This window comes from Octopus bimaculoides, chromosome 6, assembly GCF_046866305.1.
Source record: "Octopus bimaculoides isolate indiv1 chromosome 6, ASM4686630v1, whole genome shotgun sequence".
NCBI classification, from domain to species: Eukaryota; Metazoa; Mollusca; class Cephalopoda; order Octopoda; family Octopodidae; genus Octopus; species Octopus bimaculoides.
In genome coordinates this window covers 53,166,796-53,310,974 of record NC_142933.1, presented here as the reverse complement: position 1 = coordinate 53,310,974, position 144,179 = coordinate 53,166,796, and the positions used below count along the sequence as shown (strand labels likewise).

At 38.6% G+C, this 144,179-nt stretch overlaps 49 non-coding genes across 49 annotated transcripts; all 49 read left to right on the top strand.

The window, feature by feature from the left end:
- The first annotated feature begins 37,816 nt into the window (after positions 1-37,816).
- Trnad-guc (transfer RNA aspartic acid (anticodon GUC)) lies at positions 37,817-37,888 on the top strand. The gene has a single exon. It is a non-coding gene; the product is annotated as a tRNA-Asp (tRNA).
- Positions 37,889-39,419: 1,531 nt separating this feature from the next.
- Positions 39,420-39,491, top strand: Trnad-guc (transfer RNA aspartic acid (anticodon GUC)). Its single transcript has one exon. It is a non-coding gene; the product is annotated as a tRNA-Asp (tRNA).
- Positions 39,492-43,285: 3,794 nt separating this feature from the next.
- Trnad-guc (transfer RNA aspartic acid (anticodon GUC)) lies at positions 43,286-43,357 on the top strand. The gene has a single exon. It is a non-coding gene; the product is annotated as a tRNA-Asp (tRNA).
- Positions 43,358-54,363: 11,006 nt separating this feature from the next.
- Trnad-guc (transfer RNA aspartic acid (anticodon GUC)) lies at positions 54,364-54,435 on the top strand. Its single transcript has one exon. It is a non-coding gene; the product is annotated as a tRNA-Asp (tRNA).
- A 729-nt stretch (positions 54,436-55,164) lies between these two features.
- On the top strand, positions 55,165-55,236 carry Trnad-guc (transfer RNA aspartic acid (anticodon GUC)). Its single transcript has one exon. It is a non-coding gene; the product is annotated as a tRNA-Asp (tRNA).
- Positions 55,237-55,965: 729 nt separating this feature from the next.
- Trnad-guc (transfer RNA aspartic acid (anticodon GUC)) lies at positions 55,966-56,037 on the top strand. The gene has a single exon. It is a non-coding gene; the product is annotated as a tRNA-Asp (tRNA).
- Positions 56,038-56,766: 729 nt separating this feature from the next.
- On the top strand, positions 56,767-56,838 carry Trnad-guc (transfer RNA aspartic acid (anticodon GUC)). Its single transcript has one exon. It is a non-coding gene; the product is annotated as a tRNA-Asp (tRNA).
- Positions 56,839-57,567: 729 nt separating this feature from the next.
- Trnad-guc (transfer RNA aspartic acid (anticodon GUC)) lies at positions 57,568-57,639 on the top strand. The gene has a single exon. It is a non-coding gene; the product is annotated as a tRNA-Asp (tRNA).
- Positions 57,640-58,368: 729 nt separating this feature from the next.
- On the top strand, positions 58,369-58,440 carry Trnad-guc (transfer RNA aspartic acid (anticodon GUC)). The gene has a single exon. It is a non-coding gene; the product is annotated as a tRNA-Asp (tRNA).
- Positions 58,441-59,169: 729 nt separating this feature from the next.
- Trnad-guc (transfer RNA aspartic acid (anticodon GUC)) lies at positions 59,170-59,241 on the top strand. Its single transcript has one exon. It is a non-coding gene; the product is annotated as a tRNA-Asp (tRNA).
- Positions 59,242-59,970: 729 nt separating this feature from the next.
- Trnad-guc (transfer RNA aspartic acid (anticodon GUC)) lies at positions 59,971-60,042 on the top strand. The gene has a single exon. It is a non-coding gene; the product is annotated as a tRNA-Asp (tRNA).
- Positions 60,043-61,572: 1,530 nt separating this feature from the next.
- Trnad-guc (transfer RNA aspartic acid (anticodon GUC)) lies at positions 61,573-61,644 on the top strand. The gene has a single exon. It is a non-coding gene; the product is annotated as a tRNA-Asp (tRNA).
- A 2,331-nt stretch (positions 61,645-63,975) lies between these two features.
- Positions 63,976-64,047, top strand: Trnad-guc (transfer RNA aspartic acid (anticodon GUC)). Its single transcript has one exon. It is a non-coding gene; the product is annotated as a tRNA-Asp (tRNA).
- A 1,530-nt stretch (positions 64,048-65,577) lies between these two features.
- On the top strand, positions 65,578-65,649 carry Trnad-guc (transfer RNA aspartic acid (anticodon GUC)). Its single transcript has one exon. It is a non-coding gene; the product is annotated as a tRNA-Asp (tRNA).
- Positions 65,650-66,378: 729 nt separating this feature from the next.
- Trnad-guc (transfer RNA aspartic acid (anticodon GUC)) lies at positions 66,379-66,450 on the top strand. The gene has a single exon. It is a non-coding gene; the product is annotated as a tRNA-Asp (tRNA).
- Positions 66,451-67,980: 1,530 nt separating this feature from the next.
- Positions 67,981-68,052, top strand: Trnad-guc (transfer RNA aspartic acid (anticodon GUC)). The gene has a single exon. It is a non-coding gene; the product is annotated as a tRNA-Asp (tRNA).
- Positions 68,053-71,184: 3,132 nt separating this feature from the next.
- On the top strand, positions 71,185-71,256 carry Trnad-guc (transfer RNA aspartic acid (anticodon GUC)). Its single transcript has one exon. It is a non-coding gene; the product is annotated as a tRNA-Asp (tRNA).
- A 729-nt stretch (positions 71,257-71,985) lies between these two features.
- Positions 71,986-72,057, top strand: Trnad-guc (transfer RNA aspartic acid (anticodon GUC)). Its single transcript has one exon. It is a non-coding gene; the product is annotated as a tRNA-Asp (tRNA).
- Positions 72,058-75,159: 3,102 nt separating this feature from the next.
- Trnad-guc (transfer RNA aspartic acid (anticodon GUC)) lies at positions 75,160-75,231 on the top strand. Its single transcript has one exon. It is a non-coding gene; the product is annotated as a tRNA-Asp (tRNA).
- Positions 75,232-76,761: 1,530 nt separating this feature from the next.
- Positions 76,762-76,833, top strand: Trnad-guc (transfer RNA aspartic acid (anticodon GUC)). The gene has a single exon. It is a non-coding gene; the product is annotated as a tRNA-Asp (tRNA).
- Positions 76,834-78,363: 1,530 nt separating this feature from the next.
- On the top strand, positions 78,364-78,435 carry Trnad-guc (transfer RNA aspartic acid (anticodon GUC)). Its single transcript has one exon. It is a non-coding gene; the product is annotated as a tRNA-Asp (tRNA).
- A 729-nt stretch (positions 78,436-79,164) lies between these two features.
- Trnad-guc (transfer RNA aspartic acid (anticodon GUC)) lies at positions 79,165-79,236 on the top strand. The gene has a single exon. It is a non-coding gene; the product is annotated as a tRNA-Asp (tRNA).
- A 1,530-nt stretch (positions 79,237-80,766) lies between these two features.
- On the top strand, positions 80,767-80,838 carry Trnad-guc (transfer RNA aspartic acid (anticodon GUC)). The gene has a single exon. It is a non-coding gene; the product is annotated as a tRNA-Asp (tRNA).
- Positions 80,839-81,567: 729 nt separating this feature from the next.
- Positions 81,568-81,639, top strand: Trnad-guc (transfer RNA aspartic acid (anticodon GUC)). Its single transcript has one exon. It is a non-coding gene; the product is annotated as a tRNA-Asp (tRNA).
- A 1,530-nt stretch (positions 81,640-83,169) lies between these two features.
- Trnad-guc (transfer RNA aspartic acid (anticodon GUC)) lies at positions 83,170-83,241 on the top strand. Its single transcript has one exon. It is a non-coding gene; the product is annotated as a tRNA-Asp (tRNA).
- Positions 83,242-83,970: 729 nt separating this feature from the next.
- On the top strand, positions 83,971-84,042 carry Trnad-guc (transfer RNA aspartic acid (anticodon GUC)). Its single transcript has one exon. It is a non-coding gene; the product is annotated as a tRNA-Asp (tRNA).
- A 1,530-nt stretch (positions 84,043-85,572) lies between these two features.
- Trnad-guc (transfer RNA aspartic acid (anticodon GUC)) lies at positions 85,573-85,644 on the top strand. The gene has a single exon. It is a non-coding gene; the product is annotated as a tRNA-Asp (tRNA).
- Positions 85,645-87,174: 1,530 nt separating this feature from the next.
- Positions 87,175-87,246, top strand: Trnad-guc (transfer RNA aspartic acid (anticodon GUC)). Its single transcript has one exon. It is a non-coding gene; the product is annotated as a tRNA-Asp (tRNA).
- Positions 87,247-88,776: 1,530 nt separating this feature from the next.
- Trnad-guc (transfer RNA aspartic acid (anticodon GUC)) lies at positions 88,777-88,848 on the top strand. The gene has a single exon. It is a non-coding gene; the product is annotated as a tRNA-Asp (tRNA).
- Positions 88,849-92,783: 3,935 nt separating this feature from the next.
- Positions 92,784-92,855, top strand: Trnad-guc (transfer RNA aspartic acid (anticodon GUC)). Its single transcript has one exon. It is a non-coding gene; the product is annotated as a tRNA-Asp (tRNA).
- Positions 92,856-95,186: 2,331 nt separating this feature from the next.
- Trnad-guc (transfer RNA aspartic acid (anticodon GUC)) lies at positions 95,187-95,258 on the top strand. The gene has a single exon. It is a non-coding gene; the product is annotated as a tRNA-Asp (tRNA).
- Positions 95,259-99,193: 3,935 nt separating this feature from the next.
- Positions 99,194-99,265, top strand: Trnad-guc (transfer RNA aspartic acid (anticodon GUC)). The gene has a single exon. It is a non-coding gene; the product is annotated as a tRNA-Asp (tRNA).
- Positions 99,266-101,596: 2,331 nt separating this feature from the next.
- On the top strand, positions 101,597-101,668 carry Trnad-guc (transfer RNA aspartic acid (anticodon GUC)). Its single transcript has one exon. It is a non-coding gene; the product is annotated as a tRNA-Asp (tRNA).
- A 3,933-nt stretch (positions 101,669-105,601) lies between these two features.
- Trnad-guc (transfer RNA aspartic acid (anticodon GUC)) lies at positions 105,602-105,673 on the top strand. Its single transcript has one exon. It is a non-coding gene; the product is annotated as a tRNA-Asp (tRNA).
- Positions 105,674-106,402: 729 nt separating this feature from the next.
- On the top strand, positions 106,403-106,474 carry Trnad-guc (transfer RNA aspartic acid (anticodon GUC)). The gene has a single exon. It is a non-coding gene; the product is annotated as a tRNA-Asp (tRNA).
- Positions 106,475-107,203: 729 nt separating this feature from the next.
- Trnad-guc (transfer RNA aspartic acid (anticodon GUC)) lies at positions 107,204-107,275 on the top strand. The gene has a single exon. It is a non-coding gene; the product is annotated as a tRNA-Asp (tRNA).
- A 729-nt stretch (positions 107,276-108,004) lies between these two features.
- On the top strand, positions 108,005-108,076 carry Trnad-guc (transfer RNA aspartic acid (anticodon GUC)). Its single transcript has one exon. It is a non-coding gene; the product is annotated as a tRNA-Asp (tRNA).
- A 729-nt stretch (positions 108,077-108,805) lies between these two features.
- Trnad-guc (transfer RNA aspartic acid (anticodon GUC)) lies at positions 108,806-108,877 on the top strand. Its single transcript has one exon. It is a non-coding gene; the product is annotated as a tRNA-Asp (tRNA).
- A 1,530-nt stretch (positions 108,878-110,407) lies between these two features.
- Trnad-guc (transfer RNA aspartic acid (anticodon GUC)) lies at positions 110,408-110,479 on the top strand. The gene has a single exon. It is a non-coding gene; the product is annotated as a tRNA-Asp (tRNA).
- A 1,530-nt stretch (positions 110,480-112,009) lies between these two features.
- Positions 112,010-112,081, top strand: Trnad-guc (transfer RNA aspartic acid (anticodon GUC)). The gene has a single exon. It is a non-coding gene; the product is annotated as a tRNA-Asp (tRNA).
- Positions 112,082-113,611: 1,530 nt separating this feature from the next.
- Trnad-guc (transfer RNA aspartic acid (anticodon GUC)) lies at positions 113,612-113,683 on the top strand. The gene has a single exon. It is a non-coding gene; the product is annotated as a tRNA-Asp (tRNA).
- Positions 113,684-115,213: 1,530 nt separating this feature from the next.
- On the top strand, positions 115,214-115,285 carry Trnad-guc (transfer RNA aspartic acid (anticodon GUC)). The gene has a single exon. It is a non-coding gene; the product is annotated as a tRNA-Asp (tRNA).
- Positions 115,286-116,014: 729 nt separating this feature from the next.
- Positions 116,015-116,086, top strand: Trnad-guc (transfer RNA aspartic acid (anticodon GUC)). Its single transcript has one exon. It is a non-coding gene; the product is annotated as a tRNA-Asp (tRNA).
- Positions 116,087-116,815: 729 nt separating this feature from the next.
- Positions 116,816-116,887, top strand: Trnad-guc (transfer RNA aspartic acid (anticodon GUC)). The gene has a single exon. It is a non-coding gene; the product is annotated as a tRNA-Asp (tRNA).
- Positions 116,888-117,616: 729 nt separating this feature from the next.
- On the top strand, positions 117,617-117,688 carry Trnad-guc (transfer RNA aspartic acid (anticodon GUC)). The gene has a single exon. It is a non-coding gene; the product is annotated as a tRNA-Asp (tRNA).
- Positions 117,689-121,618: 3,930 nt separating this feature from the next.
- Trnad-guc (transfer RNA aspartic acid (anticodon GUC)) lies at positions 121,619-121,690 on the top strand. The gene has a single exon. It is a non-coding gene; the product is annotated as a tRNA-Asp (tRNA).
- Positions 121,691-122,419: 729 nt separating this feature from the next.
- Trnad-guc (transfer RNA aspartic acid (anticodon GUC)) lies at positions 122,420-122,491 on the top strand. Its single transcript has one exon. It is a non-coding gene; the product is annotated as a tRNA-Asp (tRNA).
- A 1,410-nt stretch (positions 122,492-123,901) lies between these two features.
- On the top strand, positions 123,902-123,973 carry Trnad-guc (transfer RNA aspartic acid (anticodon GUC)). Its single transcript has one exon. It is a non-coding gene; the product is annotated as a tRNA-Asp (tRNA).
- A 10,329-nt stretch (positions 123,974-134,302) lies between these two features.
- Trnad-guc (transfer RNA aspartic acid (anticodon GUC)) lies at positions 134,303-134,374 on the top strand. The gene has a single exon. It is a non-coding gene; the product is annotated as a tRNA-Asp (tRNA).
- The last annotated feature ends 9,805 nt before the right edge of the window (positions 134,375-144,179 follow it).

The window sequence follows — 144,179 nt, the reverse complement described above, 5'->3', positions numbered from 1 at the left end:
TCCACTTGAGGTTTCAGTCGATGAATTCTTCTTTCATACTGAAGTGCTTTATCCTCACATCTACACACGTTTTTTTTTTTTGTCTCAGTTCAGCCTTTAAAACGTCCTGCATTAGAAATCTGAACCTAACTTGTTATGTGTATCATATATCTTCCTGGAAACGACCTGTATTAAACTGTTATCCCATTAAATTACTAGTAAACCTATAACTATGGTATTTTCTACATTACAATTTATAGAGGTGTGGCTGTGTGGTAAGAAGCTTGCTTCCCAACCACATGGTTCTGAGTTTAGTCCCACTGCGTGGCACCTTGGGAAAATGTCTTCTACTATAGTCTCGGGTCGGCCAAAGCTTTGAAAGTGAATTTGATATTCGGACAACTGAAAAAAAATACAGTCGTGTGTGTGTGTGTGTGTGTGTGTGTGTGTGTGCGCGCGCGTCTTTGTATCTGTTTTTTCCCCCACCACCGCATGACAACCAATGTTGCTGTGCTTACGTCCCCGTAACTTAGCAGTACGGCAAAAGAACCCGATAGAATAAGTTTAGACATAAAAAAACTAAGTACTGGGATCAATTTATTCGACGAAAAGTTCTTCAAGACGGTGCCCCAGCATGGCCGCTGTCTAATGACTAAAACATGTAAAACATAAAAAATATAAAAGATACAATCTTACAGCAATCATACTATTTTGAAGGCTCCGAAATTTATTCTTGAGTCCAAAATTACACAGAACTAACAGAAATACATGCAAATAAATTACAAAATGATGACAAATTAGTGTAAAGTTTTAAATCCTAAAACTCAAGGGAAATCATATTCTAAATATGGTAGTTGCTATTATTGGATAGTTACAAAATTAATTGCGATCTTTGTTATTTTAAACGTTGATGCTCATTTTGAAATAAACTTAAAATTAAAGCTATATATTCATTTTGCTATGTATTCATTTTGGAACGAGCTTAAACTAAAGTTATGTATATGCCATTTTGAAGCACAGAATTTTGTCTATTGATTTATGCTAATGGTTTTGCTTTCACTACGCATTTCTTGTTACACCAGGCTGTCAAATCAACGTCGAAGAAAAGTAAATTTAAGCGATATTATTGCGACTTCGAAATGAAATGCAAAGTAGTAGAAACTGTTCGAAATATCAAGTAACCATTTAGCCAGGAGACAGTCAACAATAGTTCATAATAACATTAGCTCTAAACATTTCGTAGCGGCGACGAGAGCGTTTAACATGAAGAAGAACGCAGGCGCTTTTCTGCGATTTACAACAGCAAACTGAGAGCCCTTATTGAAGTGGAGAGTAGTAAAATAATTTGAGATATTCTAAAACTATATGTCGGTCATTCATCACTTGTTCGATATTTGTACCACCCTGAAAAATCAAAAACGCTCGACAAATGAATGGCACGTGAACCGAACGATGACAAAAAAAAATATTAGCGCTTCTTTTGTGCAGTCAAAACGATCCATTTCTTAACTGAACGAAAATGGATTCTACACAATGGCTGGCGGGGATTCATATAGTTGACAGACTAAGGTGAAGCACCAAAACACTTTCCTGAATCGAAGCTGCATCAAAGTAATGTTATTGTCACTGCTTGTGTAGTCGACAAATAGATTTATCCACTACTATTTCATGGATTCGGTTAAAACCATCATAACAAAGTAGTACTGCCAAAAGATTGCCGAAATGCACCAAGAACAACGATGTTTACTTCTAGCAGTTGTTAATTAAAAAGAACCAGTTCTTCTCCATGACAACGACCAACTACACAATCGAAATTGATCGTACTAGGATCTGAAACTCCATTTACACCATCTTACTCGCCGGGCCTCTCTCCAATTGACATTTTCAAGCCTCTTGATAACTTCAACCAAGCAAACAGTTAAAAAGACCTTCAAATAGTTCAATGATTTGAATAAATAAATTTGTTTCTTATTGCTAAATAAATGTAGATTCTAATTGATCATTATACCGATTAATTAAATCTTTTCTGAGCTGAGATATATTACTTTAAGATCGGTGTGAATATAAAAGTAAAAAATAAGGTGTAAAACATAATTGCGGTTAAAAAACCAAAGAGTTTTTTTTTTCTTTTTTATGTTTGCTCTTTTATTTCTAATTTCTCAGACTCATTATACTAATTTGATGAAATCAAGATAGGGTTCATCATTCTGATCGAATATAATTGAGAAATAGTGGAATATTGAAATTAAACACCTGAAGAAGTTTGGAGAATGAAATATAAGAATTCAAAAGAAGAGATTAATATCCTAGGAAATTTAAATTAAATTGTCTTATTTCTGAAACATTCCTGTAAATAAATAGCTCCTGCTCGAAGTGTCGGTCCAAATGTCATATCGAGTTCCCTACTTTTTAACATTAATGTTTGCTTCTGTTCAGTTATCGGTCTCTTGGTTTGGTCATATAAGGTTGCTGCCATAAAAAATAGTTTTGAGTACATTAGAAAGGTTACATTTAAGAAATGGTAGAGTAAATAAGACATTGTACATTATGTTTTGTCTACAACATAACCAGAGAAGGAAGGACAACACTATATGGCATTTCTCAGGGACTCTGAGACTTAACAGATGAAGAAGGATAACCATCTGCAGACCAGAGATCTCACATGAATGCTTGCAGTAGAGTGGATCCTACATTCGGTTACTAAAGTAGATGATGGATTAAATCTAGAATAGAAGAACAGGAACAGTCTCTCATAAAGCTGTCATAGTCTCACCTACCGAATTTCACTCACAAAACTTGCGTCGAAAAAATTCTTTGGTAAAAAAAAAAAGGTCAATGGTACCATATAGTGGAATTGAACCAGAAATCACGTAGTTGTAATGGGAACTACTTAACCACCACAGACACACTGCCAGTCATAATGACCCACGGATGCGGAGTCAAAATCTGCAACAGCTCCTTCGATGGGAGTTATAAGGCTTAGTTATCTGGTTGTGGGCCATAGAAATCCATAAAGTGTTAGAGCGAAATGAGTAGCCACAAAGATTTTACATGGTGTAAACTTTTTAGTGATTATCTGTAGTTTATTGAAAGAGTTGCAGTATTCCATATGTTAGTGGTTCGTGTCTCGTCAAGACTCAAAATCTATATCCTTCAAAAGCCCAAACTACTTTTCAATTAATAGACACCATTGGGCAGGCAAGTGAAGCAGTTACTTTGATTGATAGTGTTTATCTATCTTATATGTTTAATTGAAAGAGGGGTGTTCCTACTGGGTTGGCTTCAATTAATCGCATCATACGCATTCGGAAGTTCTCGACAATTCTCCAAAAACACTATGAATCACGAGACTTGTTTATCCCATATCCACATGCACATATAAAATCAGTTATTTTGCTGTGTCGGAGCCATAAATAACCTTCTCAGTCACTATCACATAACCATAACTAACACTAATTCATATAAATTCAATTCCCAAACCACAAAAGGCAGAGGAAAATTTGTTCAATAAACAGTTAATGAAGCACCTAATGAGATTATGATATTCTGAATAATTATTAATTTTCCTCTTCTGAAATTAGTAACATTGTAGAGAATAACGAATAGCGAAACCAATCCAATAAATGCTGATTCTTGGATCCTTAAAATGTGTTTAAAACTAAAGAGTCTTAACTGTTCATTTGGATCGCAAAACGGCTATTATTCTATTGCAAATAAATATATTATTATCACCGAAGCAATAGTTAAGAATTGGTTTTTCTATTTGCTTGCGCTACTTTTATGGCAATAATATTTATTAACTCCCATCAGGTCTTCTTTTAACTGCAGTTAAACTCCCTTGGGGTTAAAATGGAGCCTTTACATTCATTGATTATTTCATTGTTACGGTTTAGTTCAACCGATATATAGAGAAGACACTGAATGTAATTTTCAAATGTCTAAACCAACCAGTTACACGAAAAGCATATAAATGGATACTGTTTCGAGTATTTCGTTTGTTTATGTGCGTAACTGTGGATGAGCGTATTCGTGTGTGCCTCTGTGTTCTAGCATCAGGTCATGTAATATTAGGGAAGAGGAGGAAAGAGAGATCAAATTTACTCTTCACATCATGTAAGACTGCAAAGCGCATCCTTGTACACTCGATAAAATAAGTCTCTGCAAGATACTGATATCACTTCTACAAGCCATACAAAATTCAACATGGGACAACGAGTATGTCTGTATGTGACCGTTTAAGTTGCTAGAAATTGCAATCAATCTCACTCAAGTAACACCCAACTGTGAGATTAACAAAAAGAACACTTTAAAAATGTGGTATTGAGTTCCCTGCACAGAGAAGAGGATGGCCACGGTCTTTTTAATAAGGGTTGAACTAGGATTAATCAATAACAATTACAATATTCTAATGTTGTAAACACGGAACAGAAATCAATATTGCCATCCACTCCTCTTCTAGACGAGGTGATAGCGAAGACATACACCTGATTTTTATGAAATTTCATAACTGAATCAATCGAATGTAACTCTCCATATTAAAAGGTTAGGGGTGTGTATTTATGTCTGTATATGTGCGTGCGTGTGTGTGTGTGTGTGTGTGTGTGTGTGTGTGTGTGTGTGTGTGTGTGTGTGTGTGTGTGTGTGTGTGTCTGTCTATATCGTAAATAGATAGATAGATAGATAGATAGATAGATAGATAGATAGATAGGTAGATAGATAGATAGCTCTGTGCGTATGCGTGTTTGTAAAATGAAGATTGCTCATATTGATAGAACAAAACTTTGTCTATTGAAACGAAATTTCTTGTTCTTCATTGCTACCAAATAATGAGTTCCAAGCAAAAGCAACATACTGTCATTGAGTTCTATGAGAAAGATTGATACAGTCTATCCAACATCAAACTTAGTCTACAGGTTGTTTACGGAATGACACCACTGAGAAGAGCAATGTACTATAGTTGGTTGGAGAAGTTAAAAGAAGATACCACTATCAAAGACAAACCACGCAATCGAAGACCATCCGATGGGCCACTGAAACGAATCGCCAGCGAGATGGTGAATTGACTCGCGCAGGCAAATGCATCACAATATTAAAACTTGCATTATATCTATGTTGATCTCAGTGCATTGGAAAAGACTGGATTAAGATTTTGGGTTTCAGGAAATGTCTACAAAGGGATACCTGGACTATTCACATGCGATTTGAAGGAATGAACCTTGGAAGAATGCCCTGCTTTGTTGAAAGCATTTGAAGCCATCATAGATACGTTCTTTTTCTGTGATTTGGTAATAGATGAAACATGTGTACATATTTATTATCAGAGAAAAACACACATTTTCTTTAAAACGGGAGAGGTTCAAAAGCAATGACCGGCACAGAATGTCATGCTGGGTGTTTTCGGGGGAATGAAATGACAAGGGCGTCATTGTTCTTGATTCTATGAAAAGTGATTGTACGAATTACACTTGATTCTATGGAAAGTGGAAACACGAGTGCTGCATACAACTTTCGTCAGAAGAATATATTGTTGCATAAAAATACACATTACATCGTAGTAGAAGATACAGCAGGCACCTATATGAGAGGATCTTTCACGGCTAATAATGGAGTATCCAGTGTTCTAACGAGGCATTCATGTTAAGCTGGACATAAAAATTACCTTTGATATTAATACTACTTCTGTCGATAATAATTAATTTTTAATAAGCCTGTTGGTTATTTGCAACATTTGGTTATTTGCCGGAAAAGATGCTAATCTATATATATATATATATAAATGTCAATTTCTGTCTCTCAGTCTGTCTGTCCGCCTGTCTGTTACCAACTTAGTGCATAAACCACCGAACTAATATTCACGAAACTTTGCATATATGTGACACTAACATCAACAAAATTCAATGTATTATACTCATTATGAATGCAAACCAACTTATTTAGACTAATTTTTCATGCTGATTTCAAAATTTCACTCTATTTGTATGCAACACGTATCAGTTTTTCAGTAGACACATGCAAATATTTACATATCCGTATATATGAAATCATTAACGTAATAAATAAGGACATATTTTTAGAAAGTAAATGAGTTTATTGAATTAAAAATCATCACTATCATTCTACAAAGAGTGAATACATAAAAAATGGGTCAGCAAAACGGACAAAGTTAGAACAGAGTTAGAAACATTGTAATTTGGATTTTCTACGATACTCCTGATCTGGTTTATCACGGTAAAGTGTGCAGCAGTAGTCAGCCAGCATACTGTCATTACAGAAGTATGTCCAAGTGAAATCTTTCACCATGTTCATCAAACACTGCTCCAAGGTTGCCTGTGAAGAAATCCAGATGAGAGTCCTAGAAGTGAACTTTCAGTGATATGCGACAACCCATTGCTGAGTAACATTTCAGAAGATTCTTGATGCCATCCTTGTAGTCCATTGCCTTCTTGTTGCCCAAGAAATTCTCACAGATCCAATTGAAAGTATTCCAGGCAGGCAGTTCCAGTTCATCCAGTGTTGTCTTGAAGTTGACATCTTTGAGTACTTTTCTAATTTAGGGTCCGACAAAGATACCCTCTTTCAACTTCGCCTGTGTGATTTTGGGAAACTTTTCTACAATATACCCAAACCCTCTGTTATTTCTCTTCCCCGGTGTCTTTACAAACTGTTTTATCAGTCCAAGCTTTATGTGCAAAGGAGGCAATAGGACATTACATGGACCTACAAGAGGTGTATTCATGATGCTAGACAGTTCTGGCTGGCACGATGTTCTTGTCCGCCAGTTTGATTCCGAATAATATCTGTTAGTTACCCGACTATCCCATAGACACAAGAAACAACAGTATTTTGTGAAACTTGACTGCATTCCCATTAATATTCTAATTGACTTTTAAATCTCCACATATTTTCCATGAGTATCTTTTGTAGGCAATGACATAAAGTAAAAGTTCCATATTCTTATATGATTCATGAAGATGAACGGAGTGTGCAATAGAAACGGAGGGCTTCAAATTACCATTATGGAGAAGTACAGCTTTTAAACTTCGTTTTGAAGAGTCAATAAACAAATGCTACTCTACAGGATCATGATTTTGTGATAAACATTCGGAAAGTCCATCGACGTTACTGCAAAAGCAAAGCGAGCCTTCAACAGAAAAACACGTTTGTAGAACCACATTTCTCTGCGGAAAATAAGTTATACTAACACCATGCTCTAGCAGATACTTCTCCTTCAGTCTTCGTGCCAACAGTTCTGCTTTTTCTTTTGAGAGGGATAAGTCTCTGGCAATGTCAGTCAGTTCAGCTTGGGAAAAATTTCTGAGTTTCAAAGCTATCGTGAACAGCCACGTAATCTTCCTCAACAGCACTATCGTGACAGTCAATATCATCATCTCAAGTTTCAATACCATCATTTGGTGGAAATGGAATTGGCAGACTTTTATTGTGAGGCACAGATCTCATTTCAGAATCGAAATTGGGATACACAATTTTGTGTTTATTCTTCATAGAAAATCCTGTGATATTTACTTTGCAAAAATGACAGTCATTAAAATGGTCTTTCGGCTCCATCCATACCATCGGAATGGCAAAAGGCATGGACTTCTTCTTATTGAATCAGTCACGTAAGCCATTTGAGCAAGCTAAGCAGATAAAATGTGGTGCCCATAACTTGTCCTGATCCCCAAGAGGTCAGTCAAAGTATATCTTATAAATCTTCTTGATCTCTGGTGTTATTGTTCGTTTTTGAACTTTCCCAATAAATTGTCCATAGACATAGCGAAACACATCAGGACGATTTCTACACTGTCTTGATATTGTTAACGCTGTAAAACAAGTGAGGAAATAGATGCAAATGGTTATACTTAAATTGAATATAAGATGGTGAAATATTTCATCAGACTAATTATGACTGGAATAATTTGAAATGTTGAAATACCTATTTCATCAGACAAAACTTGATTGGTTAATTTAAGATGATGAAATATTGCATCTGAACCATGCAGCAATGAATAATGTGGCTTATTTTAAAAGTATGTTTCCATGATGTAATTGAAATACATGCATAATTGTATGCATTGTATGTATTGTATATATGTACATACATAATTGTATGAGTAATTGGAATTTCTATATAATGCATGAGCTAAAACCAAAAAACTTTGTCATCTTGAAAACTACGTGATTTCAAAAAACTAATTGTATATTTGAAACCAGCATTAAAAACTACACTAAGTGCACCTTGACATATGCTTGATAAAAGATACTTGTCGACCAGTGTAATAGGCTAATTGAATTTCAATTAAAATCTATAATGTGCACTCCCGCCCAGGGCCGTTGGGCGAATTATATGATAAAATGAGGAGGTTGCAAAAAGTATAAGTCTGAGGTAGTAACAGAGAGAGGGTGACTTATATCAGTGAAGGCGAGAACAGCGGTGAAAATTGGGGCCGTAACGTTAATATAGCTGTCATGTACACGCGACGCTGCATACATACTATTGTAAATACATAGATACAAATCACACACACACACACACACACACACACACACATACACACACACATCACACACACACACATCACACACACACACACACATCACACACACACACACACACACAGGTGGGTATGAGAAAAACGAAGCTTTAAGGAGAGAGGAGGTAGGTGGATTTTCTGCTGTCAAGCGCAAAAAACACACACATACATACATATATATACATACATACGTATGTCTGTTTCTCTACTTTTGTAGAGTCTTCTTTGTTGCTATCATATATTGTGAGATTTTAAAATTACGTCAAAATTTTCAAATTTGGTATATAGAATTAATTTTCCACGTTAAATCCAATTTTGTTATTTATTTGTTCCTAATATCCAGTTGAATTATAGGCCAATCGGATTTCAATAAAAGTCTATAATGGGACCCTTGGGAGAAGGGATGTAGCACATGTTTACAAATCAGCTACGATAAGCTACGACATGTGACAACGCCAGCTACAATACGCGCACTATTTGTCAATGTATTTGTAAATCTATCTAGTTATCTAATTTACTTTACTCAGATGCATATTCGTATGCTAAAGTAATATAAGGACATTCTTTATTCACCTACTAATCGTATTAATAGTTTGTAACACCTATTTTAGCAATAAACTATTATCATAAAGGTTAATAAAATATTTAATGGCTTAATTACACCTAACTGATTCTAAAATTTATATATTGACATAGGATTTGGGATAGGAATTGGAGCGGAACTAAAGCGGAAACAGAGCAGAGAACGGGATAGGACATGAAACAGTGTAATGGGAATAGGAACTGGAAATGACCCCTGCTTTTCCGGGTATTACCGGGTAATTCAGCTAATACCTTATATATTGGAGTAGCGATATTTGATGTGTCAGTGCTTCCCGCGTGATATTGGAATTCCAGTGCCCATAATGGATGAATTTCGTCTGTTACAATCTATGTGTAAGCATTTATTCACCAAGCCCCTATATGAGAGGATCATTCAAGGCTAATAACGCAGCATTCAATGTTCTAACAAGGCATTCATGTTCAGTTGGATGTAAAGATTAGTTTTTGATATATCTTTGTAGTGCAGTATATGGATTCATAGAATCATGTGTCTATCACAGTAAGTTCCTATAGTAGACTCGGCTAACAAACCACATACTAGTACAATAGAGAGGAGTATAATGTAGAGTTCCGTGAAGTTGAAATCCAAGAGATTCGACAGATGAGATTCTTTCTTAATCAGCATGTAAATCATAAATTGTCAGGAGGTATGAGAAGTGAATATACTTATTTAACCACTTGTCATCCTTAGTATTACGGCCATTTCGCAACCTTTCTCACGTCTGCATTATATAACTTTAAAATAATAAATCAATGCACACCAATGCTCCAATATATATATATATATATATATATATATATATATATATATATATATATATATATATATATCGAGAGAGAGAGAGATGTGTGTATACATATACATATATACTTATATACACACAAACACATATACATGTATGTATATATTTATATATATACATATAAATATATATATATATATATATATATATATATATATATATATATATATATATATATATATATATATATATATATATATATATATATACGTACACGTGTATAAGGGATGACCACTAGGTGGACATCTAATATGCTAGAAAGAGGTCATCAACGTCCCAACAACAAAGAAAAATAATGTTCTCCAGAAAAAATTTCGCAAAACGCCAGAACAGGACAAAATTAGAAATATACAGAATAAAGAATTATCTATGGACTGCAATTTCGAACATTAACGTTTTACTTACGTAACAACATCCGTGTTCTTATCAGCATAGACGTTCTAGAACCAAAATAATTTGTAGAACTATACACGAATTGACTTCATGAAACAAGACTTGCATATAGTTCTACCGATTACATTGGGGCTATTTTTCAAAATGCCTCAGCTCCGGCGCACAAAATCCCGGAAACAATTCTGCAGAGAATAATTCACTGCAGTATATGTTGCCGGTTGGAGAACATAACTATTTAAATTATTATTTATATAGATAGGGTCATAGATTGAATATTAATTCAATCTAAAAGCAAGTGGCCTAGCATATAAAAAAATCTGAAAATTCAGAAAAAATTGTATTAGACGTGTATAAGGGATGACCACTAGGTGGACATCCAATATGCTAGAAAGAGGTCATCAACGACCCAACCACAAAGAAAACTAATGTTCTCCAGAAAAAAAATTTCGCAAAACGCCAGAACAGGACAAAATGAGAAATATACAGAATAAAGAATTATCTATGGACTGCAGTTTCGAACATTAACGTTTTACTTTCCTAGTTCCTCAACTGTTTCATTGGTGCAATTTTCTTGGTGCAGCATCGCTGAACTGCCTCCAGATTCATCATTAAATTGAAACAGTGGGATGATCATACTTGAGAACAGTAGTCCTGATGCATGAACACAGATGTCCGCTATAAAACCATAATAGTTTTCTGGTCCCTTGTTTTGAAAGCTCACAGAATCTATTCGGCAATTCGATCGCACATTGCCGCCATTTTGGTGATATGTACATGAAGTGAAGTATTGTTGCTTATATCAATCCTTAGGTTCCGCAATGTGTTGAATCTGGGATCGCTTCTATTTTTTGGTCCAAAATATGTTTTTTGTAGCCTATTAACATACTTATATAGAGTGAGTGAGTGAGTGAATGAGTAGATGATTGAGTGCATTTATGTGTTAGTGCTATTGATTGGCTCACCGTAGAATATGAAGTAATTCATCGTAAAACGATGGACTCATTAAAATCCAATGAGACCTATTAATAAACATATGTAAATCGTTTCTTCCTATTGAACACTAAACATTGACAGAGAACAACAAAATGTTTCCAAAAAAAAAAAAAGAAACAAATAGTAACAGTGACCAATAACTTGTTCCTCAATAACAAATAACAACATAAAACAACAAAACGCATCCCCAGAACAAGTACTGAGACAGAACTGCATATGTCCAAATCGCCATTAAGAGAAGTTCATTTAAAAACAAAAAGAAAAAGACGAAAAACAGTAACAATGATAAATCGAAAAGTCAGACTAGAGAGATTATTTCCACCGGAAAAATAAATATTACAAAAACGATACGTTGTACCGACCATCACCTCTATAAATATTGATTTCTAATGAAGAAGATTAGAATGTGGATTATTAATTAAAACAAAACAAGATATATAGATATCTAATGAAAAAAATATGAAAATGTTTTGTGCGTCATTCTAAGCCAATAATTTAATCATTTCCGGTTGTCCATAAAATGTGAAACGAAATTATGATATTGGAACAGGTTTGTATTTCATATAGGAAAACATGAAAGTTTTTCTTTGCTTTTATTTTTGCTTCTGTTGTTTGTTTTGCTATGCGTCGGCACTATTAAGTTATAAACACATACAATGCATTATGCAAACAAACAGGCACACATATACACACGTGCACACTTGTAAAATATTACATTGATATACGCAGAGATAATTAGAATAGATAACCAAAGATATAGATATACAAGCAGATAGCTCCTCGTTTCTTGTGTTAGCTTTAACAATGTAATTAGAGAACGTATACAACCAGTCACATATATTTATACTTTCTATTCTGTTACCGGTTACAGTCATTGGTCTGTAACATCCAAGGTCACAGCCTTGTTATGTCTATATCAAAATATATATAAATAACAGATGGCTAGCTTGCTATTTTTTGGAAAGATAGATAGATTTTTTTTAAATATGTGTGTGTATGTGTGTGTGTGTATGTGTGTGTGTGTGTGTGTGTGTGTGTGTGTGTGTGTGTGTGTGTGTGTGTGTGTGTGTGTGTGTGTGTGTGTGGTGGGTGTGTGTTACCAGAAGAATATTTTGTGGAAAGTACGTATATCTCGTGAGCCGATGGATCTTTCTGATCAATCTCATGCCCACTGAAAAGACTATATACAGTATATATATATAAAGAGGAAAACCATTAGTTTTAAAATCTTTGAGCGACAAATAAGTAGTAACAGTACTACTGAGTAAAATCTATTTGCTAACGTAAGTTGGCAGCCCTGATTAGGACGATGTTATTGCCTTTTTTTTTAGCCCCAGTAAAACATCTTTTCCAGTTGGCTACCGACGCACAACTGCATCCTTATACCTCGAACAAGGGAACTAATGTCCCCACTCAGCCTTAAACGGTACCAGTGGACCATGGTTTCTGGGTTATTTCTCTTCATCAGCTCAGGATAACTGTTGGCTTAGAGATGGCAGCACTAGGCTCTGTTCGAGGTATATACTTTTAAAGTGACGCACAGTCACTGATCTCGTAAAAAGGAAAACCATTAGTTTTAAATCTCTGAACGAGAAGTAAGCAGTAACAGTAATACAGGGTAAAATCTATTTTCCAACGCAAGTTGGCAGTCCTTATTAAGATGATACATACATACATGAATACATACATACATACATACATACATACATACATACATGTCTGTATATATATGATGATAAATACTCTCGTCATGAACAACAAATGACAGTTCAGTAAAATAAAGCGTTAATCATCTTCTACAGACACGCATGTATCTCTTGAGGCCTGTAGGTTCCTTGAAAACCTTTTTGAAAATGAAACAAGCTAGGAACTCAGTTTCCTCGAGTACTTCTGAATTATTTACTAGGTGTTTTCTTTAGTGGTCGTCAAGATCTGCTTTACTCCGTGCTACAAAACCACAATGACAAGTAAGGTTTTCATTTAGCAGAGCGGACTGGCATGTATGTATGTATATAGATAGATAGATAGATAGATAGATAGATAGATAGATAGATAGATAGATAGATAGATAGATAGATAGATAGGTAGATAGATAGGTAGATAGATAGATAGATAGATTGATAGATACGTAGGTATGCATGTATATATGTATGCATGCATGCATGCATGTATATATGTATGTATGTATGCATGTATGTATGTATGTTTGTATGTATGTATGTATGTGTGCATGCATGTACGAGGATGGATGGATGGATGGATGGATGGATGGATGGTGAGTAATATAAAAATATATTGTTCAAGCTTTATCAAATCAAATAATAACATAAAAGAATTAAACATAATTTTTGTTGATCGGTTAATTGTTAAGATAGAATTTCAGGGTGAAGTTGCTCTAAGAAGGAAGACTGCTGCACCTGAAAAGTGGGATAACATAGAGATGACGAAAAAGGATATGAGTCATGTTAAGTGGCGTATACAGCTACATATTTCAATGTAGCATATGCGGTTGTAGTTACCGGGAAATGAAAGAATGCGTCAGATTGTCAGAACTTAACTCTTTCTATTAGAATTGGCTCGGGAGTGCGAGAGAAAGAATGAGACGGATAAAAGACAGACAGGCAGGAAGAGACTAAGAGAGAGGATTTAAGGCGTTAAAGTAGAATCATCTTTAATCGAACAGACCTATGGTCAAAACTGAACTACACAGCTTAATATATCCTTCTCTCTTGACGACAATAGGTATGATTTGAGAGAGATTCAAAGCTATTTATATCATTTGAGAGAATTTGGAAACGAGAGATAAGTAGTTTGCAAGATCAGAGAGATTTCTCTTTTTGGTAATGGGACACACTGAAGTATGTATATTTTGAAAGTACATTTCAGTGCAGAGATAAAGAATTGAAGACGTTGGCGAGGCTATTGGCTAATTGCACAGTTAACCTTATTTGCACGTTAAACTGTTAATTGCATTGTTAAATGTGATACCATCGGAACCAGTCAAGTTGATGAATTGAAGTGAACAGAGAAGAAGTAGGTAGATATTTACGGAAAAAGAAAAATTTAGCTAACTCTAGAAAAGTATGAGATGATTTTAATCTTTTTATTCATAGAGATAACTGTCTGGCAAATTGGTGTTTGCAACACTTGAATCTAGTAACATTTCTCTATATTGGTTACTCAATCATAATATTTAGGAAGATTCGTGCGTTTCACAGCATAGTTTGTACATTGTCATCACTGTCTGTGTTTCTAGTTTACAGACCAGAAATTACTAGCTGTACATCAACTTTTCATTCAATAAATGAACACAGGTGGGCCTCCAATCTATGTGTTAAGATCAGTAAGTATTTTTTTTTTTTGTATGTGAGATTATAGTGATAGCTATCGTTGCAATTTCATAATGAAGTTCAGTAATGATCACATCCAGTATGATATTATGCTCGAAAACCATAAATCACGTTACAGATGTGAGATCCACAAATGACTGATGGGATGCAAAAATAACAATTTACTTAAGCGTAACACAATTAAACTAATCATTTTGATACCTCCGCAACACGCCATTGTGTCCTCGGTGTTTTTGTAGAAGGTACAGATACTTTCAGAGTGCGAAATTTCTCCTGACATTAAACCCAAAGAAATAAGTAAACCATATGCTTGCGAATTTTGCTTGGAGTATTGAATGATTTTGGTTACACTAAATCTAACCTCCTTTGTTTCTCCCAGTCCGCACATATCCAGTATTAATCAATAAGATTATACAGTGTCAAATTATAAAAAAAGCAAACTCTAAATAAACTATTATCTCATATACATTACATAAAGCACATTAGGAACACCTAAACTGAGTTTTCATGTCTTTTCTGCAACGATGACGATTATTTGATTAAAAATGCAGGACATGGGACTGAATATTTACATTAAATTCTGCCGATATTCCAAGGATGCTGATACATATAACAAGATAACATAAGCAAATCCTTTAACGTGGAGTAGACGAAATCCTAACGAATTAGTGCATCTAAAACTTTTATTCCTTTCATTCAGTTTAAAGCGTATATAAATATTAACTATTAACATAGATACAAGACCCTCAGATTTTATGGGCTAATTTAAGCGAATATATCGATTTCAGTACTTGACTGGTACTTATTTTATCAACTTTGAAAAGATGGAAGGCAACATGAATCTAGGCGGGATTTGAACTCAGAATCTAGCTAAATAACGCATGATGTTTTAAGTGAGTTTGCGGCCACAAATTTTTGGAGGGTGTTGTCAATTAAATCGGTGCAGTACATCACTAGTATTTATGTCATCGACAGCTTGGAAGGTTGGAAGGCAATGTCACTTCAAGGAAGGATACGAAATCAGAAAGTAAAGAAATGCAACTAGTCACTGTATGGCATTTAATCCATCAATCTATCATTTCGGCCTATTACACAACCCTCTAGATTCAAATAAATATCGATTTCTGGCATAAGCACAGGGCCATATATTGGTGCTTGACTGATTCATTATTTTATTGACCTGGAGAGGATGAAAAGCAAAAGTTGAAAGATCTATGGCAATAAATCCTTTCTTGTAGAACTTCATCAGCAGCATTATCAATATCTTAATGTCCATGTGTCCAGACTGACATGAATTGAATAGATTTGTTGTATAGTATATTACCACAAGGTGTTGGCATTCCTTCCATATGACCATCATCCTAAATACACCTCTGTTTTTCCCTTTATCTTCCTCTTGGATGAGCAGCCTTCACTATTATCCTACAATAGCTTTTTACCCACGCTGTCCATTGACATCACTGCGTGATTAGCGGAGCGAATTAACTAACACAGAATGTCATAAACTGATGCATTCAACACATCTTAACAATCCCCTCTGTTTTTAACTCTTTGGAAGCTAATTTACTTGATGTGGTAAACTTCTGTACCGCTGTTAATTTCAATGGGATTAGTCTATATTATTCGATTCATACTCCTCATTCAAGTTTAGGAGCTCGATGGCATACGAAAATTTAAAATAAAAAGAAAATACCTTCCACCTTCTGGAGCTCTGAAGTCCTGTCTCTTGCTTCTGTGGCAACCGATCCAATTTCTTGCATAGTCATTGTTCACTAGAGGTTTTGAGGTTCAGAACTTACGCTCTAATTCATGCTGCTTTTCTACTGCTTACACCAATGAATCTCACTCCATATAATATATGTTAATTCAAAGAAGCAGATGTTATTACTAAAATTTATTTTCGCACCATTTCTGATAATAGCTAACGCTATAAAAGCAGGAGCAAGTGCACAGACCCTCGTTGTATTAATCTAAAGATCACAGGGTAATCGTATAAAAACAAGACAACCAAGTGAACGCGATACCCAAGTAATGCCTCGTTTGAATCCAACAATATTATTATACTACCTGAGATAACATAATATTACTTCTGTGTGAATTGTTTTTGTCATAATTGTGTAGCAATATTATTTTTCTTCGCGTTCTGTACTAAATTTGTTTTTTAGCTTATAAAGCAAAGATCATTGTTTTCTATTGTCTGCTTAGTTACAGTCTAGTAACTTAACGTCTTTAATGGTACTGGGGCGATACGTAAGTTGTATTAACACATTAACACATTAATATATCTCTTTGTTTTATTTGTTTCCGTTTCTAAAAATAGAATTACCATCCGTTTGTTACTCTTCCACATATATATATGCGCATATTTATGTGTATCTTTGAATGCATACGCATAAATACACACACACATACATACACCACTCACACACGCATAACGCACACACATATGTGTGTGTGAGTGTGTGTGTCTGTGAGAGAGAGAGAGAGTGTGTGTGTGTGTGTGTGTGTGTGTGTGTGTGTGTGTGTGTGTGTGTGTGTGTATGTGTGTGTATATATATATATATATATATATAAACATATTGATGTTCTCTAAAAATGATTAAAAACAACAAATAAAATTCAGTATGGATATAGAGGTAACTATTTTATGAGATAGAAATACAGAGTGAATTTGACTTCGAAGTCTCACCGTTAACGGCTCGTCAAACAATCTGATAAACCGTTATCTCAAATCTTTCTGCGTACACACACACACACACACACACACATACACACACACACACACACACACACACACACACACATACACACACACACACACACACACACCACATATACAATACAACAGTAACACAACAAAGGAACAAACGGAAAATTCACACGAGACGGGATCTTGCTAATTTTCTTCAGTTATCACCCAAAAGATTCTTACAATTTCACGCCTTTAACGATAATATTGTTCCTTTTTGGTGCAGACAGCAGCAGGAAGCTGCTGGGAATAGCGAGCGAACGTTGGGGACAGTGACGCAAGCAGTGACAGTCACAAAACCAGAAAGAACACTAATAAGAAGAAAAATGCGAGTACAAGCTGTTTATATTTTATTTTAATTTATTTTGATTATTTCATTTGGAAGAGAGGACTGCTACTCGATTGATTACTTTTATCAACCTTTTAGCATTTAAATTATTCTGTCAAATGTAATGCTAATTTATTCACATTCTTTTGAATAAATTATGCAGTATTTCAATGATTTGTTGAATGGCATTGTAAATTAGGTGTGAGGGGTTGGATCTGGTTTATTTGAACATAAAACAAGCAGAATACTTGGGCCTGATTTGGCCGATTTAAATGTTAGAGGGTTTGCAACTCGATAGCAACAGAGAAAACAAAAGCATGCCTAGGAAAGGAATTCCTCGGGGCTTATGTTGTGAATGGAGGTGAGGTAGAATTGTGTATATTTGTTAACGAAGGACATGGTGAAGAGACGCAGTAACACAGAGTGTGAAAATATATAAAATATATCAAAAGCTTAATCTCTAGAAAGTACAGAAGTACAGGCATAGCTATATATATGTATATACACGTACATACATACATACACACATACACGCACACACACATACGAGGAGAAGTCAAAAAAATTATCCGCACTTTCACCATAACATATCTTTATTATTGTTACACTGCCTTCTGTGCATGCGTGCTTATAGTTGGTACTATTGTGGTCACGTGATCGAAGTTTGAGCCTGATCGTGCCATTCTTCTTTCTGGCTTTATAATGTAAGCATACTCGCTCCACAAAGCAATGTGCACCAAAGAAGAACAAAGAGCAGTGATCCGAGACGTGGTAATGGTGAACCGGTTCACCATCACCATCTCTCGAGTTTGTTGAATCTTCTCGTCAGTGGTGGAGGTTGACGGGCATCCTGCTCCCTCTTCGGGTGTCCCGTTTGTCCAGCTACTTTTAAACTTCTCGATCCACTCATACACACTTCTACGTGGTAGTGCACTGTCCGCGTATTATACTAAAAGCCTCCGATGAATTTCAGTACCTGACACACCTGCCAACCAGAGAAATCGAATCACTGCTTTTTGTTCTTCTTTGGCACGCATTGCTAGTGGAGCGGCCATGCCTATACTGTAAAACCAGAAAGAAAAATGGCGCGATGAGGTTCACACTTCAATCACGTGACTACAATAGTACCAACTATAAGCACACATGCACACATGGCAGTGTGACAATAATAAAGATATGTTATGGCAAATGCTGTGTGTGTATATATATATGTATGTATGTATGTATCAATATATAGTTATGCCTGTACTTCTGTACCTTCTAGAGATTAAACTTTTGATATATTTTATATTTTTTCACACTCTGTAATACTCTGTGTGTGTGTGTGTGTGTGTGTGTGTGTGTGTGTGTGTGTGTGTGTGTGTGTGTGTGTGTGTGTGTGTGTGTGTGTGTGTGTGTGCGTGTGTGTAAGGTAGAAAAGTAATACACTAGTTGATATGTATAAAGGAAAATAAGACAAGGTGGAAAAGGCTAAAATAATTTTATCATGAAGTACATTTTAGTACCGGTTTCCCTCTTTTAGACTTTTCAACTAAAAATAAAATAAGAAAAATTGGAGAAAAAAATTAAGTGAAATGTTTTGTAAATATTTCCATAGTCTTCAAATAGGTAAATATCTCCATAGTCTACAGATAGTCTCTCTCTCTCTCTCTCTCTCTCTCTCTCTCTCTCTCTCTCTCTCTCTCTCTCTCCCTCTCTTCCTTTGGGAATGCTCGATAGGTAGGTAGTAGTAAATTTGAATGAATAGTTTAAGTACAGAGAATTGATGGCTTAAGCAGGAGTAGCCGAGGGAGGAGAGGAATAAGAAGGAGGAGGAGGAGGAGGAAGAAGAAGAAGAAGAAAAAGAAGAAGAAGAAGAAGAAGAAGAAGAAGAAGAAGAAGAAAAAGAAGAAGAAGAAGAAGAAGAAGAAGAAGAAGAAGAAGAAGAAGAAGAAGAAAAAGAAGAAGAAGAAGAGAGGTAGGAGTAGGGAATGAAGAGGAAGGAGAAAGAAAAGAAAAATACAGGAGTGCCTGTGACACAATAGATTGTTCGTGGAATCTTCTTTAATGGTGAAATGACCTAAAAGTGACCTGTTGCGGTCGTAGCAGTAGTGGTTGGAATTGCTCTAAATTCTTGTAGTAGTCATCTGCCGTGGAAGCATTCAAAATAGGTTTACATTTTGCCTAGGAATAGAGGCAATCCAATTCTGGATAGAGAATTACTCCAGTGATCTCCCACACCGCATCAAAAATGAATTCGTAATAGAAGGGCTAAAATTCATCTTGGAGAATAACTTCTTCGTATTTAATGACAACTTCTATCGACAAAATCGGGGACTGCGATGCGCACGCGAATGGCCTCCTCCTTTGCTAACCTAGTCATGGGGTACCTAGAAATCAATCTTTATCATAAAGTACTAGAAAATACGGAAACCCATTCTCCTTGTACATAGAAAATAAATGGAAACGGTACCTAGGTGAATTCTTCATTCTTTGGCATGAAAGTATAGAGAGACGTAAAGAATTTCATGCACTTTTGAATGGAATTGACATAAACATTCGATTTACGATGGAATATCGCCACCAACGACTTCCATTCCTCGACATTCTCATTAAGAAGTCCAACAGCAAAATAGAAACAGACATATACTATAAGCCCACAGACACCTAGCAATATCTACCGTTCAACTTATGCCACCCCAGGCACATTAGAATGAATATCCCTTACAAACTGGCAAAAAGGATTTGCACTATAGTATCTGATACAAGACCCAGGGACACACGATTAAATGATCTAAAGGATACACGCAACAGCAGGAACTACTCACAATCACTAATTGATATAGGCTTCTGTCGTGCCTTACAGCTCGACATCCACGAACTCAGACATCCCAAACTAAAGAAGGATTTACAACCAAAAGTCCTACCATACATATCCACACACAACCCCTTAAACAATTAAGCCTTCGACACAATCCTCCAGAACATTCTTTTACTAAAAAGGGACCATAAAATGAATCAAATCCTCCAAACGTCCACCATCATAAACAGCAAAAGACAGCCCAAGCCAATGAAAAGTATCCTAACACAAGCCCAAGTACACTCGTAACAACATCGAAACCGACAGAAAAAATGTGGAACACCTAACTGTCAATCTTATTGCGTCAACCTAATTGAGGAATCGGAGTTCTCCTTCAAACAGGGTTAGCGTTTTACAGTAAAAAAACATCTTCACATGTGCTTCGGAAAACTTGATATATGCATTAACTTGCTCAGGATGTCGAGAGCAATACATTGGTCAAACAAAAAGCAGTCTACGCCAGAGGATGACCGTACATAGAGCCCAGATTAAAATACGGGAATACAGAAAAGTAGCATTAAGTGAGCACATCGACATTTGCGCTATTAATGAAGAACTCAACTTTAGAATTTTTGCCCCTTTATAAATTTAGGGATAATGCAACCTATAATCAACGTATTTTCTTCTTCCCCGCCTTCTTCATCACCTTCTTCCTCGGCTGCTGCTGCTGCTGCTTAAACCATCACACTTCAGAACCAAATATTTTTCTGCACCCATAAACACAATTTTTTAGATCTGCTACTACCTACCTTACGAGCTTTCACAAAGGAAAAGTGAGAGGGAGAGAAAAAAGGAAAGGAAAATGTCCTACCTATTTGAAGACTAGAAATATTTACAAAACATTTCATTTAATTTTTTTTTTCAATTCAATTGCTTTTCTTCTTGATTAATATCCACCTTTGTTTTACTCTTAATTGACAAAGCCGAAAAGACAGAAACCGGTAGTAACTGTTACAAAATGTATTTCATGATAAAATTATTTTAGCATCTACCTTGTCTTATGTTCTTTATACATATCAACTCGTGTGTCACTTTTCAACATTCTACGCGCCCGTGCACACACACACACACACACACACACACACACACACACACACACACATACATATATATATATATACTTTTATATATTCTTTATTGATATTTAGCAGAAACAACGGGGTGACTCATGGGCGGGGAGTTTCGCGCGTTATTGCATACATATATGCATATATCGGTACATGCATGCATTAACACACATGCAAATACTTAAATATTTGCATACATAGATACATAACACAAGCATTCGTATGCGTATATATATATATATATATATATATACACACAGACAATATACGTGTTTTGTGTGTGTAAGTGTGTCTATACATACATAAGTATATGCATGCATTCATGCATATATTTACATACATACAAGCGTAACACATACATCTGTATATGCATATATCAATACACATACAATACATACATGCAAATATACATGCATACTTGCTTAGATACGAACACATCTTACTGCATATGTACTCAACAACAGTAAGAAGAAAATATTAGTTGTCTATGATACAGTCTGTGTATCAAAGGGAATGAAATGAGAGAACGGTAAATCAATGACAGATGGGACAATCACATGATATAGATACATACGTGCAACCTTGTATGCATGCATACAATATTGCGTGCGTGTGCATGCGTGTATCTATGCGTGTGTATGTTTGTATATGTTTGTGTATTACAATTTTATATATATATTCTACAATATTCGGTATTGTTGGTGAATCCGTTTGTTACACAGTTAAGCAAAAGCTCTTTCTGTCTCTGTATCTCTCTCTCTCTTTTCCTCTCACCCTTTCTTTGTATATCTCTATCTCTATCGGTGTATGCTCGCGCGCGTCTGTGTGTGTCTGTGCGTTCTCATGTTTCAAAGAAATCTCATTTGAATTGATAAAGCTTTCATTTATTTCTACACTTGACAAAAACAAAACAAAAAGCTGTTTGTTCATCACGTGGTTTCCCCACCACGACCAACTGCACCACCGTCATGAACTCCACTATTACCCCTTCACCGCTACTACCACTACCATAACTATCACCACCTCTATACCACCACAACTACTTTCACATTATCACTAACACCGTCAGCACCATCCCAATCATCACCATTTCTACCGTCATCATAACAATAACCATCAATCGCCACTCCACTATAACCACCACTACGACTAACATCACATTTACCAGGAGAGATCTTTGTTCATAGTGTGACTCAAAACGGATCGAAACCTTGCACTCAAGTTAAGTGCTACTCACGATTAAGTTGGGTGCGCTGCGATAATGTCTTATTGATATGAGTAACGTTTGTAAGGCGGCGAGCTGGCATAAGGCGGCGAGCTGGCAGAAACGTTAGCATGCCGGGCGAAATGCTTAGCGGTATTTCGTCTGTCTTTACGTTCTGAGTTCAAATTCCACCGAGGTCGAGTTTGCCTTTCATCCTTTCGGGGTCGATAAAGTAAGTACCAGTTGCGCACTGGTGTCGATGTAATCGACTTAATCCCTTTGTCTGTCCTTGTTTGTCCCTTCTATGTTGAGCCCCTTGTGGGCAATAAAGAAATAAGAAACGTAAATACGCCGGGTGAAATATTTAGCAGCATTTCGTCTGCCTTTATGTTCTGAGGTCAAATTCCGCCAAGGTCGACTTTGCCTTTCATCCATTCGAGATCGATAGAACAAGTACCAGTTGAGCACTGGGGTTGATGTAATCGATTTAACCCCATCCCTAAGATTGCTGGCCTTGTGTCAGAATTTGGAACCAATATGAATAGCGTTTGTATTTTCTTGCTTTCCATTGGTGTTGGGGTGCTTTCAAAGTCTCTATTCATAGAATCAGTGTGTGTTTGGCGTGTGGTGTCCAGGTTGAGATTGGATTACGCATAGTTGAGATTGGATTACGCATAGTTGAGAAGGCATGAAGGATCATATCATCTGCAGAAGATTGGGCATTGTTTGACGTGGCATCAAATAGATCATTGATGTATTAAAGAGAGCCTAGGATAAAACCGAATCCTGAGGCACACTGAGTTGGTTGATAGAAGGATAGAAAGAGCTCCGATAATATATACCACGATGGCGTGATCTTATGGGAAGCTACGGGGCCGAGAGATGAGACATGGATGGAACCAACATAGTGGGTTTGAGATTTTTTACTGGAGATTTGCTTACTGGATATGGTTGCTGCCTCCAGATATCAGTTTTGTGATATCTAGGGCAGCAACATTGTTTTTGTGGAAATTCTCTAAAGTGAAATCCCTCGTGGTAAGTGATATAAGAGTGTAGGTCTCCAGTGGAGCTGGTTTTGCAGAATCCGTATTAGTGGCTACTGGGGGAGAGAGAGATCCAAGGCGCTGAGGAACGTCATTGTTAAAGGTTGTCTCCTTAGATATGTTATGGATAATTGTGATGGGTCAGAGAATTTGTCTTTCTCTGGAATGGGACACAATGAAGAGTGCTTCCAAATGTCAGGTTATATCCCAGAGTAAAGTGAGGAACTTGAAGAGTTTAATGAATGATGCAAGTTCTGAGACACAATGTTTGGGTGTAATAAAAAGAACTTTGGATTAACGGCCTTATTGTTTTAAAGCAATAAGAGGTATTTCTGTACTTGGACTGTGTATATACGAGGCGAGGAGCCTGTCGCCTCTACCATCATTATCACGATGACAACAACAATTCTGTCAATAAGAAGAGCTTCTATAAATAGAAAGTAGATCTGCAAAAGATTGAAATCTCTTAGAAATCAAATCCTACCGTCTTAAATACAGGAGGATACGCAGAACAGTGTATTGTGATGTAATTGCTACACAAACAGACTGGAATTTAATTACGCTTCTAATCTATCAAGGCAAACCTTAGACTAAGCAACAACAATCACCACAGTACCAAAGCAATCGAACTATTATTTGATCTTTAGTTATGCTAGAAATAGCAGTCATATCTCTCTCAAATTACATCCTACCGTCTTCAAAATGTGACAGGCATTCTTATTTATATGCTCGATCAGAGTTGATGTATGACTAAATAATACCATACACGGGTAATAATTTTGTTTTCTTTGGCTTTATCTAAAGCATGTTGCTGTACTTTTCATAGTTATTGTTGTTGTTCTTATCGTTGTTCTTGTTGTACTTGTTAGTCTCAGGTAAGCCCTATACGATTAGACTTATTTTGATCATGGACTCATCGACCATATCTTCAGCCAAACCTAGTATATCTAGTATTTCCCAAGCTTATGTGATCAACTATTCTCTTTTCTGACAACAATATGGAAATATGGCAAGTTTCTGATATACCGAACGACATATAGATGTTCATTTGGTGGCAGATTGCTTATTAGTTCTCTAACTTTCACTTTATATCAACACAGTATCTGTCACGTTACTCAATTAATTTCGAAGCAATCGAAAAACAAATGGACAAGTCGAAATAATCATGAAATATCTATTGCGGCAGTCTCTGCAAAGTTGCTTGATCTGAAAGAAATATCATCTAAATCTCTCTTTATCACACTCCCAAAGAACGTCACAATAAAAAATTTTGTCTTTGAGACACCTAAAAAAACATTCAAATATAAATTCATCTTTATTTCACCTATTATTTAGATACGAATCAAGCTACAAGCCTACTTGTTTCGTATTGTCATTAGTAATGAGTAGCATCCCTTGTCCTGAAACCTACTTCAACTTATTCAGTAGTGTTTAGGTACCTTGGATAGGTAAAGCTCGCAACTATAAATAGTGAAATATAATCCTTGCTTTCAATACGGGCACAAAACCTAAAAAGTATGGGGAGGGGATGTGTCGATTACATTGACTCTAGAATGGGACTGATACTTTATTTTAACAACCCTACAGAGGACAATATTAGTAAATATTTATAAGGCAAGTCAATGCTAATTGCGCTTGTAGTCAAAGCAAGATTAAGCTCCGGCTGGGTTTGCAGCATACGTTTGAACGAGGCTCCTATACAATTATATAAACTATTGCTTCATATCTGCCAGAAAATATAAACGCTTCAGTTGTGTTTCATGAGCGTAAGCATAGCTATACAGTTCAGAAGTTAACTTGGTAATCCCTCTTCCGGTTTCGAGTAGATAGCAACTCTATGAATGAAACTGGGTGAAACTGTGAAGAAATTAGATGGTGTATGTACCTGTTGTTAACACCACCACCTCACCTTAGGTGCCTTTATCAGAGGCCACTCTGTCATAACTATTCGGAACAGGCTTCCAGTCTAAGGATAACTCGATAAGTTGATATTTTCATAAATATATTTAAAGTAATTAGCATTAAAACTTCACAACAGAAACGCTAACTCAAACTTGACGTTTAAATAAGATTATATCTTCGACATTTGACATGAGCGAACTTGTTTAAAATACTGGAAATATCTATTGCTCACAGAAGTTCATGTTCATTCGAGCAAAAATGTTTAATCTGCTTAAATTCCCAATGTAATGTTGTTGGTTTTTTTTTTTCTTTATCCTTTTGATCTTTAAGAGTAAACTAATCACTGCAGCAATTCGCAATCGCAAGAGACAAATATGTCGGTAAAGCAGTTTCAACATTTGGAAAACAAAATTCTAAAAGATTGTCTGTTATCAGAAGGTAAAACTAAAATTAAACTAGACAGAATTTTGTTTTTACTAATATCAACAGTTCAGCTGGGCACTGAATTGCCAAATCTTTTCTCCTAATTTTCCTTCCAAATCTACCTGTTTGCCATATTTTGTGAAATAACTTTAAAAGGTAATAGAATTCAAATGCATATTTCGTCTTCAATGTATAAAATAATCTTCAATGACCAGAAAGGTGTCAGTTTCAAATTCTTTAGAAAAGTCCTGGGTTTTTAACAAGTGCATTACTTGTGAAGGCGCATGGCTTAGTGGTTAGGGTATTCGGCTCGCGATCATAGGATCGCGAGTTCGATTCTCGGCAGCGCGTTGTGTCCTTAAGCAAGACACTTTATTTCACGGTGCTCCAGTCCACTCAGCTGGCAAAAATGAGTAGTACCTGTATTTCAAAGGGCCAGCCTTTTCACACGCTGTGCACGCTGAATCTTCCGGAGAACTATGTGAAAGGGTGCGCGTGTCTGTGGAGTGCTCAGCCACTAGCACGTTAGTCTCACGGATCAACTGCAACCCTCGTCTGCCAGTACTTGCACCAGAAACAAAATCATCGTATATCCCATTCTACTAGGGGAACCTGCTGTCTTTCTTTATCTTTATATAACCGTATAATGAAAAAGCTCGCTTTGCAATCACGTGGTTTCGGGTTCAGTCCCACAACGCAGCACCAAGTATCTTCTTCTATAGACCCAGGCCGATCAGCCAATGCCTTAGAGGGAAATTTCATAGACAGAAACTGTGTAGAAGCCTGTTGCGCGCGATTGTGCGTGTGTGTGTGTTCATTTGCTTACGTCCCCGTAACTTAGCGGTTTAACAAAGAGTTGAATAGAATAAGTACCAGACTTAAAAAAAAGAGTACTGGAATCGATTTGTTCGACTAAAACCCTGCGAGGCAGTGCCTCATCACAGATGCAATCCAATGATTGAAACAAGTAAAATATAAAAGATTTATATTTGCTGATAACTTCTCCATTGACCGAAGCCTTTGAATTTCTTTTCTATGTCTGAAAAAGCGGAATAGCCAACGAGCTTGTTTTAAGTCCATTAGATAGATTTGTTCAAATTGGGCCCCACACCAAGAGAGGGCCCCGCGCACACGCTCGAGTGGAGGACCCTATGATGAATTAGACATTTTCCAATTGCTTTGAGGATTTACTTAACAACATCCGTAATAGTCGCATCAGGTGAAAGAAGTTTTTCAAAATTAAAACTGATTAAAAATACCTTAGGTCAACAATTTCACGAAAGACACTAAATAATTTGGTGATGTTATCTATGGAAAATGACATTAAAAAAGCTATTGTCTTTTAAATGATTTTGAAAGACTTCTCAGATATAAAAGAAAAAAGCCAGAAAAGTCTATTCTTAGAAGGCCTGTTCACAAACAGTATGTCAGTAATTATCTTGACTTGTTGGCAGTCCGTCAGTTACAACGACGAGGGTTCCAGTTGATTCAATCAGCGGAACAGCCTGCTCGTGAAGTTAACGTGCAAGTGGTTGAGCACTCTACAGACACGTGTACCCTTAACGTAGTTCTCGGGGAGATTCAGCGTGACACAGAGCATGACAAGGCTAGCCCTTAGAAATACAGGTACAACAGAAACAGGAAGAAAGAGTGAGAGAAAGTTGTGGTGAAAGAGTACAGCATGGTTCGCCACCATTACCTGCCGGAGCCTTGTGGAACTTTGGGTGTTTTCGCTCAATAAACACTCACAACGCCCGGTCTGGGAATCGAAACCTCGATCCTACGATGGCGAGTCCGCTGCCCTAACTACTGGGCCATTGCGCCTCCACTATCTTGACTTGTAATAAAACATTAAAACTTTCATAAGAGCTTCCAATTTTTAGTATATCATTGTGGCTAACGGTGGAACCTCAAACCCTCGATGCTTTTTGGCTGGGATTGGTGTACTACAGGAAGCATAAAACATTAATCTTCAGCTTTTGTAGTCTAGAGTACACCAATGACGATTCTCTAATTGAGCCACTGACACTACCACCTCAAAGGTACTTTTACGCAGTTACAAACCCTGCTAAAAGTTTCTCTCAGTTCACACCGTACCGTCTTCAATAAAGAGATACTGCAATATAGTCCCTGAGATACTGAACTGAAAGGGTTATAGCTGGAATATCTTTGATCAAGTTCTACTCGATCAAAGAATAAATAACAGAGAATAAATAACAATATCCACACTTTAATGTAAACAGATAGATAATATTTTACAATATCATTTGTCGTGGGTCTTTAGCCCAAATTGAATTAGACACTTGCGTTTTTCAGTTAGGAAAATTTTGTCAGCAACCGGACGTGATGACGCTATGAAGCGTAGTTTAGTGGTTAGGGTATTTGACTCACGATTGTAAAGTCATACGTTCGATTCTCGGCGGGCGTTTTGTGTCTTTGAGCAAGACACTTTATTTCTTGTTGCTCTAGTCCACTCAACTGGCAAAAATGAGTAGTACCTGTATTTCAAAAAGCCAGCATTATCACATTCCGTTTCACGCTGAATCTCTCTGAGAACGATGTTAAAAATACATGTCTGTGAAGTGCTCAGCCACATGCACGTTAATTACATGAACAGACTGTTCTACTGATCGGATCAACTGGAATCATCATCGTCGTCGCAACTGACGATGTGCCAATTACTCGATCAAGGCTCACAGAGAATAAACAGCACTATCAACACTTTAATATAAAAGATCGATTATATTTTACAATATCATTTGTTGTGAGTCTTTATCCCAAATTGAACCAGGCACTTATGTTTTCCAATAATGAAAATTTTGTCAACAACCGGATGTGATGACATCACGAAGAAATTAACCAATGTTATTCCTTGGCCAGAAAACTGAACTGACTGCCTTCAGGAAAAATAAAAGGCTATTCAAGTGGCAAAAAAATAACTTGATGTCATCAAGAGACGACCCAATCATGGTTGTTGAGGGTGATTAATCAAAAGCTAGACGGAGTCTCTCAAATAATGAACTTAAAGACATTCGAGCATTGTCATAAACACATCAGCAACCTTTCAACAAATAAATGTTGTACTTGACAGCTAGACCTAGCAAGTACAACATTGCTTTTCTTCCCGTTACTTCGTCAGACCATTTTTAATGTATAAAGAATTGCAACCGCGACTTCGGTTTCTTATCTCCATATTCAAAGAGCTTTTCATTGGTGGGACTGCATGATAAAGAACCGAGCAGCTTTACTTCCAACACAGAACTTGGGACGCAATAAATCTGAGACATGGTGTATGCTATATTTTCCTCTCTTTAATATAAATAAATGATACATAACACACTAAGGAATAGGATTATATCATTCTCGCTATACAAATTGTATTTATTGTAGGCTGAGGTACAATAGGTCAAGTATACATTCTAAGGTAACGATTCATCGAGAGACCTCGAAAATGTAATATGAAAAATGCTAAGGTGGTTACAGCTGACATATTTTTGGTCATAGGTGTGTGCATTTGTAATCAAGCTGGGATTAGCCAAATATCTGTGAGATTAAGCCTTTAGCATTCAGGTTATTCTGTCAAATGTAATGCGCATATATTTACAGTTTTGGGATCTATTTCAAAACGGGGGCACCAGTATTTTCTTAACGAAACCCTAACGAAACACTTTGAAACTTGGGACACTGGTAGAATGTGTCATATAAAACATCTTTTACTCTTAGTCTTCTTAACAAAAAAACGTACATCGCAAGTTATTCCATGTTAAAGTTGTCGTATTTCTGTAATTTCAACCAATCACTGACGTCTATTCAGCTGAATAGAGTTACTGCTGGGCGGTCATAAAAATGTTATTTCCTATGACATATTTCATCCGGTTTAATCGTAATTTATACGCATATATTGTTTATATAATAAATTACGCTGTGCGTATCTATGTGTGTAACAATTTTAGAGTTCGGATTCTAGAGTTAGGGTTAGTTTTAGGGTTAGGGTTAGGGTTAGGGTTAACAGTCTAGTTAGGGTTAGGGGTAGGGGTAGGGTTAGGGGATTAATACGATATACACCGTTACAGCGCTAACTGTTTTCAACTGAATAGACGTCAGTGATTAGTAGAAATTATCGAAATAAGACAATTTTTTACATGAAATAAATTCGAATACAAAATTTTTTTTCTGTTCTATAACACAAAATAGATAAGTATACGAAGTTTGAAAGTCTTTCGGTACCAAAAACACTACATAAAACATAAACGAAAACTGGTGCCCCCGTTTTGAAATAGATCCCAGTTTTGAATTGATCATACATAATCTCGTAGATTTTGATACGATAGTTTATTTTTTAAATGGCATTGCAGCGTAGGTTTGAGAGGCCAGATTTGGTCACTTTGAACATAAAACAGGTAGAATATTTTGACCGGGTGTGACCAATTTAGTTGCTAAAGGGTTAATCATATTGTGTGACATTGAAGACTTCATAATGATATTAATAAGAGAAATTTTGGTAAAAATTCTTCAATTGAATATTGAGTCATGATCTCTCGAGTAAAATGAATTAACTTGTCTCCCCTATAAAGAATCGAACCCCACTCTCTCGCATAACAGGCGAGTACACTTCTCACTATACTACCGAGGACTGGCTAACAGAGAAATCTAATTTATTATAGATAACAATCTGTCACTCATTATTTATTATATGTATTTCTTTTCATGTAAAACTAAATTGTTTTTGTTTCATTCTTGCCAGAATTAGTCATTTAGAAAATTATTGTTTTCGTCATAACAGCATTGATTTTGTACTGGTAATGGTGGTGGTTATTGTGACTGTTGTTGTTGTTAGTCGTCGTCGTGGAGATGATAGTGAAAGTGTTAGAAGCCATTGTAATAGTTGTCGTGGTATGATGTAACTTGAGGAATGTTAGCTGCTTCTCCCTCCCCCAGAATGAGTAAAACCTTGTTAATGATTCGTTATCAGAAGTGTTTAAACAGAAATTATATCAGTGGAATCCACCCCATAACGTTACAGGTGCTTCTTTACTTGCCACTTTAATTGTGATTTCTATCGATTAGACATTAATTTTACTCATTAATAGAACTATTTAGTCAACTGTATAGACCTTAACATATTACAGGTATATATTGATCCAGAATAAAAGATGTGGTTTCTCTCTAGGTCCCGGTTTTTTCTTCAGGATTAATATGTCAAAGCGATATCATTTGTTGTCCCGGCGCCCCTATGCCTTCAACAGGAATTGTGGGCCCAAGACAAAAATGTAGCTAATTTTGCCAAGCTTTCAATAGAGCCTCGATGCTGCTTAATCTGTTTGAAATAATAGTCAAATCTGATTTAAATCACATCCTTCCATCGTATCGAAGAAGATACAGTAGGTCTGAATAATTAATTAAGAATTGAACTCATATAAAATTTCATATTTATGAGATGAATCAGATTATGACGTACATGTGTTTACACTAATATTAATGATGATTAAGACAGAGAAAAGGCTTCAACAGGGTCGAAATCAACTCTCAGACTTTCGTTGATTTAAAAGAATTCCAAATCAAAATTTAATGTGAAATAAAAAGCAAAAACATTGGTGCCTCCCCGGCGAGGAATCTAACCTCGGTCTCCCTCGTGACAGGCGAGGAATCTAACCTTGGTTTCCCTCGTGACAGGCTGGGATACTTACACTATTCTACCGAGGAACGACCGCCAGGAACATCAATTTTATCTGTTTTCATTATATTATCTACTTCAGTCAATTGTTAACTTTTTCTGTTTGTTGTCTATCCACATCTAATAGCTATAAGTATGTCAACATAGGCAGAGAGGAGTGTGCTTCATATTAAATGGATATAAGGCGTAGGCATGGCTGTGTGGTAAGAAGTTTACCTCCCAACAACATGGTCCTGGGTTCAGTCCTACTACGTGGCATGTTGGGCAAGTGTCTTCTACAATAGCCTCAGATCGACCAAAACCTTGTGAGTGGATTTAGTAGGTGGAAACTGAAAGACGTTCATCATATATATCTGTGTGAGTGTGTACGTGTGTGTGTATGCGTATGTGTGTGTGTGTGGTGATAACGAACACAGTCATTGTGTCGGTGTTTGTCCCCACCACCACTTGACAACCGGTGTTGGTGTGTTTACGTCCCCGTAACTTAATGGTTCGGCGAAAGAGATCGATAGGATAATTACAAGGCTTAAAAAAAAATAGAGGTCGATTCGTTCGACTAAAATCCTTGGAGGCGGTGCCCCGGCATGGCCACACTCTAATGACTGAAACAAATAAAAGATAAAAGATTCGGTAGGGTTTCCCTGTGGTGGTGAAAATCTTACTGTACTCAACATGAGCTATACAATTAATAGAAGGAAAAAAACTCTCTAGAATTGCTTAGAATTCATCTCATTACTCCAGTACAAAGTCACAATGTAATACAATTCAACACGGAATCGAAACAAGCTCTTTGGTTTAAGCTCAATGTTGTGGGTTTATAAAAGACTGAAACATAAACTAAGAGATTTACGTGTGAAAAAGCACGGCTTTCCCGATGTAGCAGGTGGTGATACTAACTGCAGTACTGCCAGGCAGGGGTTAAATGCTATTTAATTATTAGGTGTTTCATTAAAGATTACAATTTCTGTTCATTGTAGATGTAAATTCTAAAACCTAATCTGTGGGAAAGAAAACAGTTACCAATGAAATTTAAAACGTCCCCCAAAATTTGTTTTAAAAAAACTATAGTCAACAGATAAAACTCAGATTATAAAATTATCAAGTTTTCTCAATAATATAACTACATTTTACTTTCCTGTATTTGTAGACCACAATAATTATTCTTCTCTTGTTCCTCTTGAAAGTGTAAACAGTTTGTAATTATATTTCTCCTTACAGCACCTTCTTTCAAGTCCTTGGTTAATTTTTTTCCCTGGCTTCCACCTTGTGTATTCTATATGATTTTTATTAACAGATTACTTTGCAAGGAATCTACATTTTACAGCCTCTGCTTTTAAAGATTGACACAGTTGATTAGCGAGAATGTTCTTCCTCTGTACGCCTGCGTATGTGGCCAGATAGTTAAAATGGTCATAAAATTGGATAACAAATCATGTTTCCAATTATAAGGTTTATCTTTTGTGTTTTTTAACTTGTACAGTTACTCAAGAATATTTTTATTTTAGAGTTTGGTAAACTGTCTGCTAGAAAATGATAACACTTACATTGATACTCAACATCAGTTAGACTGCTTTTTGCCAGAAAAGATAGAAAAAGAACAGCTAGTGGAATGATACATGTAAAAGATATGCAAAAATCATAAGCTATCTTTGGTTCCATTACTTTTAGTTCAGCAAAAATTCCACCATCAGTAATAGGAAACATTTTTTTTATTACTTAAATATTAAATTCCACTTGAAATTTCTCACAATCAATTTTAAAATTTCCAACACTGATTTCATCATTAACCGAATCGTCAATTAAATGTGCTGTTGCCTTTCCCCTGTATAGACAACGTTGATGTTTTTGTAATGACATTCATTGCTTGGATAAATTTCTCATAATTTAACGTTCTTCAATAATTCATTTTTATAAGAGACTCAAGAGCTTTTTTATATTTTGATGATGTCATTAGATATAGAAGATATAATCTAAAATACCCAAATTGAAATTTAGCATTCAGAAAATTCACTTTCCATGGCACATACTAAAAAAGAGAAGGTTGCATGTACTGGTTTCGCAATTGCTTCATATCATAAACTCCCCTGTGGTCATCAAGTTTGCTAGCTTTCGATTTGAAAATAGAGCCTCACATTATTTCAGTGTCACCGTAATAACTATATCTCAAGAAAGCAACTTTGCTAACCAGTTGACACAACCGTTCCTTAAGTGTGAAGTTCTACTATCTGTTGCTTCTGCGAGAAAAATAAAATATCAAGTATTTTCAAGAAAGCATCCAAATATAAGGGAAATATACTTACAAATGACTAGCACAGAAAAGCGACAATAAAAACAAAGGGTAGCAATTTCTCGATTCCACTTTTAGTGCTCATCAAGTCGCTGAAGAACAGCTAGAGTTTTTAAAGGAAAATTTTTATCTAGCGAAATGATAATATCTAACAGTGCATCTACACCATACTTATTTAAACCAAAGTATTCCGCAATTATAGCTAAAATTTTTGGGCAACTGAAATCTCAGTATTCTCATCATTTATGATAGAAAACTTTTGTGTCTTATCACTATTTTCTACGAAAGGCTCTTCTGTTCTGAATGATATACGAAAGTTTTGCTCTTTTCATTCATGAGTTTTCAACAATCTTACTATCCGGAAATTCTCTCTTCCATACTGTCAGAGAGATGATTAATGCTTACAAAGGGAATGTTATTATCAGTAAAATAGCTAGCAATAAGCAGTTCACTTATAGCTGATTGTCCTTTTCTTCCTTAACTTCTTTTGCATCATAAATTGCATATGAACACTAGATTTAGACACATTAATTAAAACATTTCTTACATTTTATAGAGGTTTTGTTTTTCATTAGCAACATTACAACGTTTGTAGTAGCTAACTTCTTGTCAATTTTTATCCTATTGAAGTTACTCCTTAAATGTAGCATTAGGCAGGAATTGTTCCTTGAATGAGAGCACACACCACTTCCGTTTTGAGGAACTTTCATCTCATTCTTCATTATGCAGAAGGAAAATATATAAATGCAGCAAAGATATACTGACCGAAAAAATTGGATCACTCAATAGTCGATAGGTACAAAACAGCAAACAGCTACTGCACGACAACTGAATATGCATCATACAAAATTCTAATATGTTTAGGTAACGACTAATCTATCAAAAGTTTATTTGAAGATAATTACAAATTTTTGAAGTAATTATAAATATATGTAAACTATTTTCGAAAATTTGAATCATGAAAAAATTTTAACTACTTTCAAAATATAAATACCCTAGGCGTATAACCCGACGTCAAAATTGAACGAAATGCATTGAAATTGGTAAACGTGTGGCTGAAAAGAGGTTGCAGACAATTTGATTGAGAAATCTCATAAAGAATCGGTGTATCGATTTTTCCACTCATCGATTGTTTCTTTTTTTTTTTTTGAGAACTTAAAGCATTCGAATATCCCATAAGTCCTAAGCAACGCCGGCATCAAGTTTGAACAAAATACGTCAAAATTGGTAAAAAATTATGGTTAACAATAAGGTGTAGACAATTTTAGCGGGAAATCCTATAAGGAATCGGTTTATCGATTTTTCATCCTGATTGAAAAGAAAACCCCATAAGGAATCAGTTTATTGATTTTTCACCCCCCAACTAGGACTTAACCGAATACAACACTGCTGATTCAAAAAATCTATATTTATAATTTGAAGTTGGTTTTCATACCCAATCCAATCCTGTAGAATCAGTGTCACGAAGGGAACGCATGGGTTAGGAGAAGAAGTGATCAGGTTGCACATGCCGGCCCTTTCAAACCACCCACCCCAACATTTAACCCACAACCCATTGGCCCATGGGTTGGGGACCCTTCCGGCAAGGAAAATATAAGGCCCAGAAAAGCCCCCAATTCTCTGTGTAAGAAGAGATTATGTTCACATCAAAACTAAGCCTTAACCTAAAGCTAAGCTAATCTAACGAAAGGGGGCTCGGGAGCCTCTGAAAGACAGCGACTAGTCTCGATCTTGACTTAACTCATTCTTGGGGTACTCCGATTTGTGTGTGACTGTAAAACTGAGATCATCATCTCCTTCCAGCTGCACTTGCTTTCACTGGCCACTTGTATCAGCGTGGAACTGACGCACTGCTCCTACAAGTAAATCCATATATTCTCAGCATCATTTCAAGTGTTTCTTCAGAGACTTTACTAAGATACACTAAAATATTTATTGCAAAGCGTCTTTCCAATTATTTCTTCCCCTCCTTACTGCATTCTACAAACTACTTAGTTCTGGCAAGTATTCATTAAAGATTTCCTTAAAAGTGCTCTTACATACATGCGAATAGAGGTTGAATAATAGCAGCAACATTAGCCACAGCAAAAGCAACGTTATCATGCGAGTGCATAGAGATTCGCAAGGGAAATGCATTTTGTTTAATGTAGAACTAGATACATTTCGAATGAAGTGCGACGACTGCATTGCCTTTCATCATATTGTGCTTCAATCTCCACTCACCCGGGACTAAACAGAAAAAGCATAAACGTCCCGAGTAAAGAGCAGTGGATGCATCCGTCTAACGTTCCAGAGCGACACGCTTGCTGTATTTGTCATACTTGTCGTCTGAGTGCGTAAATATGAGGAAATATATTCGGGTTCCTTGAAACAATTAAGCTGTTGTACTTTGCATAATATTTAATATGATCCTTCAACATGTCAAATTCGGGTTATGTTTTAGAATACTTATGTATATATTAAGAAAGGAAAGTGGAAGATTTACGAAGACAAAACGTTTCTTCAAGGAAGTTATGCTTACATTTATTACGCGAAGCGAATAGCGAACGCGAAGTCTCAAATTTAATAGCGCGTTTGTCCAACACACACATTTTACTCACAGACGAAGCCAAGACATCAAGAATGATCACTGAAGTAGGAAGTGGAGAGAATCATAATATTTCGCGTCTATCGAATTAGAACGAATGCAAGCGAGATTGCTAGAAAAACTTGTCAGTAAGATTCAGCAGTCGTACTTATTTAAGACAATTGAACTTCATATCTGGAAACAAGTGCAAGCAGTTAATGACATAGAGGAATAGATATTCTGTAATGAAATGTGCGAAATTGAAGACGGCTTCTCGTCAGTCTTCGGTAGTATAGTGGTGAGTATCCCCGCCTGTCACGCGGCAGACCGGGGTTCGATTCCCCGCCGGGGAGACGTTAACGGTATTTTTATTTCTTCTTTTAACTTTACTGAAGCGAGAAATCTGGCATATATCCCTGACAGACCCGAGTGACTAGCCTCTTTTTGCTTCCAGCGGGCATTTCACATAGGCTACTAGTAAAATCATCGCAAACATACACGTAATCCCATCGAAAGACCCGTGTTCCATAAGATTTCATACTTTCACTACTTTCAAACACATTCAAAACACTGGTCTCTATAAAGCTGAAGTCCTCGCCTCTTGAAACAATTCAGCTGTTGTACTTTGCATAATATTTAATATGATCCTACAACATGTCAATTTCGGTCTATGTTTCAGAAGACTTATGTATATATTAAGAAAGGGAAGCGGAAGATTTACGAAGACAAAACGTTTCTTCAAGGAAGTTTTGCTTACATTTATTACGCGAAGCGAATAGCGAACGCGAAGTCACAAATTCACTAGCGCGTTTGTCCAACGCACACATTTTACTCACAGACGAAGCCAAGTCATCAAGATTGATGACTGAAGTAGGAAGTGGAGAGAATCATAATATTTCGCGTCTATCGAATTAGAACGAATGCAAGCGAGATTGCTAGAAAAACTTGTCAGTAAGATTCAGCAGTCGTACTTATTTAAGACAATTGAACATCATATCTGAAAACAAGTGCAAGCAGTTAATGACATAGCGGAATATATTATCTGTAATGAATGTGCTAAATTGATGACGGTTTCTCGTCAGTCCTCGGTAGTATAGTGGTGAGTATCCCCGCCTGTCACGCGGGAGACCGGGGTTCGATTCCCCGCCGGGGAGACGTTAACGGTATTTTTATTTCTTCTTTTAACTTTACTGAAGCGAGAAATCTGGCATATATCCATGACAGACCCGAGTGACTAGCCTCTTTTTGTTTCCAGCGGGCATTTCACATAGGCTACTAGTAAAATCATCGCAAACATACACGTAATCCCATCGAAAGACCCGTGTTCCATAAGATTTCATACTTTCACTACTTTCAAACACATTCAAAACACTGGTCTCTATAAAGCTGAAGTCCTCGCCTCTTGAAACAATTCAGCTGTTGTACTTTGCATAATATTTAATATGATCCTACAACATGTCAATTTCGGTCTATGTTTCAGAACACTTATGTATATATTAAGAAAGGGAAGCGGAAGATTTACGAAGACAAAACGTTTCTTCAAGGAAGTTTTGCTTACATTTATTACGCGAAGCGAATAGTGAACGCGAAGTCACAAATTCACTAGCGCGTTTGTCCAACGCACACATTTTACTCACAGACGAAGCCAAGTCATCAAGATTGATGACTGAAGTAGGAAGTGGAGAGAATCATAATATTTCGCGTCTATCGAATTAGAACGAATGCAAGCGAGATTGCTAGAAAAACTTGTCAGTAAGATTCAGCAGTCGTACTTATTTAAGACAATTGAACTTCATATCTGGAAACAAGTGCAAGCAGTTAATGACATAGAGGAATAGATATTCTGTAATGAAATGTGCGAAATTGAAGACGGCTTCTCGTCAGTCTTCGGTAGTATAGTGGTGAGTATCCCCGCCTGTCACGCGGCAGACCGGGGTTCGATTCCCCGCCGGGGAGACGTTAACGGTATTTTTATTTCTTCTTTTAACTTTACTGAAGCGAGAAATCTGGCATATATCCCTGACAGACCCGAGTGACTAGCCTCTTTTTGCTTCCAGCGGGCATTTCACATAGGCTACTAGTAAAATCATCGCAAACATACACGTAATCCCATCGAAAGACCCGTGTTCCATAAGATTTCATACTTTCACTACTTTCAAACACATTCAAAACACTGGTCTCTATAAAGCTGAAGTCCTCGCCTCTTGAAACAATTCAGCTGTTGTACTTTGCATAATATTTAATATGATCCTACAACATGTCAATTTCGGTCTATGTTTCAGAAGACTTATGTATATATTAAGAAAGGGAAGCGGAAGATTTACGAAGACAAAACGTTTCTTCAAGGAAGTTTTGCTTACATTTATTACGCGAAGCGAATAGCGAACGCGAAGTCACAAATTCACTAGCGCGTTTGTCCAACGCACACATTTTACTCACAGACGAAGCCAAGTCATCAAGATTGATGACTGAAGTAGGAAGTGGAGAGAATCATAATATTTCGCGTCTATCGAATTAGAACGAATGCAAGCGAGATTGCTAGAAAAACTTGTCAGTAAGATTCAGCAGTCGTACTTATTTAAGACAATTGAACATCATATCTGAAAACAAGTGCAAGCAGTTAATGACATAGCGGAATATATTATCTGTAATGAATGTGCTAAATTGATGACGGTTTCTCGTCAGTCCTCGGTAGTATAGTGGTGAGTATCCCCGCCTGTCACGCGGGAGACCGGGGTTCGATTCCCCGCCGGGGAGACGTTAACGGTATTTTTATTTCTTTTAACTTTACTGAAGCGAGAAATCTGGCATATATCCCTGACAGGCCCGAGTGACTATCCTCTTTTTGCTTCCAGCGGGCATTTCACATCGACTACTAGTAAAATCATCGCAAACATACACGTAATCCCATCGAAAGACCCGTGTTCCATAAGATATCATGCTTTCACTACTTTCAAACACATTCAAAACACTGGTCTCCATAAAGCTGAAGTCCTCGCCTCTTGAAACAATTCAGCTGTTGTACTTTGCATAATATTTAATATGATCCTACAACATGTCAATTTCGGTCTATGTTTTAGAACACTTATGTATATATTAAGAAAGGGAAGCGGAAGATTTACGAAGACAAAACGTTTCTTCAAGGAAGTTTTGCTTACATTTATTACGCGAAGCGAATAGCGAACGCGAAGTCACAAATTCACTAGCGCGTTTGTCCAACGCACACATTTTACTTCATATTTACTACAATTGAACTTCATATCTGAAAACAAGTGCAAGCAGTTAATGACATAGCGGAATATATTATCTGTAATAAAAGTGCTAAATTGATGACGGCTTCTCGACAGTCCTCGGTAGTATAGAGGTGAGTTTCCCCGCCTGTCACGCAGGAGAACGGGGTTCGATTCCCCGCCGGGGAGACGTTAACGGTTTTTTTACTTCTACTTTTAACTTTACTGAAGCGAGAAATCTGGCATATATCCCTGACAGACCCGAGTGACTAGCCTCTTTTTGCTTCCAGCGGGCATTTCACATAGACTACTAGCAAAATCATCGCAAACATACACGTAATCCCATCGAAAGACCCGTGTTCAATAAGATTTCATACTTTCACTACTTTCAAACACATTCAAAACACTGGTCTCTATAAAGCTGAAGTCCTCGCCTCTTGAAACAATTCAGCTGTTGTACTTTGCATAATATTTAATATGATCCTACAACATGTCAATGTCGGTCTATGTTTCAGAACACTTATGTATATATTAAGAAAGGGAAGCGGAAGATTTACGAAGACAAAACGTTTCTTCAAGGAAGTTTTGCTTACATTTATTACGCGAAGCGAATAGCGAACGCGAAGTCACAAGTTCACTAGCGCGTTTGTCAAACGCATACATTTTACTCTCAGACGAAGCCAAGTCATCAAGATTAATGAATGAAGTAGGAAGTGGAGAGAATCATAATATTTCGCGTCTATCGAATTAGAACGAATGCAAGCGAGATTGCTAGAAAAACTTGTCAGTAAGATTCAGCCGTCGTACTTATTTAAGACAATTGAACTTCATATCTGAAAACAAGTGCAAGCAGTTAATGACATAGCGGAATATATTATCTGTAATGAAAGTGCTAAATTGATGACGGTTTCTCGTCAGTCCTCCGTAGTATAGTGGTGAGTATCTCCGCCTGTCACGCGGGAGACCGGGGTTCGATTCCCCGCCGGGGAGACGTTAACGGTATTTTTATTTCTTCTTTTAACTTTACTGAAGCGAGAAATCTGGCATATATCCCTGACAGACCCGAGTGACTAGCCTCTTTTTGTTTCCAGCGGGCATTTCACATAGGCTACTAGTAAAATCATCGCAAACATACACGTAATCCCATCGAAAGTCCCTTGTTCCATAAGATTTCATACTTTCACTACTTTCAAACACTTTCAAAACACTGGTCTCCATAAAGCTGAAGTCCTCGCCTCTTGAAACAATTCAGCTGTTGTAATCTGCATAATATTTAATATGATCCTACAACATGTCAATTTCGGTCTATGTTTTAGAACACTTATGTATATATTAAGAAAGGGAAGCGGAAGAATTACAAAGACAAAACGTTTCTTCAAAGAAGTTTTGCTTACATTTATTACGCAAAGCGCATAGCGAACGCGAAGTCACAAGTTCACTAGCGCGTTTGTCCAACGCACACATTTTACTCTCAGACGAAGCCAAGTCATCAAGATTAATGAATGAAGTAGGAAGTGGAGAGAATCATAATATTTCGCGTCTATCGAATTAGAACGAATGCAAGCGAGATTGCTAGAAAAATTTGTCAGTAAGATTCAGCAGTCGTACTTATTTAAAACAATTGAACTTCATATCTGAAAACAAGTGCAAGCAGTTAATGACATAGCGGAATATATTATCTGTAATGAATGTGCTAAATTGATAACGGCTTCTCGTCAGTCCTCGGTAGTATAGTGGTGAGTATCCCCGCCTGTCACGCGGCAGACCGGGGTTCGATTCCCCGCCGGGGAGACGTTAACTGTATTTTTATTTCTTCTTTTAACTTTACTGAAGCGAGAAATGTGGCATATATCTCTGACAGACCCGAGTGACTAGCCTCTTTTTGCTTCCAGCGGGCATTTCACATAGACTACTAGTAAAATCATCGCAAACATACACGTAATCCCATCGAAAGACTCATGTTCCATAAGATTTCATACTTTCACTACTTTCAAACACTTTCAAAACACTGTTCGCCATAAAGCTGAAGTCCTCGCCTCTTGAAACAATTCAGCTGTGGTAATTTGCATAATATTTAATATGATCCTACAACATGTCAATTTCGGTCTATGTTTCAGAACACTTATGTATATATTAAGAAAGGGAAGCGGAAGATTTACGAAGACAAAACGTTTCTTCAAGGAAGTTTTGCTTACATTTATTACGCGAAGCGAATAGCGAACGCGAAGTCACAAATTCACTAGCGCGTTTGTCCAACGCACACATTTTACTCACAGACGAAGCCAAGTCATCAAGATTAATGAATAAAGTAGGAAGTGGAGAGAATCATAATATTTTGCGTCTATCGAATTAGAACGAATGCAAGCGAGATTGCTAAAAAAAATTGTCAGTAAGATTCAGCAGTCGTACTTATTTAAAACAATTGAACTTCATATCTGAAAACAAGTGCAAGCAGTTAATGACATAGCGGAATATATTATCTGTAATGAAAGTGCTAAATTGATGACGGCTTCTCGTCAGTCCTCGGTAGTATAGTGGTGAGTATCCCCGCCTGTCACGCGGGAGACCGGGGTTCGATTCCCTGCCGGGGAGACGTTAACGGTATTTTTATTTCTTCTTTTAACTTTACTTAAGCGAGAAATCTGGCATATATCCATGACAGACCCGAGTAACTAGCCTCTTTTTGCTTCCAGCGGGCATTTCACATAGACTACTAGTAAAATCATCGCAAACATACACGTGATCCCATCGAAAGACCCTTGTTCCATAAGATTTCATACTTTCACTACTTTCAAACACTTTCAAAACACTGGTCTCCATAAAGCTGAAGTCCTCGCCTCTTGAAACAATTCAGCTGTGGTAATTTGCATAATATTTAATATGATCCTACAACATGTCGATTTCGGTCTATGTTTCAGGACACTTATGTATATATTAAGAAAGGGAAGCGGAAGATTTACGAAGACAAAACGTTTCTTCAAGGAAGTTTTGCATACATTTATTACGCGAAGCGAATAGCGAACGCGAAGTCACAAATTCACTAGCGCGTTTGTCCAACGCACACATTTTACTCACAGACGAAGCCAAGTCATCAAGATTAATGAATAAAGTAGGAAGTGGAGAGAATCATAATATTTTGCGTCTATCGAATTAGAACGAATGCAAGCGAGATTGCTAAAAAAAATTGTCAGTAAGATTCAGCAGTCGTACTTATTTAAAACAATTGAACTTCATATCTGAAAACAAGTGCAAGCAGTTAATGACATAGCGGAATATATTATCTGTAATAAACGTGCTAAATTGATGACGGTTTCTCGTCAGTCCTCGGTAGTATAGTGGTGAGTATCCCCGCCTGTCACGCGGGAGACCGGGGTTCGATTCCCCGCCGGGGAGACGTTAACGGTTTATTTACTTCTACTTTTAACTTTGCTGAAGCGAGAAATGTGGCATATATCCCTGACAGACCCGAGTGACTAGCCTCTTTTTGCTTCCAGCGGGCATTTCACATAGACTACTAGTAAAATCATCGCAAACATACACGTAATCCCATCGAAAGACTCATGTTCCATAAGATTTCATACTTTCACTACTTTCAAACACTTTCAAAACACTGTTCGCCATAAAGCTGAAGTCCTCGCCTCTTGAAACAATTCAGCTGTGGTAATTTGCATAATATTTAATATGATCCTACAACATGTCAATTTCGGTCTATGTTTCAGAACACTTATGTATATATTAAGAAAGGGAAGCGGAAGATTTACGAAGACAAAACGTTTCTTCAAGGAAGTTTTGCTTACATTTATTACGCGAAGCGAATAGCGAACGCGAAGTCACAAATTCACTAGCGCGTTTGTCCAACGCACACATTTTACTCACAGACGAAGCCAAGTCATCAAGATTAATGAATAAAGTAGGAAGTGGAGAGAATCATAATATTTTGCGTCTATCGAATTAGAACGAATGCAAGCGAGATTGCTAAAAAAAATTGTCAGTAAGATTCAGCAGTCGTACTTATTTAAAACAATTGAACTTCATATCTGAAAACAAGTGCAAGCAGTTAATGACATAGCGGAATATATTATCTGTAATGAAAGTGCTAAATTGATGACGGCTTCTCGTCAGTCCTCGGTAGTATAGTGGTGAGTATCCCCGCCTGTCACGCGGGAGACCGGGGTTCGATTCCCTGCCGGGGAGACGTTAACGGTATTTTTATTTCTTCTTTTAACTTTACTTAAGCGAGAAATCTGGCATATATCCATGACAGACCCGAGTGACTAGCCTCTTTTTGCTTCCAGCGGGCATTTCACATAGACTACTAGTAAAATCATCGCAAACATACACGTGATCCCATCGAAAGACCCTTGTTCCATAAGATTTCATACTTTCACTACTTTCAAACACTTTCAAAACACTGGTCTCCATAAAGCTGAAGTCCTCGCCTCTTGAAACAATTCAGCTGTGGTAATTTGCATAATATTTAATATGATCCTACAACATGTCGATTTCGCTCTATGTTTCAGAACACTTATGTATATATTAAGAAAGGGAAGCGGAAGATTTACGAAGACAAAACGTTTCTTCAAGGAAGTTTTGCTTACATTTATTACGCGAAGCGAATAGCGAACGCGAAGTCACAAATTCACTAGCGCGTTTGTCCAACGCACACATTTTACTTCATATTTACTACAATTGAACTTCATATCTGAAAACAAGTGCAAGCAGTTAATGACATAGCGGAATATATTATCTGTAATAAAAGTGCTAAATTGATGACGGTTTCTCGTCAGTCCTCGGTAGTATAGAGGTGAGTATCCCCGCCTGTCACGCAGGAGTCCGGGGTTCGATTCCCCGCCGGGGAGACGTTAACGGTTTTTTTACTTCTACTTTTAACTTTACTGAAGCGAGAAATCTGGCATATATCCCTGACAGACACGAGTGACTAACCTCTTTTTGCTTCCAGCGGGCATTTCATATAGACTACTAGTAAAATCATCGCAAACATACACGTAATCCCATCGAAAGACCCGTGTTCCATAAGATTTCATACTTTCACTACTTTCAAACACATTCAAAACACTGGTCACCATAAAGCTGAAGTCCTCTCCTCTTGAAACAATTCAGCTGTTGTAATTTGCATAATATTTAATATGATCCTACAACATGTCAATTTCGGTCAATGTTTTAGAACACTTATGTATATATTAAGAAAGGGAAGCGGAAAATTTACAAAGACAAAACGTTTCTTCAAGGAAGTTATGCTTACATGTATTACGCGAAGCGAATAGCGAACGCGTAGTCTCAAATTCACTATCGCGTTTGTCCAACGCACACATTTTACTCACACACGAAGCCAAGTCATCAAGATTGATGACTGAACTAGGAAGTGGAGAGAATCATAATATTTCGCGTCTATCGAATTAGAACGAATGCAAGCGAGATTGCTGGAAAAATTTGTCAGTAAGATTCAGCAGTCGTACTTATTTAAAACAATTGAACTTCATATCTGAAAACAAGTGCAAGCAGTTAATGACATAGCGGAATATATTATCTGTAATGAAAGTGCAAAATTGATGCCGGTTTCTTGTCAGTCCTCGGTAGTATAGTGGTGAGTCTCCACGCCTGTCATGCGGCAGACCGGGGTTCGATTCCCCGCCGGGGTGACGTTAACGGTATTTTTATTTCTTCTTTTAACTTTACTGAAGCGAGAAATCTGGCATATATCCCTGACAGGCCCGAGTGACTAGCCTCTTTTTTCTTCCAGCGGGCATTTCACATAGACTACTAGTAAAATCATCGCAAACATACACGTAATCCCATCGAAAGACCCGTGTTCCATAAGATATCATACTTTCACTACTTTCAAACACATTCAAAACTCTGGTCACCATAAAGCTGAAGTCCTCGCCTCTTGAAACAATTCAGCTGTTGTACTTTGCATAATATTTAATATGATCCTACTACATGTCAATTTCGGTCAATGTTTTAGAACACTTATGTATATATTAAGAAAGGGAAGCGGAAAATTTACAAAGACAAAACGGTTCTTCAAGGAAGTTATGCTTACATTTATTACGCGAAGCGAATAGCGAACGCGAAGTCTCAAATTCACTATCGCGTTTGTCCAACGCACACATTTTACTCACAGACGAAGCCAAGTCATCAAGATTGAGGACTGAAGTAGGAAGTGGAGAGAATCATAATATTTCGCGTCTATCGAATTAGAACGAATGCAAGCGAGATTGCTAGAAAAACTTGTCAGTAAGATTCAGCAGTCGTACTTATTTAAGACAATTGAACATCATATCTGAAAACAAGTGCAAGCAGTTAATGACATAGCGGAATATATTATCCGTAATGAAAGTGCTAAATTGATGACGGTTTCTTGTCAGTCCTCGGTAGTATAGTGGTGCGTATCCCCGCCTGTCACGCGGGAGACCGGGGTTCGATTCGCCGCCGGGGAGTCGTTAACGGTATTTTTATTTCTTCTTTTAACTTTACTGAAGCGAGAAATCTGGCATATATCCCTGACAGGCCCGAGTGACTAGCCTCTTTTTTCTTCCAGCGGGCATTTCACGTAGACTACTAGTAAAATCATCGCAAACATACACGTAATCCCATCGAAAGACCCGTGTTCCATAAGATTTCATACTTTCACTACTTTCAAACACATTCAAAACTCTGGTCACCATAAAGCTGAAGTCCTCGCCTCTTGAAACAATTCAGCTGTTGTACTTTGCATAATATTTAATATGATCCTACAACATGTCAATTTCGGTCAATGTTTTAGAACACTTATGTATATATTAAGAAAGGGAAGCGGAAAATTTACAAAGACAAGACGTTTCTTCAAGGAAGTTATGCTTACATTTATTACGCGAAGCGAATAGCGAACGCGAAGTCTCAAATTCACTATCGCGTTTGTCCAACGCACACATTTTACTCATAGACGAAGCCAAGTCATCAAGATTAATGAATGAAGTAGGAATTGGAGAGAATCATAATATTTCGCGTCTATCGAATTAGAACGAATGCAAGCGAGATTGCTAGAAAAACTTGTCAGTAAGATTCAGCAGTCGTACTTATTTAAGACAATTGAACTTCATAACTGAAAACATGTGCAAGCAGTTAATGACATAGCGGAATATATTATCTGTAATGAAAGTGCTAAATTGATGACTGTTTCTCGTCAGTCCTCGGTAGTATAGTGGTGAGTATCCACGCCTGTCACGCGTGAGACCGGGGTTCGATTCCCCGCCGGGGAGACGTTAACGGTATTTTTATTTCTTCTTTTAACTTTACTGAAGCGAGAAATCTGGCATATATCCCTGACAGGCCCGAGTGACTAGCCTCTTTTTTCTTCCAGCGGGCATTTCACATAGACTACTAGTAAAATCATCGCAAACATACACGTAATCCCATCGAAAGACCCGTGTTCCATAAGATATCATACTTTCACTACTTTCAAACACATTCAAAACTCTGGTCACCATAAAGCTGAAGTCCTCGCCTCTTGAAACAATTCAGCTGTTGTACTTTGCATAATATTTAATATGATCCTACTACATGTCAATTTCGGTCAATGTTTTAGAACACTTATGTATATATTAAGAAAGGGAAGCGGAAAATTTACAAAGACAAAACGGTTCTTCAAGGAAGTTATGCTTACATTTATTACGCGAAGCGAATAGCGAACGCGAAGTCTCAAATTCACTATCGCGTTTGTCCAACGCACACATTTTACTCACAGACGAAGCCAAGTCATCAAGATTGAGGACTGAAGTAGGAAGTGGAGAGAATCATAATATTTCGCGTCTATCGAATTAGAACGAATGCAAGCGAGATTGCTAGAAAAACTTGTCAGTAAGATTCAGCAGTCGTACTTATTTAAGACAATTGAACATCATATCTGAAAACAAGTGCAAGCAGTTAATGACATAGCGGAATATATTATCCGTAATGAAAGTGCTAAATTGATGACGGTTTCTTGTCAGTCCTCGGTAGTATAGTGGTGCGTATCCCCGCCTGTCACGCGGGAGACCGGGGTTCGATTCGCCGCCGGGGAGTCGTTAACGGTATTTTTATTTCTTCTTTTAACTTTACTGAAGCGAGAAATCTGGCATATATCCCTGACAGGCCCGAGTGACTAGCCTCTTTTTTCTTCCAGCGGGCATTTCACGTAGACTACTAGTAAAATCATCGCAAACATACACGTAATCCCATCGAAAGACCCGTGTTCCATAAGATTTCATACTTTCACTACTTTCAAACACATTCAAAACTCTGGTCACCATAAAGCTGAAGTCCTCGCCTCTTGAAACAATTCAGCTGTTGTACTTTGCATAATATTTAATATGATCCTACAACATGTCAATTTCGGTCAATGTTTTAGAACACTTATGTATATATTAAGAAAGGGAAGCGGAAAATTTACAAAGACAAGACGTTTCTTCAAGGAAGTTATGCTTACATTTATTACGCGAAGCGAATAGCGAACGCGAAGTCTCAAATTCACTATCGCGTTTGTCCAACGCACACATTTTACTCATAGACGAAGCCAAGTCATCAAGATTAATGAATGAAGTAGGAATTGGAGAGAATCATAATATTTCGCGTCTATCGAATTAGAACGAATGCAAGCGAGATTGCTAGAAAAACTTGTCAGTAAGATTCAGCAGTCGTACTTATTTAAGACAATTGAACTTCATAACTGAAAACATGTGCAAGCAGTTAATGACATAGCGGAATATATTATCTGTAATGAAAGTGCTAAATTGATGACTGTTTCTCGTCAGTCCTCGGTAGTATAGTGGTGAGTATCCACGCCTGTCACGCGTGAGACCGGGGTTCGATTCCCCGCCGGGGAGACGTTAACGGTATTTTTATTTCTTCTTTTAACTTTACTGAAGCGAGAAATCTGGCATATATCCCTGACAGGCCCGAGTGACTAGCCTCTTTTTGCTTCCAGCGGGCATTTCACATAGACTACCAGTAAAATCATCGCAAACATACACGTAATCCCATCGAAAGACCCGTGTTCCACAAGATATCATACTTTCACTACTTTCAAACACATTCAAAACACTGGTCACCATAAAGCTGAAGTACTCGCCTCTTGAAACAATTCAGCTGTTGTACTTTGCATAATATTTAATATGATCCTACAACATGTCAATTTCGGTCAATGTTTTAGAACACTTATGTATATATTAAGAAAGGGAAGCGGAAGATTTACAAAGACAAAACGTTTCTTCAAGGAAGTTATGCTTACATTTATTACGCGAAGCGAATAGCGAACGCGAAGTCTCAAATTCACTATCGCGTTTGTCCAACGCACACATTTTACTCACAGACGAAGCCAAGTCATCAAGATTAATGAATGAAGTAGGAATTGGAGAGAATCATAATATTTCGTGTCTATTGAATTAGAACGAATGCAAGCGAGATTGCTAGAAAAACTTGTCAGTAAGATTCAGCAGTCGTACTTATTTAAGACAATTGAACTTCATATCTGAAAACAAGTGCAAGCAGTTAATGACATAGCGGAATATATTATCTGTAATGAAAGTGCTAAATTGATGACGGTTTCTCGTCAGTCCTCGGTAGTATAGTGGTGCGTATCCCCGCCTGTCACGCGGGAGACCGGGGTTCGATTCCCCGCCGGGGAGACGTTACGGGTATTTTTATTTCTTCTTTTAACTTTACTGAAGCGAGAAATCTGGCATATATCCCTGACAGGCCCAAGTGACTAGCCTCCTTTTGCTTCCAGCGGGCATTTCACATAGACAACTAGTAAAATCATCGCAAACATACACGTAATCGCATCGAAAGACCCGTGTTCCATAAGATTTCATACTTTCACTACTTTCAAACACATTCAAAACACTGGTCTCCATAAATCTGAAGTCCTCGCCTCTTGAAACAATTCAGCTGTTGTACTTTGCATAATATTTAATATGATCCTACTACATGTCAATTTCAGTCAATGTTTTAGAACACTTATGTATATATTAAGAAAGGGAAGCGGAAAATTTACAAAGACAAAACGTTTCTTCAAGGAAGTTATGCTTACATTTATTACGCGAAGCGAATAGCGAACGCGAAGTCTCAAATTCACTATCGCGTTTGGCCAACGCACACATTTTACTCACAGACGAAGCCAAGTCATCGAGATTGATGACTGAAGTAGGAATTGGAGAGAATCATAATATTTCGTGTCTATTGAATTAGAACGAATGCAAGCGAGATTGCTAGAAAAACTTGTCAGTAAGATTCAGCAGTCGTACTTATTTAAGACAATTGAACTTCATATCTGAAAACAAGTGCAAGCAGTTAATGACATAGCGGAATATATTATCTGTAATGAAAGTGCTAAATTGATGACGGTTTATCGTCAGTCCTCGGTAGTATAGTGGTGAGTATCCCCGCCTGTCACGCGGGAAACCGGGGTTCGATTCCCCGCCGGGGAGACGTTAACGGTATTTTTATTTCTTCTTTTAACTTTACTGAAGCGAGAAATCTGGCATATATCCCTGACAGGCCCGAGTGATTAGCCTCTTTTTGCTTCCAGCGGGCATTTCACATAGACTACTAGTAAAATCATCGCAAACATACACGTAATCCCATCGGAAGACCCGTGTTCCATAAGATTTCATGCTTTCACTACTTTCAAACACATTCAAAACACTGGTCTCCATAAAGCTGAAGTCCTCGCCTCTTGAAACAATTCAGCTGTTGTACTTTGCATAATATTTAATATGATCCTACAACATGTCAATTTCAGTCAATGTTTTAGAACACTTATGTATATATTAGGAAAGGGAAGCGGAAAATTTACAAAGACAAAACGTTTCTTCAAGGAAGTTATGCTTACATTTATTACGCGAAGCGAATAGCGAACGCGTAGTCTCAAATTCACTATCGCGTTTGTCCAACGCACACATTTTACTCATAGACGAAGCCAAGTCATCAAGATTAATGAATGAAGTAGGAATTGGAGAGAATCATAATATTTCGTGTCTATTGAATCAGAACGAATGCAAGCGAGATTGCTAGAAAAACTTGTCAGTAAGATTCAGCAGTCGTACTTATTTAAAACAATTGAACTTCATATCTAAAAACAAGTGCAAGCAGTTAATGACATAGCGGAATATATTATCTGTAATGAAAGTGCTAAATTGATGACTGTTTCTCGTCAGTCCTCGGTAGTATAGTGGTGAGTATCCCCGCCTGTCACGCGGGAGACCGGGGTTCGATTCCACGCCGGGGAGACGTTAACGGTATTTTTATTTCTTCTTTTAACTTTACTGAAGCGAGAAATCTGGCATATATCCCTGACAGGCCCGAGTGACTAGCCTCTTTTTGCTTCCAGCGGGCATTTCACATAGACTACTAGTAAAATCATCGCAAACGTACACGTAATCCCATCGAAAGACCCGTGTTCCATAAGATTTCATACTTTCTCTACTTTCAAACACATTGAAAACACTGGTCTCCATAAAGCTGAAGTCCTCGCCTCTTGAAACAATTCAGCTGTTGTACTTTGCATAATATTTAATATGATCCTACAACATGTCAATTTCGGTCAATGTTTTAGAACACTTATGTATATATTAAGAAAGGGAAGCGGAAGATTTACAAAGACAAAACGTTTCTTCAAGGAAGTTATGCTTACATTTATTACGCGAAGCGAATAGCGAAAGCGATGTCTGAAATTCACTATCGCGTTTGTCCAACGCACACATTTTACTCACAGACGAAGCCAAGTCATCAAGATTGAGGACTGAAGTAGGAAGTGGAGGGAATCATAATATTTCGCGTCTATCGAATTAGAACGAATGCAAGCGAGATTGCTAGAAAAACTTGTCAGTAAGATTGAGCAGTCGTACTTATTTAAGACAATTGAACATCATATCTGAAAACAAGTGCAAGCAGTTAATGACATAGCGGAATATATTATCTGTAATGAAAGTGCTAAATTGATGACTGTTTCTCGTCAGTCCTCGGTAGTATAGTGGTGAGTATCCCCGCCTGTCACGCGGGAGACCGGGGTTCGATTCGCCGCCGGGGAGACGTTAACGGTATTATTATTTCTTCTTTTAACTTTACTGAAGCGAGAAATCTGGCATATATCCCTGACAGGCCCGAGTGACTAGCCTCTTTTTTCTTCCAGCGGGCATTTCACATAGACTACTAGTAAAATTATCGCAAACATACACGTAATCCCATCGAAAGACCCGTGTACCATAAGATTTCATACTTTCACTACTTTCAAACACATTCAAAACTCTGGTCACCATAAAGCTGAAGTCCTCGCCTCTTGAAACAATTCAGCTGTTGTACTTTGCATAATATTTAATATGATCCTACAACATGTCAATTTCGGTCAATGTTTTAGAACACTTATGTATATATTAAGAAAGGGAAGCGGAAGATTTACAAAGACAAAACGTTTCTTCAAGGAAGTTATGCTTACATTTATTACGCGATGCGAATAGCGAACGCGAAGTCTCAAATTCACTATCGCGTTTGTCCAACGCACACATTTTACTCATAGACGAAGCCAAGTCATCAAGATTAATGAATGAAGTAGGAATTGGAAAGAATCATAATATTTCGTGTCTATTGAATTAGAACGAATGCAAGCGAGATTGCTAGAAAAACTTGTCAGTAAGATTCAGCAGTCGTACTTATTTAAAACAATTGAACTTCATATCTAAAAACAAGTGCAAGCAGTTAATGACATAGCGGAATATATTATCTGTAATGAAAGTGCTAAATTGATGACTGTTTCTCGTCAGTCCTCGGTAGTATAGTGGTGCGTATCCCCGCCTGTCACGCGGGAGACCGGGGTTCGATTCCCCGCCGGGGAGACGTTAACGGTATTTTTATTTCTTCTTTTAACTTTACTGAAGCGAGAAATCTGGCATGTATCCCTGACAGGCCCGAGTGACTAGCCTCTTTTTGCTTCCAGCGGGCATTTCACATAGACTACTAGTAAAATCATCGCAAACGTACACGTAATCCCATCGAAAGACCCGTGTTCCATAAGATTTCATACTTTCACTACTTTCAAACACATTCAAAACACTGGTCTCCATAAAGCTGAAGTCCTCGCCTCTTGAAACAATTCAGCTGTTGTACTTTGCATAATATTTAATATGATCCTACAACATGTCAATTTCGGTCAATGTTTTAGAACACTTATTCATATATTAGGAAAGGGAAGCGGAAAATTTACAAAGACAAAACGTTTCTTCAAGGAAGTTATGCTTACATTTATTACGCGAAGCGAATAGCGAACGCGATGTCTCAAATTCACTATCGCGTTTGTCCAACGCACACATTTTACTCACAGACGAAGCCAAGTCATCAAGATTGAGGACTGAAGTAGGAAGTGGAGAGAATCATAATATTTCGCGTCTATCGAATTAGAACGAATGCAAGCGAGATTGCTAGAAAAACTTGTCAGTAAGATTCAGCAGTCGTACTTATTTAAGACAATTGAACATCATATCTGAAAACAAGTGCAAGCAGTTAATGACATAGCGGAATATATTATCTGTAATGAAAGTGCTAAATTGATGACGGTTTCTCGTCTGTCCTCGGTAGTATAGTGGTGAGTATCCCCGCCTGTCACGCGGGAGACCGGGGTTCGATTCCCCGCCGGGGGGACGTTAACGGTATTTTTATTTCTTCTTTTAACTTTACTGAAGCGAGAAATCTGGCATATATCCCTGACAGGCCCGAGTGACTAGCCTCTTTTTGCTTCCAGCGGGCATTTCACATAGACTACTAGTAAAATCATCGCAGACATACACGTAATCGCATCGAAAGACCCGTGTTCCATAAGATTTCATACTTTCACTACTTTCAAACACATTCAAAACTCTGGTCACCATAAAGCTGAAGTCCTCGCCTCTTGAAACAATTCAGCTGTTGTACTTTGCATAATATTTAATATGATCCTACAACATGTCAATTTCGGTCAATGTTTTAGAACACTTATGTATATATTAAGAAAGGGAAGCGGAAGATTTACAAAGACAAAACGTTTCTTCAAGGAAGTTATGCTTACATTTATTACGCGAAGCGAATAGCGAACGCGAAGTCTCAAATTCACTATCGAGTTTGTCCAACGCACACATTTTACTCATAGACGAAGCCAAGTCATCAAGATTAATGAATGAAGTAGGAATTGGAGAGAATCATAATATTTCGTGTCTATTGAATTAGAACGAATGCAAGCGAGATTGCTAGAAAAACTTGTCAGTAAGATTCAGCAGTCGTACTTATTTAAAACAATTGAACTTCATATCTAAAAACAAGTGCAAGCAGTTAATGACATAGCGGAATATATTATCTGTAATGAAAGTGCTAAATTGATGACTGTTTCTCGTCAGTCCTCGGTAGTATAGTGGTGAGTATCCCCGCCTGTCACGCGGGAGACCGGGGTTCGATTCCCCGCCGGGGAGACGTTAACGGTATTTTTATTTCTTCTTTTAACTTTACTGAAGCGAGAAATCTGGCATATATTCCTGACAGGCCCGAGTGACTAGCCTCTTTTTGCTTCCAGCGGGCATTTCACATAGACTACTAGTAAAATCATCGCAAACGTACACGTAATCCCATCGAAAGACCCGTGTTCCATAAGATTTCATACTTTCACTACTTTCAAACACATTCAAAACACTGGTCTCCATAAAGCTGAAGTCCTCGCCTCTTGAAACAATTCAGCTGTTGTACTTTGCATAATATTTAATATGATCCTACAACATGTCAATTTCGGTCAATGTTTTAGAACACTTATGTATATATTAAGAAAGGGAAGCGGAAGATTTACAAAGACAAAACGTTTCTTCAAGGAAGTTATGCTTACATTTATTACGCGAAGCGAATAGCGAACGCGATGTCTCAAATTCACTATCGCGTTTGTCCAACGCACACATTTTACTCACAGACGAAGCCAAGTCATCAAGATTGAGGACTGAAGTAGGAAGTGGAGAGAATCATAATATTTCGCGTCTATCGAATTAGAACGAATGCAAGCGAGATTGCTAGAAAAGCTTGTCAGTAAGATTCAGCAGTCGTACTTATTTAAGACAATTGAACATCATATCTGAAAACAAGTGCAAGCAGTTAATGACATAGCGGAATATATTATCTGTAATGAAAGTGCTAAAGTGATGACTGGTTCTCGGCAGTCCTCGGTAGTATAGTGGTGAGTATCCCCGCCTGTCACGCGGGAGACCGGGGTTCGATTCCCCGCCGGGGAGACGTTAACGGTATTTTTATTTCTTCTTTTAACTTTACAGAAGCGAGAAATCTGGCATATATCCCTGACAGGCCCGAGTGACTAGCCTCTTTTTGCTTCCAGCGGGCATTTCACATAGACTACTAGTAAAATCATCGCAAACATACACGTAATCCCATCGAAAGACCCGTGTTCCATAAGATTTCATACTTTCACTACTTTCAAACACATTCAAAACTCTGGTCACCATAAAGCTGAAGTCCTCGCCTCTTGAAACAATTCAGCTGTTGTACTTTGCATAATATTTAATATGATCCTACAACATGTCAATTTCGGTCAATGTTTTAGAACACTTATGTATATATTAAGAAAGGGAAGCGGAAGATTTACAAAGACAAAACGTTTCTTCAAGGAAGTTATGCTTACATTTATTACGCGAAGCGAATAGCGAACGCGAAGTCTCAAATTCACTATCGAGTTTGTCCAACGCACACATTTTACTCATAGACGAAGCCAAGTCATCAAGATTAATGAATGAAGTAGGAATTGGAGAGAATCATAATATTTCGTGTCTATTGAATTAGAACGAATGCAAGCGAGATTGCTAGAAAAACTTGTCAGTAAGATTCAGCAGTCGTACTTATTTAAAACAATTGAACTTCATATCTAAAAACAAGTGCAAGCAGTTAATGACATAGCGGAATATATTATCTGTAATGAAAGTGCTAAATTGATGACTGTTTCTCGTCAGTCCTCGGTAGTATAGTGGTGAGTATCCCCGCCTGTCACGCGGGAGACCGGGGTTCGATTCCCCGCCGGGGAGACGTTAACGGTATTTTTATTTCTTCTTTTAACTTTACTGAAGCGAGAAATCTGGCATATATTCCTGACAGGCCCGAGTGACTAGCCTCTTTTTGCTTCCAGCGGGCATTTCACATAGACTACTAGTAAAATCATCGCAAACGTACACGTAATCCCATCGAAAGACCCGTGTTCCATAAGATTTCATACTTTCACTACTTTCAAACACATTCAAAACACTGGTCTCCATAAAGCTGAAGTCCTCGCCTCTTGAAACAATTCAGCTGTTGTACTTTGCATAATATTTAATATGATCCTACAACATGTCAATTTCGGTCAATGTTTTAGAACACTTATGTATATATTAAGAAAGGGAAGCGGAAGATTTACAAAGACAAAACGTTTCTTCAAGGAAGTTATGCTTACATTTATTACGCGAAGCGAATAGCGAACGCGATGTCTCAAATTCACTATCGCGTTTGTCCAACGCACACATTTTACTCACAGACGAAGCCAAGTCATCAAGATTGAGGACTGAAGTAGGAAGTGGAGAGAATCATAATATTTCGCGTCTATCGAATTAGAACGAATGCAAGCGAGATTGCTAGAAAAGCTTGTCAGTAAGATTCAGCAGTCGTACTTATTTAAGACAATTGAACATCATATCTGAAAACAAGTGCAAGCAGTTAATGACATAGCGGAATATATTATCTGTAATGAAAGTGCTAAAGTGATGACTGGTTCTCGGCAGTCCTCGGTAGTATAGTGGTGAGTATCCCCGCCTGTCACGCGGGAGACCGGGGTTCGATTCCCCGCCGGGGAGACGTTAACGGTATTTTTATTTCTTCTTTTAACTTTACAGAAGCGAGAAATCTGGCATATATCCCTGACAGGCCCGAGTGACTAGCCTCTTTTTGCTTCCAGCGGGCATTTCACATAGACTACTAGTAAAATCATCGCAAACATACACGTAATCCCATCGAAAGACCCGTGTTCCATAAGATTTCATACTTTCACTACTTTCAAACACATTCAAAACTCTGGTCACCATAAAGCTGAAGTCCTCGCCTCTTGAAACAATTCAGCTGTTGTACTTTGCATAATATTTAATATGATCCTACAACATGTCAATTTCGGTCAATGTTTTAGAACACTTATGTATATATTAAGAAAGGGAAGCGGAAGATTTACAAAGACAAAACGTTTCTTCAAGGAAGTTATGCTTACATTTATTACGCGAAGCGAATAGCGAACGCGAAGTCTCAAATTCACTATCGAGTTTGTCCAACGCACACATTTTACTCATAGACGAAGCCAAGTCATCAAGATTAATGAATGAAGTAGGAATTGGAGAGAATCATATTATTTCGTGTCTATTGAATTAGAACGAATGCAAGCGAGATTGCTAGAAAAGCTTGTCAGTAAGATTCAGCAGTCGTACTTATTTAAAACAACTGAACTTCATATCTAAAAACAAGTGCAAGCAGTTAATGACATAGCGGAATATATTATCTGTAATGAAAGTGCTAAATTGATGACTGTTTCTCGTCAGTCCTCGGTAGTATAGTGGTGAGTATCCCCGCCTGTCACGCGGGAGACCGGGGTTCGATTCCCCGCCGGGGAGACGTTAACGGTATTTTTATTTCTTCTTTTAACTTTACTGAAGCGAGAAATCTGGCATATATTCCTGACAGGCCCGAGTGACTAGCCTCTTTTTGCTTCCAGCGGGCATTTCACATAGACTACTAGTAAAATCATCGCAAACGTACACGTAATCCCATCGAAAGACCCGTGTTCCATAAGATTTCATACTTTCACTACTTTCAAACACATTCAAAACACTGGTCTCCATAAAGCTGAAGTCCTCGCATCTTGAAACAATTCAGCTGTTGTACTTTGCATAATATTTAATATGATCCTACAACATGTCAATTTCGGTCAATGTTTTAGAACACTTATGTATATATTAAGAAAGGGAAGCGGAAGATTTACAAAGACAAAACGTTTCTTCAAGGAAGTTATGCTTACATTTATTACGCGAAGCGAATAGCGAACGCGATGTCTCAAATTCACTATCGCGTTTGTCCAACGCACACATTTTACTCACAGACGAAGCCAAGTCATCAAGATTGAGGACTGAAGTAGGAAGTGGAGAGAATCATAATATTTCGCGTCTATCGAATTAGAACGAATGCAAGCGAGATTGCTAGAAAAGCTTGTCAGTAAGATTCAGCAGTCGTACTTATTTAAGACAATTGAACATCATATCTGAAAACAAGTGCAAGCAGTTAATGACATAGCGGAATATATTATCTGTAATGAAAGTGCTAAAGTGATGACTGGTTCTCGGCAGTCCTCGGTAGTATAGTGGTGAGTATCCCCGCCTGTCACGCGGGAGACCGGGGTTCGATTCCCCGCCGGGGAGACGTTAACGGTATTTTTATTTCTTCTTTTAACTTTACAGAAGCGAGAAATCTGGCATATATCCCTGACAGGCCCGAGTGACTAGCCTCTTTTTGCTTCCAGCGGGCATTTCACATAGACTACTAGTAAAATCATCGCAAACATACACGTAATCCACTCGAAAGACCCGTGTTCCATAAGATTTCATGCTTTCACTACTTTCAAACACATTCAAAACACTGGTCTCCATAAAGCTGAAGTCCTCGCCTCTTGAAACAATTCAGCTGTTGTACTTTGCATAATATTTAATATGATCCTACAACATGTCAATTTCAGACAATGTTTTAGAACACTTATTCATATATTAGGAAAGGGAAGCGGAAAATTTACAAAGACAAAACGTTTCTTCAAGGAAGTTATGCTTACATTTATTACGCGAAGCGAATAGCGAACGCGAAGTCTCAAATTCACTATCGCGTTTGTCCAACGCACACATTTTACTCACAGACGAAGCCAAGTCATCAAGATTGAGGACTGAAGTAGGAAGTGGAGAGAATCATAATATTTCGCGTCTATCGAATTAGAACGAATGCAAGCGAGATTGCTAGAAAAACTTGTCAGTAAGATTCAGCAGTCGTACTTATTTAAGACAATTGAACATCATATCTGAAAACAAGTGCAAGCAGTTAATGACATAGCGGAATATATTATCTGTAATGAAAGTGCTAAATTGATGACGGTTTCTCGTCTGTCCTCGGTAGTATAGTGGTGAGTATCCCCGCCTGTCACGCGGGAGACCGGGGTTCGATTCCCCGCCGGGGAGACGTTAACGGTATTTTTATTTCTTCTTTTAACTTTACTGAAGCGAGAAATCTGGCATATATCCCTGACAGGCCCGAGTGACTAGCCTCTTTTTGCTTCCAGCGGGCATTTCACATAGACTACTAGTAAAATCATCGCAAACATACACGTAATCGCATCGAAAGACCCGTGTTCCATAAGATTTCATACTTTCACTACTTTCAAACACATTCAAAACTCTGGTCACCATAAAGCTGAAGTCCTCGCCTCTTGAAACAATTCAGCTGTTGTACTTTGCATAATATTTAATATGATCCTACAACATGTCAATTTCGGTCAATGTTTTAGAACACTTATGTATATATTAAGAAAGGGAAGCGGAAGATTTACAAAGACAAAACGTTTCTTCAAGGAAGTTATGCTTACATTTATTACGCGAAGCGAATAGCGAACGCGAAGTCTCAAATTCACTATCGAGTTTGTCCAACGCACACATTTTACTCATAGACGAAGCCAAGTCATCAAGATTAATGAATGAAGTAGGAATTGGAGAGAATCATATTATTTCGTGTCTATTGAATTAGAACGAATGCAAGCGAGATTGCTAGAAAAGCTTGTCAGTAAGATTCAGCAGTCGTACTTATTTAAAACAACTGAACTTCATATCTAAAAACAAGTGCAAGCAGTTAATGACATAGCGGAATATATTATCTGTAATGAAAGTGCTAAATTGATGACTGTTTCTCGTCAGTCCTCGGTAGTATAGTGGTGAGTATCCCCGCCTGTCACGCGGGAGACCGGGGTTCGATTCCCCGCCGGGGAGACGTTAACGGTATTTTTATTTCTTCTTTTAACTTTACTGAAGCGAGAAATCTGGCATATATCCCTGACAGGCCCGAGTGACTAGCCTCTTTTTGCTTCCAGCGGGCATTTCACATAGACTACTAGTAAAATCATCGCAAACATACACGTAATCGCATCGAAAGACCCGTGTTCCATAAGATTTCATACTTTCACTACTTTCAAACACATTCAAAACTCTGGTCACCATAAAGCTGAAGTCCTCGCCTCTTGAAACAATTCAGCTGTTGTACTTTGCATAATATTTAATATGATCCTACAACATGTCAATTTCGGTCAATGTTTTAGAACACTTATGTATATATTAAGAAAGGGAAGCGGAAGATTTACAAAGACAAAACGTTTCTTCAAGGAAGTTATGCTTACATTTATTACGCGAAGCGAATAGCGAACGCGAAGTCTCAAATTCACTATCGAGTTTGTCCAACGCACACATTTTACTCATAGACGAAGCCAAGTCATCAAGATTGAGGACTGAAGTAGGAAGTGGAGGGAATCATAATATTTCGCGTCTATCGAATTAGAACGAATGCAAGCGAGATTGCTAGAAAAACTTGTCAGTAAGATTGAGCAGTCGTACTTATTTAAGACAATTGAACATCATATCTGAAAACAAGTGCAAGCAGTTAATGACATAGCGGAATATATTATCTGTAATGAAAGTGCTAAATTGATGACGGTTTCTCGTCTGTCCTCGGTAGTATAGTGGTGAGTATCCCCGCCTGTCACGCGGGAGACCGAGGTTCGATTCCCCGCCGGGGAGACGTTAACGGTATTTTTATTTCTTCTTTTAACTTTACTGAAGCGAGAAATCTGGCATATATCCCTGACAGGCCCGAGTGACTAGCCTCTTTTTTCTTCCAGCGGGCATTTCACATAGACTACTAGTAAAATCATCGCAAACATACACGTAATCCCATCGAAAGACCCGTGTTCCATAAGATTTCATACTTTCACTACTTTCAAACACATTCAAAACTCTGGTCACCATAAAGCTGAAGTCCTCGCCTCTTGAAACAATTCAGCTGTTGTACTTTGCATAATATTTAATATGATCCTACAACATGTCAATTTCGGTCAATGTTTTAGAACACTTATGTATATATTAAGAAAGGGAAGCGGAAGATTTACAAAGACAAAACGTTTCTTCAAGGAAGTTATGCTTACATTTATTACGCGAAGCGAATAGCGAACGCGAAGTCTCAAATTCACTATCGCGTTTGTCCAACGCACACATTTTACTCATAGACGAAGCCAAGTCATCAAGATTAATGAATGAAGTAGGAATTGGAGAGAATCATAATATTTCGTGTCTATTGAATTAGAACGAATGCAAGCGAGATTGCTAGAAAAGATTGTCAGTAAGATTCAGCAGTCGAACTTATTTAAAACAATTGAACTTCATATCTAAAAACAAGTGCAAGCAGTTAATGACATAGCGGAATATATTATCTGTAATGAAAGTGCTAAATTGATGACTGTTTCTCGTCAGTCCTCGGTAGTATAGTGGTGAGTATCCCCGCCTGTCACGCGGGAGACCGGGGTTCGATTCCCCGCCGGGGAGACGTTAACGGTATTTTTATTTCTTCTTTTAACTTAACAGAAGCGAGAAATCTGGCATATATCCCTGACAGGCCCGAGTGACTAGCCTCTTTTTGCTTCCAGCGGGCATTTCACATAGACTACTAGTAAAATCATAGCAAACATACACGTAATCCCCTCGAAAGACCCGTGTTCCATAAGATTTCATGCTTTCACTACTTTCAAACACATTCAAAACACTGGTCTCCATAAAGCTGAAGTCCTCGCCTCTTGAAACAATTCAGCTGTTGTACTTTGCATAATATTTAATATGATCCTACAACATGTCAATTTCGGTCAATGTTTTAGAACACTTATGTATATATTAAGAAAGGGAAGCGGAAGATTTACAAAGACAAAACTTTTCGTCAAGGAAGTTATGCTTACATTTATTACGCGAAGCGAATAGCGAACGCGAAGTCTCAAATTCACTATCGAGTTTGTCCAACGCACACATTTTACTCATAGACGAAGCCAAGTCATCAAGATTAATGAATGAAGTAGGAATTGGAGAGAATCATAATATTTCGTGTCTATTGAATTAGAACGAATGCAAGCGAGATTGCTAGAAAAACTTGTCAGTAAGATTGAGCAGTCGTACTTATTTAAGACAATTGAACATCATATCTGAAAACAAGTGCAAGCAGTTAATGACATAGCGGAATATATTATCTGTAATGAAAGTGCTAAATTGATGACGGTTTCTCGTCTGTCCTCGGTAGTATAGTGGTGAGTATCCCCGCCTGTCACGCGGGAGACCGGAGTTCGATTCCCCGCCGGGGAGACGTTAACGGTATTTTTATTTCTTCTTTTAACTTTACTGAAGCGAGAAATCTGGCATATATCCCTGACAGGCCCGAGTGACTAGCCTCTTTTTGCTTCCAGCGGGCATTTCACATAGACTACTAGTAAAATCATCGCAAACATACACGTAATCGCATCGAAAGACCCGTGTTCCATAAGATTTCATACTTTCACTACTTTCAAACACATTCAAAACTCTGGTCACCATAAAGCTGAAGTCCTCGCCTCTTGAAACAATTCAGCTGTTGTACTTTGCATAATATTTAATATGATCCTACAACATGTCAATTTCGGTCAATGTTTTAGAACACTTATGTATATATTAAGAAAGGGAAGCGGAAGATTTACAAAGACAAAACGTTTCTTCAAGGAAGTTATGCTTACATTTATTACGCGAAGCGAATAGCGAACGCGAAGTCTCAAATTCACTATCGAGTTTGTCCAACGCACACATTTTACTCATAGACGAAGCCAAGTCATCAAGATTGAGGACTGAAGTAGGAAGTGGAGGGAATCATAATATTTCGCGTCTATCGAATTAGAACGAATGCAAGCGAGATTGCTAGAAAAACTTGTCAGTAAGATTGAGCAGTCGTACTTATTTAAGACAATTGAACATCATATCTGAAAACAAGTGCAAGCAGTTAATGACATAGCGGAATATATTATCTGTAATGAAAGTGCTAAATTGATGACGGTTTCTCGTCTGTCCTCGGTAGTATAGTGGTGAGTATCCCCGCCTGTCACGCGGGAGACCGAGGTTCGATTCCCCGCCGGGGAGACGTTAACGGTATTTTTATTTCTTCTTTTAACTTTACTGAAGCGAGAAATCTGGCATATATCCCTGACAGGCCCGAGTGACTAGCCTCTTTTTTCTTCCAGCGGGCATTTCACATAGACTACTAGTAAAATCATCGCAAACATACACGTAATCCCATCGAAAGACCCGTGTTCCATAAGATTTCATACTTTCACTACTTTCAAACACATTCAAAACTCTGGTCACCATAAAGCTGAAGTCCTCGCCTCTTGAAACAATTCAGCTGTTGTACTTTGCATAATATTTAATATGATCCTACAACATGTCAATTTCGGTCAATGTTTTAGAACACTTATGTATATATTAAGAAAGGGAAGCGGAAGATTTACAAAGACAAAACGTTTCTTCAAGGAAGTTATGCTTACATTTATTACGCGAAGCGAATAGCGAACGCGAAGTCTCAAATTCACTATCGCGTTTGTCCAACGCACACATTTTACTCATAGACGAAGCCAAGTCATCAAGATTAATGAATGAAGTAGGAATTGGAGAGAATCATAATATTTCGTGTCTATTGAATTAGAACGAATGCAAGCGAGATTGCTAGAAAAGATTGTCAGTAAGATTCAGCAGTCGTACTTATTTAAAACAATTGAACTTCATATCTAAAAACAAGTGCAAGCAGTTAATGACATAGCGGAATATATTATCTGTAATGAAAGTGCTAAATTGATGACTGTTTCTCGTCAGTCCTCGGTAGTATAGTGGTGAGTATCCCCGCCTGTCACGCGGGAGACCGGGGTTCGATTCCCCGCCGGGGAGACGTTAACGGTATTTTTATTTCTTCTTTTAACTTTACAGAAGCGAGAAATCTGGCATATATCCCTGACAGGCCCGAGTGACTAGCCTCTTTTTGCTTCCAGCGGGCATTTCACATAGACTACTAGTAAAATCATAGCAAACATACACGTAATCCCCTCGAAAGACCCGTGTTCCATAAGATTTCATGCTTTCACTACTTTCAAACACATTCAAAACACTGGTCTCCATAAAGCTGAAGTCCTCGCCTCTTGAAACAATTCAGCTGTTGTACTTTGCATAATATTTAATATGATCCTACAACATGTCAATTTCAGACAATGTTTTAGAACACTTATTTATATATTAGGAAATGGAAGCGGAAAATTTACAAAGACAAAACGTTTCTTCAAGGAAGTTATGCTTACATTTATTACGCGAAGCGAATAGCGAACGCGAAGTCTCAAATTCACTATCGCGTTTGTCCAACGCACACATTTTACTCACAGACGAAGCCAAGTCATCAAGATTGAGGACTGAAGTAGGAAGTGGAGAGAATCATAATATTTCGCGTCTATCGAATTAGAACGAATGCAAGCGAGATTGCTAGAAAAACTTGTCAGTAAGATTCAGCAGTCGTACTTATTTAAGACCATTGAACATCATATCTGAAAACAAGTGCAAGCAGTTAATGACATAGCGGAATATATTATCTGTAATGAAAGTGCTAAATTGATGACGGTTTCTCGTCTGTCCTCGGTAGTATAGTGGTGAGTATCCCCGTCTGTCACGCGGGAGACCGGGGTTCGATTGCCCGCCGGGGAGACGTTAACGGTATTTTTATTTCTTCTTTTAACTTTACTGAAGCGAGAAATCTGGCATATATCCCTGACAGGCCCGAGTGACTAGCCTCTTTTTGCTTCCAGCGGGCATTTCACATAGACTACTAGTAAAATCATCGCAAACATACACGTAATCCCATCGAAAGACCCGTGTTCCATAAGATTTCATACTTTCACTACTTTCAAACACATTCAAAACTCTGGTCACCATAAAGCTGAAGTCCTCGCCTCTTGAAACAATTCAGCTGTTGTACTTTGCATAATATTTAATATGATCCTACAACATGTCAATTTCGGTTAATGTTTTAGAACACTTATGTATATATTAAGAAAGGGAAGCGGAAGATTTACAAAGTCAAAACGTTTCTTCAAGGAAGTTATGCTTACATTTATTACGCGAAGCGAATAGCGAACGCGAAGTCTCAAATTCACTATCGAGTTTGTCCAACGCACACATTTTACTCATAGACGAAGCCAAGTCATCAAGATTAATGAATGAAGTAGGAATTGGAGAGAATCATAATATTTCGTGTCTATTGAATTAGAACGAATGCAAGCGAGATTGCTAGAAAAACTTGTCGGTAAGATTCAGCAGTCGTACTTATTTAAAACAATTGAACTTCATATCTAAAAACAAGTGCAAGCAGTTAATGACATAGCGGAATATATTATCTGTAATGAAAGTGCTAAATTGATGACTGTTTCTCGTCAGTCCTCGGTAGTATAGTGGTGAGTATCCCCGCCTGTCACGCGGGAGACCGGGGTTCGATTCCCCGCCGGGGAGACGTTAACGGTATTTTTATTTCTTCTTTTAACTTTACTGAAGCGAGAAATCTGGCATATATCCCTGACAGGCCCGAGTGACTAGCCTCTTTTTGCTTCCAGCGGGCATTTCACATAGACTACTAGTAAAATCATCGCAAACGTACACGTAATCCCATCGAAAGACCCGTGTTCCATAAGATTTCATACTTTCTCTACTTTCAAACACATTCAAAACACTGGTCTCCATAAAGCTGAAGTCCTCGCCTCTTGAAACAATTCAGCTGTTGTACTTTGCATAATATTTAATATGATCCTACAACATCTCAATTTCGGTCAATGTTTTAGAACACTTATGTATATATTGAGAAAGGGAAGCGGAAGATTTACAAAGACAAAACGTTTCTTCAAGGAAGTTATGCTTACATTTATTACGCGAAGCGAATAGCGAAAGCGATGTCTCAAATTCACTATCGCGTTTGTCCAACGCACACATTTTACTCACAGACGAAGCCAAGTCATCAAGATTAATGACTGAAGTAGGAAGTGGAGGGAATCATAATATTTCGCGTCTATCGAATTAGAACGAATGCAAGCGAGATTGCTAGAAAAACTTGTCAGTAAGATTGAGCAGTCGTACTTATTTAAGACAATTGAACATCATATCTGAAAACAAGTGCAAGCAGTTAATGACATAGCGGAATATATTATCTGTAATGAAAGTGCTAAATTGGTGACGGTTTCTCGTCAGTCCTCGGTAGTATAGTGGTGAGTATCCCCGCCTGTCACGCGGGAGACCGGGGTTCGATTCCCCGCCGGGGAGTCGTTAACGGTATTTTTATTTCTTCTTTTAACTTTACTGAAGCGAGAAATCTGGCATATATCCCTGACAGGCCCGAGTGACTAGCCTCTTTTTTCTTCCAGCGGGCATTTCACATAGACTACTAGTAAAATCATCGCAAACATACACGTAATCCCATCGAAAGACCCGTGTTCCATAAGATTTCATACTTTCACTACTTTCAAACACATTCAAAACTCTGGTCACCATAAAGCTGAAGTCCTCGCCTCTTGAAACAATTCAGCTGTTGTACTTTGCATAATATTTAATATGATCCTACAACATGTCAATTTCGGTCAATGTTTTAGAACACTTATGTATATATTAAGAAAGGGAAGCGGAAGATTTACAAAGACAAAACGTTTCTTCAAGGAAGTTATGCTTACATTTATTAAGCGAAGCGAATAGCGAACGCGATGTCTCAAATTCACTATCGCGTTTGTCCAACGCACACATTTTACTCACAGACGAAGCCAAGTCATCAAGATTTAGGACTGAAGTAGGAAGTGGAGAGAATCATAATATTTCGCGTCTATCGAATTAGAACGAATGCAAGCGAGATTGCTAGAAAAACTTGTCAGTAAGATTCAGCAGTCGTACTTATTTAAGACAATTGAACATCATATCTGAAAACAAGTGCAAGCAGTTAATAACATAGCGGAATATATTATCTGTAATGAAAGTGCTAAATTGATGACTGTTTCTCGGCTGTCCTCGGTAGTATATTGGTGAGTATCCCCGCCTGTCACGCGGGAGACCGGGGTTCGATTCCCCGCCGGGGAGACGTTAACGGTATTTTTATTTCTTCTTTTAACTTTACAGAAGCGAGAAATCTGGCATATATCCCTGACAGGCCCGAGTGACTAGCCTCTTTTTGCTTCCAGCGGGCATTTCACATAGACTACTAGTAAAATCATCGCAAACATACACGTAATCCCCTCGAAAGACCCGTGTTCCATAAGATTTCATGCTTTCACTACTTTCAAACACATTCAAAACACTGGTCTCCATAAAGCTGAAGTCCTCGCCTCTTGAAACAATTCAGCTGTTGTACTTTGCATAATATTTAATATGATCCTACAACATGTCAATTTCAGACAATGTTTTAGAACACTTATTCATATATTAGGAAAGGGAAGCGGAAAATTTACAAAGACAAAACGTTTCTTCAAGGAAGTTATGCTTACATTTATTACGCGAAGCGAATAGCGAACGCGAAGTCTCAAATTCACTATCGCGTTTGTCCAACGCACACATTTTACTCACAGACGAAGCCAAGTCATCAAGATTGAGGACTGAAGTAGGAAGTGGAGAGAATCATAATATCTCGCGTCAATCGAATTAGAACGAATGCAAGCGAGATTGCTAGGAAAATTTGTCAGTAAGATTCAGCAGTCGTACTTATTTAAGACAATTGAACATCATATCTGAAAACAAGTGCAAGCAGTTAATGACATAGCGGAATATATTATCTGTAATGAAAGTGCTAAATTGATGACTGTTTCTCGTCAGTCCTCGGTAGTATAGTGGTGAGTATCCCCGCCTGTCACGCGGGAGACCGGGGTTCGATTCCCCGCCGGGGAGACGTTAACGGTATTTTTATTTCTTCTTTTAACTTTACTGAAGCGAGAAATCTGGCATATATCCCTGACAGGCCCGAGTGACTAGCCTCTTTTTGCTTCCAGCGGGCATTTCACATAGACTACTAGTAAAATCATCGCAAACGTACACGTAATCCCATCGAAAGACCCGTGTTCCATAAGATTTCATACTTTCTCTACTTTCAAACACATTCAAAACACTGGTCTCCATAAAGCTGAAGTCCTCGCCTCTTGAAACAATTCAGCTGTTGGACTTTGCATAATATTTAATATGATCCTACAACATGTCAATTTCGGTCAATGTTTTAGAACACTTATGTATATATTAAGAAAGGGAAGCGGAAGATTTACAAAGACAAAACGTTTCTTCAAGGAAGTTATGCTTACATTTATTACGCGAAGCGAATAGCGAACGCGAAGTCTCAAATTCACTATCGCGTTTGTCCAACGCACACATTTTACTCATAGACGAAGCCAAGTCATCAAGATTAATGAATGAAGTAGGAATTGGAGAGAATCATAATATTTCGTGTCTATTGAATTAGAACGAATGCAAGCGAGATTGCTAGAAAAACTTGTCAGTAAGATTCAGCAGTCGTACTTATTTAAAACAATTGAACTTCATATCTAAAAACAAGTGCAAGCAGTTAATGACATAGCGGAATATATTATCTGTAATGAAAGTGCTAAATTGATAACTGTTTCTCGGCAGTCCTCGGTAGTATATTGGTGAGTATCCCCGCCTGTCACGCGGGAGACCGGGTTTCGATTCCCCGCCGGGGAGACGTTGACGGTATTTTTATTTCTTCTTTTAACTTTACAGAAGCGAGAAATCTGGCATATATCCCTGACAGGCCCGAGTGACTAGCCTCTTTTTGCTTCCAGCGGGCATTTCACATAGACTACTAGTAAAATCATCGCAAACATACACGTAATCCCCTCGAAAGACCCGTGTTCCATAAGATTTCATGCTTTCACTACTTTCAAACACATTCAAAACACTGGTCTCCATAAAGCTGAAGTCCTCGCCTCTTGAAACAATTCAGCTGTTGTACTTTGCATAATATTTAATATGATCCTACAACATGTCAATTTCAGACAATGTTTTAGAACACTTATTCATATATTAGGAAAGGGAAGCGGAAAATTTACAAAGACAAAACGTTTCTTCAAGGAAGTTATGCTTACATTTATTACGCGAAGCGAATAGCGAACGCGAAGTCTCAAATTCACTATCGCGTTTGTCCAACGCACACATTTTACTCACAGACGAAGCCAAGTCATCAAGATTGAGGACTGAAGTAGGAAGTGGAGAGAATCATAATATCTCGCGTCAATCGAATTAGAACGAATGCAAGCGAGATTGCTAGGAAAATTTGTCAGTAAGATTCAGCAGTCGTACTTATTTAAGACAATTGAACATCATATCTGAAAACAAGTGCAAGCAGTTAATGACATAGCGGAATATATTATCTGTAATGAAAGTGCTAAATTGATGACTGTTTCTCGTCAGTCCTCGGTAGTATAGTGGTGAGTATCCCCGCCTGTCACGCGGGAGATCGGGGTTCGATTCCCCGCCGGGGAGACGTTAACGGTATTTTTATTTCTTCTTTTAACTTTACTGAAGCGAGAAATCTGGCATATATCCCTGACAGGCCCGAGTGACTAGCCTCTTTTTGCTTCCAGCGGGCATTTCACATAGACTACTAGTAAAATCATCGCAAACGTACACGTAATCCCATCGAAAGACCCGTGTTCCATAAGATTTCATACTTTCTCTACTTTCAAACACATTCAAAACACTGGTCTCCATAAAGCTGAAGTCCTCGCCTCTTGAAACAATTCAGCTGTTGGACTTTGCATAATATTTAATATGATCCTACAACATGTCAATTTCGGTCAATGTTTTAGAACACTTATGTATATATTAAGAAAGGGAAGCGGAAGATTTACAAAGACAAAACGTTTCTTCAAGGAAGTTATGCTTACATTTATTACGCGAAGCGAATAGCGAACGCGAAGTCTCAAATTCACTATCGCGTTTGTCCAACGCACACATTTTACTCATAGACGAAGCCAAGTCATCAAGATTAATGAATGAAGTAGGAATTGGAGAGAATCATAATATTTCGTGTCTATTGAATTAGAACGAATGCAAGCGAGATTGCTAGAAAAACTTGTCAGTAAGATTCAGCAGTCGTACTTATTTAAAACAATTGAACTTCATATCTAAAAACAAGTGCAAGCAGTTAATGACATAGCGGAATATATTATCTGTAATGAAAGTGCTAAATTGATAACTGTTTCTCGGCAGTCCTCGGTAGTATATTGGTGAGTATCCCCGCCTGTCACGCGGGAGACCGGGTTTCGATTCCCCGCCGGGGAGACGTTGACGGTATTTTTATTTCTTCTTTTAACTTTACAGAAGCGAGAAATCTGGCATATATCCCTGACAGGCCCGAGTGACTAGCCTCTTTTTGCTTCCAGCGGGCATTTCACATAGACTACTAGTAAAATCATCGCAAACATACACGTAATCCCCTCGAAAGACCCGTGTTCCATAAGATTTCATGCTTTCACTACTTTCAAACACATTCAAAACACTGGTCTCCATAAAGCTGAAGTCCTCGCCTCTTGAAACAATTCAGCTGTTGTACTTTGCATAATATTTAATATGATCCTACAACATGTCAATTTCAGACAATGTTTTAGAACACTTATTCATATATTAGGAAAGGGAAGCGGAAAATTTACAAAGACAAAACGTTTCTTCAAGGAAGTTATGCTTACATTTATTACGCGAAGCGAATAGCGAACGCGAAGTCTCAAATTCACTATCGCGTTTGTCCAACGCACACATTTTACTCACAGACGAAGCCAAGTCATCAAGATTGAGGACTGAAGTAGGAAGTGGAGAGAATCATAATATCTCGCGTCAATCGAATTAGAACGAATGCAAGCGAGATTGCTAGGAAAATTTGTCAGTAAGATTCAGCAGTCGTACTTATTTAAGACAATTGAACATCATATCTGAAAACAAGTGCAAGCAGTTAATGACATAGCGGAATATATTATCTGTAATGAAAGTGCTAAATTGATGACTGTTTCTCGTCAGTCCTCGGTAGTATAGTGGTGAGTATCCCCGCCTGTCACGCGGGAGACCGGGGTTCGATTCCCCGCCGGGGAGACGTTAACGGTATTTTTATTTCTTCTTTTAACTTTACTGAAGCGAGAAATCTGGCATATATCCCTGACAGGCCCGAGTGACTAGCCTCTTTTTGCTTCCAGCGGGCATTTCACATAGACTACTAGTAAAATCATCGCAAACGTACACGTAATCCCATCGAAAGACCCGTGTTCCATAAGATTTCATACTTTCTCTACTTTCAAACACATTCAAAACACTGGTCTCCATAAAGCTGAAGTCCTCGCCTCTTGAAACAATTCAGCTGTTGTACTTTGCATAATATTTAATATGATCCTACAACATGTCAATTTCAGACAATGTTTTAGAACACTTATTCATATATTAGGAAAGGGAAGCGGAAAATTTACAAAGACAAAACGTTTCTTCAAGGAAGTTATGCTTACATTTATTACGCGAAGCGAATAGCGAACGCGAAGTCTCAAATTCACTATCGCGTTTGTCCAACGCACACATTTTACTCACAGACGAAGCCAAGTCATCAAGATTGAGGACTGAAGTAGGAAGTGGAGAGAATCATAATATTTCGCGTCTATCGAATTAGAACGAATGCAAGCGAGATTGCTAGGAAAACTTGTCAGTAAGATTCAGCAGTCGTACTTATTTAAGACAATTGAACATCATATCTGAAAACAAGTGCAAGCAGTTAATGACATAGCGGAATATATTATCTGTAATGAAAGTGCTAAATTGATGCCGGTTTCTCGTCTGTCCTCGGTAGTATAGTGGTGAGTATCCCCGCCTGTCACGCGGGAGACCGGGGTTCGATTCCCCGCCGGGGAGACGTTAACGGTATTTTTATTTCTTCTTTTAACTTTACTGAAGCGAGAAATCTGGCATATATCCGTGACAGGCCCGAGTGACTAGCCTCTTTTTTCTTCCAGCGGGCATTTCACATAGACTACTAGTAAAATCATCGCAAACATACACGTAATCCCATCGAAAGACCCGTGTTCCATAAGATTTCATACTTTCACTACTTTCAAACACATTCAAAACTCTGGTCACCATAAAGCTGAAGTCCTCGCCTCTTGAAACAATTCAGCTGTTGTACTTTGCATAATATTTAATAAGATCCTACAACATGTCAATTTCGGTCAATGTTTTAGAACACTTATGTATATATTAAGAAAGGGAAGCGGAAGATTTACAAAGACAAAACGTTTCTTCAAGGAAGTTATGCTTACATTTATTACGCGAAGCGAATAGCGAACGCGAAGTCTCAAATTCACTATCGAGTTTGTCCAACGCACACATTTTAATCATAGACGAAGCCAAGTCATCAAGATTAATGAATGAAGTAGGAATTGGAGAGAATCATAATATTTCGTGTCTATTGAATTAGAACGAATGCAAGCGAGATTGCTAGAAAAACTTGTCAGTAAGATTCAGCAGTCGTACTTATTTAAAACAATTGAACTTCATATCTAAAAACAAGTGCAAGCAGTTAATGACATAGCGGAATATATTATCTGTAATGAAAGTGCTAAATTGATGACTGTTTCTCGGCAGTCCTCGGTAGTATATTGGTGAGTATCCCCGCCTGTCACGCGGGAGACCGGGGTTCGATTCCCCGCCGGGGAGACGTTAACGGTATTTTTATTTCTTCTTTTAACTTTACAGAAGCGAGAAATCTGGCATATATCCCTGACAGGCCCGAGTGACTAGCCTCTTTTTGCTTCCAGCGGGCATTTCACATAGACTACTAGTAAAATCATCGCAAACATACACGTAATCCCCTCGAAAGACCCGTGTTCCATAAGATTTCATGCTTTCACTACTTTCAAACACATTCAAAACACTGGTCTCCTCGCCTCTTGAAACAATTCAGCTGTTGTACTTTGCATAATATTTAATATGATCCTACAACATGTCAATTTCAGACAATGTTTTAGAACACTTATTCATATATTAGGAAAGGGAAGCGGAAAATTTACAAAGACAAAACGTTTCTTCAAGGAAGTTATGCTTACATTTATTACGCGAAGCGAATAGCGAACGCGAAGTCTCAAATTCACTATCGCGTTTGTACAACGCACACATTTTACTCACAGACGAAGCCAAGTCATCAAGATTGAGGACTGAAGTAGGAAGTGGAGAGAATCATAATATTTCGCGTCTATCGAATTAGAACGAATGCAAGCGAGATTGCTAGAAAAACTTGTCAGTAAGATTCAGCAGTCGTACTTATTTAAAACAATTGAACTTCATATCTAAAAACAAGTGCAAGCAGTTAATGACATAGCGGAATATATTATCTGTAATGAAAGTGCTAAATTGATGACTGTTTCTCGGCAGTCCTCGGTAGTATATTGGTGAGTATCCCCGCCTGTCACGCGGGAGACCGGGGTTCGATTCCCCGCCGGGGAGACGTTAACGGTATTTTTATTTCTTCTTTTAACTTTACAGAAGCGAGAAATCTGGCATATATCCCTGACAGGCCCGAGTGACTAGCCTCTTTTTGCTTCCAGCGGGCATTTCACATAGACTACTAGTAAAATCATCGCAAACATACACGTAATCCCCTCGAAAGACCCGTGTTCCATAAGATTTCATGCTTTCACTACTTTCAAACACATTCAAAACACTGGTCTCCTCGCCTCTTGAAACAATTCAGCTGTTGTACTTTGCATAATATTTAATATGATCCTACAACATGTCAATTTCAGACAATGTTTTAGAACACTTATTCATATATTAGGAAAGGGAAGCGGAAAATTTACAAAGACAAAACGTTTCTTCAAGGAAGTTATGCTTACATTTATTACGCGAAGCGAATAGCGAACGCGAAGTCTCAAATTCACTATCGCGTTTGTACAACGCACACATTTTACTCACAGACGAAGCCAAGTCATCAAGATTGAGGACTGAAGTAGGAAGTGGAGAGAATCATAATATTTCGCGTCTATCGAATTAGAACGAATGCAAGCGAGATTGCTAGGAAAACTTGTCAGTAAGATTCAGCAGTCGTACTTATTTAAGACAATTGAACATCATATCTGAAAACAAGTGCAAGCAGTTAATGACATAGCGGAATATATTATCTGTAATGAAAGTGCTAAATTGATGCCGGTTTCTCGTCTGTCCTCGGTAGTATAGTGGTGAGTATCCCCGCCTGTCACGCGGGAGACTGGGGTTCGATTCCCCGCCGGGGAGACGTTAACGGTATTTTTATTTCTTCTTTTAACTTTACTGAAGCGAGAAATCTGGCATATATCCGTGACAGGCCCGAGTGACTAGCCTCTTTTTTCTTCCAGCGGGCATTTCACATAGACTACTAGTAAAATCATCGCAAACATACACGTAATCCCATCGAAAGACCCGTGGTCCATAAGATTTCATACTTTCTCTACTTTCAAACACATTCAAAACACTGGTCTCCATAAAGCTGAAGTCCTCGCCTCTTGAAACAATTCAGCTGTTGTACTTTGCATAATATTTAATATGATCCTACAACATGTCAATTTCGGTCAATGTTTTAGAACACTTATGTATATATTAAGAAAGGGAAGCGGAAGATTTACAAAGACAAAACGTTTCTTCAAGGAAGTTATGCTTACATTTATTACGCGAAGCGAATAGCGAACGCGAAGTCTCAAATTCACTATCGCGTTTGTCCAACGCACACATTTTACTCATAGACGAAGCCAAGTCATCAAGATTAATGAATGAAGTAGGAATTGGAGAGAATCATAATATTTCGTGTCTATTGAATTAGAACGAATGCAAGCGAGATTGCTAGAAAAACTTGTCAGTAAGATTCAGCAGTCGTACTTATTTAAAACAATTGAACTTCATATCTAAAAACAAGTGCAAGCAGTTAATGACATAGCGGAATATATTATCTGTAATGAAAGTGCTAAATTGATGACTGTTTCTCGTCAGTCCTCGGTAGTATAGTGGTGAGTATCCCCGCCTGTCACGCGGGAGACCGGGGTTCGATTCCCCGCCGGGGAGACGTTAACGGTATTTTTATTTCTTCTTTTAACTTTACTGAAGCGAGAAATCTGGCATATATCCCTGACAGGCCCGAGTGACTAGCCTCTTTTTGCTTCCAGCGGGCATTTCACATAGACTACTAGTAAAATCATCGCAAACGTACACGTAATCCCATCGAAAGACCCGTGTTCCATAACATTTCATACTTTCACTACTTTCAAACACATTCAAAACACTGGTCTCCATAAAGCTGAGGTCCTCGCCTCTTGAAACAATTCAGCTGTTGTACTTTGCATAATATTTAATATGATCCTACAACATGTCAATTTCGGTCAATGTTTTAGAACACTTATGTATATATTAAGAAAGGGAAGCGGAAGATTTACAAAGACAAATCGTTTCTTCAAGGAAGTTATGCTTACATTCATTACGCGAAGCGAATAGCGAACGCGTAGTCTCAAATTCACTATCGCGTTTGTCCAACGCACACATTTTACTCACAGACGAAGCCAAGTCATCAAGATTGATGACTGAAGTAGGAATTGGAGAGAATCATAATATTTCGTGTCTATTGAATTAGAACGAATGCAAGCGAGATTGCTAGAAAAACTTGTCAGTAAGATTCAGCAGTCGTACTTATTTAAAACAATTGAACTTTATATCTGAAAACAAGTGCAAGCAGTTAATGACATAGCGGAATATATTATCTGTAATGAAAGTGCTAAATTGATGACGGTTTCTCGTCAGTCCTCGGTAGTATAGTGGTGAGTATCCCCGCTTGTCACGCGGGAGACCGGGGTTCGATTCCCCGCCGGGGAGATGTTAACGGTATATTTATTTCTTCTTTTAACTTTCCTGAAGCGAGAAATCTGGCATATATCCCTGACAGGCCCGAGTGACTAGCCTCTTTTTGCTTCCAGCGGGCATTTCACATAGACTACTAGTAAAATCATCGCAAACATTCACGTAATCCCATCGAAAGACCCGTGTTCCATAAGATTTCATGCTTTCACTACTTTCAAACACGTTCAAAACTCTGGTCACCATAAAGCTGAAGTCCTCGCCTCTTGAAACAATTCAGCTGATGTACTTTGCATAATATTTAATATGATCCTACAACATGTCAATTTCGGTCAATGTTTTAGAACACTTATGTATATATTAAGAAAGGGAAGCGGAAGATTTACAAAGACAAAACGTTTCTTCAAGGAAGTTATGCTTACATTTATTACGCGAAGCGAATAGCGAACGCGAAGTCTCAAATTCACTATCGCGTTTGTCCAACGCACACATTTTACTCATAGACGAAGCCAAGTCATCAAGATTAATGAATGAAGTAGGAATTGGAGAGAATCATAATATTTCGCGTCTATTGAATTAGAACGAATGCAAGCGAGATTGCTAGAAAAACTTGTCAGTAAGATTCAGCAGTCGTACTTATTTAAAACAATTGAACTTCATATCTAAAAACAAGTGCAAGCAGTTAATGACATAGCGGAATATATTATCTGTAATGAAAGTGCTAAATTGATGACTGTTTCACGTCAGTCCTCGGTAGTATAGTGGTGAGTATCCCCGCCTGTCACGCGGGAGACCGGGGTTCGATTCCCCGCCGGGGAGACGTTAACGGTATTTTTATTTCTTCTTTTAACTTTCCTGAAGCGAGAAATCTGGCATATATCCCTGACAGGCCCGAGTGACTAGCCTCTTTTTGCTTCCAGCGGGCATTTCACATAGACTACTAGTAAAATCATCGCAAACATTCACGTAATCCCATCGAAAGACCCGTGTTCCATAAGATTTCATGCTTTCACTACTTTCAAACACATTCAAAACACTGGTCTCCATAAAGCTGAAGTCCTCGCCTCTTGAAACAATTCAGCTGTTGTACTTTTCATAATATTTAATATGATCCTACAACATGTCAATTTCGGTCAATGTTTTAGAACACTTATGTATATATTAAGAAAGGGAAGCGGAAGATTTACAAAAACAAAACGTTTCTTCAAGGAAGTTATGCTTACATTCATTACGCGAAGCGAATAGCGAACGCGTAGTCTCAAATTCACTATCGCGTTTGTCCAACGCACACATTTTACTCACAGACGAAGCCAAGTCATCAAGATTGATGACTGAAGTAGGAATTGGAGAGAATCATAATATTTCGTGTCTATTGAATTAGAACGAATGCAAGCGAGATTGCTAGAAAAACTTGTCAGTAAGATTCAGCAGTCGTACTTATTTAAAACAATTGAACTTTATATCTGAAAACAAGTGCAAGCAGTTAATGACATAGCGGAATATATTATCTGTAATGAAAGTGCTAAATTGATGACGGTTTCTCGTCAGTCCTCGGTAGTATAGTGGTGAGTATCCCCGCTTGTCACGCGGGAGACCGGGGTTCGATTCCCCGCCGGGGAGATGTTTACGGTATATTTATTTCTTCTTTTAACTTTCCTGAAGCGAGAAATCTGGCATATATCCCTGACAGGCCCGAGTGACTAGCCTCTTTTTGCTTCCAGCGGGCATTTCACATAGACTACTAGTAAAATCATCGCAAACATTCACGTAATCCCATCGAGAGACCCGTGTTCCATAAGATTTCATGCTTTCACTACTTTCAAACACGTTCAAAACTCTGGTCACCATAAAGCTGAAGTCCTCGCCTCTTGAAACAATTCAGCTGATGTACTTTGCATAATATTTAATATGATCCTACAACATGTCAATTTCGGTCAATGTTTTAGAACACTTATGTATATATTAAGAAAGGGAAGCGGAAGATTTACAAAGACAAAACGTTTCTTCAAGGAAGTTATGCTTACATTTATTACGCGAAGCGAATAGCGAACGCGAAGTCTCAAATTCACTATCGCGTTTGTCCAACGCACACATTTTACTCATAGACGAAGCCAAGTCATCAAGATTAATGAATGAAGTAGGAATTGGAGAGAATCATAATATTTCGCGTCTATTGAATTAGAACGAATGCATGCGAGATTGCTAGAAAAACTTGTCAGTAAGATTCAGCAGTCGTACTTATTTAAAACAATTGAACTTCATATCTAAAAACAAGTGCAAGCAGTTAATGACATAGCGGAATATATTATCTGTAATGAAAGTGCTAAATTGATGACTGTTTCACGTCAGTCCTCGGTAGTATAGTGGTGAGTATCCCCGCCTGTCACGCGGGAGTCCGGGGTTCGATTCCCCGCCGGGGAGACGTTAACGGTATTTTTATTTCTTCTTTTAACTTTCCTGAAGCGAGAAATCTGGCATATATCCCTGACAGGCCCGAGTGACTAGCCTCTTTTTGCTTCCAGCGGGCATTTCACATAGACTACTAGTAAAATCATCGCAAACATTCACGTAATCCCATCGAAAGACCCGTGTTCCATAAGATTTCATGCTTTCACTACTTTCAAACACATTCAAAACACTGGTCTCCATAAAGCTGAAGTCCTCGCCTCTTGAAACAATTCAGCTGTTGTAATTTGCATAATATTTAATATGATCCTACAACATGTCAATTTCAGACAATGTTTTTGAACACTTATTCATATATTAGGAAAGGGAAGCGGAAAATTTACAAAGACAAAACGTTTCTTCAAGGAAGTTATGCTTACATTTATTACGCGAAGCGAATAGCGAACGCGAAGTCTCAAATTCACTATCGCGTTTGTCCAACGCACACATTTTACTCACAGACGAAGCCAAGTCATCAAGATTGATGACTGAAGTAGGAAGTGGAGAGAATCATAATATTTCGCGTCTATCGAATTAGAACGAATGCAAGCGAGATTGCTAGAAAAACTTGTCAGTAAGATTCAGCAGACGTACTTATTTAAGACAATTGAACATCATATCTGAAAACAAGTGCAAGCAGTTAATGACATAGCGGAATATATTATCTGTAATGAAAGTGCTAAATTGATGACTGTTTCTCGGCAGTCCTCGGTAGTATAGTGGTGAGTATCCCCGCCTGTCACGCGGGAGACCGGGGTTCGATTCCCCGCCGGGGAGACGTTAACGGTAGTTTTATTTCTTCTTTTAACTTTACTGAAGCGAGAAATCTGGCATATATCCCTGACAGGCCCGAGTTACTAGCCTCCTTTTTCTTCCGGCGGGCATTTCACATAGACTACTATTAAAATCATCGCAAACATACACGTAATCCCATCGAAAGACCCGTGTTCCATAACATTTCATACTTTCACTACTTTCAAACACATTCAAAACACTGGTCTCCATAAAGCTAAAGTCCTCGCCTCTTGAAACAATTCAGCTGTTGTACTTTTCATAATATTTAATATGATCCTACAACATGTCAATTTCGGTCAATGTTTTAGAACACTTATGTATATATTAAGAAAGGGAAGCGGAAGATTTACAAAAACAAAACGTTTCTTCAAGGAAGTTATGCTTACATTCATTACGCGAAGCGAATAGCGAACGCGTAGTCTCAAATTCACTATCGCGTTTGTCCAACGCACACATTTTACTCACAGACGAAGCCAAGTCATCAAGATTGATGACTGAAGTAGGAATTGGAGAGAATCATAATATTTCGTGTCTATTGAATTAGAACGAATGCAAGCGAGATTGCTAGAAAAACTTGTCAGTAAGATTCAGCAGTCGTACTTATTTAAAACAATTGAACTTTATATCTGAAAACAAGTGCAAGCAGTTAATGACATAGCGGAATATATTATCTGTAATGAAAGTGCTAAATTGATGACGGTTTCTCGTCAGTCCTCGGTAGTATAGTGGTGAGTATCCCCGCTTGTCACGCGGGAGACCGGGGTTCGATTCCCCGCCGGGGAGATGTTTACGGTATATTTATTTCTTCTTTTAACTTTCCTGAAGCGAGAAATCTGGCATATATCCCTGACAGGCCCGAGTGACTAGCCTCTTTTTGCTTCCAGCGGGCATTTCACATAGACTACTAGTAAAATCATCGCAAACATTCACGTAATCCCATCGAGAGACCCGTGTTCCATAAGATTTCATGCTTTCACTACTTTCAAACACATTCAAAACTCTGGTCACCATAAAGCTGAAGTCCTCGCCTCTTGAAACAATTCAGCTGTTGTACTTTGCATAATATTTAATATGATCCTACAACATGTCAATTTCGGTCAATGTTTTAGAACACTTATGTATATATTAAGAAAGGGAAGCGGAAGATTTACAAAGACAAAACGTTTCTTCAAGGAAGTTATGCTTACATTTATTACGCGAAGCGAATAGCGAACGCGAAGTCTCAAATTCACTATCGCGTTTGTCCAACGCACACATTTTACTCATAGACGAAGCCAAGTCATCAAGATTAATGAATGAAGTAGGAATTGGAGAGAATCATAATATTTCGCGTCTATTGAATTAGAACGAATGCAAGCGAGATTGCTAGAAAAACTTGTCAGTAAGATTCAGCAGTCGTACTTATTTAAAACAATTGAACTTCATATCTAAAAACAAGTGCAAGCAGTTAATGACATAGCGGAATATATTATCTGTAATGAAAGTGCTAAATTGATGACTGTGTCACGTCAGTCCTCGGTAGTATAGTGGTGAGTATCCCCGCCTGTCACGCGGGAGACCGGGGTTCGATTCCCCGCCGGGGAGACGTTAACGGTATTTTTATTTCTTCTTTTAACTTTCCTGAAGCGAGAAATCTGGCATATATCCCTGACAGGCCCGAGTGACTAGCCTCTTTTTGATTCCAGCGGGCATTTCACATAGACTACTAGTAAAATCATCGCAAACATTCACGTAATCCCATCGAAAGACCCGTGTTCCATAAGATTTCATGCTTTCACTACTTTCAAACACATTCAAAACACTGGTCTCCATAAAGCTGAAGTCCTCGCCTCTTGAAACAATTCAGCTGTTGTAATTTGCATAATATTTAATATGATCCTACAACATGTCAATTTCAGACAATGTTTTTGAACACTTATTCATATATTAGGAAAGGGAAGCGGAAAATTTACAAAGACAAAACGTTTCTTCAAGGAAGTTATGCTTACATTTATTACGCGAAGCGAATAGCGAACGCGAAGTCTCAAATTCACTATCGCGTTTGTCCAACGCACACATTTTACTCACAGACGAAGCCAAGTCATCAAGATTGATGACTGAAGTAGGAAGTGGAGAGAATCATAATATTTCGCGTCTATCGAATTAGAACGAATGCAAGCGAGATTGCTAGAAAAACTTGTCAGTAAGATTCAGCAGACGTACTTATTTAAGACAATTGAACATCATATCTGAAAACAAGTGCAAGCAGTTAATGACATAGCGGAATATATTATCTGTAATGAAAGTGCTAAATTGATGACTGTTTCTCGGCAGTCCTCGGTAGTATAGTGGTGAGTATCCCCGCCTGTCACGCGGGAGACCGGGGTTCGATTCCCCGCCGGGGAGACGTTAACGGTATTTTTATTTCTTCTTTTAACTTTACTGAAGCGAGAAATCTGGCATATATCCCTGACAGGCCCGAGTGACTAGCCTCCTTTTTCTTCCGGCGGGCATTTCACATAGACTACTATTAAAATCATCGCAAACATACACGTAATCCCATCGAAAGACCCGTGTTCCATAACATTTCATACTTTCACTACTTTCAAACACATTCAAAACACTGGTCTCCATAAAGCTAAAGTCCTCGCCTCTTGAAACAATTCAGCTGTTGTACTTTGCATAATATTTAATATGATCCTACAACATGTCAATTTCGGTCAATGTTTTAGAACACTTATGTATATATTAAGAAAGGGAAGCGGAAGATTTACAAAGACAAAACGTTTCTTCAAGGAAGTTATGCTTACATTTATTACGCGAAGCGAATAGCGAACGCGAAGTCTCAAATTCACTATCGCGTTTGTCCAACGCACACATTTTACTCACAGACGAAGCCAAGTCATCAAGATTGATGACTGAAGTAGGAATTGGAGAGAATCATAATATTTCGTGTCTATTGAATTAGAACGAATGCAAGCGAGATTGCTAGAAAAACTTGTCAGTAAGATTCAGCAGTCGTACTTATTTAAAACAATTGAACTTTATATCTGAAAACAAGTGCAAGCAGTTAATGACATAGCGGAATATATTATCTGTAATGAAAGTGCTAAATTGATGACGGTTTCTCGTCAGTCCTCGGTAGTATAGTGGTGAGTATCCCCGCTTGTCACGCGGGAGACCGGGGTTCGATTCCCCGCCGGGGAGATGTTTACGGTATATTTATTTCTTCTTTTAACTTTCCTGAAGCGAGAAATCTGGCATATATCCCTGACAGGCCCGAGTGACTAGCCTCTTTTTGCTTCCAGCGGGCATTTCACATAGACTACTAGTAAAATCATCGCAAACATTCACGTAATCCCATCGAGAGACCCGTGTTCCATAAGATTTCATGCTTTCACTACTTTCAAACACATTCAAAACTCTGGTCACCATAAAGCTGAAGTCCTCGCCTCTTGAAACAATTCAGCTGTTGTACTTTGCATAATATTTAATATGATCCTACAACATGTCAATTTCGGTCAATGTTTTAGAACACTTATGTATATATTAAGAAAGGGAAGCGGAAGATTTACAAAGACAAAACGTTTCTTCAAGGAAGTTATGCTTACATTTATTACGCGAAGCGAATAGCGAACGCGAAGTCTCAAATTCACTATCGCGTTTGTCCAACGCACACATTTTACTCATAGACGAAGCCAAGTCATCAAGATTAATGAATGAAGTAGGAATTGGAGAGAATCATAATATTTCGCGTCTATTGAATTAGAACGAATGCAAGCGAGATTGCTAGAAAAACTTGTCAGTAAGATTCAGCAGTCGTACTTATTTAAAACAATTGAACTTCATATCTAAAAACAAGTGCAAGCAGTTAATGACATAGCGGAATATATTATCTGTAATGAAAGTGCTAAATTGATGACTGTTTTACGTCAGTCCTCGGTAGTATAGTGGTGAGTATCCCCGCCTGTCACGCGGGAGACCGGGGTTCGATTCCCCGCCGGGGAGACGTTAACGGTATTTTAATTTCTTCTTTTAACTTTCCTGAAGCGAGAAATCTGGCATATATCCCTGACAGGCCCGAGTGACTAGCCTCTTTTTGATTCCAGCGGGCATTTCACATAGACTACTAGTAAAATCATCGCAAACATTCACGTAATCCCATCGAAAGACCCGTGTTCCATAAGATTTCATGCTTTCACTACTTTCAAACACATTCAAAACACTGGTCTCCATAAAGCTGAAGTCCTCGCCTCTTGAAACAATTCAGCTGTTGTAATTTGCATAATATTTAATATGATCCTACAACATGTCAATTTCAGACAATGTTTTTGAACACTTATTCATATATTAGGAAAGGGAAGCGGAAAATTTACAAAGACAAAACGTTTCTTCAAGGAAGTTATGCTTACATTTATTACGCGAAGCGAATAGCGAACGCGAAGTCTCAAATTCACTATCGCGTTTGTCCAACGCACACATTTTACTCACAGACGAAGCCAAGTCATCAAGATTGATGACTGAAGTAGGAAGTGGAGAGAATCATAATATTTCGCGTCTATCGAATTAGAACGAATGCAAGCGAGATTGCTAGAAAAACTTGTCAGTAAGATTCAGCAGACGTACTTATTTAAGACAATTGAACATCATATCTGAAAACAAGTGCAAGCAGTTAATGACATAGCGGAATATATTATCTGTAATGAAAGTGCTAAATTGATGACTATTTCTCGGCAGTCCTCGGTAGTATAGTGGTGAGTATCCCCGCCTGTCACGCGGGAGACCGGGGTTCGATTCCCCGCCGGGGAGACGTTAACGGTATTTTTATTTCTTCTTTTAACTTTACTGAAGCGAGAAATCTGGCATATATCCCTGACAGGCCCGAGTGACTAGCCTCCTTTTTCTTCCGGCGGGCATTTCACATAGACTACTATTAAAATCATCGCAAACATACACGTAATCCCATCGAAAGACCCGTGTTCCATAACATTTCATACTTTCACTACTTTCAAACACATTCAAAACACTGGTCTCCATAAAGCTAAAGTCCTCGCCTCTTGAAACAATTCAGCTGTTGTACTTTGCATAATATTTAATATGATCCTACAACATGTCAATTTCGGTCAATGTTTTAGAACACTTATGTATATATTAAGAAAGGGAAGCGGAAGATTTACAAAGACAAAACGTTTCTTCAAGGAAGTTATGCTTACATTTATTACGCGAAGCGAATAGCGAACGCGAAGTCTCAAATTCACTATCGCGTTTGTCCAACGCACACATTTTACTCACAGACGAAGCCAAGTCATCAAGATTGATGACTGAAGTAGGAATTGGAGAGAATCATAATATTTCGTGTCTATTGAATTAGAACGAATGCAAGCGAGATTGCTAGAAAAACTTGTCAGTAAGATTCAGCAGTCGTACTTATTTAAAACAATTGAACTTTATATCTGAAAACAAGTGCAAGCAGTTAATGACATAGCGGAATATATTATCTGTAATGAAAGTGCTAAATTGATGACGGTTTCTCGTCAGTCCTCGGTAGTATAGTGGTGAGTATCCCCGCTTGTCACGCGGGAGACCGGGGTTCGATTCCCCGCCGGGGAGATGTTAACGGTATATTTATTTCTTCTTTTAACTTTCCTGAAGCGAGAAATCTGGCATATATCCCTGACAGGCCCGACTGACTAGCCTCTTTTTGCTTCCAGCGGGCATTTCACATAGACTACTAGTAAAATCATCGCAAACATTCACGTAATCCCATCGAAAGACCCGTGTTCCATAAGATTTCATGCTTTCACTACTTTCAAACACATTCAAAACTCTGGTCACCATAAAGCTGAAGTCCTCGCCTCTTGAAACAATTCAGCTGTTGTACTTTGCATAATATTTAATATGATCCTACAACATGTCAATTTCGGTCAATGTTTTAGAACACTTATGTATATATTAAGAAAGGGAAGCGGAAGATTTACAAAGACAAAACGTTTCTTCAAGGAAGTTATGCTTACATTTATTACGCGAAGCGAATAGCGAACGCGAAGTCTCAAATTCACTATCGCGTTTGTCCAACGCACACATTTTACTCATAGACGAAGCCAAGTCATCAAGATTAATGAATGAAGTAGGAATTGGAGAGAATCATAATATTTCGCGTCTATTGAATTAGAACGAATGCAAGCGAGATTGCTAGAAAAACTTGTCAGTAAGATTCAGCAGTCGTACTTATTTAAAACAATTGAACTTCATATCTAAAAACAAGTGCAAGCAGTTAATGACATAGCGGAATATATTATCTGTAATGAAAGTGCTAAATTGATGACTGTTTCACGTCAGTCCTCGGTAGTATAGTGGTGAGTATCCCCGCCTGTCACGCGGGAGACCGGGGTTCGATTCCCCGCCGGGGAGACGTTAACGGTATTTTTATTTCTTCTTTTAACTTTACTGAAGCGAGAAATCTGGCATATATCCCTGACAGGCCCGAGTGACTAGCCTCCTTCTTCTTCCGGCGGGCATTTCACATAGACTACTATTAAAATCATCGCAAACATACACGTAATCCCATCGAAAGACCCGTGTTCCATAACATTTCATACTTTCACTACTTTCAAACACATTCAAAACACTGGTCTCCATAAAGCTAAAGTCCTCGCCTCTTGAAACAATTCAGCTGTGGTACTTTTCATAATATTTAATATGATCCTACAACATGTCAATTTCGGTCAATGTTTTAGAACACTTATGTATATATTAAGAAAGGGAAGCGGAAGATTTACAAAAACAAAACGTTTCTTCAAGGAAGTTATGCTTACATTCATTACGCGAAGCGAATAGCGAACGCGTAGTCTCAAATTCACTATCGCGTTTGTCCAACGCACACATTTTACTCACAGACGAAGCCAAGTCATCAAGATTGATGACTGAAGTAGGAATTGGAGAGAATCATAATATTTCGTGTCTATTGAATTAGAACGAATGCAAGCGAGATTGCTAGAAAAACTTGTCAGTAAGATTCAGCAGTCGTACTTATTTAAAACAATTGAACTTCATATCTGAAAACAAGTGCAAGCAGTTAATGACATAGCGGAATATATTATCTGTAATGAAAGTGCTAAATTGATGACGGTTTCTCGTCAGTCCTCGGTAGTATAGTGGTGAGTATCCCCGCTTGTCACGCGGGAGACCGGGGTTCGATTCCCCGCCGGGGTGATGTTAACGGTATATTTATTTCTTCTTTTAACTTTCCTGAAGCGAGAAATCTGGCATATATCCCTGACAGGCCCGAGTGACTAGCCTCTTTTTGCTTCCAGCGGGCATTTCACATAGACTACTAGTAAAATCATCGCAAACATTCACGTAATCCCATCGAAAGACCCGTGTTCCATAAGATTTCATGCTTTCACTACTTTCAAACACATTCAAAACACTGGTCTCCATAAAGCTGAAGTCCTCGCCTCTTGAAACAATTCAGCTGTTGTAATTTGCATAATATTTAATATGATCCTACAACATGTCAATTTCAGACAATGTTTTTGAACACTTATTCATATATTAGGAAAGGGAAACGGAAAATTTACAAAGACAAAACGTTTCTTCAAGGAAGTTATGCTTACATTTATTACGCGAAGCGAATAGCGAACGCGAAGTCTCAAATTCACTATCGCGTTTGTCCAACGCACACATTTTACTCACAGACGAAGCCAAGTCATCAAGATTGATGACTGAAGTAGGAAGTGGAGAGAATCATAATATTTCGCGTCTATCGAATTAGAACGAATGCAAGCGAGATTGCTAGAAAAACTTGTCAGTAAGATTCAGCAGACGTACTTATTTAAGACAATTGAACATCATATCTGAAAACAAGTGCAAGCAGTTAATGACATAGCGGAATATATTATCTGTAATGAAAGTGCTAAATTGATGTCTGTTTCTCGGCAGTCCTCGGTAGTATAGTGGTGAGTATCCCCGCCTGTCACGCGGGAGACCGGGGTTCGATTCCCCGCCGGGGAGACGTTAACGGTATTTTTATTTCTTCTTTTAACTTTACTGAAGCGAGAAATCTGGCATATATCCCTGACAGGCCCGAGTGACTAGCCTCCTTCTTCTTCCGGCGGGCATTTCACATAGACTACTATTAAAATCATCGCAAACATACACGTAATCCCATCGAAAGACCCGTGTTCCATAACATTTCATACTTTCACTACTTTCAAACACATTCAAAACACTGGTCTCCATAAAGCTAAAGTCCTCGCCTCTTGAAACAATTCAGCTGTTGTACTTTGCATAATATTTAATATGATCCTACAACATGTCAATTTCGGTCAATGTTTTAGAACACTTATGTATATATTAAGAAAGGGAAGCGGAAGATTTACAAAAACAAAACGTTTCTTCAAGGAAGTTATGCTTACATTCATTACGCGAAGCGAATAGCGAACGCGTAGTCTTAAATTCACTATCGCGTTTGTCCAACGCACACATTTTACTCACAGACGAAGCCAAGTCATCAAGATTGATGACTGAAGTAGGAATTGGAGAGAATCATAATATTTCGTGTCTATTGAATTAGAACGAATGCAAGCGAGATTGCTAGAAAAACTTGTCAGTAAGATTCAGCAGTCGTACTTATTTAAAACAATTGAACTTTATATCTGAAAACAAGTGCAAGCAGTTAATGACATAGCGGAATATATTATCTGTAATGAAAGTGCTAAATTGATGACGGTTTCTCGTCAGTCCTCGGTAGTATAGTGGTGAGTGTCCCCGCTTGTCACGCGGGAGACCGGGGTTCGATTCCCCGCCGGGGAGATGTTAACGGTATATTTATTTCTTCTTTTAACTTTCCTGAAGCGAGAAATCTGGCATATATCCCTGACAGGCCCGAGTGACTAGCCTCTTTTTGCTTCCAGCGGGCATTTCACATAGACTACTAGTAAAATCATCGCAAACATTCACGTAATCCCATCGAAAGACCCGTGTTCCATAAGATTTCATGCTTTCACTACTTTCAAACACATTCAAAACACTGGTCTCCATAAAGCTGAAGTCCTCGCCTCTTGAAACAATTCAGCTGTTGTAATTTGCATAATATTTAATATGATCCTACAACATGTCAATTTCAGACAATGTTTTTGAACACTTATTCATATATTAGGAAAGGGAAACGGAAAATTTACAAAGACAAAACGTTTCTTCAAGGAAGTTATGCTTACATTTATTACGCGAAGCGAATAGCGAACGCGAAGTCTCAAATTCACTATCGCGTTTGTCCAACGCACACATTTTACTCACAGACGAAGCCAAGTCATCAAGATTGATGACTGAAGTAGGAAGTGGAGAGAATCATAATATTTCGCGTCTATCGAATTAGAACGAATGCAAGCGAGATTGCTAGAAAAACTTGTCAGTAAGATTCAGCAGACGTACTTATTTAAGACAATTGAACATCATATCTGAAAACAAGTGCAAGCAGTTAATGACATAGCGGAATATATTATCTGTAATGAAAGTGCTAAATTGATGTCTGTTTCTCGGCAGTCCTCGGTAGTATAGTGGTGAGTATCCCCGCCTGTCACGCGGGAGACCGGGGTTCGATTCCCCGCCGGGGAGACGTTAACGGTATTTTTATTTCTTCTTTTAACTTTACTGAAGCGAGAAATCTGGCATATATCCCTGACAGGCCCGAGTGACTAGCCTCCTTTTTCTTCCGGCGGGCATTTCACATAGACTACTATTAAAATCATCGCAAACATACACGTAATCCCATCGAAAGACCCGTGTTCCATAACATTTCATACTTTCACTACTTTCAAACACATTCAAAACACTGGTCTCCATAAAGCTAAAGTCCTCGCCTCTTGAAACAATTCAGCTGTTGTACTTTGCATAATATTTAATATGATCCTACAACATGTCAATTTCGGTCAATGTTTTAGAACACTTATGTATATATTAAGAAAGGGAAGCGGAAGATTTACAAAAACAAAACGTTTCTTCAAGGAAGTTATGCTTACATTCATTACGCGAAGCGAATAGCGAACGCGTAGTCTTAAATTCACTATCGCGTTTGTCCAACGCACACATTTTACTCACAGACGAAGCCAAGTCATCAAGATTGATGACTGAAGTAGGAATTGGAGAGAATCATAATATTTCGTGTCTATTGAATTAGAACGAATGCAAGCGAGATTGCTAGAAAAACTTGTCAGTAAGATTCAGCAGTCGTACTTATTTAAAACAATTGAACTTTATATCTGAAAACAAGTGCAAGCAGTTAATGACATAGCGGAATATATTATCTGTAATGAAAGTGCTAAATTGATGACGGTTTCTCGTCAGTCCTCGGTAGTATAGTGGTGAGTGTCCCCGCTTGTCACGCGGGAGACCGGGGTTCGATTCCCCGCCGGGGAGATGTTAACGGTATATTTATTTCTTCTTTTAACTTTCCTGAAGCGAGAAATCTGGCATATATCCCTGACAGGCCCGAGTGACTAGCCTCTTTTTGCTTCCAGCGGGCATTTCACATAGACTACTAGTAAAATCATCGCAAACATTCACGTAATCCCATCGAAAGACCCGTGTTCCATAAGATTTCATGCTTTCACTACTTTCAAACACATTCAAAACTCTGGTCACCATAAAGCTGAAGTCCTCGCCTCTTGAAACAATTCAGCTGTTGTACTTTGCATAATATTTAATATGATCCTACAACATGTCAATTTCGGTCAATGTTTTAGAACACTTATGTATATATTAAGAAAGGGAAGCGGAAGATTTACAAAGACAAAACGTTTCTTCAAGGAAGTTATGCTTACATTTATTACGCGAAGCGAATAGCGAACGCGAAGTCTCAAATTCACTATCGCGTTTGTCCAACGCACACATTTTACTCACAGACGAAGCCAAGTCATCAAGATTGATGACTGAAGTAGGAAGTGGAGAGAATCATAATATTTCGCGTCTATCGAATTAGAACGAATGCAAGCGAGATTGCTAGAAAAACTTGTCAGTAAGATTCAGCAGACGTACTTATTTAAGACAATTGAACATCATATCTGAAAACAAGTGCAAGCAGTTAATGACATAGCGGAATATATTATCTGTAATGAAAGTGCTAAATTGATGACTGTTTCTCGGCAGTCCTCGGTAGTATAGTGGTGAGTATCCCCGCCCGTCACGCGGGAGACCGGGGTTCGATTCCCCGCCGGGGAGACGTTAACGGTATTTTTTATTTCTTCTTTTAACTTTACTGAAGCGAGAAATCTGGCATATATCCCTGACAGGCCCGAGTGACTAGCCTCTTTTTGCTTCCAGCGGGCATTTCACATAGACTACTAGTAAAATCATCGCAAACATTCACGTAATCCCATCGAAAGACCCGTGTTCCATAAGATTTCATGCTTTCACTACTTTCAAACACATTCAAAACTCTGGTCACCATAAAGCTGAAGTCCTCGCCTCTTGAAACAATTCAGCTGTTGTACTTTGCATAATATTTAATATGATCCTACAACATGTCAATTTCGGTCAATGTTTTAGAACACTTATGTATATATTAAGAAAGGGAAGCGGAAGATTTACAAAGACAAAACGTTTCTTCAAGGAAGTTATGCTTACATTTATTACGCGAAGCGAATAGCGAACGCGAAGTCTCAAATTCACTATCGCGTTTGTCCAACGCACACATTTTACTCACAGACGAAGCCAAGTCATCAAGATTGATGACTGAAGTAGGAAGTGGAGAGAATCATAATATTTCGCGTCTATCGAATTAGAACGAATGCAAGCGAGATTGCTAGAAAAACTTGTCAGTAAGATTCAGCAGACGTACTTATTTAAGACAATTGAACATCATATCTGAAAACAAGTGCAAGCAGTTAATGACATAGCGGAATATATTATCTGTAATGAAAGTGCTAAATTGATGACTGTTTCTCGGCAGTCCTCGGTAGTATAGTGGTGAGTATCCCCGCCCGTCACGCGGGAGACCGGGGTTCGATTCCCCGCCGGGGAGACGTTAACGGTATTTTTTATTTCTTCTTTTAACTTTACTGAAGCGAGAAATCTGGCATATATCCCTGACAGGCCCGAGTGACTAGCCTCCTTCTTCTTCCGGCGGGCATTTCACATAGACTACTATTAAAATCATCGCAAACATACACGTAATCCCATCGAAAGACCCGTGTTCCATAACATTTCATACTTTCACTACTTTCAAACACATTCAAAACACTGGTCTCCATAAAGCTAAAGTCCTCGCCTCTTGAAACAATTCAGCTGTGGTACTTTTCATAATATTTAATATGATCCTACAACATGTCAATTTCGGTCAATGTTTTAGAACACTTATGTATATATTAAGAAAGGGAAGCGGAAGATTTACAAAAACAAAACGTTTCTTCAAGGAAGTTATGCTTACATTCATTACGCGAAGCGAATAGCGAACGCGTAGTCTCAAATTCACTATCGCGTTTGTCCAACGCACACATTTTACTCACAGACGAAGCCAAGTCATCAAGATTGATGACTGAAGTAGGAATTGGAGAGAATCATAATATTTCGTGTCTATTGAATTAGAACGAATGCAAGCGAGATTGCTAGAAAAACTTGTCAGTAAGATTCAGCAGTCGTACTTATTTAAAACAATTGAACTTCATATCTGAAAACAAGTGCAAGCAGTTAATGACATAGCGGAATATATTATCTGTAATGAAAGTGCTAAATTGATGACGGTTTCTCGTCAGTCCTCGGTAGTATAGTGGTGAGTATCCCCGCTTGTCACGCGGGAGACCGGGGTTCGATTCCCCGCCGGGGTGATGTTAACGGTATATTTATTTCTTCTTTTAACTTTCCTGAAGCGAGAAATCTGGCATATATCCCTGACAGGCCCGAGTGACTAGCCTCTTTTTGCTTCCAGCGGGCATTTCACATAGACTACTAGTAAAATCATCGCAAACATTCACGTAATCCCATCGAAAGACCCGTGTTCCATAAGATTTCATGCTTTCACTACTTTCAAACACATTCAAAACACTGGTCTCCATAAAGCTGAAGTCCTCGCCTCTTGAAACAATTCAGCTGTTGTAATTTGCATAATATTTAATATGATCCTACAACATGTCAATTTCAGACAATGTTTTTGAACACTTATTCATATATTAGGAAAGGGAAGCGGAAAATTTACAAAGACAAAACGTTTCTTCAAGGAAGTTATGCTTACATTTATTACGCGAAGCGAATAGCGAACGCTAAGTCTCAAATTCACTATCGCGTTTGTCCAACGCACACATTTTACTCACAGACGAAGCCAAGTCATCAAGATTGATGACTGAAGTAGGAAGTGGAGAGAATCATAATATTTCGCGTCTATCGAATTAGAACGAATGCAAGCGAGATTGCTAGAAAAACTTGTCAGTAAGATTCAGCAGACGTACTTATTTAAGACAATTGAACATCATATCTGAAAACAAGTGCAAGCAGTTAATGACATAGCGGAATATATTATCTGTAATGAAAGTGCTAAATTGATGTCTGTTTCTCGGCAGTCCTCGGTAGTATAGTGGTGAGTATCCCCGCCTGTCACGCGGGAGACCGGGGTTCGATTCCCCGCCGGGGAGACGTTAACGGTATTTTTATTTCTTCTTTTAACTTTACTGAAGCGAGAAATCTGGCATATATCCCTGACAGGCCCGAGTGACTAGCCTCCTTTTTCTTCCGGCGGGCATTTCACATAGACTACTATTAAAATCATCGCAAACATACACGTAATCCCATCGAAAGACCCGTGTTCCATAACATTTCATACTTTCACTACTTTCAAACACATTCAAAACACTGGTCTCCATAAAGCTAAAGTCCTCGCCTCTTGAAACAATTCAGCTGTTGTACTTTGCATAATATTTAATATGATCCTACAACATGTCAATTTCGGTCAATGTTTTAGAACACTTATGTATATATTAAGAAAGGGAAGCGGAAGATTTACAAAAACAAAACGTTTCTTCAAGGAAGTTATGCTTACATTCATTACGCGAAGCGAATAGCGAACGCGTAGTCTTAAATTCACTATCGCGTTTGTCCAACGCACACATTTTACTCACAGACGAAGCCAAGTCATCAAGATTGATGACTGAAGTAGGAATTGGAGAGAATCATAATATTTCGTGTCTATTGAATTAGAACGAATGCAAGCGAGATTGCTAGAAAAACTTGTCAGTAAGATTCAGCAGTCGTACTTATTTAACACAATTGAACTTTATATCTGAAAACAAGTGCAAGCAGTTAATGACATAGCGGAATATATTATCTGTAATGAAAGTGCTAAATTGATGACGGTTTCTCGTCAGTCCTCGGTAGTATAGTGGTGAGTGTCCCCGCTTGTCACGCGGGAGACCGGGGTTCGATTCCCCGCCGGGGAGATGTTAACGGTATATTTATTTCTTCTTTTAACTTTCCTGAAGCGAGAAATCTGGCATATATCCCTGACAGGCCCGAGTGACTAGCCTCTTTTTGCTTCCAGCGGGCATTTCACATAGACTACTAGTAAAATCATCGCAAACATTCACGTAATCCCATCGAAAGACCCGTGTTCCATAAGATTTCATGCTTTCACTACTTTCAAACACATTCAAAACTCTGGTCACCATAAAGCTGAAGTCCTCGCCTCTTGAAACAATTCAGCTGTTGTACTTTGCATAATATTTAATATGATCCTACAACATGTCAATTTCGGTCAATGTTTTAGAACACTTATGTATATATTAAGAAAGGGAAGCGGAAGATTTACAAAGACAAAACGTTTCTTCAAGGAAGTTATGCTTACATTTATTACGCGAAGCGAATAGCGAACGCGAAGTCTCAAATTCACTATCGCGTTTGTCCAACGCACACATTTTACTCATAGACGAAGCCAAGTCATCAAGATTAATGAATGAAGTAGGAATTGGAGAGAATCATAATATTTCGCGTCTATTGAATTAGAACGAATGCAAGCGAGATTGCTAGAAAAACTTGTCAGTAAGATTCAGCAGACGTACTTATATAAGACAATTGAACATCATATCTGAAAACAAGTGCAAGCAGTTAATGACATAGCGGAATATATTATCTGTAATGAAAGTGCTAAATTGATGACTGTTTCTCGGCAGTCCTCGGTAGTATAGTGGTGAGTATCCCCGCCCGTCACGCGGGAGACCGGGGTTCGATTCCCCGCCGGGGAGACGTTAACGGTATTTTTATTTCTTCTTTTAACTTTACTGAAGCGAGAAATCTGGCATATATCCCTGACAGGCCCGAGTGACTAGCCTCCTTCTTCTTCCGGCGGGCATTTCACATAGACTACTATTAAAATCATCGCAAACATACACGTAATCCCATCGAAAGACCCGTGTTCCATAACATTTCATACTTTCACTACTTTCAAACACATTCAAAACACTGGTCTCCATAAAGCTGAAGTCCTCGCCTCTTGAAACAATTCAGCTGTTGTAATTTGCATAATATTTAATATGATCCTACAACATGTCAATTTCAGACAATGTTTTTGAACACTTATTCATATATTAGGAAAGGGAAGCGGAAAATTTACAAAGACAAAACGTTTCTTCAAGGAAGTTATGCTTACATTTATTACGCGAAGCGAATAGCGAACGCGAAGTCTCAAATTCACTATCGCGTTTGTCCAACGCACACATTTTACTCACAGACGAAGCCAAGTCATCAAGATTGATGACTGAAGTAGGAAGTGGAGAGAATCATAATATTTCGCGTCTATCGAATTAGAACGAATGCAAGCGAGATTGCTAGAAAAACTTGTCAGTAAGATTCAGCAGACGTACTTATTTAAGACAATTGAACATCATATCTGAAAACAAGTGCAAGCAGTTAATGACATAGCGGAATATATTATCTGTAATGAAAGTGCTAAATTGATGTCTGTTTCTCGGCAGTCCTCGGTAGTATAGTGGTGAGTATCCCCGCCTGTCACGCGGGAGACCGGGGTTCGATTCCCCGCCGGGGAGACGTTAACGGTATTTTTATTTCTTCTTTTAACTTTACTGAAGCGAGAAATCTGGCATATATCCCTGACAGGCCCGAGTGACTAGCCTCCTTTTTCTTCCGGCGGGCATTTCACATAGACTACTATTAAAATCATCGCAAACATACACGTAATCCCATCGAAAGACCCGTGTTCCATAACATTTCATACTTTCACTACTTTCAAACACATTCAAAACACTGGTCTCCATAAAGCTAAAGTCCTCGCCTCTTGAAACAATTCAGCTGTTGTACTTTGCATAATATTTAATATGATCCTACAACATGTCAATTTCGGTCAATGTTTTAGAACACTTATGTATATATTAAGAAAGGGAAGCGGAAGATTTACAAAAACAAAACGTTTCTTCAAGGAAGTTATGCTTACATTCATTACGCGAAGCGAATAGCGAACGCGTAGTCTTAAATTCACTATCGCGTTTGTCCAACGCACACATTTTACTCACAGACGAAGCCAAGTCATCAAGATTGATGACTGAAGTAGGAATTGGAGAGAATCATAATATTTCGTGTCTATTGAATTAGAACGAATGCAAGCGAGATTGCTAGAAAAACTTGTCAGTAAGATTCAGCAGTCGTACTTATTTAAAACAATTGAACTTTATATCTGAAAACAAGTGCAAGCAGTTAATGACATAGCGGAATATATTATCTGTAATGAAAGTGCTAAATTGATGACGGTTTCTCGTCAGTCCTCGGTAGTATAGTGGTGAGTGTCCCCGCTTGTCACGCGGGAGACCGGGGTTCGATTCCCCGCCGGGGAGATGTTAACGGTATATTTATTTCTTCTTTTAACTTTCCTGAAGCGAGAAATCTGGCATATATCCCTGACAGGCCCGAGTGACTAGCCTCTTTTTGCTTCCAGCGGGCATTTCACATAGACTACTAGTAAAATCATCGCAAACATTCACGTAATCCCATCGAAAGACCCGTGTTCCATAAGATTTCATGCTTTCACTACTTTCAAACACATTCAAAACTCTGGTCACCATAAAGCTGAAGTCCTCGCCTCTTGAAACAATTCAGCTGTTGTACTTTGCATAATATTTAATATGATCCTACAACATGTCAATTTCGGTCAATGTTTTAGAACACTTATGTATATATTAAGAAAGGGAAGCGGAAGATTTACAAAGACAAAACGTTTCTTCAAGGAAGTTATGCTTACATTTATTACGCGAAGCGAATAGCGAACGCGAAGTCTCAAATTCACTATCGCGTTTGTCCAACGCACACATTTTACTCACAGACGAAGCCAAGTCATCAAGATTGATGACTGAAGTAGGAAGTGGAGAGAATCATAATATTTCGCGTCTATCGAATTAGAACGAATGCAAGCGAGATTGCTAGAAAAACTTGTCAGTAAGATTCAGCAGACGTACTTATTTAAGACAATTGAACATCATATCTGAAAACAAGTGCAAGCAGTTAATGACATAGCGGAATATATTATCTGTAATGAAAGTGCTAAATTGATGACTGTTTCTCGGCAGTCCTCGGTAGTATAGTGGTGAGTATCCCCGCCCGTCACGCGGGAGACCGGGGTTCGATTCCCCGCCGGGGAGACGTTAACGGTATTTTTTATTTCTTCTTTTAACTTTACTGAAGCGAGAAATCTGGCATATATCCCTGACAGGCCCGAGTGACTAGCCTCTTTTTGCTTCCAGCGGGCATTTCACATAGACTACTAGTAAAATCATCGCAAACATTCACGTAATCCCATCGAAAGACCCGTGTTCCATAAGATTTCATGCTTTCACTACTTTCAAACACATTCAAAACTCTGGTCACCATAAAGCTGAAGTCCTCGCCTCTTGAAACAATTCAGCTGTTGTACTTTGCATAATATTTAATATGATCCTACAACATGTCAATTTCGGTCAATGTTTTAGAACACTTATGTATATATTAAGAAAGGGAAGCGGAAGATTTACAAAGACAAAACGTTTCTTCAAGGAAGTTATGCTTACATTTATTACGCGAAGCGAATAGCGAACGCGAAGTCTCAAATTCACTATCGCGTTTGTCCAACGCACACATTTTACTCACAGACGAAGCCAAGTCATCAAGATTGATGACTGAAGTAGGAAGTGGAGAGAATCATAATATTTCGCGTCTATCGAATTAGAACGAATGCAAGCGAGATTGCTAGAAAAACTTGTCAGTAAGATTCAGCAGACGTACTTATTTAAGACAATTGAACATCATATCTGAAAACAAGTGCAAGCAGTTAATGACATAGCGGAATATATTATCTGTAATGAAAGTGCTAAATTGATGACTGTTTCTCGGCAGTCCTCGGTAGTATAGTGGTGAGTATCCCCGCCCGTCACGCGGGAGACCGGGGTTCGATTCCCCGCCGGGGAGACGTTAACGGTATTTTTTATTTCTTCTTTTAACTTTACTGAAGCGAGAAATCTGGTATATATCCCTGACAGGCCCGAGTGACTAGCCTCCTTCTTCTTCCGGCGGGCATTTCACATAGACTACTATTAAAATCATCGCAAACATACACGTAATCCCATCGAAAGACCCGTGTTCCATAACATTTCATACTTTCACTACTTTCAAACACATTCAAAACACTGGTCTCCATAAAGCTAAAGTCCTCGCCTCTTGAAACAATTCAGCTGTGGTACTTTTCATAATATTTAATATGATCCTACAACATGTCAATTTCGGTCAATGTTTTAGAACACTTATGTATATATTAAGAAAGGGAAGCGGAAGATTTACAAAAACAAAACGTTTCTTCAAGGAAGTTATGCTTACATTCATTACGCGAAGCGAATAGCGAACGCGTAGTCTCAAATTCACTATCGCGTTTGTCCAACGCACACATTTTACTCACAGACGAAGCCAAGTCATCAAGATTGATGACTGAAGTAGGAATTGGAGAGAATCATAATATTTCGTGTCTATTGAATTAGAACGAATGCAAGCGAGATTGCTAGAAAAACTTGTCAGTAAGATTCAGCAGTCGTACTTATTTAAAACAATTGAACTTCATATCTGAAAACAAGTGCAAGCAGTTAATGACATAGCGGAATATATTATCTGTAATGAAAGTGCTAAATTGATGACGGTTTCTCGTCAGTCCTCGGTAGTATAGTGGTGAGTATCCCCGCTTGTCACGCGGGAGACCGGGGTTCGATTCCCCGCCGGGGTGATGTTAACGGTATATTTATTTCTTCTTTTAACTTTCCTGAAGCGAGAAATCTGGCATATATCCCTGACAGGCCCGAGTGACTAGCCTCTTTTTGCTTCCAGCGGGCATTTCACATAGACTACTAGTAAAATCATCGCAAACATTCACGTAATCCCATCGAAAGACCCGTGTTCCATAAGATTTCATGCTTTCACTACTTTCAAACACATTCAAAACACTGGTCTCCATAAAGCTGAAGTCCTCGCCTCTTGAAACAATTCAGCTGTTGTAATTTGCATAATATTTAATATGATCCTACAACATGTCAATTTCAGACAATGTTTTTGAACACTTATTCATATATTAGGAAAGGGAAGCGGAAAATTTACAAAGACAAAACGTTTCTTCAAGGAAGTTATGCTTACATTTATTACGCGAAGCGAATAGCGAACGCGAAGTCTCAAATTCACTATCGCGTTTGTCCAACGCACACATTTTACTCACAGACGAAGCCAAGTCATCAAGATTGATGACTGAAGTAGGAAGTGGAGAGAATCATAATATTTCGCGTCTATCGAATTAGAACGAATGCAAGCGAGATTGCTAGAAAAACTTGTCAGTAAGATTCAGCAGACGTACTTATTTAAGACAATTGAACATCATATCTGAAAACAAGTGCAAGCAGTTAATGACATAGCGGAATATATTATCTGTAATGAAAGTGCTAAATTGATGTCTGTTTCTCGGCAGTCCTCGGTAGTATAGTGGTGAGTATCCCCGCCTGTCACGCGGGAGACCGGGGTTCGATTCCCCGCCGGGGAGACGTTAACGGTATTTTTATTTCTTCTTTTAACTTTACTGAAGCGAGAAATCTGGCATATATCCCTGACAGGCCCGAGTGACTAGCCTCCTTTTTCTTCCGGCGGGCATTTCACATAGACTACTATTAAAATCATCGCAAACATACACGTAATCCCATCGAAAGACCCGTGTTCCATAACATTTCATACTTTCACTACTTTCAAACACATTCAAAACACTGGTCTCCATAAAGCTAAAGTCCTCGCCTCTTGAAACAATTCAGCTGTTGTACTTTGCATAATATTTAATATGATCCTACAACATGTCAATTTCGGTCAATGTTTTAGAACACTTATGTATATATTAAGAAAGGGAAGCGGAAGATTTACAAAAACAAAACGTTTCTTCAAGGAAGTTATGCTTACATTCATTACGCGAAGCGAATAGCGAACGCGTAGTCTTAAATTCACTATCGCGTTTGTCCAACGCACACATTTTACTCACAGACGAAGCCAAGTCATCAAGATTGATGACTGAAGTAGGAATTGGAGAGAATCATAATATTTCGTGTCTATTGAATTAGAACGAATGCAAGCGAGATTGCTAGAAAAACTTGTCAGTAAGATTCAGCAGTCGTACTTATTTAACACAATTGAACTTTATATCTGAAAACAAGTGCAAGCAGTTAATGACATAGCGGAATATATTATCTGTAATGAAAGTGCTAAATTGATGACGGTTTCTCGTCAGTCCTCGGTAGTATAGTGGTGAGTGTCCCCGCTTGTCACGCGGGAGACCGGGGTTCGATTCCCCGCCGGGGAGATGTTAACGGTATATTTATTTCTTCTTTTAACTTTCCTGAAGCGAGAAATCTGGCATATATCCCTGACAGGCCCGAGTGACTAGCCTCTTTTTGCTTCCAGCGGGCATTTCACATAGACTACTAGTAAAATCATCGCAAACATTCACGTAATCCCATCGAAAGACCCGTGTTCCATAAGATTTCATGCTTTCACTACTTTCAAACACATTCAAAACTCTGGTCACCATAAAGCTGAAGTCCTCGCCTCTTGAAACAATTCAGCTGTTGTACTTTGCATAATATTTAATATGATCCTACAACATGTCAATTTCGGTCAATGTTTTAGAACACTTATGTATATATTAAGAAAGGGAAGCGGAAGATTTACAAAGACAAAACGTTTCTTCAAGGAAGTTATGCTTACATTTATAACGCGAAGCGAATAGCGAACGCGAAGTCTCAAATTCACTATCGCGTTTGTCCAACGCACACATTTTACTCATAGACGAAGCCAAGTCATCAAGATTAATGAATGAAGTAGGAATTGGAGAGAATCATAATATTTCGCGTCTATTGAATTAGAACGAATGCAAGCGAGATTGCTAGAAAAACTTGTCAGTAAGATTCAGCAGACGTACTTATATAAGACAATTGAACATCATATCTGAAAACAAGTGCAAGCAGTTAATGACATAGCGGAATATATTATCTGTAATGAAAGTGCTAAATTGATGACTGTTTCTCGGCAGTCCTCGGTAGTATAGTGGTGAGTATCCCCGCCCGTCACGCGGGAGACCGGGGTTCGATTCCCCGCCGGGGAGACGTTAACGGTATTTTTATTTCTTCTTTTAACTTTACTGAAGCGAGAAATCTGGCATATATCCCTGACAGGCCCGAGTGACTAGCCTCCTTCTTCTTCCGGCGGGCATTTCACATAGACTACTATTAAAATCATCGCAAACATACACGTAATCCCATCGAAAGACCCGTGTTCCATAACATTTCATACTTTCACTACTTTCAAACACATTCAAAACACTGGTCTCCATAAAGCTGAAGTCCTCGCCTCTTGAAACAATTCAGCTGTTGTAATTTGCATAATATTTAATATGATCCTACAACATGTCAATTTCAGACAATGTTTTTGAACACTTATTCATATATTAGGAAAGGGAAGCGGAAAATTTACAAAGACAAAACGTTTCTTCAAGGAAGTTATGCTTACATTTATTACGCGAAGCGAATAGCGAACGCGAAGTCTCAAATTCACTATCGCGTTTGTCCAACGCACACATTTTACTCACAGACGAAGCCAAGTCATCAAGATTGATGACTGAAGTAGGAAGTGGAGAGAATCATAATATTTCGCGTCTATCGAATTAGAACGAATGCAAGCGAGATTGCTAGAAAAACTTGTCAGTAAGATTCAGCAGACGTACTTATTTAAGACAATTGAACATCATATCTGAAAACAAGTGCAAGCAGTTAATGACATAGCGGAATATATTATCTGTAATGAAAGTGCTAAATTGATGTCTGTTTCTCGGCAGTCCTCGGTAGTATAGTGGTGAGTATCCCCGCCTGTCACGCGGGAGACCGGGGTTCGATTCCCCGCCGGGGAGACGTTAACGGTATTTTTATTTCTTCTTTTAACTTTACTGAAGCGAGAAATCTGGCATATATCCCTGACAGGCCCGAGTGACTAGCCTCCTTTTTCTTCCGGCGGGCATTTCACATAGACTACTATTAAAATCATCGCAAACATACACGTAATCCCATCGAAAGACCCGTGTTCCATAACATTTCATACTTTCACTACTTTCAAACACATTCAAAACACTGGTCTCCATAAAGCTAAAGTCCTCGCCTCTTGAAACAATTCAGCTGTTGTACTTTGCATAATATTTAATATGATCCTACAACATGTCAATTTCGGTCAATGTTTTAGAACACTTATGTATATATTAAGAAAGGGAAGCGGAAGATTTACAAAAACAAAACGTTTCTTCAAGGAAGTTATGCTTACATTCATTACGCGAAGCGAATAGCGAACGCGTAGTCTTAAATTCACTATCGCGTTTGTCCAACGCACACATTTTACTCACAGACGAAGCCAAGTCATCAAGATTGATGACTGAAGTAGGAATTGGAGAGAATCATAATATTTCGTGTCTATTGAATTAGAACGAATGCAAGCGAGATTGCTAGAAAAACTTGTCAGTAAGATTCAGCAGTCGTACTTATTTAAAACAATTGAACTTTATATCTGAAAACAAGTGCAAGCAGTTAATGACATAGCGGAATATATTATCTGTAATGAAAGTGCTAAATTGATGACGGTTTCTCGTCAGTCCTCGGTAGTATAGTGGTGAGTGTCCCCGCTTGTCACGCGGGAGACCGGGGTTCGATTCCCCGCCGGGGAGATGTTAACGGTATATTTATTTCTTCTTTTAACTTTCCTGAAGCGAGAAATCTGGCATATATCCCTGACAGGCCCGAGTGACTAGCCTCTTTTTGCTTCCAGCGGGCATTTCACATAGACTACTAGTAAAATCATCGCAAACATTCACGTAATCCCATCGAAAGACCCGTGTTCCATAAGATTTCATGCTTTCACTACTTTCAAACACATTCAAAACTCTGGTCACCATAAAGCTGAAGTCCTCGCCTCTTGAAACAATTCAGCTGTTGTACTTTGCATAATATTTAATATGATCCTACAACATGTCAATTTCGGTCAATGTTTTAGAACACTTATGTATATATTAAGAAAGGGAAGCGGAAGATTTACAAAGACAAAACGTTTCTTCAAGGAAGTTATGCTTACATTTATTACGCGAAGCGAATAGCGAACGCGAAGTCTCAAATTCACTATCGCGTTTGTCCAACGCACACATTTTACTCATAGACGAAGCCAAGTCATCAAGATTAATGAATGAAGTAGGAATTGGAGAGAATCATAATATTTCGCGTCTATTGAATTAGAACGAATGCAAGCGAGATTGCTAGAAAAACTTGTCAGTAAGATTCAGCAGTCGTACTTATTTAAAACAATTGAACTTCATATCTAAAAACAAGTGCAAGCAGTTAATGACATAGCGGAATATATTATCTGTAATGAAAGTGCTAAATTGATGACTGTTTCACGTCAGTCCTCGGTAGTATAGTGGTGAGAATCCCCGCCTGTCACGCGGGAGACCGGGGTTCGATTCCCCGCCGGGGAGACGTTAACGGTATTTTTATTTCTTCTTTTAACTTTCCTGAAGCGAGAAATCTGGCATATATCCCTGACAGGCCCGAGTGACTAGCCTCTTTTTGATTCCAGCGGGCATTTCACATAGACTACTAGTAAAATCATCGCAAACATTCACGTAATCCCATCGAAAGACCCGTGTTCCATAAGATTTCATGCTTTCACTACTTTCAAACACATTCAAAACACTGGTCTCCATAAAGCTGAAGTCCTCGCCTCTTGAAACAATTCAGCTGTTGTAATTTGCATAATATTTAATATGATCCTACAACATGTCAATTTCAGACAATGTTTTTGAACACTTATTCATATATTAGGAAAGGGAAGCGGAAAATTTACAAAGACAAAACGTTTCTTCAAGGAAGTTATGCTTACATTTATTACGCGAAGCGAATAGCGAACGCGAAGTCTCAAATTCACTATCGCGTTTGTCCAACGCACACATTTTACTCACAGACGAAGCCAAGTCATCAAGATTGATGACTGAAGTAGGAAGTGGAGAGAATCATAATATTTCGCGTCTATCGAATTAGAACGAATGCAAGCGAGATTGCTAGAAAAACTTGTCAGTAAGATTCAGCAGACGTACTTATTTAAGACAATTGAACATCATATCTGAAAACAAGTGCAAGCAGTTAATGACATAGCGGAATATATTATCTGTAATGAAAGTGCTAAATTGATGACTGTTTCTCGGCAGTCCTCGGTAGTATAGTGGTGAGTATCCCCGCTTGTCACGCGGGAGACCGGGGTTCGATTCCCCGCCGGGGAGACGTTAACGGTATTTTTATTTCTTCTTTTAACTTTACTGAAGCGAGAAATCTGGCATATATCCCTGACAGGCCCGAGTGACTAGCCTCCTTTTTCTTCCGGCGGGCATTTCACATAGACTACTATTAAAATCATCGCAAACATACACGTAATCCCATCGAAAGACCCGTGTTCCATAACATTTCATACTTTCACTACTTTCAAACACATTCAAAACACTGGTCTCCATAAAGCTAAAGTCCTCGCCTCTTGAAACAATTCAGCTGTTGTACTTTGCATAATATTTAATATGATCCTACAACATGTCAATTTCGGTCAATGTTTTAGAACACTTATGTATATATTAAGAAAGGGAAGCGGAAGATTTACAAAGACAAAACGTTTCTTCAAGGAAGTTATGCTTACATTTATTACGCGAAGCGAATAGCGAACGCGAAGTCTCAAATTCACTATCGCGTTTGTCCAACGCACACATTTTACTCACAGACGAAGCCAAGTCATCAAGATTGATGACTGAAGTAGGAATTGGAGAGAATCATAATATTTCGTGTCTATTGAATTAGAACGAATGCAAGCGAGATTGCTAGAAAAACTTGTCAGTAAGATTCAGCAGTCGTACTTATTTAAAACAATTGAACTTTATATCTGAAAACACGTGCAAGCAGTTAATGACATAGCGGAATATATTATCTGTAATGAAAGTGCTAAATTGATGACGGTTTCTCGTCAGTCCTCGGTAGTATAGTGGTGAGTATCCCCGCTTGTCACGCGGGAGACCGGGGTTCGATTCCCCGCCGGGGAGATGTTAACGGTATATTTATTTCTTCTTTTAACTTTCCTGAAGCGAGAAATCTGGCATATATCCCTGACAGGCCCGAGTGACTAGCCTCTTTTTGCTTCCAGCGGGCATTTCACATAGACTACTAGTAAAATCATCGCAAACATTCACGTAATCCCATCGAAAGACCCGTGTTCCATAAGATTTCATGCTTTCACTACTTTCAAACACATTCAAAACTCTGGTCACCATAAAGCTGAAGTCCTCGCCTCTTGAAACAATTCAGCTGTTGTACTTTGCATAATATTTAATATGATCCTACAACATGTCAATTTCGGTCAATGTTTTAGAACACTTATGTATATATTAAGAAAGGGAAGCGGAAGATTTACAAAGACAAAACGTTTCTTCAAGGAAGTTATGCTTACATTTATTACGCGAAGCGAATAGCGAACGCGAAGTCTCAAATTCACTATCGCGTTTGTCCAACGCACACATTTTACTCATAGACGAAGCCAAGTCATCAAGATTAATGAATGAAGTAGGAATTGGAGAGAATCATAATATTTCGCGTCTATTGAATTAGAACGAATGCAAGCGAGATTGCTAGAAAAACTTGTCAGTAAGATTCAGCAGTCGTACTTATTTAAAACAATTGAACTTCATATCTAAAAACAAGTGCAAGCAGTTAATGACATAGCGGAATATATTATCTGTAATGAAAGTGCTAAATTGATGACTGTTTCACGTCAGTCCTCGGTAGTATAGTGGTGAGTATCCCCGCCTGTCACGCGGGAGACCGGGGTTCGATTCCCCGCCGGGGAGACGTTAACGGTATTTTTATTTCTTCTTTTAACTTTCCTGAAGCGAGAAATCTGGCATATATCCCTGACAGGCCCGAGTGACTAGCCTCTTTTTGCTTCCAGCGGGCATTTCACATAGACTACTAGTAAAATCATCGCAAACATTCACGTAATCCCATCGAAAGACCCGTGTTCCATAAGATTTCATGCTTTCACTACTTTCAAACACATTCAAAACACTGGTCTCCATAAAGCTGAAGTCCTCGCCTCTTGAAACAATTCAGCTGTTGTAATTTGCATAATATTTAATATGATCCTACAACATGTCAATTTCAGACAATGTTTTTGAACACTTATTCATATATTAGGAAAGGGAAGCGGAAAATTTACAAAGACAAAACGTTTCTTCAAGGAAGTTATGCTTACATTTATTACGCGAAGCGAATAGCGAACGCGAAGTCTCAAATTCACTATCGCGTTTGTCCAACGCACACATTTTACTCACAGACGAAGCCAAGTCATCAAGATTGATGACTGAAGTAGGAAGTGGAGAGAATCATAATATTTCGCGTCTATCGAATTAGAACGAATGCAAGCGAGATTGCTAGAAAAACTTGTCAGTAAGATTCAGCAGACGTACTTATTTAAGACAATTGAACATCATATCTGAAAACAAGTGCAAGCAGTTAATGACATAGCGGAATATATTATCTGTAATGAAAGTGCTAAATTGATGACTGTTTCTCGGCAGTCCTCGGTAGTATAGTGGTGAGTATCCCCGCCTGTCACGCGGGAGACCGGGGTTCGATTCCCCGCCGGGGAGACGTTAACGGTATTTTTATTTCTTCTTTTAACTTTACTGAAGCGAGAAATCTGGCATATATCCCTGACAGGCCCGAGTGACTAGCCTCCTTTTTCTTCCGGCGGGCATTTCACATAGACTACTATTAAAATCATCGCAAACATACACGTAATCCCATCGAAAGACCCGTGTTCCATAACATTTCATACTTTCACTACTTTCAAACACATTCAAAACACTGGTCTCCATAAAGCTAAAGTCCTCGCCTCTTGAAACAATTCAGCTGTTGTACTTTGCATAATATTTAATATGATCCTACAACATGTCAATTTCGGTCAATGTTTTAGAACACTTATGTATATATTAAGAAAGGGAAGCGGAAGATTTACAAAGACAAAACGTTTCTTCAAGGAAGTTATGCTTACATTTATTACGCGAAGCGAATAGCGAACGCGAAGTCTCAAATTCACTATCGCGTTTGTCCAACGCACACATTTTACTCATAGACGAAGCCAAGTCATCAAGATTAATGAATGAAGTAGGAATTGGAGAGAATCATAATATTTCGCGTCTATTGAATTAGAACGAATGCAAGCGAGATTGCTAGAAAAACTTGTCAGTAAGATTCAGCAGTCGTACTTATTTAAAACAATTGAACTTCATATCTAAAAACAAGTGCAAGCAGTTAATGACATAGCGGAATATATTATCTGTAATGAAAGTGCTAAATTGATGACTGTTTCACGTCAGTCCTCGGTAGTATAGTGGTGAGTATCCCCGCCTGTCACGCGGGAGACCGGGGTTCGATTCCCCGCCGGGGAGACGTTAACGGTATTTTTATTTCTTCTTTTAACTTTCCTGAAGCGAGAAATCTGGCATATATCCCTGACAGGCCCGAGTGACTAGCCTCTTTTTGATTCCAGCGGGCATTTCACATAGACTACTAGTAAAATCATCGCAAACATTCACGTAATCCCATCGAAAGACCCGTGTTCCATAAGATTTCATGCTTTCACTACTTTCAAACACATTCAAAACACTGGTCTCCATAAAGCTGAAGTCCTCGCCTCTTGAAACAATTCAGCTGTTGTAATTTGCATAATATTTAATATGATCCTACAACATGTCAATTTCAGACAATGTTTTTGAACACTTATTCATATATTAGGAAAGGGAAGCGGAAAATTTACAAAGACAAAACGTTTCTTCAAGGAAGTTATGCTTACATTTATTACGCGAAGCGAATAGCGAACGCGAAGTCTCAAATTCACTATCGCGTTTGTCCAACGCACACATTTTACTCACAGACGAAGCCAAGTCATCAAGATTGATGACTGAAGTAGGAAGTGGAGAGAATCATAATATTTCGCGTCTATCGAATTAGAACGAATGCAAGCGAGATTGCTAGAAAAACTTGTCAGTAAGATTCAGCAGACGTACTTATTTAAGACAATTGAACATCATATCTGAAAACAAGTGCAAGCAGTTAATGACATAGCGGAATATATTATCTGTAATGAAAGTGCTAAATTGATGACTGTTTCTCGGCAGTCCTCGGTAGTATAGTGGTGAGTATCCCCGCCTGTCACGCGGGAGACCGGGGTTCGATTCCCCGCCGGGGAGACGTTAACGGTATTTTTATTTCTTCTTTTAACTTTACTGAAGCGAGAAATCTGGCATATATCCCTGACAGGCCCGAGTGACTAGCCTCCTTTTTCTTCCGGCGGGCATTTCACATAGACTACTATTAAAATCATCGCAAACATACACGTAATCCCATCGAAAGACCCGTGTTCCATAACATTTCATACTTTCACTACTTTCAAACACATTCAAAACACTGGTCTCCATAAAGCTAAAGTCCTCGCCTCTTGAAACAATTCAGCTGTTGTACTTTGCATAATATTTAATATGATCCTACAACATGTCAATTTCGGTCAATGTTTTAGAACACTTATGTATATATTAAGAAAGGGAAGCGGAAGATTTACAAAGACAAAACGTTTCTTCAAGGAAGTTATGCTTACATTTATTACGCGAAGCGAATAGCGAACGCGAAGTCTCAAATTCACTATCGCGTTTGTCCAACGCACACATTTTACTCACAGACGAAGCCAAGTCATCAAGATTGATGACTGAACTAGGAAGTGAAGAGAATCATAATATTTCGCGTCTATCGAATTAGAACGAATGCAAGCGAGATTGCTGGAAAAATTGGTCAGTAAGATTCAGCAGTCGTACTTATTTAAAATAATTGAACTTCATATCTGAAAACAAGTGCAAGCAGTTAATGACATAGCGGAATATATTATCTGTAATGAAAGTGCTAAATTGATGACGGTTTCTCGTCAGTCCTCGGTAGTATAGTGGTGAGTATCCCCGCCTGTCACGCGGGAGACCGGGGTTCGATTCCCCGCCGGGGAGACGTTAACGGTATTTTTATTTCTTCTTTTAACTTTACTGAAGCGAGAAATCTGGCATATATCCCTGACAGGCCCGAGTGACTAGCCTCTTTTTGCTTCCAGCGGGCATTTCACATAGACTACTAGTAAAATCATCGCAAACGTACACGTAATCCCATCGAAAGACCCGTGTTCCATAAGATTTCATACTTTCACTACTTTCAAACACATTCAAAACACTGGTCTCCATAAAGCTGAAGTCCTCGCCTCTTGAAACAATTCAGCTGTTGTACTTTGCATAATATTTAATATGATCCTACAACATGTCAATTTCGGTCAATGTTTTAGAACACTTATGTATATATTAAGAAAGGGAAGCGGAAGATTTACAAAGACAAAACGTTTCTTCAAGGAAGTTATGCTTACATTTATTACGCGAAGCGAATAGCGAACGCGAAGTCTCAAATTCACTATCGCGTTTGTCCAACGCACACATTTTACTCACAGACGAAGCCAAGTCATCAAGATTGAGGACTGAAGTAGGAATTGGTGAGAATCATAATATTTCGCGTCTTTCGAATTAGAACGAATGCAAGCGAGATTGCTAGAAAAACTTGTCAGTAAGATTCAGCAGTCGTACTTATTTAAGACAATTGAACTTCATATCTGAAAACAAGTGCAAGCAGTTAATGACATAGAGGAATATATTATCTGTAATGAAAGTGCTAAATTGATGACGGTTTCTCGTCAGTCCTCGGTAGTATAGTGGTGAGTATCCCCGCTTGTCACGCGGTAGACCGGGGTTCGATTCCCCGCCGGGGAGATGTTAACGGTATATTTATTTCTTCTTTTAACTTTCCTGAAGCGAGAAATCTGGCATATATCCCTGACAGGCCCGAGTGACTAGCCTCTTTTTGCTTCCAGCGGGCATTTCACATAGACTACTAGTAAAATCATCGCAAACATTCACGTAATCCCATCGAAAGACCCGTGTTCCATAAGATATCATGCTTTCACTACTTTCAAACACATTCAAAACACTGGTCTCCATAAAGCTGAAGTCCTCGCCTCTTGAAACAATTCAGCTGTTGTAATTTGCATAATATTTAATATGATCCTACAACATGTCAATTTCAGACAATGTTTTTGAACACTTATTCATATATTAGGAAATGGAAGCGGAAAATTTACAAAGACAAAACGTTTCTTCAAGGAAGTTATGCTTACATTTATTACGGGAAGCGAATAGCGAACGCGAAGTCTCAAATTCACTATCGCGTTTGTCCAACGCACACATTTTACTCACAGACGAAGCCAAGTCATCAAGATTGATGACTGAACTAGGAAGTGAAGAGAATCATAATATTTCGCGTCTATCGAATTAGAACGAATGCAAGCGAGATTGCTGGAAAAATTGGTCAGTAAGATTCAGCAGTCGTACTTATTTAAAACAATTGAACTTCATATCTGAAAACAAGTGCAAGCAGTTAATGACATAGCGGAATATATTATCTGTAATGAAAGTGCTAAATTGATGACGGATTCTCGTCAGTCCTCGGTAGTATAGTGGTGAGTATCCCCGCCTGTCACGCGGGAGACCGGGGTTCGATTCCCCGCCGGGGAGACGTTAACGGTATTTTGATTTCTTCTTTTAACTTTACTGAAGCGAGAAATCTGGCATATATCCCTGACAGGCCCGAGTGACTAGCCTCTTTTTGTTTCCAGCGGGCATTTCACGTAGACTACTAGTAAAATCATCGCAAACATACACGTAATCCCATCGAAAGACCCGTGTTCCATAAGATTTCATACTTTCACTACTTTCAAACACATTCAAAACACTGGTCTCCATAAAGCTGAAGTCCTCGCCTCTTGAAACAATTCAGCTGTTGTACTTTGCATAATATTTAATATGATCCTACAACATGTCAATTTCGGTCAATGTTTTAGAACACTTATGTATATATTAAGAAAGGGAAGCGGAAAATTTACAAAGGAAAAACGTTTCTTCAAGGAAGTTATGCTTACATTTATTACGCGAAGCGAATAGCGAACGCGAAGTCTCAAATTCACTATCGCGTTTGTCCAACGCACACATTTTACTCACAGACGAAGCCAAGTCATCAAGATTGATGACTGAACTACGAAGTGAAGAGAATCATAATATTTCGCGTCTATCGAATTAGAACGAATGCAAGCGAGATTGCTGGAAAAATTGGTCAGTAAGATTCAGCAGTCGTACTTATTTAAAACAATTGAACTTCATATCTGAAAACAAGTGCAAGCAGTTAATGACATAGCGGAATATATTATCTGTAATGAAAGTGCTAAATTGATGACTGTTTCTCGGCAGTCCTCGGTAGTATAGTGGTGAGTATCCACGCCTGTCACGCGGGAGACCGGTGTTCGATTCCCCGCCGTGGAGACTTTAATGGTATTTTTATTTCTTCTTTTAACTTTACTGAAGCGTGAAATCTGGCATATATCCCTGACAGGCCCGAGTGACTAGCCTCTTTTTTCTTCCAGCGGGCATTTCACATAGACTACCAGTAAAATCATCGCAAACATACAAGTAATCGCATCGAAAGACCCGTGTTCCATAAGATTTCATACTTTCACTACTTTCAAACACATTCAAAACACTGGTCACCATAAAGCTGAAGTCCTCGCCTCTTGAAACAATTCAGCTGTTGTACTTTGCATAATATTTAATATGATCCTACAACATGTCAATTTCGGTCAATGTTTTAGAACACTTATGTATATATTAAGAAAGGGAAGCGGAAAATTTACAAAGACAAAACGTTTCTTCAAGGAAGTTATGCTTACATTTATTACGCGAAGCGAATAGCGAACGCGAAGTCTCAAATTCACTATCGCGTTTGTCCAACGCACACATTTTACTCACAGACGAAGCCAAGTCATCAAGATTGAGGACTGAAGTAGGAAGTGGAGAGAATCATAATATTTCGCGTCTATCGAATTAGAACGAATGCAAGCGAGTTTGCTAGAAAAACTTGTCAGTAAGATTCAGCAGTCGTACTTATTTAAGACAATTGAACTTCATATCTGAAAACAAGTGCAAGCAGTTAATGACATAGCGGAATATATTATCTGTAATGAAAGTGCTAAATTGATGACGGATTCTCGTCAGTCCTCGGTAGTATAGTGGTGAGTATCCCCGCCTGTCACGCGGGAGACCGGGGTTCGATTCCCCGCCGGGGAGACGTTAACGGTATTTTGATTTCTTCTTTTAACTTTACTGAAGCGAGAAATCTGGCATATATCCCTGACAGGCCCGAGTGACTAGCCTCTTTTTGTTTCCAGCGGGCATTTCACGTAGACTACTAGTAAAATCATCGCAAACATACACGTAATCCCATCGAAAGACCCGTGTTCCATAAGATTTCATACTTTCACTACTTTCAAACACATTCAAAACACTGGTCTCCATAAAGCTGAAGTCCTCGCCTCTTGAAACAATTCAGCTGTTGTACTTTGCATAATATTTAATATGATCCTACAACATGTCAATTTCGGTCAATGTTTTAGAACACTTATGTATATATTAAGAAAGGGAAGCGGAAAATTTACAAAGGAAAAACGTTTCTTCAAGGAAGTTATGCTTACATTTATTACGCGAAGCGAATAGCGAACGCGTAGTCTCAAATTCACTATCGCGTTTGTCCAACGCACACATTTTACTCACAGACGAAGCCAAGTCATCAAGATTGATGACTGAAGTACGAAATGGAGAGAATCATAATATTTCGCGTCTATCGAATTAGAACGAATGCAAGCGAGATTGCTAGAAAAATTTGTCAGTAAGATTCAGCAGTCGTACTTATTTAAAACAATTGAACTTCATATCTGAAAACAAGTGCAAGCAGTTAATGACATAGCGGAATATATTATCTGTAATGAAAGTGCTAAATTGATGAGGGTTTCTCGTCAGTCCTCCGTAGTATAGTGGTGAGTATCCCCGCCTGTCACGCGGGAGACCGGGGTTCAATTCCTCGCCGGGGAGACGTTAACGGTATTTTTATTTCTTCTTTTAACTTTACTGAAGCGAGAAATTTGGCATATATCCCTGACAGGCCCGAGTGACTAGCCTCTTTTTGTTTCCAGCGGGCATTTCACGTAGACTACTAGTAAAATCATCGCAAACATACACGTAATCCCATCGAAAGACCCGTGTTCCATAAGATTTCATACTTTCACTACTTTCAAACACATTCAAAACACTGGTCTCCATAAAGCTGAAGTCCTCGCCTCTTGAAACAATTCAGCTGTTGTACTTTGCATAATATTTAATATGATCCTACAACATGTCAATTTCGGTCAATGTTTTAGAACACTTATGTATATATTAAGAAAGGGAAGCGGAAAATTTACAAAGACAAAACGTTTCTTCAAGGAAGTTATGCTTACATTTATTACGCGAAGCGAATAGCGAACGCGAAGTCTCAAATTCACTATCGCGTTTGTCCAACGCACACATTTTACTCACAGACGAAGCCAAGTCATCAAGATTGAGGACTGAAGTAGGAAGTGGAGAGAATCATAATATTTCGCGTCTATCGAATTAGAACGAATGCAAGCGAGATTGCTAGAAAAACTTGTCAGTAAGATTCAGCAGTCGTACTTATTTAAGACAATTGAACTTCATATCTGAAAACAAGTGCAAGCAGTTAATGACATAGCGGAATATATTATCTGTAATGAAAGTGCTAAATTGATGACGGATTCTCGTCAGTCCTCGGTAGTATAGTGGTGAGTATCCCCGCCTGTCACGCGGGAGACCGGGGTTCGATTCCCCGCCGGGGAGACGTTAACGGTATTTTGATTTCTTCTTTTAACTTTACTGAAGCGAGAAATCTGGCATATATCCCTGACAGGCCCGAGTGACTAGCCTCTTTTTGTTTCCAGCGGGCATTTCACGTAGACTACTAGTAAAATCATCGCAAACATACACGTAATCCCATCGAAAGACCCGTGTTCCATAAGATTTCATACTTTCACTACTTTCAAACACATTCAAAACACTGGTCTCCATAAAGCTGAAGTCCTCGCCTCTTGAAACAATTCAGCTGTTGTACTTTGCATAATATTTAATATGATCCTACAACATGTCAATTTCGGTCAATGTTTTAGAACACTTATGTATATATTAAGAAAGGGAAGCGGAAAATTTACAAAGGAAAAACGTTTCTTCAAGGAAGTTATGCTTACATTTATTACGCGAAGCGAATAGCGAACGCGTAGTCTCAAATTCACTATCGCGTTTGTCCAACGCACACATTTTACTCACAGACGAAGCCAAGTCATCAAGATTGATGACTGAAGTACGAAATGGAGAGAATCATAATATTTCGCGTCTATCGAATTAGAACGAATGCAAGCGAGATTGCTAGAAAAATTTGTCAGTAAGATTCAGCAGTCGTACTTATTTAAAACAATTGAACTTCATATCTGAAAACAAGTGCAAGCAGTTAATGACATAGCGGAATATATTATCTGTAATGAAAGTGCTAAATTGATGAGGGTTTCTCGTCAGTCCTCCGTAGTATAGTGGTGAGTATCTCCGCCTGTCACGCGGGAGACCGGGGTTCGATTCCCCGCCGGGGAGACGTTAACGGTATTTTTATTTCTTCTTTTAACTTTACTGAATCGTGAAATCTGGCATATATCCCTGACAGGCCCGAGTGACTAGCCTCTTTTTTCTTCCAGCGGGCATTTCACATAGACTACCAGTAAAATCATCGCAAACATACACGTAATCGCATCGAAAGACCCGTGTTCCATAACATTTCATACTTTCACTACTTTCAAACACATTCAAAACACTGGTCACCATAAAGCTGAAGTCCTCGCCTCTTGAAACAATTCAGCTGTTGTACTTTGCATAATATTTAATATGATCCTACAACATGTCAATTTCGGTCAATGTTTTAGAACACTTATGTATATATTAAGAAAGGGAAGCGGAAAATTTACAAAGACAAAACGTTTCTTCAAGGAAGTTATGCTTACATTTATTACGCGAAGCGAATAGCGAACGCGTAGTCTCAAATACACTATCGCGTTTGTCCAACGCACACATTTTACTCACAGACGAAGCCAAGTCATCAAGATTGATGACTGAACTAGGAAGTGGAGAGAATCATAATATTTCGCGTCTATCGAATTAGAACGAATGCAAGCGAGATTGCTGGAAAAATTGGTCAGTAAGATTCAGCAGTCGTACTTAATTAAAACAATTGAACTTCATATCTGAAAACAAGTGCAAGCAGTTAATGACATAGCGGAATATATTATCTGTAATGAAAGTGCTAAATTGATGACGGATTCTCGTCAGTCCTCGGTAGTATAGTGGTGAGTATCCCCGCCTGTCACGCGGGAGACCGGGGTTCGATTCCCCGCCGGGGAGACGTTAACGGTATTTTGATTTCTTCTTTTAACTTTACTGAAGCGAGAAATCTGGCATATATCCCTGACAGGCCCGAGTGACTAGCCTCTTTTTGTTTCCAGCGGGCATTTCACGTAGACTACTAGTAAAATCATCGCAAACATACACGTAATCCCATCGAAAGACCCGTGTTCCATAAGATTTCATACTTTCACTACTTTCAAACACATTCAAAACACTGGTCTCCATAAAGCTGAAGTCCTCGCCTCTTGAAACAATTCAGCTGTTGTACTTTGCATAATATTTAATATGATCCTACTACATGTCAATTTCGGTCAATGTTTTAGAACACTTATGTATATATTAAGAAAGGGAAGCGGAAAATTTACAAAGGAAAAACGTTTCTTCAAGGAAGTTATGCTTACATTTATTACGCGAAGCGAATAGCGAACGCGTAGTCTCAAATTCACTATCGCGTTTGTCCAACGCACACATTTTACTCACAGACGAAGCCAAGTCATCAAGATTGATGACTGAAGTACGAAATGGAGAGAATCATAATATTTCGCGTCTATCGAATTAGAACGAATGCAAGCGAGATTGCTAGAAAAACTTGTCAGTAAGATTCAGCAGTCGTACTTATTTAAGACAATTGAACTTCATATCTGAAAACAAGTGCAAGCAGTTAATGACATAGCGGAATATATTATCTGTAATGAAAGTGCTAAATTGATGACGGTTTCTCGTCAGTCCTCGGTAGTATAGTGGTGAGTATCCCCGCCTGTCACGCGGGAGACCGGGGTTCGATTCCCCGCCGGGGAGATGTTAACGGTATATTTATTTCTTCTTTTAACTTTACTGAAGCGAGAAATCTGGCATATATCCCTGACAGGCCCGAGTGACTAGCCTCTTTTTTCTTCCAGCGGGCATTTCACATAGACTACTAGTAAAATCATCGCAAACATACACGTAATCCCATCGGAAGACCCGTGTTCCATAAGATTTCATGCTTTCACTACTTTCAAACACATTCAAAACACTAGTCTCCATAAAGCTGAAGTCCTCGCCTCTTGAAACAATTCAGCTGTTGTATTTTGCATAATATTTAATATGATCCTACAACATATCAATTTCGGTCAATGTTTTAGAACACTTATGTATATATTAAGAAAGGGAAGCGGAAGATTTACAAAGACAAAACGTTTCTTCAAGGAAGTTATGCTTACATTTATTACGCGAAGCGAATAGCGAACGCGAAGTCTCAAATTCACTATCGCGTTTGTCCAACGCACACATTTTACTCATAGACGAAGCCAAGTCATCAAGATTAATGAATGAAGTAGGAATTGGAGAGAATCATAATATTTCGTGTCTATTGAATTAGAACGAATGCAAGCGAGATTGCTAGAAAAACTTGTCAGTAAGATTCAGCAGTCGTACTTATTTAAGACAATTGAACTTCATATCTGAAAACAAGTGCAAGCAGTTAATGACATAGCGGAATATATTATCTGTAATGAAAGTGCTAAATTGATGACGGTTTCTCGTCAGTCCTCGGTAGTATAGTGGTGAGTATCCCCGCCTGTCACGCGGGAGACCGGGGTTCGATTCCCCGCCGGGGAGACGTTAACGGTATTTTTATTTCTTCTTTTAACTTTCCTGAAGCGAGAAATCTGGCATATATCCCTGACAGGCCCGAGTGACTAACCTCCTTTTGCTTCCAGCGGGCATTTCACATAGACTACTAGTAAAATCATCGCAAACATACACGTAATCCCATCGAAAGACTCGTGTTCCATAAGATTTCATGCTTTCACTACTTTCAAACACATTCAAAACACTGGTCTCCATAAAGCTGAAGTCCTCGCCTCTTGAAACAATTCAGCTGTTGTACTTTGCATAATATTTAATATGATCCTACAACATGTCAATTTCGGTCAATGTTTTAGAACATTTATGTATATATTAAGAAAGGGAAGCGGAAGATTTACAAAGACAAAACGTTTCTTCAAGGAAGTTATGCTTACATTTATTACGCGAACCGAATAGCGAACGCGAAGTCTCAAATTCACTATCGCGTTTGTCCAACGCACACATTTTACTCACAGACGAAGCCAAGTCATCAAGATTAATGAATGAAGTAGGAATTGGAGAGAATCATAATATTTCGTGTCTATTGAATTAGAACGAATGCAAGCGAGATTGCTAGAAAAACTTGTCAGTAAGATTCAGCAGTCGTACTTATTTAAGACAATTGAACTTCATATCTGAAAACAAGTGCAAGCAGTTAATGACATAGCGGAATATATTATCTGTAATGAAAGTGCTAAATTGATGACGGTTTCTCGTCAGTCCTCGGTAGTATAGTGGTGAGTATCCCCGCCTGTCACGCGGGAGACCGGGGTTCGATTCCCCGCCGGGGAGATGTTAACGGTATATTTATTTCTTCTTTTAACTGTACTGAAGCGAGAAATCTGGCATATATCCCTGACAGGCCCGAGTGACTAGCCTCTTTTTTCTTCCAGCGGGCATTTCACATAGACTACTAGTGAAATCATCGCAAACATACACGTAATCCCATCGAAAGACCCGTGTTCCATAAGATTTCATACTTTCACTACTTTCAAACACATTCAAAACACTGGTCTCCATAAAGCTGAAGTCCTCGCCTCTTGAAACAATTCAGCTGTTGTACTTTGCATAATATTTAATATGATCCTACAACATGTCAGTTTCAGTCAATGTTTTAGAACACTTATGTATATATTAGGAAAGGGAAGCGGAAAATTTACAAAGACAAAACGTTTCTTCAAGGAAGTTATGCTTACAATTATTACGCGAAGCGAATAGCGAACGCGAAGTCTCAAATTCACTATCGCGTTTGTCCAACGCACACATTTTACTCACAGACGAAGCCAAGTCATCAAGATTGAGGACTGAAGTAGGAAGTGGAGAGAATCATAATATTTCGCGTCTATCGAATTAGAACGAATGCAAGCGAGATTGCTGGAAAAATTTGTCAGTAAGATTCAGCAGTCGTACTTATTTAAGACAATTGAACTTCATATCTGAAAACAAGTGCAAGCAGTTAATGACATAGCGGAATATATTATCTGTAATGAAAGTGCTAAATTGATGACGGCTTCTCGTCAGTCCTCGGTAGTATAGTGGTGAGTATCCCCGCCTGTCACGCGGGAGACCGGTGTTCGATTCCCCGCCGGGGAGACGTTAACGGTATTTTTATTTCTTCTTTTAACTTTCCTGAAGCGATAAATCTGGCATATATCCCTGACAGGCCCGAGTGACTAGCCTCCTTTTGCTTCCAGCGGGCATTTCACATAGACTACTAGTAAAATCATCGCAAACATACACGTAATCCCATCGAAAGACTCGTGTTCCATAAGATTTCATGCTTTCACTACTTTCAAACACATTCAAAACACTGGTCTCCATAAAGCTGAAGTCCTCGCCTCTTGAAACAATTCAGCTGTTGTAATTTGCATAATATTTAATATGATCCTACAACATGTCAATTTCGGTCAATGTTTTAGAACACTTATGTATATATTAAGAAAGGGAAGCGGAAGATTTACAAAGACAAAACGTTTCTTCAAGGAAGTTATGCTTACATTTATTACGCGAAGCGAATAGCGAACGCGAAGTCTCAAATTCACTATCGCGTTTGTCCAACGCACACATTTTACTCACAGACGAAGCCAAGTCATCAAGATTAATGAATGAAGTAGGAATTGGAGAGAATCATAGTATTTCGTGTCTATTGAATTAGAACGAATGCAAGCGAGATTGCTAGAAAAACTTGTCAGTAAGATTCAGCAGTCGTACTTATTTAAGTCAATTGAACTTCATATCTGAAAACAAGTGCAAGCAGTTAATGACATAGCGGAATATATTATCTGTAATGAAAGTGCTAAATTGATGACGGTTTCTCGTCAGTCCTCGGTAGTATAGTGGTGAGTATCCCCGCCTGAACGCGGGAGACCGGGGTTCGATTCCCCGCCGGGGAGATGTTAACGGTATATTTATTTCTTCTTTTAACTTTACTGAAGCGAGAAATCTGGCATATATCCCTGACAGGCCCGAGTGACTAGCCTCCTTTTGCTTCCAGCGGGCATTTCACATAGACTACTAGTAAAATCATCGCAAACATACACGTAATCCCATCGAAAGACTCGTGTTCCATAAGATTTCATGCTTTCACTACTTTCAAACACATTCAAAACACTGGTCTCCATAAAGCTGAAGTCCTCGCCTCTTGAAACAATTCAGCTGTTGTACTTTGCATAATATTTAATATGATCCTACAACATGTCAATTTCGGTCAATGTTTTAGAACACTTATGTATATATTAAGAAAGGGAAGCGGAAGATTTACAAAGACAAAACGTTTCTTCAAGGAAGTTATGCTTACATTTATTACGCGAAGCGAATAGCGAACGCGAAGTCTCAAATTCACTATCGCGTTTGTCCAACGCACACATTTTACTCACAGACGAAGCCAAGTCATCAAGATTAATGAATGAAGTAGGAATTGGAGAGAATCATAGTATTTCGTGTCTATTGAATTAGAACGAATGCAAGCGAGATTGCTAGAAAAACTTGTCAGTAAGATTCAGCAGTCGTACTTATTTAAGTCAATTGAACTTCATATCTGAAAACAAGTGCAAGCAGTTAATGACATAGCGGAATATATTATCTGTAATGAAAGTGCTAAATTGATGACGGTTTCTCGTCAGTCCTCGGTAGTATAGTGGTGAGTATCCCCGCCTGAACGCGAGAGACCGGGGTTCGATTCCCCGCCGGGGAGATGTTAACGGTATATTTATTTCTTCTTTTAACTTTCCTGAAGCGAGAAATCTGGCATATATCCCTGACAGGCCCGAGTGACTAGCCTCTTTTTCTTCCAGCGGGCATTTCACATACACTACTAGTAAAATCATCGCAAACATACACGTAATCCCATCGAAAGACCCGTGTTCCATAAGATTTCATACTTTCACTACTTTCAAACACATTCAAAACACTGGTCTCCATAAAGCTGAAGTTCTCGCCTCTTGAAACAATTCAGCTGTTGTACTTTGCATAATATTTAATATGATCCTACAACATGTCAATTTCAGACAATGTTTTAGAACACTTATTCATATATTAGGAAAGGGAAGCGGAAGATTTACAAAGACAAAACGTTTCTTCAAGGAAGATATGCTTACATTTATTACGCGAAGCGAATAGCGAACGCGAAGTCTCAAATTCACTATCGCGTTTGTCCAACGCACACATTTTACTCATAGACGAAGCCAAGTCATCAAGATTAATGAATGAAGTAGGAATTGGAGAGAATCATAATATTTCGTGTCTATTGAATTAGAACGAATGCAAGCGAGATTGCTAGAAAAACTTGTCAGTAAGATTCAGCAGTCGTACTTATTTAAGACAATTGAACTTCATATCTGAAAACAAGTGCAAGCAGTTAATGACATAGCGGAATATATTATCTGTAATGAAAGTGCTAAATTGATGACGGTTTCTAGTCAGTCCTCGGTAGTATAGTGGTGAGTATCCCCGCCTGTCACGCGGGAGACCGGGGTTCGATTCCTCTCCGGGGTGACGTTAACGGTATTTTTATTTCTTCTATTAACTTTCCTGAAGCGAGAAATCTGGCATATATCCCTGACAGGCCCGAGTGACTAGCCTCTTTTTTCTTCCAGCGGGCATTTCACATAGACTACTAGTGAAATCATCGCAAACATACACGTAATCCCATCGAAAGACCCGTGTTCCATAAGATTTCATGCTTTCACTACTTTCAAACACATTCAAAACACTGGTCTCCATAAAGCTGAAGTCCTCGCCTCTTGAAACAATTCAGCTGTTGTACTTTGCATAATATTTAATATGATCCTACAACATGTCAATTTCAGTCAATGTTTTAGAACACTTATGTATATATTAGGAAAGGGAAGCGGAAAATTTACAAAGACAAAACGTTTCTTCAAGGAAGTTATGCTTACAATTATTACGCGAAGCGAATAGCGAACGCGAAGTCTCAAATTCACTATCGCGTTTGTCCAACGCACACATTTTACTCACAGACGAAGCCAAGTCATCAAGATTGAGGACTGAATTAGGAAGTGGAGAGAATCATAATATTTCGCGTCTATCGAATTAGAACGAATGCAAGCGAGATTGCTGGAAAAATTTGTCAGTAAGTTTCAGCAGTCGTACTTATTTAAGACAATTGAACTTCATATCTGAAAACAAGTGCAAGCAGTTAATGACATAGCGGAATATATTATCTGTAATGAAAGTGCTAAATTGATGACGGCTTCTCGTCAGTCCTCGGTAGTATAGTGGTGAGTATCCCCGCCTGTCACGCGGGAGACCGGGGTTCGATTCCCCGCCGGGGAGACGTTAACGGTATTTTTATTTCTTCTTTTAACTTTCCTGAAGCGATAAATCTGGCATATATCCCTGACAGGCCCGAGTGACTAGCCTCCTTTTGCTTCCAGCGGGCATTTCACATAGACTACTAGTAAAATCATCGCAAACATACACGTAATCCCATCGAAAGACTCGTGTTCCATAAGATTTCATGCTTTCACTACTTTCAAACACATTCAAAACACTGGTCTCCATAAAGCTGAAGTCCTCGCCTCTTGAAACAATTCAGCTGTTGTACTTTGCATAATATTTAATATGATCCTACAACATGTCAATTTCGGTCAATGTTTTAGAACACTTATGTATATATTAAGAAAGGGAAGCGGAAGATTTACAAAGACAAAACGTTTCTTCAAGGAAGTTATGCTTACATTTATTACGCGAAGCGAATAGCGAACGCGAAGTCTCAAATTCACTATCGCGTTTGTCCAACGCACACATTTTACTCACAGACGAAGCCAAGTCATCAAGATTAATGAATGAAGTAGGAATTGGAGAGAATCATAGTATTTCGTGTCTATTGAATTAGAACGAATGCAAGCGAGATTGCTAGAAAAACTTGTCAGTAAGATTCAGCAGTCGTACTTATTTAAGTCAATTGAACTTCATATCTGAAAACAAGTGCAAGCAGTTAATGACATAGCGGAATATATTATCTGTAATGAAAGTGCTAAATTGATGACGGTTTCTCGTCAGTCCTCGGTAGTATAGTGGTGAGTATCCCCGCCTGTCACGCGGGAGACCGGGGTTCGATTCCCCGCCGGGGAGATGTTAACGGTATATTTATTTCTTCTTTTAACTTTACTGAAGCGAGAAATCTGGCATATATCCCTGACAGGCCCGAGTGACTAGCCTCTTTTTCTTCCAGCGGGCATTTCACATACACTACTAGTAAAATCATCGCAAACATACACGTAATCCCATCGAAAGACCCGTGTTCCATAAGATTTCATACTTTCACTACTTTCAAACACATTCAAAACACTGGTCTCCATAAAGCTGTAGTTCTCGCCTCTTGAAACAATTCAGCTGTTGTACTTTGCATAATATTTAATATGATCCTACAACATGTCAATTTCAGACAATGTTTTAGAACACTTATTCATATATTAGGAAAGGGAAGCGGAAAATTTACAAAGACAAAACGTTTCTTCAAGGAAGTTATGCTTACATTTATTACGCGAAGCGAATAGCGAACGCGAAGTCTCAAATTCACTATCGCGTTTGTCCAACGCACACATTTTACTCATAGACGAAGCCAAGTCATCAAGATTAATGAATGAAGTAGGAAGTGGAGAGAATCATAATATTTCGTGTCTATTGAATTAGAACGAATGCAAGCGAGATTGCTAGAAAAACTTGTCAGTAAGATTCAGCAGTCGTACTTATTTAAAACAATTGAACTTCATATCTGAAAAGAAGTGCAAGCAGTTAATGACATAGCGGAATATATTATCTGTATATTTATTTCTTCTTTTAACTTTACTGAAGCGAGAAATCTGGCATATATCCCTGACAGGCCCGAGTGACTAGCCTCTTTTTTCTTCCAGCGGGCATTTCACATAGACTACTAGTAAAATCATCGCAAACATACACGTAATCCCATCGAAAGACCCGTGTTCCATAAGATTTCATGCTTTCACTACTTTCAAACACATTCAAAACACTAGTCTCCATAAAGCTGAAGTCCTCGCCTCTTGAAACAATTCAGCTGTTGTATTTTGCATAATATTTAATATGATCCTACAACATATCAATTTCGGTCAATGTTTTAGAACACTTATGTATATATTAAGAAAGGGAAGCGGAAGATTTACAAAGACAAAACGTTTCTTCAAGGAAGTTATGCTTACATTTATTACGCGAAGCGAATAGCGAACGCGAAGTCTCAAATTCACTATCGCGTTTGTCCAACGCACACATTTTACTCATAGACGAAGCCAAGTCATCAAGATTAATGAATGAAGTAGGAATTGGAGAGAATCATAATATTTCGTGTCTATTGAATTAGAACGAATGCAAGCGAGATTGCTAGAAAAACTTGTCAGTAAGATTCAGCAGTCGTACTTATTTAAGACAATTGAACTTCATATCTGAAAACAAGTGCAAGCAGTTAATGACATAGCGGAATATATTATCTGTAATGAAAGTGCTAAATTGATGACGGTTTCTCGTCAGTCCTCGGTAGTATAGTGGTGAGTATCCCCGCCTGTCACGCGGGAGACCGGGGTTCGATTCCCCGCCGGGGAGACGTTAACGGTATTTTTATTTCTTCTTTTAACTTTCCTGAAGCGAGAAATCTGGCATATATCCCTGACAGGCCCGAGTGACTAACCTCCTTTTGCTTCCAGCGGGCATTTCACATAGACTACTAGTAAAATCATCGCAAACATACACGTAATCCCATCGAAAGACTCGTGTTCCATAAGATTTCATGCTTTCACTACTTTCAAACACATTCAAAACACTGGTCTCCATAAAGCTGAAGTCCTCGCCTCTTGAAACAATTCAGCTGTTGTACTTTGCATAATATTTAATATGATCCTACAACATGTCAATTTCGGTCAATGTTTTAGAACACTTATGTATATATTAAGAAAGGGAAGCGGAAGATTTACAAAGACAAAACGTTTCTTCAAGGAAGTTATGCTTACATTTATTACGCGAAGCGAATAGCGAACGCGAAGTCTCAAATTCACTATCGCGTTTGTCCAACGCACACATTTTACTCATAGACGAAGCCAAGTCATCAAGATTAATGAATGAAGTAGGAATTGGAGAGAATCATAATATTTCGTGTCTATTGAATTAGAACGAATGCAAGCGAGATTGCTAGAAAAACTTTTCAGTAAGATTCAGCAGTCGTACTTATTTAAAACAATTGAACTTCATATCTGAAAACAAGTGCAAGCAGTTAATGACATAGCGGAATATATTATCTGTAATGAAAGTGCTAAATTGATGACGGTCTCTAGTCAGTCCTCGGTAGTATAGTGGTGAGTATCCCCGCCTGTCACGCGGGCGACCGGGGTTCGATTCCTCTCCGGGGAGACGTTAACGGTATTTTTATTTCTTCTTTTAACTTTCCTGAAGCGAGAAATCTGGCATATATCCCTGACAGGCCCGAGTGACTAGCCTCTTTTTGCTTCCAGTTGGCATTTCACATAGACTACTAGTAAAATCATCGCAAACATACACGTAATCCCATCGAAAGACCCGTGTTCCATAAGATTTCATGCTTTCACTACTTTCAAACACATTCAAAACACTGGTCTCCATAAAGCTGAAGTCCTCGCCTCTTGAAACAATTCAGCTGTTGTACTTTGCATAATATTTAATATGATCCTACAACATGTCAATTTCGGTCAATGTTTTAGAACACTTATGTATATATTAAGAAAGGGAAGCGGAAGATTTACAAAGACAAAACGTTTCTTCAAGGAAGTTATGCTTACATTTATTACGCGAAGCGAATAGCGAACGCGAAGTCTCAAATTCACTATCGCGTTTGTCCAACGCACACATTTTACTCACAGACGAAGCCAAGTCATCAAGATTGAGGACTGAAGTAGGAAGTGGAGAGAATCATAATATTTCGCGTCTATCGAATTAGAACGAATGCAAGCGAGATTGCTAGAAAAACTTGTCAGTAAGATTTAGCAGTCGTACTTATTTAAAACAATTGAACTTCATATCTGAAAACAAGTGCAAGCAGTTAATGACATAGCGGAATATATTATCTGTAATGAAAGTGCTAAATTGATGACGGTTTCTAGTCAGTCCTCGGTAGTATAGTGGTGAGTATCCCCGCGGGAGACCGGGGTTCGATTCCCCTCCGGGGAGACGTTAACGGTATTTTTATTTCTTCTTTTAACTTTCCTGAAGCGAGAAATCTGGCATATATCCCTGACAGGCCCGAGTGACTAGCCTCTTTTTGCTTCCAGCGGGCATTTCACATAGACTACTAGTAAAATCATCGCAAACATACACGTAATCCCATCGAAAGACCCGTGTTCCATAAGATTTCATGCTTTCACTACTTTCAAACACATTCAAAACACTGGTCTCCATAAAGCTGAAGTCCTCGCCTCTTGAAACAATTCAGCTGTTGTACTTTGCATAATATTTAATATGATCCTACAACATGTCAATTTCGGTCAATGTTTTAGAACACTTATGTATATATTAAGAAAGGGAAGCGGAAGATTTACAAAGACAAAACGTTTCTTCAAGGAAGTTATGCTTACATTTATTACGCGAAGCGAATAGCGAACGCGAAGTCTCAAATTCACTATCGCGTTTGTCCAACGCACACATTTTACTCACAGACGAAGCCAAGTCATCAAGATTGAGGACTGAAGTAGGAAGTGGAGAGAATCATAATATTTCGCGTCTATCGAATTAGAACGATTGCAAGCGAGATTGCTAGAAAAACTTGTCAGTAAGATTTAGCAGTCGTACTTATTTAAAACAATTGAACTTCATATCTGAAAACAAGTGCAAGCAGTTAATGACATAGCGGAATATATTATCTGTAATAAAAGTGCTAAATTGATGACGGTTTGTCGTCAGTCCTCGGTAGTATAGTGGTGAGTATCCCCGCCTGTCACGCGGGAGACCGGGCTTCGATTCCCCGCCGGGGACACGTTAACGGTATTTTTATTTCTTCTTTTAACTTTACTGAAGCGAGAAATCTGGCATATATCCCTGACAGGCCCGAGTGACTAGCCTCCTTTTGCTTCCAGCGGGCATTTCACATAGACTACTAGTAAAATCATCGCAGACATACACGTAATCCCATCGAAAGACCCGTGTTCCATAAGATTTCATACTTTCACTACTTTCAAACACATTCAAAACTCTGGTCACCATAAAGCTGAAGTCCTCGCCTCTTGAAACAATTCAGCTGTTGTACTTTGCATAATATTTAATATGATCCTACTACATGTCAATTTCGGTCAATGTTTTAGAACACTTATGTATATATTATGAAAGGGAAGCGGAAAATTTACAAAGACAAAACGTTTCTTCAAGGAAGTTATGCTTACATTTATTACGCGAAGCGAATAGCGAACGCGAAGTCTCAAATTCACTATCGCGTTTGTCCAACGCACACATTTTACTCACAGACGAAGCCAAGTCATCAAGATTGATGACTGAACTAGGAAGTGGAGAGAATCATAATATTTCGCGTCTATCGAATTAGAACGAATGCAAGCGAGATTGCTGGAAAAATTGGTCAGTAAGATTCAGCAGTCGTACTTATTTAAGACAATTGAACTTCATATCTGAAAACAAGTGCAAGCAGTTAATGACATAGCGGAATATATTATCTGTAATGAAAGTGCTAAATTGATGACGGTTTCTCGTCAGTCCTCGGTAGTATAGTGGTGAGTATCCCCGCCTGTCACGCGGGAGACCGGGGTTCGATTCCCCGCCGGGGATACGTTAACGGTATTTTTATTTCTTCTTTTAACTTTACTGAAGCGAGAAATCTGGCATATATCCCTGACAGGCCCGAGTGACTAGCCTCCTTTTGCTTCCAGCGGGCATTTCACATAGACTACTAGTAAAATCATCGCAAACGTACACGTAATCCCATCGAAAGACCCGTGTTCCATAAGATTTCATACTTTCACTACTTTCAAACACATTCAAAACACTGGTCTCCATAAAGCTGAAGTCCTCGCCTCTTGAAACAATTCAGCTGTTGTACTTTGCATAATATTTAATATGATCCTACAACATGTCAATTTCAGTCAATGTTTTAGAACACTTATGTATATATTAAGAAAGGGAAGCGGAAGATTTACAAAGACAAAACGTTTCTTCAAGGAAGTTATGCTTACATTTATTACGCGAAGCGAATAGCGAACGCGAAGTCTCAAATTCACTATCGCGTTTGTCCAACGCGCACATTTTACTCACAGACGAAGCCAAGTCATCAAGATTGATGACTGAACTAGGAAGTGGAGAGAATCATAATATTTCGCGTCTATCGAATTAGAACGAATGCAAGCGAGATTGCTGGAAAAATTGGTCAGTAAGATTCAGCAGTCGTACTTATTTAAGACAATTGAACTTCATATCTGAAAACAAGTGCAAGCAGTTAATGACATAGCGGAATATATTATCTGTAATGAAAGTGCTAAATTGATGACGGTTTCTCGTCAGTCCTCCGTAGTATAGTGGTGAGTATCCCCGCCTGTCACGCGGGAGACCGGGGTTCGATTCCCCGCCGGGGATACGTTAACGGTATTTTTATTTCTTCTTTTAACTTTACTGAAGCGAGAAATCTGGCATATATCCCTGACAGGCCCGAGTGACTAGCCTCTTTTTTCTTCCAGCGGGCATATCACATACACTACTAGTAAAATCATCGCAAACATACACGTAATCCCATCGAAAGACCCGTGTTCCATAAGATTTCATACTTTCACTACTTTCAAACACATTCAAAACACTGGTCTCCATAAAGCTGAAGTCCTCGCCTCTTGAAACAATTCAGCTGTTGTACTTTGCATAATATTTAATATGATCCTACAACATGTCAATTTCAGTCAATGTTTTAGAACACTTATGTATATATTAAGAAAGGGAAGCGGAAAATTTACAAAGACAAAACGTTTCTTCAAGGAAGTTCTGCTTACATTTATTACGCGAAGCGAATAGCGAACGCGAAGTCTCAAATTCACTATCGCGTTTGTCCAACGCACACATTTTACTCATAGACGAAGCCAAGTCATCAAGATTAATGAATGAAGTAGGAATTGGAGAGAATCATAATATTTCGTGTCTATTGAATTAGAACGAATGCAAGCGAGATTGCTAGAAAAACTTGTCAGTAAGATTCAGCAGTCGTACTTATTTAAGACAATTGAACTTCATATCTGAAAACAAGTGCAAGCAGTTAATGACATAGCGGAATATATTATCTGTAATGAAAGTGCTAAATTGATGATGGTTTCTAGTCAGTCCTCGGTGGTATAGTGGTGAGTATCCCCGCCTGTCACGCGGGAGACCGTTGTTCGATTCCCCTCCAGGGAGACGTTAACGGTATTTTTATTTCTTCTTTTAACTTTCCTGAAGCGAGAAATCTGGCATATATCCCTGACAGGCCCGAGTGACTAGCCTCTTTTTGCTTCCAGCGGGCATTTCACATAGACTACTAGTAAAATCATCGCAAACATACACGTAATCCCATCGAAAGACTCGTGTTCCATAAGATTTCATGCTTTCACTACTTTCAAACACATTCAAAACACTGGTCTCCATAAAGCTGAAGTCCTCGCCTCTTGAAACAATTCAGCTGTTGTACTTTGCATAATATTTAATATGATCCTACAACATGTCAATTTCGGTCAATGTTTTAGAACACTTATGTATATATTAAGAAAGGGAAGCGGAAAATTTACAAAGACAAAACGTTTCTTCAAGGAAGATATGCTTACATTTATTACGCGAAGCGAATAGCGAACGCGAAGTCTCAAATTCACTATCGCGTTTGTCCAACGCACACATTTTACTCATAGACGAAGCCAAGTCATCAAGATTAATGAATGAAGTAGGAATTGGAGAGAATCATAATATTTCGTGTCTATTGAATTAGAACGAATGCAAGCGAGATTGCTAGAAAAACTTGTCAGTAAGATTCAGCAGTCGTACTTATTTAAAACAATTGAACTTCATATCTGAAAACAAGTGCAAGCAGTTAATGACATAGCGGAATATATTATCTGTAATGAACGTGCAATATTGATGACGGTTTCTCGTCAGTCCTCGGTAGTATAGTGGTGAGTATCCCCGCCTGTCACGCGGGAGACCGGGGTTCGATTCCTCTCCGGGGAGACGTTAACGGTATTTTTATTTCTTCTTTTAACTTTCCTGAAGCGAGAAAACTGGCATATATCCCTGACAGGCCCGAGTGACTAGCCTCTTTTTGCTTCCAGCGGGCATTTCACATAGACTACTAGTAAAATCATCGCAAACATACACGTAATCCCATCGAAAGACCCGTGTTCCATAAGATTTCATGCTTTCACTACTTTCAAACACATTCAAAACACTGGTCTCCATAAAGCTGAAGTCCTCGCCTCTTGAAACAATTCAGCTGTTGTACTTTGCATAATATTTAATATGATCCTACAACATGTCAATTTCGGTCAATGTTTTAGAACACTTATGTATATATTAAGAAAGGGAAGCGGAAGATTTACAAAGACAAAACTTTTCGTCAAGGAAGTTATGCTTACATTTATTACGCGAAGCGAATAGCGAACGCGAAGTCTCAAATTCACTATCGCGTTTGTCCAACGCACACATTTTACTCACAGACGAAGCCAAGTCATCAAGATTGAGGACTGAAGTAGGAAGTGGAGAGAATCATAATATTTCGCGTCTATCGAATTAGAACGATTGCAAGCGAGATTGCTAGAAAAACTTGTCAGTAAGATTTAGCAGTCGTACTTATTTAAAACAATTGAACTTCATATCTGAAAACAAGTGCAAGCAGTTAATGACATAGCGGAATATATTATCTGTAATAAAAGTGCTAAATTGATGACGGTTTCTCGTCAGTCCTCGGTAGTATAGTGGTGAGTATCCCCGCCTGTCACGCGGGAGAACGGGCTTCGATTCCCCGCCGGGGAGACGTTAATGATATTTTTATTTCTTCTTTTAACTTTACTGAAGCGAGAAATCTGGCATATATCCCTGACAGGCCCGAGTGACTAGCCTCTTTTTTCTTCCAGCGGGCATTTCACATACACTACTAGTAAAATCATCGCAAACATACACGTAATCCCATCGAAAGACCCGTGTTCCATAAGATTTCATACTTTCACTACTTTCAAACACATTCAAAACACTGGTCTCCATAAAGCTGAAGTCCTCGCCTCTTGAAACAATTCAGCTGTTGTACTTTGCATAATTTTTAATATGATCCTACAACATGTCAATTTCGGTCAATGTTTTAGAACACTTATGTATATATTAAGAAAAGGAAGCGGAAGATTTACAAAGGCAAAACGTTTCTTCAAGGAAGTTATGCTTACATTTATTACGCGAAGCGAATAGCGAACGTGAAGTCTCAAATTCACTATCGCGTTTGTCCAACGCGCACATTTTACTCACAGACGAAGCCAAGTCATCAAGATTGATGACTGAACTAGGAAGTGGAGAGAATCATAATATTTCGCGTCTATCGAATTAGAACGAATGCAAGCGAGATTGCTGGAAAAATTGGTCAGTAAGATTCAGCAGTCGTACTTATTTAAGACAATTGAACTTCATATCTGAAAACAAGTGCAAGCAGTTAATGACATAGCGGAATATATTATCTGTAATGAAAGTGCTAAATTGATGATGGTTTCTAGTCAGTCCTCGGTGGTATAGTGGTGAGTATCCCCGCCTGTCACGCGGGAGACCGTTGTTCGATTCCCCTCCAGGGAGACGTTAACGGTATTTTTATTTCTTCTTTTAACTTTCCTGAAGCGAGAAATCTGGCATATATCCCTGACAGGCCCGAGTGACTAGCCTCTTTTTGCTTCCAGCGGGCATTTCACATAGACTACTAGTAAAATCATCGCAAACATACACGTAATCCCATCGAAAGACTCGTGTTCCATAAGATTTCATGCTTTCACTACTTTCAAACACATTCAAAACACTGGTCTCCATAAAGCTGAAGTCCTCGCCTCTTGAAACAATTCAGCTGTTGTACTTTGCATAATATTTAATATGATCCTACAACATGTCAATTTCGGTCAATGTTTTAGAACACTTATGTATATATTAAGAAAGGGAAGCGGAAAATTTACAAAGACAAAACGTTTCTTCAAGGAAGATATGCTTACATTTATTACGCGAAGCGAATAGCGAACGCGAAGTCTCAAATTCACTATCGCGTTTGTCCAACGCACACATTTTACTCATAGACGAAGCCAAGTCATCAAGATTAATGAATGAAGTAGGAATTGGAGAGAATCATAATATTTCGTGTCTATTGAATTAGAACGAATGCAAGCGAGATTGCTAGAAAAACTTGTCAGTAAGATTCAGCAGTCGTACTTATTTAAAACAATTGAACTTCATATCTGAAAACAAGTGCAAGCAGTTAATGACATAGCGGAATATATTATCTGTAATGAACGTGCAATATTGATGACGGTTTCTCGTCAGTCCTCGGTAGTATAGTGGTGAGTATCCCCGCCTGTCACGCGGGAGACCGGGGTTCGATTCCTCTCCGGGGAGACGTTAACGGTATTTTTATTTCTTCTTTTAACTTTCCTGAAGCGAGAAAACTGGCATATATCCCTGACAGGCCCGAGTGACTAGCCTCTTTTTGCTTCCAGCGGGCATTTCACATAGACTACTAGTAAAATCATCGCAAACATACACGTAATCCCATCGAAAGACCCGTGTTCCATAAGATTTCATGCTTTCACTACTTTCAAACACATTCAAAACACTGGTCTCCATAAAGCTGAAGTCCTCGCCTCTTGAAACAATTCAGCTGTTGTACTTTGCATAATATTTAATATGATCCTACAACATGTCAATTTCGGTCAATGTTTTAGAACACTTATGTATATATTAAGAAAGGGAAGCGGAAGATTTACAAAGACAAAACTTTTCGTCAAGGAAGTTATGCTTACATTTATTACGCGAAGCGAATAGCGAACGCGAAGTCTCAAATTCACTATCGCGTTTGTCCAACGCACACATTTTACTCACAGACGAAGCCAAGTCATCAAGATTGAGGACTGAAGTAGGAAGTGGAGAGAATCATAATATTTCGCGTCTATCGAATTAGAACGATTGCAAGCGAGATTGCTAGAAAAACTTGTCAGTAAGATTTAGCAGTCGTACTTATTTAAAACAATTGAACTTCATATCTGAAAACAAGTGCAAGCAGTTAATGACATAGCGGAATATATTATCTGTAATAAAAGTGCTAAATTGATGACGGTTTCTCGTCAGTCCTCGGTAGTATAGTGGTGAGTATCCCCGCCTGTCACGCGGGAGAACGGGCTTCGATTCCCCGCCGGGGAGACGTTAATGATATTTTTATTTCTTCTTTTAACTTTACTGAAGCGAGAAATCTGGCATATATCCCTGACAGGCCCGAGTGACTAGCCTCTTTTTTCTTCCAGCGGGCATTTCACATACACTACTAGTAAAATCATCGCAAACATACACGTAATCCCATCGAAAGACCCGTGTTCCATAAGATTTCATACTTTCACTACTTTCAAACACATTCAAAACACTGGTCTCCATAAAGCTGAAGTCCTCGCCTCTTGAAACAATTCAGCTGTTGTACTTTGCATAATTTTTAATATGATCCTACAACATGTCAATTTCGGTCAATGTTTTAGAACACTTATGTATATATTAAGAAAAGGAAGCGGAAGATTTACAAAGGCAAAACGTTTCTTCAAGGAAGTTATGCTTACATTTATTACGCGAAGCGAATAGCGAACGCGAAGTCTCAAATTCACTATCGCGTTTGTCCAACGCACACATTTTACTCACAGACGAAGCCAAGTCATCAAGATTGATGACTGAAGTAGGAAATGGAGAGAATCATAATATTTCGCGTCTATCGAATTAGAACGAATGCAAGCGAGATTGCTGGAAAAATTTGTCAGTAAGATTCAGCAGTCGTACTTATTTAAAACAATTGAACTTCATATCTAAAAACAAGTGCAAGCAGTTAATGACATAGCGGAATATATTATCTGTAATGAAAGTGCTAAATTGATGACGGTTTCTCGTCAGTCCTCCGTAGTATAGTGGTGAGTATCCCCGCCTGTCACGCGGGAGACCGGGGTTCGATTCCCCGCCGGGGAGATGTTAACGGTATATTTATTTCTTCTTTTAACTTTACTGAAGCGAGAAATCTGGCATATATCCCTGACAGGCCCGAGTGACTAGCCTCTTTTTTCTTCCAGCGGGCATTTCACATACACTACTAGTAAAATCATCGCAAACATACACGTAATCCCATCGAAAGACCCGTGTTCCATAAGATTTCATACTTTCACTACTTTCAAACACATTCAAAACACTGGTCTCCATAAAGCTGAAGTCCTCGCCTCTTCAAACAATTCAGCTGTTGTACTTTGCATAATATTTAATATGATCCTACATGTCAATTTCAGACAATGTTTTAGAACACTTATTCATATATTAGGAAAGGGAAGCGGAAAATTTACAAAGACAAAACGTTTCTTCAAGGAAGTTATGCTTACATTTATTACGCGAAGCGAATAGCGAACGCGAAGTCTCAAATTCACTATCGCGTTTGTCCAACGCACACATTTTACTCATAGACGAAGCCAAGTCATCAAGATTAATGAATGAAGTAGGAAGTGGAGAGAATCATAATATTTCGCGTCTATCGAATTAGAACGAATGCAAGCGAGATTGCTAGAAAAACTTGTCAGTAAGATTTAGCAGTCGTACTTATTTAAAACAATTGAACTTCATATCTGAAAACAAGTGCAAGCAGTTAATGACATAGCCGAATATATTATCTGTAATAAAAGTGCTAAATTGATGACGGCTTCTCGTCAGTCCTCGGTAGTATAGTGGTGAGTATCCCCGCCTGTCACGCGGGAGACCGGGGTTCGATTCCCCGCCGGGGAGACGTTAACGGTATTTTTATTTCTTCTTTTAACTTTCCTGAAGCGAGAAATCTGGCATATATCCCTGACAGGCCCGAGTGACTAACCTCCTTTTGCTTCCAGCGGGCATTTCACATAGACTACTAGTAAAATCATCGCAAACATACACGTAATCCCATCGAAAGACCCGTGTTCCATAAGATTTCATGCTTTCACTACTTTCAAACACATTCAAAACACTGGTCTCCATAAAGCTGAAGTCCTCGCCTCTTGAAACAATTCAGCTGTTGTACTTTGCATAATATTTAATATGATCCTACAACATGTCAATTTCGGTCAATGTTTTAGAACACTTATGTATATATTAAGAAAGGGAAGCGGAAGATTTACAAAGACAAAACGTTTCTTCAAGGAAGTTATGCTTACATTTATTACGCGAAGCGAATAGCGAACGCGAAGTCTCAAATTCACTATCGCGTTTGTCCAACGCACACATTTTACTCACAGACGAAGCCAAGTCATCAAGAATGAGGACTGAAGTAGGAAGTGGAGAGAATCATAATATTTCGCGTCTATCGAATTAGAACGAATGCAAGCGAGATTGCTAGAAAAACTTGTCAGTAAGATTTAGCAGTCGTACTTATTTAAAACAATTGAACTTCATATCTGAAAACAAGTGCAAGCAGTTAATGACATAGCGGAATATATTATCTGTAATGAAAGTGCTAAATTGATGACGGTTTCTAGTCAGTCCTCGGTAGTATAGTGGTGAGTATCCCCGCTTGTCACGCGGGAGACCGGGGTTCGATTCCCCTCCGGGGAGACGTTAACGGTATTTTTATTTCTTCTTTTAACTTTCCTGAAGCGAGAAATCTGGCATATATCCCTGACAGGCCCGAGTGACTAGCCTCTTTTTGCTTCCAGCGGGCATTTCACATAGACTACTAGTAAAATCATCGCAAACATACACGTAATCCCATCGAAAGACCCGTGTTCCATAAGATTTCATGCTTTCACTACTTTCAAACACATTCAAAACACTGGTCTCCATAAAGTTGAAGTCCTCGCCTCTTGAAACAATTCAGCTGTTGTACTTTGCATAATATTTAATATGATCCTACAACATGTCAATTTCGGTCAATGTTTTAGAACACTTATGTATATATTAAGAAAGGGAAGCGGAAGATTTACAAAGACAAAACGTTTCTTCAAGGAAGTTATGCTTACATTTATTACGCGAAGCGAATAGCGAACGCGAAGTCTCAAATTCACTATCGCGTTTGTCCAACGCACACATTTTACTCACAGACGAAGCCAAGTCATCAAGATTGAGGACTGAAGTAGGAAGTGGAGAGAATCATAATATTTCGCGTCTATCGAATTAGAACGATTGCAAGCGAGATTGCTAGAAAAACTTGTCAGTAAGATTTAGCAGTCGTACTTATTTAAAACAATTGAACTTCATATCTGAAAACAAGTGCAAGCAGTTAATGACATAGCGGAATATATTATCTGTAATGAAAGTGCTAAATTGATGACGGTTTCTCGTCAGTCCTCCGTAGTATAGTGGTGAGTATCCCCGCCTGTCACGCGGGAGACCGGGGTTCGATTCCCCGCCGGGGAGATGTTAACGGTATATTTATTTCTTCTTTTAACTTTCCTGAAGCGAGAAATCTGGCATATATCCCTGACAGGCCCGAGTGACTAGCCTCTTTTTTCTTCCAGCGGGCATTTCACATACACTACTAGTAAAATCATCGCAAACATACACGTAATCCCATCGAAAGACCCGTGTTCCATAAGATTTCATACTTTCACTACTTTCAAACACATTCAAAACACTGGTCTCCATAAAGCTGAAGTCCTCGCCTCTTGAAACAATTCAGCTGTTGTACTTTGCATAATATTTAATATGATCCTACAACATGTCAATTTCAGACAATGTTTTAGAACACTTATTCATATATTAGGAAAGGGAAGCGGAAAATTTACAAAGACAAAACGTTTCTTCAAGGAAGTTATGCTTACATTTATTACGCGAAGCGAATAGCGAACGCGAAGTCTCAAATTCACTATCGCGTTTGTCCAACGCACACATTTTACTCATAGACGAAGCCAAGTCATCAAGATTAATGAATGAAGTAGGAATTGGAGAGAATCATAATATTTCGTGTCTATTGAATTAGAACGAATGCAAGCGAGATTGCTAGAAAAACTTGTCAGTAAGATTCAGCAGTCGTACTTATTTAAGACAATTGAACTTCATATCTGAAAACAAGTGCAAGCAGTTAATGACATAGCGGAATATATTATCTGTAATGAAAGTGCTAAATTGATGACGGTTTCTAGTCAGTCCTCGGTGGTATAGTGGTGAGTATCCCCACCTGTCACGCGGGAGACCGGGGTTCGATTCCCCGCCGGGGAGACGTTAACGGTATCTTTATTTCTTCTTTTAACTTTCCTGAAGCGAGAAATCTGGCATATATCCCTGACAGGCCCGAGTGACTAGCCTCTTTTTGCTTCCAGCGGGCATTTCACATAGACTACTAGTAAAATCATCGCAAACATACACGTAATCCCATCGAAAGACCCGTGTTCCATAAGATTTCATGCTTTCACTACTTTCAAACACATTCAAAACACTGGTCTCCATAAAGTTGAAGTCCTCGCCTCTTGAAACAATTCAGCTGTTGTACTTTGCATAATATTTAATATGATCCTACAACATGTCAATTTCGGTCAATGTTTTAGAACACTTATGTATATATTAAGAAAGGGAAGCGGAAGATTTACAAAGACAAAACGTTTCTTCAAGGAAGTTATGCTTACATTTATTACGCGAAGCGAATAGCGAACGCGAAGTCTCAAATTCACTATCGCGTTTGTCCAACGCACACATTTTACTCACAGACGAAGCCAAGTCATCAAGATTGAGGACTGAAGTAGGAAGTGGAGAGAATCATAATATTTCGCGTCTATCGAATTAGAACGATTGCAAGCGAGATTGCTAGAAAAACTTGTCAGTAAGATTTAGCAGTCGTACTTATTTAAAACAATTGAACTTCATATCTGAAAACAAGTGCAAGCAGTTAATGACATAGCGGAATATATTATCTGTAATAAAAGTGCTAAATTGATGACGGTTTCTCGTCAGTCCTCGGTAGTATAGTGGTGAGTATCCCCGCCTGTCACGCGGGAGACCGGGCTTCGATTCCCCGCCGGGGAGACGTTAATGATATTTTTATTTCTTCTTTTAACTTTACTGAAGCGAGAAATCTGGCATATATCCCTGACAGGCCCGAGTGACTAGCCTCTTTTTTCTTCCAGCGGGCATTTCACATACACTACTAGTAAAATCATCGCAAACATACACGTAATCCCATCGAAAGACCCGTGTTCCATAAGATTTCATACTTTCACTACTTTCAAACACATTCAAAACACTGGTCTCCATAAAGCTGAAGTCCTCGCCTCTTGAAACAATTCAGCTGTTGTACTTTGCATAATATTTAATATGATCCTACAACATGTCAATTTCGGTCAATGTTTTAGAACACTTATGTATATATTAAGAAAGGGAAGCGGAAAATTTACAAAGACAAAACGTTTCTTCAAGGAAGTTATGCTTACATTTATTACGCGAAGCGAATAGCGAACGCGAAGTCTCAAATTCACTATCGCGTTTGTCCAACGCACACATTTTACTCACAGACGAAGCCAAGTCATCAAGATTGATGACTGAACTAGGAAGTGGAGAGAATCATAATATTTCGCGTCTATCGAATTAGAACGAATGCAAGCGAGATTGCTGGAAAAATTGGTCTGTAAGATTCAGCAGTCGTACTTATTTAAGACAATTGAACTTCATATCTGAAAACAAGTGCAAGCAGTTAATGACATAGCGGAATATATTATCTGTAATGAAAGTGCTAAATTGATGACGGTTTCTCGTCAGTCCACGGTAGTATAGTGGTGAGTATCCCCGCCTGTCACGCGGGAGACCGGGCTTCGATTCCCCGCCGGGGAGACGTTAACGGTATTTTTATTTCTTCTTTTAACTTTACTGAAGCGAGAAATCTGGCATATATCCCTGACAGGCCCGAGTGACTAGCCTCCTTTTTGCTTCCAGCGGGCATTTCACATAGACTACTAGTAAAATCATCGCAAACCTACACGTAATCCCATCGAAAGACCCGTGTTCCATAAGATTTCATACTTTCACTACTTTCAAACACATTCAAAACTCTGGTCACCATAAAGCTGAAGTCCTCGCCTCTTGAAACAATTCAGCTGTTGTACTTTGCATAATATTTAATATGATCCTACTACATGTCAATTTCGGTCAATGTTTTAGAACACTTATGTATATATTAAGAAAGGGAAGCGGAAAATTTACAAAGACAAAACGTTTCTTCAAGGAAGTTATGCTTACATTTATTACGCGAAGCGAATAGCGAACGCGAAGTCTCAAATTCACTATCGCGTTTGTCCAACGCACACATTTTACTCATAGACGAAGCCAAGTCATCAAGATTAATGAATGAAGTAGGAATTGGAGAGAATCATAATATTTCGTGTCTATTGAATTAGAACGAATGCAAGCGAGATTGCTAGAAAAACTTGTCAGTAAGATTCAGCAGTCGTACTTATTTAAGACAATTGAACTTCATATCTGAAAACAAGTGCAAGCAGTTAATGACATAGCGGAATATATTATCTGTAATGAAAGTGCTAAATTGATGACGGTTTCTCGTCAGTCCTCCGTAGTATAGTGGTGAGTATCCCCGCCTGTCACGCGGGAGACCGGGGTTCGATTCCCCGCCGGGGAGATGTTAACGGTATATTTATTTCTTCTTTTAACTTTCCTGAAGCGAGAAATCTGGCATATATCCCTGACAGGCCCGAGTGACTAGCCTCTTTTTTCTTCCAGCGGGCATTTCACATACACTACTAGTAAAATCATCGCAAACATACACGTAATCCCATCGAAAGACCCGTGTTCCATAAGATTTCATACTTTCACTACTTTCAAACACATTCAAAACACTGGTCTCCATAAAGCTGAAGTCCTCGCCTCTTGAAACAATTCAGCTGTTGTACTTTGCATAATATTTAATATGATCCTACAACATGTCAATTTCAGACAATGTTTTAGAACACTTATTCATATATTAGGAAAGGGAAGCGGAAAATTTACAAAGACAAAACGTTTCTTCAAGGAAGTTATGCTTACATTTATTACGCGAAGCGAATAGCGAACGCGAAGTCTCAAATTCACTATCGCGTTTGTCCAACGCACACATTTTACTCATAGACGAAGCCAAGTCATCAAGATTAATGAATGAAGTAGGAATTGGAGAGAATCATAATATTTCGTGTCTATTGAATTAGAACGAATGCAAGCGAGATTGCTAGAAAAACTTGTCAGTAAGATTCAGCAGTCGTACTTATTTAAGACAATTGAACTTCATATCTGAAAACAAGTGCAAGCAGTTAATGACATAGCGGAATATATTATCTGTAATGAAAGTGCTAAATTGATGACGGTTTCTAGTCAGTCCTCGGTGGTATAGTGGTGAGTATCCCCACCTGTCACGCGGGAGACCGGGGTTCGATTCCCCGCCGGGGAGACGTTAACGGTATCTTTATTTCTTCTTTTAACTTTCCTGAAGCGAGAAATCTGGCATATATCCCTGACAGGCCCGAGTGACTAGCCTCTTTTTGCTTCCAGCGGGCATTTCACATAGACTACTAGTAAAATCATCGCAAACATACACGTAATCCCATCGAAAGACCCGTGTTCCATAAGATTTCATGCTTTCACTACTTTCAAACACATTCAAAACACTGGTCTCCATAAAGCTGAAGTCCTCGCCTCCTGAAACAATTCAGCTGTTGTACTTTGCATAATATTTAATATGATCCTACAACATGTCAATTTCGGTCAATGTTTTAGAACACTTATGTATATATTAAGAAAGGGAAGCGGAAGATTTACAAAGACAAAACGTTTCTTCAAGGAAGTTATGCTTACATTTATTACGCGAAGCGAATAGCGAACGCGAAGTCTCAAATTCACTATCGCGTTTGTCCAACGCACACATTTTACTCACAGACGAAGCCAAGTCATCAAGATTGAGGACTGAAGTAGGAAGTGGAGAGAATCATAATATTTCGCGTCTATCGAATTAGAACGAATGCAAGCGAGATTGCTGGAAAAATTTGTCAGTAAGATTCAGCAGTCGTACTTATTTAAAACAATTGAACTTCATATCTAAAAACAAGTGCAAGCAGTTAATGACATAGCGGAATATATTATCTGTAATGAAAGTGCTAAATTGATGACGGTTTCTCGTCAGTCCTCCGTAGTATAGTGGTGAGTATCCCCGCCTGTCACGCGGGAGACCGGGCTTCGATTCCCCGCCGGGGAGATGTTAACGGTATATTTATTTCTTCTTTTAACTTTACTGAAGCGAGAAATCTGGCATATATCCCTGACAGGCCCGAGTGACTAGCCTCTTTTTTCTTCCAGCGGGCATTTCACATACACTACTAGTAAAATCATCGCAAACATACACGTAATCCCATCGAAAGACCCGTGTTCCATAAGATTTCATACTTTCACTACTTTCAAACACATTCAAAACACTGGTCTCCATAAAGCTGAAGTCCTCGCCTCTTGAAACAATTCAGCTGTTGTACTTTGCATAATATTTAATATGATCCTACAACATGTCAATTTCGGTCAATGTTTTAGAACACTTATGTATATATTAAGAAAGGGAAGCGGAAAATTTACAAAGACAAAACGTTTCTTCAAGGAAGTTATGCTTACATTTATTACGCGAAGCGAATAGCGAACGCGAAGTCTCAAATTCACTATCGCGTTTGTCCAACGCACACATTTTACTCACAGACGAAGCCAAGTCATCAAGATTGATGACTGAACTAGGAAGTGGAGAGAATCATAATATTTCGCGTCTATCGAATTAGAACGAATGCAAGCGAGATTGCTGGAAAAATTGGTCAGTAAGATTCAGCAGTCGTACTTATTTAAGACAATTGAACTTCATATCTGAAAACAAGTGCAAGCTGTTAATGACATAGCGGAATATATTATCTGTAATTAAAGTGCTAAATTGATGACGGTTTCTCGTCAGTCCTCGGTAGTATAGTGGTGAGTATCCCCGCCTGTCACGCGGGAGACCGGGCTTCGATTCCCCGCCGGGGAGACGTTAACGGTATTTTTATTTCTTCTTTTAACTTTACTGAAGCGAGAAATCTGGCATATATCCCTGACAGGCCCGAGTGACTAGCCTCCTTTTTGCTTCCAGCGGGCATTTCACATAGACTAGTAGTAAAATCATCGCAAACGTACACGTAATCCCATCGAAAGACCCGTGTTCCATAAGATTTCATACTTTCACTACTTTCAAACACATTCAAAACACTGGTCTCCATAAAGCTGAAGTCCTCGCCTCTTGAAACAATTCAGCTGTTGTACTTTGCATAATATTTAATATGATACTACAACATATCAATTTCAGACAATGTTTTAGAACACTTATGTATATATTAAGAAAGGGAAGCGGAAAATTTACAAAGACAAAACGTTTCTTCAAGGAAGTTATGCTTACATTTATTACGCGAAGCGAATAGCGAACGCGTAGTCTCAAATTCACTATCGCGTTTGTCCAACGCACACATTTTACTCACAGACGAAGCCAAGTCATCAAGATTGATGACTGAAGTAGGAAATGGAGAGAATCATAATATTTCGCGTCTATCGAATTAGAACGAATGCAAGCGAGATTGCTGGAAAAATTTGTCAGTAAGATTCAGCAGTCGTACTTATTTAAAACAATTGAACTTCATATCTAAAAACAAGTGCAAGCAGTTAATGACATAGCGGAATATATTATCTGTAATGAAAGTGCTAAATTGATGACGGTTTCTCGTCAGTCCTCGGTAGAATAGTGGTGAGTATCCCCGCCTGTCACGCGGGAGACCGGGGCTCGATTCCCCGCCGGGGAGATGTTAACGGTATATTTATTTCTTCTTTTAACTTTCCTGAAGCGAGAAATCTGGCATATATCCCTGACAGGCCCGAGTGACTAGCCTCTTTTTTCTTCCAGCGGGCATTTCACATACACTACTAGTAAAATCATCGCAAACATACACGTAATCCCATCGAAAGACCCGTGTTCCATAAGATTTCATACTTTCACTACTTTCAAACACATTCAAAACACTGGTCTCCATAAAGCTGAAGTCCTCGCCTCTTGAAACAATTCAGCTGTTGTACTTTGCATAATATTTAATATGATCCTACAACATGTCAATTTCGGTCAATGTTTTAGAACACTTATGTATATATTAAGAAAGGGAAGCGGAAGATTTACAAAGACAAAACGTTTCTTCAAGGAAGTTATGCTTACATTTATTACGCGAAGCGAATAGCGAACGCGAAGTCTCAAATTCACTATCGCGTTTGTCCAACGCACACATTTTACTCACAGACGAAGCCAAGGCATCAAGATTGAGGACTGAAGTAGGAAGTGGAGAGAATCATAATATTTCGCGTCTATCGAATTAGAACGAATGCAAGCGAGATTGCTAGAAAAACTTGTCAGTGAGATTTAGCAGTCGTACTTATTTAAAACAATTGAACTTCATATCTGAAAACAAGTGCAAGCAGTTAATGACATAGCGGAATATATTATCTGTAATAAAAGTGCTAAATTGATGACGGTTTCTCGTCAGTCCTCGGTAGTATAGTGGTGAGTATCCCCGCCTGTCACGCGGGAGACCGGGCTTCGATTCCCCGCCGGGGAGACGTTAACGGTATTTTTATTTCTTCTTTTAACTTTACTGAAGCGAGAAATCTGGCATATATCCCTGACAGGCCCGAGTGACTAGCCTCTTTTTTCTTCCAGCGGGCATTTCACATACACTACTAGTAAAATCATCGCAAACATACACGTAATCCCATCGAAAGACCCGTGTTCCATAAGATTTCATACTTTCACTACTTTCAAACACATTCAAAACACTGGTCTCCATAAAGCTGAAGTCCTCGCCTCTTGAAACAATTCAGCTGTTGTACTTTGCATAATATTTAATATGATCCTACAACATGTCAATTTCAGACAATGTTTTAGAACACTTATTCATATATTAGGAAAGGGAAGCGGAAAATTTACAAAGACAAAACGTTTCTTCAAGGAAGTTATGCTTACATTTATTACGCGAAGCGAATAGCGAACGCGAAGTCTCAAATTCACTATCGCGTTTGTCCAACGCACACATTTTACTCATAGACGAAGCCAAGTCATCAAGATTAATGAATGAAGTAGGAATTGGAGAGAATCATAATATTTCGTGTCTATTGAATTAGAACGAATGCAAGCGAGATTGCTAGAAAAACTTGTCAGTAAGATTCAGCAGTCGTACTTATTTAAGACAATTGAACTTCATATCTGAAAACAAGTGCAAGCAGTTAATGACATAGCGGAATATATTATCTGTAATGAAAGTGCTAAATTGATGACGGTTTCTCGTCAGTCCTCGGTAGTATAGTGGTGAGTATCCCCGCCTGTCACGCGGGAGACCGGGCTTCGATTCCCCGCCGGGGAGACGTTAACGGTATTTTTATTTCTTCTTTTAACTTTACTGAAGCGAGAAATCTGGCATATATCCCTGACAGGCCCGAGTGACTAGCCTCCTTTTTGCTTCCAGCGGGCATTTCACATAGACTACTAGTAAAATCATCGCAAACGTACACGTAATCCCATCGAAAGACCCGTGTTCCATAAGATTTCATACTT